At 29.2% G+C, this 133048-nt stretch overlaps 6 protein-coding genes across 9 annotated transcripts; all 6 read right to left on the bottom strand.

Moving 5' to 3' along the window:
• Positions 1 to 10990: 10990 nt before the first annotated feature.
• Positions 10991 to 12822, bottom strand: LOC8277646 (zinc finger protein CONSTANS-LIKE 5). Its single transcript, XM_002533641.4, has 2 exons — positions 11890 to 12822; positions 10991 to 11682 (listed from the first exon to the last, which is right to left on the bottom strand). The coding sequence occupies exons 1-2, from the start codon at positions 12670 to 12672 to the stop codon at positions 11299 to 11301; spliced, it is 1167 nt and encodes a 388-aa protein (XP_002533687.2). The 5' UTR covers positions 12673 to 12822; the 3' UTR covers positions 10991 to 11298.
• Positions 12823 to 59356: 46534 nt separating this feature from the next.
• Positions 59357 to 62717, bottom strand: LOC8277645 (probable 1-deoxy-D-xylulose-5-phosphate synthase 2, chloroplastic). The gene is made up of 8 exons (XM_002533642.4): positions 62440 to 62717; positions 62141 to 62317; positions 61856 to 62020; positions 61336 to 61758; positions 60662 to 61243; positions 60278 to 60559; positions 59882 to 60166; positions 59357 to 59783 (listed from the first exon to the last, which is right to left on the bottom strand). The coding sequence occupies exons 1-8, from the start codon at positions 62557 to 62559 to the stop codon at positions 59631 to 59633; spliced, it is 2187 nt and encodes a 728-aa protein (XP_002533688.1). The 5' UTR covers positions 62560 to 62717; the 3' UTR covers positions 59357 to 59630.
• A 21627-nt stretch (positions 62718 to 84344) lies between these two features.
• On the bottom strand, positions 84345 to 84838 carry LOC107262301. Its single transcript, XM_015727373.2, has one exon. It carries the CDS (start codon positions 84836 to 84838, stop codon positions 84398 to 84400), a length of 441 nt encoding a protein of 146 aa, XP_015582859.2. The 3' UTR covers positions 84345 to 84397.
• An 8228-nt stretch (positions 84839 to 93066) lies between these two features.
• Positions 93067 to 103866, bottom strand: LOC8277523 (ADP-ribosylation factor 1). 3 transcript variants are annotated; one of them, XM_002532360.4, is made up of 9 exons: positions 103652 to 103866; positions 103341 to 103528; positions 103203 to 103241; positions 102892 to 102954; positions 101715 to 101733; positions 100752 to 100863; positions 99687 to 99734; positions 99324 to 99454; positions 93067 to 93429 (listed from the first exon to the last, which is right to left on the bottom strand). In XM_002532360.4, exons 2-9 carry the CDS (start codon positions 103441 to 103443, stop codon positions 93396 to 93398), a joined length of 549 nt encoding a protein of 182 aa, XP_002532406.2. In that variant the 5' UTR covers positions 103444 to 103528; positions 103652 to 103866; the 3' UTR covers positions 93067 to 93395. The 3 variants fall into 3 exon arrangements, with proteins under 3 accessions (XP_002532406.2, XP_015582865.1, XP_048228028.1); XM_015727379.3 differs by having other exon boundaries at positions 103671 to 103866; XM_048372071.1 differs by lacking the exon at positions 103652 to 103866 and having other exon boundaries at positions 103199 to 103241.
• A 16323-nt stretch (positions 103867 to 120189) lies between these two features.
• LOC8277516 (uncharacterized protein At4g14100) lies at positions 120190 to 122294 on the bottom strand. Its single transcript, XM_002532362.4, has 2 exons — positions 121388 to 122294; positions 120190 to 120470 (listed from the first exon to the last, which is right to left on the bottom strand). Exons 1-2 carry the CDS (start codon positions 121866 to 121868, stop codon positions 120364 to 120366), a joined length of 588 nt encoding a protein of 195 aa, XP_002532408.1. The 5' UTR covers positions 121869 to 122294; the 3' UTR covers positions 120190 to 120363.
• Positions 122295 to 122585: 291 nt separating this feature from the next.
• LOC8277517 (xylose isomerase) lies at positions 122586 to 127693 on the bottom strand. 2 transcript variants are annotated; one of them, XM_002532363.4, is made up of 21 exons: positions 127535 to 127693; positions 126741 to 126825; positions 126518 to 126625; positions 126204 to 126278; positions 126004 to 126133; positions 125821 to 125912; positions 125593 to 125643; positions 125348 to 125424; positions 125194 to 125248; positions 125002 to 125103; positions 124808 to 124859; positions 124438 to 124483; positions 124301 to 124356; positions 124026 to 124077; positions 123847 to 123926; positions 123661 to 123731; positions 123521 to 123561; positions 123307 to 123406; positions 123132 to 123203; positions 122967 to 123044; positions 122586 to 122857 (listed from the first exon to the last, which is right to left on the bottom strand). In XM_002532363.4, the coding sequence occupies exons 2-21, from the start codon at positions 126798 to 126800 to the stop codon at positions 122822 to 122824; spliced, it is 1434 nt and encodes a 477-aa protein (XP_002532409.2). In that variant the 5' UTR covers positions 126801 to 126825; positions 127535 to 127693; the 3' UTR covers positions 122586 to 122821. The 2 variants fall into 2 exon arrangements, with proteins under 2 accessions (XP_002532409.2, XP_015582866.2); XM_015727380.3 differs by lacking the exon at positions 127535 to 127693 and adding an exon at positions 127175 to 127348.
• Between the last annotated feature and the right edge of the window lie 5355 nt (positions 127694 to 133048).

The raw sequence follows: 133048 nt of genomic DNA, 5'->3' as shown, positions 1-133048 counted from the left end.
AAACAACCCATGTCAAGCTTTGTTACTTTCTACATTTAAGAAATCTTTGGTAGCTCGTACCTTAGTAATTATTAGACCAATAAGTTTTTAGTCCAGTGATTAAGGCTGAAACCCTAACACAAATGCCTCAGGTTCAATTCTCACCGATTACAAAAGCTGAGTTTTTATAATTTCTTAATATTATTTATTGATAGTTCGAGTTGTTCATTTACTACTTGTTTATTTGTAAATATCTATTATATTATAATCATATAATAAGAGAAATGTATAATATCAATCTACTTTATCATGTACATTCAACTCTTTTTCTATTAAATGGAAATTATACACCGAGAAAAGGCCATGCAAAGCTGTTGATCAATCAATACAGCATTAGGAGGAATTTCCTCCTCCAAGAGAACATTATGAAATCAAAACCTAAAGATGCTACTCTTTTTCATGTCTCTAGAGTTTCATGTTAGGAAACCTGAAAAAGAATATATTCAATAGAAGTCTTTATATCCATAGCAAGTAAGAAGAAATATTAACTGGGCACTCAATTTGCAAAGAGTTGAAGCATGTTTGACATTCAGATTCTATGTCAATAACAAGAAGGATTAGGTCCTTTACAGGTTTGATACTAAAGGCGCGTGATTGCTTGAACTTATATCAGTTCCGGATCATAGGAACGTAAAATAAAAATACATATCGATTCTAATACCGTATCTCTTCTTTTTTTAAATAGTTACTAAATATTAATTTTAATAACATAAGTGAAATTTTTTTTATGTGCATTAGAGATAGTATTATTGCCGAATTCAGTATGAAGGATAGCATTTAAGACAATATATATCTAGCTAAAGAGTCCTAGCTAGCAATAAATCTTCATCAAACAACAAGCTCTGTATTGTTTAGTAAGAAGGGCTGGATTAAAAGTATGAATGTCTTGAAAACCATACCAGTATTCTTTTTATTCAGAACTATAGTTGGCCAAACCACCAAGTGAATACAGTGCTCCTCTTCCTGTCCTCCCCACCAAAGGGTGGATGTCAATGAATTAATCCTGTCACAAATTGAAATTAGAAGTTGAAAGCAGCCCATTACATAGATATAAATAAATTATTTTACTAATTTGAGGGATAAATGATATAAATAGTTAGTTTTATTTTGGTCCTAAAATTTTAATTTATTTTATTTTAATTTATTTCAATTTAATTACTTCACAAATAAAAATTTAACACGCAACATAAATAGTCAATAAAAAAAATTAAAAGAGAGATATATGACATATTAATTTTGTATTAATAAGGTGACTAAATTATAACTAAAAATTATAATTAAATAATTAAAATAAATTGAATTAAAAAGAATTTAATAAAAATTTAGTCACCATTTATATTATTATCTCACCAATTTAATTATCGTTTCCTTTCCTATTCTGGACAGATATTTCTCCTTTCAACTGCTAAGTTTTATAATACTTATGGAATTCGAACTCATGCCTATTTCTAATTTATTGTTACTATTATTTATTATGAAGCTGTGATCAAACTCAAACAATCCGATTCAGCCAGAAGTTGATAGAACCCTGCATCCCCAAGCTAAAAATAAATCATATAGAATGGCATAATAAGATTCAGCAATCTAAGTGTCTCAGACCTCATTAATACACTCTCCTGTGTTGAGCAATATTTGGCCACTCCCGTCCCGACAACCCCCAAACCATTGTTTCTATTAGTATTATGAAGCTTAAACATTTTCCAAATACATTAGAAACATAAAAGAATAGTATGTCACAAGGCTTCTATTTGCCAAGCCTATAAAGATAAGTCTCAAACTCTTCATTACACACTTGTCAATTGTCATATGTTGTGTTAATCAAAATGTTAATAACTAAATACAACGCAGTTTCAGATTTTCATTCATTTTAGTTTAATTAAAATTTTAAATTTGAATTCTGACGAGCTTTAAATATGCAGCTGCATTAAAACTTTTAAAATAATATTTTATTATTTATAATTTTTATCCAATACGCTCTAAATTAATTAAACTAGCCGTAAATATATAAAAATTATATATCTCAATAGCATTAAATTTAGAGGAGATCATCCATTAGAATAATCTCTTCTTTCAGGCTTGATATCCATTGAGCTGAAATTTAAGACAATTTTCTCTTTTTTTTTTTTTTTTAAAAATTTTTTTATCGATTTTTTTTAACCGGATAATAAGAGCTTTCTACTTGTTAATTTTGCATTAATATATTACATTTAAATCGCCATTTTTTTTTCCTTCTATTTTAATATGAGAGGACCACTATATTTAGTATTGGGAAATTAGAGAGAAAGGTCCCAAAAGAATGTTATCCACTAGTTTATAGAGAGCCCACAATCTATAGATCCAACATAATGGGTAGGGCGAGAAATAATTAAAAAAATAATCAATTAATCGAATCCGTTGATTTGGTTTTGTTTTTAAAAATAAAATTGTTTTGACCATTTATTACTTTTGATTTTTGTCATAAAAATTGCTGGTTCGGTTAACCGATTAAGATTCTATATATTTCAACACGTTTTTTGCTTTTATAATTATATATTATTTTCTAGATTTTTTAACGGGTCAACATGTTATGTTATCAATCAATTGTTAACCGGTTCGGACAACTACTTCACTGGTTTTCAAGTTAGTTAGGTAACTGATTTTATTTTGAATAATTATTATTTAGCTCCTATATTATACTGAATACTCTTTCATACTTAGATATTATATTTTTCATCATTTTATTTTATATTTTTATATTTAAGACTTTTTTTATCAGAAACTCTGTTAAATAATATTTAACTATAATTTTTAGTATAATGTACAAGTCGGCTCTTATAATTTATATATTAATACTAGAACTCTTTTATTTAATTTCTGTGTAAGAATTAATTTTAATATATATATAAAAAAATTAATTAGTGCTTTTTATTACTTAATAATTTCTAGTAAAATTATATACTAATAAAATTAAAATATTTTAAAAGTATTTATCAAAATATTAAAAATTCATATAATTTAATTCAGAATTATCAAAATAAATTTTTTGTTAAAGTAGAATTATAGCTTTAATAAAAAGCTTGAGTATCAAATTAGATTTTTTTATCAATTTAGTTTTTTTAATTGAATTGACTTTTAATACCTAAAGAGATTTTAGTATGATAAATAAATATAAAAAATAATTTATATATTATACTAAAAATTAGAAGACAAAGAGTATAAAATAAAATTTAATTAATGATTGTTTAATAAAAAATTTATTAAAAAAGGATTTTAATAACTTCTAAATATTAAAGGATAAATAATGTAATATAAAAAAACAAAAAAAATATATATGATAATTTTTTATTTGATTATTTTAATTTTTTATTAATTAAAAAACTGATAATTAACTGATCAATTTCAATTAATTGAAACTATAATTCTTTTATGACTCATTGCTCTTTTTTCAAAGAAAAAGAAAAGAGAAAAAAGATGACAAACCATTTTACTCAGTTTGTATATAGAAGCATAATTAACTAGTCATCCCTGGACATCTGAAGAGACACAATTACAAAAGCTTTTTTTTTTTTTTTCTTAATAGAAACAACATAAAATGTAATTTATGGGTATAGAATGTTCCTAGGTTAGTACATGCAGGACTTAATTGTAACAAATTTAATGGCTATGCATTGGATCCCATTGTTGTATTAAAAGGATAATAATAATAATATCATCAGCTTTATGAGATTTTAATTATTGAGAAACTATCTCCTAAATGCTCAACATGGAAAAATTCCTTAAGAATAGAATGAATAGCAAATTTATGTATTCATGGATTCATGCCAATTTAAAAACCCTCCACTACCCATATTTTTAAGTATCTAATTCTATTTTATTTTTACAAAATTTATGGTTGAATTTAGATAAATTTGAATTTAGTTTTTGATAATTTTTGAATAATTTAAATAGAATCTTTATATTCACGGATAACAAATATTTATTTGATATTAATATTTTTATTTATATACTAAACTCTTATCTTATTAGTTTAGAATTTAGAATTATTTTTTATCTAATTAGTATTTTTATTTTATTATAATAGGTTATCTTGTTAATCTAAATTAATTTCTATGATTTCATTAGTATATATTTACCAAGTTTATTAAGTTGGTATTTATTTCATTAACCAAAATTTATTTATATAAATAGATTTTAACAAGTACAGTATCTATTACTTAGTTAATATCCACTACGGATTTGGTAGATTTACATAATATACGAGTAGTATTAATAGAATTTGAAATGAGTATAAGTAATGTGATAAAATATTTTTGTTTGCAATAAATTTAAATAATTATAAATAGGCTCAAATTCAGATTCTTATTGGACGGATATCTTACTTTTTTTCTTATAATCCTTTTTCTTTTAAGACCCATTCTAGTTGATTGTATCACTAGTTTAAATCTTTTATTTTTATTTTTTTATGTTTTCAATTGTTAAATATTTTAAGATATATATTAATTTTTTAAGGTTTTCATTCTTTTATTGAAATTAGTTTGATTTTCTTTAAAGTGAAAACTAACCAAGCTAATATTAAAACTATATATTTTATTTCAGTAATTTTTATTTATCCCATTTTATCTTCTTTTTTTTATGTCTTTTTTATAAATAAAATAAATTTTTTATGAATTTAAATCAAATATGGCATTATGTTAATTCTAACTTACTATATGTAAATTACATACTTTTATTTATTTAGAGTTAGCCTTTAGAAATGAGTACCGTCCAGCTGCATTTATAATCCAACTGTTGGCCAAGCTGAGAGTCTTGATTTTGGTATTAACAGCTTGTAAAACTCAAAAACATTCAAATCAAATTATACGATCAAGGCACAAGGACTTGGCAAGAAATTTCCTTCCCACTGCCAAAATTTGTATACACGTACACACAGTTCAATGATAAACAATTCTGCCATTTAAATGACTGAAAAGCTTAGCTTCTCATGGGTATTTTCCTGCCACCGGCCAAAAACAGAGCTCATTCAAATTGTATAATTTTCAGTTCAAAGAACATTACATCTTTTTAATTCTGAAGTTTGAAAAAGAATTTTGTTTAGTTGTAATTATTTTGACTTATATATTATCCAAGAGATCTCAAATCGTTAAGAAATAAGAAATATTAATATTTTATAAAAATAAAAGTTCAACCGACCAAATAGCTAGTTTTAATTATTTTAGTATTGGTTGAATTTAAACTCAAATGTATTAATTAAATTCTAAATTTGTTAAAAAATAAGAAATACTAACAACTTATAAAGATGAAAAGTTAACCAATTAAATGACTAAGACTAGTTCTAGTTATTTTAGTATTAGTCGGATGTAAATTGAAATTCATTAATTGGACACCAGTTCTAGTAATTTATGGTATTCCATGTACACCAATAATAATTATGGCCCATTTTTGTAGAATAAAATATGCTACAATGCATATGTAATTAGTTTTATGGTCGGTGCTAAATTATTAAAACTTAAAAAACCTTTTTAACGAAAAAGATATGTATTTGACTATTTGCATTGTGTGGGGTGGGCCAGTTTAGTATTGCTTTTTTCTTTTATCTATTATTAATTTTCTTATAGCTTAATATTAAAATCCGATTTTTAAAAGAAATAGAATAAACAAATAATGCTTATTACATGCAAATAATTGTATATTGTAAATGAAATTAATTTTATAAATTATTCAAAAAAATTAAATAAATTGGTTATAGAGCATATCAAACAAATTTACTTTAAATAGTAAAATGAATTATTTACTAATTAAATAATTATTTCTCATGCTAACATATATTAATTTTAATATTAATATATGCGTATTTAATAAATGACTAAATAACCCCACGTTAAAGAACATATTTTAATAATTTAACACCACTTTTAGTAAATTTATTTATTTTTCCCTCAATGAAAAAGATAGGTTAATAGAAAAGACTTTCTAACGTTACATATATTTTCTTATTTTCAAATTTTATAATTGCAGTTTGAATAAAATAATTCTTATTTATATATATAAACAAAGCTAATTTGTTAATATATCAATATATGACCAAAGAGTTCATGGCCTTTTCTTTTTGTTTCTTTGAATTATGGAGAGATTCCACTGAAATTCTAATTCAAAACGTAATAATGGAGACTAATCCTCTCCAATGATGGAGTCAAATCTGTTGCTAATTGTTCATAGATACTTTAATAACTTTTAATCCACTGAGATTGGCAGAAACGGCCTTTGATCTTAATGAAAAGGTAATCTACATATAAAACATAATTGTTCCTTAGCATAAGTGGAATCAGAATTCTTTTACAAGGGCCACTATTCATTGATATTAAATTTTAATTACAGGAAAACGTCCACAAAATTTTATAAATATGTTTAGTATTTTTTTCTGATGAAATTATGAAAAAATAAAAAAAAATCTAAAATAAATACTGAATTCATAATAATACAAATTAAAAATAATATCATTTCAACATCTTATAATTATACTTTTAGTATTTCTTTTTTTTGATAAAATTTTGAAAAAACTATAGAATAAAAACCAAAGTCACAATAATATGAATTTTGAAAAAATATTTTTCGAGTATTTTATAAATATGCTTTTGAAATCTTATTCTGACAGAATTTCAGAAAAAAAAATCTTGTAGAAAAGATTTTGAAGAAGTTATTGTAAGAAAGAATTTTAAAATAAAAAATTCTTGTTGAAATCACGGTGATTTCACCTAAATTTTATGTGATTTCATACTCTAAATATGACTTCATTAAATATGAATTAATGAAGTAAAATCTATTTAAATTCAATTTTTTCATTTTTTTATCACTTGGTGATTTAAACTGTATCATAAATTATACAATATAAAATAATAATATATATCACTCAGTAAAGGTGATAAACCTTTTTTTAGCATTAATATATGGTGGATACAGAGAATTAAACTCGTAAATTCTCTAAATTTTTATTACTTTAATCATTTTCTAGAAAATGATTATCTAATTTAATTATCTTGAAATAATCGTCCATTCAAGAGAATTAAATTATTTATTAAATTTGGATTTTAAACATAAAATTTTATTAAAATTCTTAAGATAATGTTTTACTATCAGAAAGTGACTAAGAGAATGGAAGAGTCTAGAAACCAAAATAGTAAGGGAGTATCAATTAAAAGATAAGGTTTCATTCATGGAATCATGTCAAAAGTAGTGAACTCAACTCATTGCCTAAATTTTCTTTTATTTTTTAGTTTGAAAGGAGTGGCAGTTTCCTTTTTTAGAAACATTGAAAGCAAAGAAAAGATGGGCATTGGCATCCCATGTGGAGAAAGGCAAGTGTTAAAAATGTTAGAGTTTGCCTTTTTTAGGAAAGCCTGTCTTAGCTGTCTTAAACGTGATAACTCTAAGATTGACAGTTCCACAACAACTGGAATCCTTGTGTTCTTTCTTCTTCTTTCTTTTGGGAAAGTCACAATCTTCTGGCCTTACTGTTTCATTCATTGTATATATATAAATAATCATCTAAAGGAAAGAAAAAAAAAAAAGCTGCCTCATTTTTATATACCAAACGTCTGCAAGAAAATTAGGTAAGGACCCAGTTCTTGTAATAATAATAATAATAGAAAGAATAAAAAGAAACAAAGTATGACAAATTTTCATGCTTGAGAAAAAGAAAAAGATATTGAAGTCTTTTTTGACATTTTAGGAACAAAATCTTAGCCAATTTCACTGTTCAGCCCTCTAATGTACAACTTCGGACGCGTTTGGTTGAGTCGATTAGTCGGTGGCCGGTAGTGCCGATTCATATAAGTGCATAGTAAATATTTAAAAGACCAATATGGATATAAATTTTATTTAAGACTATTCCATATTTTATAAATAAAAATATAAAAATTAAATTAAATTCAATAATATTATTAATAAAATAGAAATATTTATCAACAAATAATTTATTATTCGGCTCGAACTTAGTAATGCTTAGCTCGTTTAAGTTCGCAACCTGACTCGTTTCTAAGTTCCACGAGTTGAATTTATTTTTTATATTTAGTAAATGAGCCGAGCTCGAGTTTAATAATGCTTAGTCTAATTATTAAATTTTAAAATTTAAATATGTATTTTACTATATATATATATATATTAAATTAAATAATTTATAATTATATATTTGATAAGTCAAATTTATTTAATAAGCTTTATTCCAAAGTTGAGTTCGAATTTAAATACGATTTTATAAATGAGCCGAGCTCGAGTTTAACTTATTTATATAGAGTATTGAGTTAATTCATAAATAAAACTTGAATTTAGCTCGTCTATATAACATATCAAGCTAATCACGAGTCAAGCTCAAGTTTATCAAATTTGAGCTCAATTAGTTTTATGCGAGCTCATCCTGATCATTGAAAAACTTGGCTAAGCTATATTCGTTTGCAGCTCTAGCAATTGATATTAAAATTTTACTAAATAAATTTTATTTAAATATTAAATGTAAATCAGCTACCACCTAGGCCCAACGGTTGAACCGAATACCTTCTTATTCAAATCTATCTCATCAAGATTTGAAATATATCCTCCTACTTGGGCTTTTGTTCATTTAAATTATAAATGTCATTTATTTGAAAAGATGAAACTACATTTCTGTATTTAGAATAGGTACATCTATATAATTGACTTAATAATAAATTAAAGACATAAAATAAAATATACTAAATGGCATAACTAACGATGTTTGGATTAAATCCAATATTTTAGTGTGAATTTTTAATACATTATTATTTAATAAATTAATTATATATAAATGTAATTGTTGAAATTAAATTTTTAATTAAAATTATAAAAATTAGAAAATCTTAATTCCTTTTAGTCATTAGGCCTTTGAATAATATATTCGTTATTTACCTTTTGGCATAGGAGACAAAAAAAAAAAAATTGTAGAAAAAACAATAACCTTTTTTAATCAACTGAGAAACTGAAATTTCATTCATACATGAGAATGTGAAGAATAACCAAAAGAAGTCCATGGAGAAAACATCAACAACAATACTGGAAAAAGCTTTAAAAGCGAAAGCTACACATAAACATGTAAACTTTTTGATTAAAATATAACTAAACTTCTAAACTTTAAAATGGTTTAGTTATATTTTAAAATTTAAAAAGTAAAATAATTCTACCCTTAAGGCTAATTTCTTTCTTAATTAGCAAAAATGCTATTAATTTTCTTTTTATTAAAGGGAAAGAAAGATTATCATTTTGTAATTTATATTCACTTAAAATTAGAACTGATATTTTTTTACGAGTAAAAATATATAAATAAGAAAATATTAATTTTTTTATTAATATCTAAAACTAACTGAAAATCTTCTATTATTATACAGTAAAGTAGATAAAATTAACTTTATTTTATTTTTAAATTTTAAAAATATAATTAAATTACTTTAAAATTTAACAGTTATTATCTATAACGAGTCTTAAAATTACCAATACCATGGGAATAAACATGAAACCTTAATTAAGGGAGCAGGTGAAGTCTCCAAATCCCGCTGTAAGAATACCCAACTGAATCCCGTTAGTTGTACTCTTTATTTAGTAAACATTTAATACTCTTCGTGTTTCAGGATTTCTTCTTCTTAAATTTCATTTTCTTTTATTACATGTCTTCTTCTCCTTCTTCTTCTAATCCTATTAAATTAACAACTGACATTTCTTAATTCCTTATCAAGTTTTAACCTTTTTAAGGTGAGAGCAAACCTTTTTCCCAAGTTTTAACCTAAAGAATTGGGTTTATTTTTTTTTTTCTTTTAATTTTGAAAATAAAATATAAACGTCTCTGAGTTTGAGGTTTGGTGACCCCATCTTATCAAGTTCCATCAACACTAGATTATTAGGCAAAAAGATTTGTTAGTCAATGGCTTTTCATTATGTTTTGGGTAACACGCTTTATTCTATTCCAAAAATATTTTCATTCCTAATTTCTAACTCCGTTCAACACTAACAAAAATCTTAATTTTAAAAAAATAGCATCATAATTTTTAAAATTATATTATCTAATAATTAATTTTTCAGTTATAGAATGATTTTTAATTCTAAAAACTAACACATTAACTATGTTGTCGATAACAATTATATATGATTAATAAATTAAAATGTAAATTTTTTTAAACATATATATTTATTTTTAGCATGTAAATATGATATTAATATTTAATTTTTATGTTTATATATAATATAATAGCTAATAAATTATCTTTTAACTAAAAATGGTTCAAATCCTAAAAAATGATATTCTAATTATATTTTTATCATATCGACTAATAATTTTAAAAAATAGTATATCAAATATTATTTATAGTATTAATTTTATATGTAGTTAGATATTACTTAATAAATAAATAAAAATATTTTTTTTATTTATTAATTAATAAAGTCTTAAAAAACTAAATTTTTTATAAAAGGAGACGCTTGCAAATATTCTAGATTGTTATTATCTTTAAAATATATCAAGTAACTATAAAACTATTAGAAATTCTACTACTACTACTAATAATAATAATAATAATAATTATAGTAGTAATATATTACGCATAGATAAACGATCAATATACATACGAGAGATACTATATTTTGCATAAATTTAAATTTTTCCTATTTATGTATTTTTTTTTTTGAAAAATTCTTTTTTATTACTAGTTTCATATTTTATCATTTTCTTTAAAAGTTTAATAGACTTAAAGTTATTTTCGTGGCTAATATTTGAGAGAATTTCTTATACATGAATATAACTTTTAGTAATTTTAAGATGTCTTAGTTATTGTAAGCAAACCACTTTAAGAATAAAAACTAGAATTCAAACATCATCAAGGTGAAAAGGAATATATATTATTAACAATCTCCATTTCTTTAACTGTAAATTAATTCATAATAAGAGGTTTAAGCATAAGCAAAAATGAATTTGTGATTAATTTTTTTAAATGCAGGAAACAAAACCATTTACTAGAAAAGAAAAATCTGAGTACATAAGATGATAAGCCCTAAGATTGAAAAAAAAAGTTACTGGGCTTTCTTAACAGCTGTTACTGCAAATAGACCAAAGGATTAAAAAAGACTAATTTACACAGAAAATCTTAATCACCAACAACCACTAATTAACACCATCTTAGTGGAGGATTATTCTATTTTTCTGCTTCCAATAATAACAATTAATTATGCTTAGCAAAAGTAACTTCTTCACCACTTGTCGAAATTACCCCTCTTTCTCTCTGTCTATCAAAACGTTGGAACGACGCCGTATTGGGCATCTCCAAGGTAAGACACTGAGGAAGGAGAGTTGTATAGGCGGTCCATATCCGTATCAATTTCGGTTCGTTTCGCGAACCGGCCTTTGATTCTCGGCCTTGTTTCGGCGTAAGCTTTGCGGGAAGCATAGCGTATAGTCTTTTCGAATTTCCTATTCTTTCTCTTCTCTCTGTATCTGAGTACTCTAGCTTCACGATTAATCCCGCACATCTGAGCAGCTTGATTTGTGCTATTACCCGATATTGGGCCACTTGGATCGGTACATGTATTCATGTTTCGGCCGAAAGGGTATGATATATCCGATGTAGAACTCCCATCTGGAACAACCCCAACATCAAGCGATGAAGAAGAAACCTGAAAGAAAGCACATCAAAATTGAAAAAAAAGAAAGAAATATCAGTACGATACCCAGATTTGATATTAATTAATGAGACTCTTAACTAAAGTCTGAATTTGGTTTCCTGACATGCAAGTCTTGAATTCAGATGAGGTATCGAATTCGAGAACTCAGCCATGCAGTACAGGAAGGTGAGTTATCCAGGGGAAAGATGAGATACATACGCTTTGGCTGAGAGACTGAGTTGGGTAGTTAAAAGATGAAAGCTTTGTTCTACAGAAATCAATATCATAACAAATATCATTGTTCATGACTGGAATTGATGATGCAGCTGCTGGCTTAGTAATCTGTACTGGCACAACGCTATCATTAGCAGCACTACTGTGATTGTTATTCTGATGGAACTCCAAATCGAGAAACGGATCCATTTCAGTGAAAAACAAATCACCGCTGCCACCACCACCACCATGACCTGATTTCATTTCATGATTCTCTATACCACCAAGTTTCGAATTAATCATAGTTGATGATGGATTGGGTAAAAGCCAAGAAACACCCTCTACGTCATCATCCTCATGCTGTTGATGATTAAACGCAGCAGAGCCAGCGCCATTATGATCAGTCGGGACTAAGAAATTAAACGGGGAGGACTTAACAATAGACCCGGCAGAGTCGAAGAAAGGCTCGACAGGAACACGTTCGTGTCGGCGAGCGAGAGGATTAGCAGAGTGAATATCAGCATCACAGGTGACACAAAGAGCAGCAGCATCAGCTTTACAAGTGACAGCAGCAGGTGCTTGTTCGCATACTTCACACATCCACACGCGTTCGTGCCTGGAAACAAGCTTATTAGCGGCATGAATTTTGGCGTCGCAGTTTAAACAAAGAAAAGCCAAGTCAGCTCTGCAGAACACGGCTGCTGCTGCCGTTTTGCACGAATCACACCGTCTCGCTGCCACTGTCCAGCCGCCGGTTAAGCTCTTTAACGATTCCATTTCAATACCCATAATTTCTTCTCTTTTAACTTTCGATTTCCTTTTTCCTTTTTTTTTTTTTGTTGGAGTGCTGAGTTTGCTTTGAAATAGAAGGATTGGGTGGGGGCAACAGGGAAGCAGTGAGAGCTGGATCCTTTGATTGCAAAGGAATTGATTTTGGTTCTATCTATCTAGTCAGAATTGGAGGAAATCTGGTTGATGACGAGTGAGAGAAGGACACGTGGGTGCTATATTAACCACATAAATTTCCTAGCTCTAATTATGGGAGTATTGTTTATTATTTATTTGGGTTTTGGTATTTTAATAATGTTTGTGAGAGGTAATTGTCATGGTGTCTGTGCCGACGTGGGACCCATGTGATGGTTAAGTGACAATGATTTCCATATTCACTATTTCTTTTTTTTTCTTCCATTTACTAGTATTATCGTGGGTCAACAAAATTACTACTATAGCCCTTGTTTCGTTGACAATGATATCTGTGTAGTAGGGCTGAGCGCGTGACTCTGAAAATTCTAGACCGAATCTAAAATCCAATATGTAGAACTGAAAATATATATTGATTATTTGATTTTTATCTAAATCGAATAATATTAAATAATTTTTAGTGTAATTTTGGATTTTATTAATTCTCTATATTGAGAATCGTCCAAACCATTCCTATGGTTCTAAACCGAAAAGCCAAGGCTAAAACTAATTTATAACACTTTTTATTTATTATATTTATAATTATTTCTTATAATAAATAAATTTAAATTTAAAATTAAATATAAAAAGTCTTATCATATATAAATCTAACAATTCTATTATAGCAAAATATAAATCTGTTGGCCTAAACTTAAAATAGAAATACTAAGTTTATAATTAATTATAATATTGATTATCCTTTAACTTTATTTCCGATTTTTTAATAAAATTTCAAATTCCCGCCATTATGATTTATTTAATTGAAAAATACGAAATCTAATTATTCTCTTAACTTTAATTGTGAAAAGAATTATTTTAATATCAAACATATTAATATTATCGACTTATTATGATAATATTGATAATATAATATTAATTATGTTTATATAATAATTTTTACTAGTAATGTGTTTTTTAACTTATTAATAGAATATAGTTTTTATTAACCTCTTTTATTTAAACAACATATGTTATCAATCATCATAAATGAAGAATATTAGTTCGTTCAATATTAAACTGCTAATGCTTTATTTACATAATACTAAAATCTAAACAATATTAAAAAATCTTTTGTTATTTAGACAAATAACATCAATAAAGTACAAATTAGTACTCATGCTTTGTTATTTCTTTATAAAAATATGCTAACTTCTTCAAACATGGATATACTATGAGGTTTGATTTTCACTTATAATATCATAACTCAAAATTTATATATACATAAAATTTTAACTTTAAAATATATAAGAAATGTAAGAAATAAAAAAATTTTGAATCTCTATTTTATCTTGTTTTTATAGTGAGCCATCTCATTAGACCTAAATCTCTGCATTGAAATATCTTGAGAATTGGTATGATTCTAGACAAACAAATTTATATTATACTATAGTTTTAGAGATTCAATTTTAAAATCCCTAAATTTAGTACGATTCTAGAAATTTTTCAATTTCTAAATTCCCATAGCCATGCTCATTCCTAATTTTTTTTGTATGAATAGTAATATAGCAAGTGAATAAAAATACCATTATAGTCCTTTTAATTTCTTTTTAGTTCCTGTATTTCATTTGTTTACTGTCTTAGTCTAAAATCAAAAGATAATTTTTCAGTTTGATTCATAATTTCTTAATAGCCATATTTTTATGCATGAAAACTAATGGATCATATTTCTAAAGGTGCATACCTCTTATCTCTCGAAGAGTATATGACAATGCCAAATGCTATTCAAATCAAGAAAATTAATAATCATTATAGAGATGCTTTGGTCAATATTCAACTTGGATGTGTCAAATTGGAAACTCCTACAAAATAGATAAGAACTGTTTGGCTAGAGTTATTGTTAACTAAAGAGTTTATTGGAAGGAGTATATATAAGCCAAGTTATTCTCATACCTAAGGATATCCTCTAAGAAAAGAAACTTACTAATTTAAGCAATTTTAGTCTAATAAAATCATAAGTTTAATGACCTAAATATAGCAAATCTAAAATTACAAATCGTATGTGTAGATCTTAGTTTTTATAATATTCATCTATATTATAGATGAATATGTAATATATCATTTTACTATGTAGGTATTGAAGACAAATATGTAAGCTTTCATAAAGAGAATGAAGGCTCTTATTGGCCTCGTGACCTTATATTAGTTGAATGCCTTAGTCATGATTGAGTGTTTCCTTGTATTGGGTCGCACTTTTATTTCTTACCTAAGTTTTATCCTACTCGGTTTTTCTTGGTAAGGATTTCTAATGAGGCAACTAGACTTTGTTTCTTGCTCCTAGTAATTGATGCATACACGCCAAAATGGATTACCCCATACAAGTCTTAGCTTACCACATCTTAAGTTGATCTCCTATAATTTTTAAAACATAGAGATCAGAGCTGCAACACTTAATCGATCTCTAATAGGAGAGACATGTTCACTCACCACCTCTATCAATTCCTAAAAGATAGACAACCTCCACCTCACTATCTTATCTTATCATGAAGCCTGTTTTTAAGTACTTATTCTTTAAGGCTACCATTATAAATAGTGATGGGGAACATGTAACACCAAATAATGTCTTTTTACATGTTTAAACACTTATATCTTTAACCTTCACCAAAAAAGCGTGGGAGTAGTCCTTCAGGCACAATGCCTAGGCACCATAACTTGTTGTCTTTTGTAGGTTCCATCAATAAAAGTTCACCCATACACACATAAAAAAAGTTCACTCTATATCATTTGGTACAGTGAGCGTCGAAAACAACATTGAGAAAAGTTTAATTACTTATAGATTACCAAATTCAAATGGTAGGATGAACCTAGATTGCCCAACGGATGATAGGATAAGTCTGCCAATAGTAGATGTTGATATGCGATGAGCCCACCAGAGGTAGATTTGAGGATCTCCATCAATAGAGATTTCCAAAGAAATCTGCAATAAAATCCTCGAAGAAGATCTCCATTAAATGAGATCTCTAAGAAAATCCTAAAAAAAGAATCTCTAAGAAAATTCTCATTGAGGATCTCCAAAAAACCCTTAAACTCCATTGCAATAGATCTTTAAAAAAATTCTCAAAGAGAATCTTTAAAGAAAAAACCCTAAAAGGATCTCCATCAAAATAGATCTCCAAAGTAATTTACAAGAAAATCCACAAAGAAGATATCCATCAAAAGAGATATCCAAGAAATTCCCCAGAGACAATTTTCAAAAAAAAAAAAAAAATTCCTAAAAGAGGATTGCTAATGAAATCCTTAAATAGGATCTTCATCGAAAAAAAAATCTCCAAGAAAAGCCTAAAAATGGATCTATATCAAAAGAAATCTCCAAGAAAATCCTTAAAAAGGATCTATATTAAAAGAGATCTCTAAGAAAAATTCTCTAAAAGGATCTCCAACAAAAGATCTCTACATGCTACCCAGAGTAAAAACTAAGAAATGAAATGTATTGAACATTATCTTGTTCCATAAGATATCAACATCTATGTAAAGCCAAAAATCACATCAAAAAAATATTGAGTATTATTCGAGTTTTTAACTCGAAATTTATGGTGGGACAAATTATAATATTTCCATGCATATATAATTATATAAGTTCTTATTTTGAAAAGAACATGTAACAAGTAATTTTACTAATTTTTATTTTTATGTGTATTAAATATAAGTTTTTTGATAGATTTTCAAGTTAATTTAAAATAGTTTAAGTTGAAAAGATATAATTTTTTATCAAACAAAATCTGAAAAATCTTTGAATCTCCATTGTTGTGTTTTGTGTTGTTACTATTTGAATCGAACCGTCCCGAATAATCAAAATGTTAGCGATTTTTATATTACCTATTTGATGTGTCTAAGTTAGTACTCGCAAGAGCACGAACTGTTCTTATAGTAAAGCGGTAAATTTACCACGAGTTCGATCTCTCAAGAAACTATGAGGCCACTTATTATATAGATTAATTATCACCATAAAATTCTAAAAGTAAATCTAAACACTTTAAATCAGTATTTTTGAGAACATAAAACAATATTTATAAAATAAATTAACTAAACAATAAATAAATATGCAATGTAAATGCTTATGATTTAAAACTATATGATAAATATAGTATTTAGCCTAGCCATTTACTTAGTAATCCCTCTGTTTTACTTTAAGCCAAGATCTAATGAATGAGATGGTGATATGCATTTTTCTTTAATTACTCAAGCTAATAATGCAACTAAAGTTTCTTCTACCAACATAGATTGAAGCAAAGATAGTCTCTAATACATTCAACTTAAATATATTCATAACAATTACTATGACTAAATTAATATGATAGTCAACTAATAATAATAATTGAAACTAATAAAGATATGAAGGTAAATAAATCACTTATTGAATAAATAAATAAAAAGGTTCGTACAAAGTAAAAAGGCTAAACTAAACACTTATGAAACTAACTTAATATGTTTAACCCAATGATCATGGTATTAAATAGAAAGATATAAAATAATAAAATAAAAACTTCCACCAGATTTAGAATTTCTTCAAGTAGGAAGATAATTAGTCCACACTTTCCACTTCTTGAAATCTCCTTAATTCTTAAAAGAACAATAAAAACTAAAACTAAATATTTATGGAAGATGAATTGTAGAGAATTGCAGAGAAAAGAATAATGGATAGATACAGGTGGGAGATATAGTAGAGAGCATATATGAGAAAACTCTCATCCTCCTCATGGAACTAGGTTTATAGACATATATATATAGAAGAGTCCTCATCTAAGTACAAGATTTCTAAAAATTATCTTCTACAACTCTTAACTATTTTAACTTAAGTAAATAACTAATAATAGTCCATAATTACATAAAAGATTTAATTAATTCTCCCATTAGGTCTTGATATATTTGGCTAGGCCCGTGCTTAGCCAGTTCACGCGTCTTAATCTTGAGTCTTAACATAAACAAGTCTAATTAAGCTTTTTTTTTTTTAGTATTTTGCTCTATATTTTTCTCTCTTGGCTAGTAAAATGAGGTAATAAACACTCATTTTCACTATAAAAAAATATATCATTAAAGCTCTAACATACCCTAAATAACTATATATAATTTAGAATTATCACTATGGTTCTAGATATCCAATTTTAAAAACTTTTGAAATTCGATCTGATTCCAAAGAATTTCCAACTTTTGGATTTTTCTAAACCATGATCATATTGAGTTATTACTTGATTTTTTTTAATTATAAAAATTAAAAATCAAAATTAATAAGAAAAAATAGAGCATATGAATAGAAAAAATTGTTTAATTTAGAGAGTGAAATAAAATAGGTATATACGAGAGAAAATATGGACCCATTTATTTTTGACACCACCATATGAAAACGGTTCTCTATTTTATTTAATCTCTAATAATAAGAGGGGCATGATAAGAGATTATTGCCACTTTTGTCCTTAATTAAGCTTTAAAATAGTTTAGGTGTTAATGTACATTTTTCACCAAATATAAGAGATAAAAATACATCTTAAAAGAATAATAAAAATTAAAATAATAATAAAAATATTTTAGATGATAACTGAGTACCATAAGCTAACCTGTTCCACTTGAGAAAGGTAGGGTTGACCAAGTTTGTATCCCACTATAATATGAACTCTAATAGATCGTGTCGTGGATGGACTCTAGTTAGAGAGTCCGACCTGACTTAGAATCCTTCAGACAACCAAGAGAACAAGTTCTATTATAACTAAGCTGACCTACATCGATGGAGTTCTATTTCTAGTAGGACAAGATTACTATTCAATGTTTATATAAGAAATGGGGACATCACGTTTCAGATACATGTTATCTTACATCCTTATGCACTTTAGCCACCCTCTTACAAATTACTGACTTTATAATTAGAGTGAGTGGTGGGACAACCTTGTCAAATGCTTTCTAACCATCCTTGTAGGTATTCCAAAGATTAAGGTCAACCTTCAAAGATCTTTGTTGATAGCTCGCCCTTGTTGATCGAGTTATCAGTTGGCGCCGTCTGTGGGAAACTTTGTGCAAAAAGCTTTGTTTTTCCACCTCATCAAGCTAAATTTCATCGGATCAAATTCAGATTAGAGATGTTCAGCCACCAAAAACTACAAAGGGAACCAACGACCCTCAGTTGGACCCCAAAGTCCTCTGTAGGATAATAAATCATCTTTAGATCCGCCTGGACCCGTCATTCCATCTCCTAGCCTTGGAGGAGAAATTTTTTCAATAACTTCATGCTCGAGAAAATTTTCAGTGGAAACTACACTTGAAGAGGTCCGCCTCCAGTCGAAAATCTTTTGGCTCTTTAGTAGAGGGAGATGGGACAAAGACCTCCAACACCTTTGTCTCAGGCTCCTATCTTTACTTCGCTTGTCATGCCTCACAGCCGACCTCCAGCCCTAGGTCTTCCTTAGATTCCTTGGCAGCCATCACCAAAGGACGTCGTCACCATGTATAATCGGCAAGTGGAAGAGATGAAAAAGTATTATGTGAGTGTTCTACCTCAAACTCTCATAAGGCAGCCTGTGGCAGTAAGCACCAGCAGAACTCCTGCAACAACCGAGCATACCGTCAACATTGGTCCACCGCTGACCATACACATCTCGAGAACGATAAATACTCGGACGGAGGATAATAGATCTCGAAATACGAACAATTGAGCTAGGGATACAAAAGAGGAGAGTTCTAGTTCTCAACCCACGATTCTGCATGGATTAAGGATACTATCAATAAGAGAATCAATGATGCTCTGAGAAAAATATTATGCATGAAGGATAATGAGAGAAAAGGTCATCTCCAAAGGTAACCCCCTATGTCCGAGCATCCTGGCAGAGCACTTTTCTATGAAGTTGAGACTGAAAAGAAGATTATATGAAAGAAAAGGCAAATGGGTCGATGAGCTTTACAGTGTTCTTTGGTCATATAGAATAACATTTAGAACGACAACTAAAGAGACACCTTTTAAATTAGCTATGGGGCAAAGCCCGTGATACTAGTAGAGATGGAAATGCCAACCTTAACGGTGTAATATTATGAGAAAATGAAGAATGAAGAACATATAAGGTTGTGCCTAGATTTTGCTAAAGAGTGAAAAGCAGAAGCCAACATACAAAATGAAGCCTATAAGCACAGAATGGCTAAATACCATGATCAGAAAGTCCGACTTAGGTCATTCTACCTAGGTGAACTAGTAATGAGGAAAGCCGACATTAGTAAAAGAGGAACTGGTGTTGGCAAAGTACAGCCCAACTGGAATGGCCCCTATAAGGTCATAAAGGTACTCAAAGGAGGTGCATACAGAATAGTCGACATGGTAGGCAGAGAACTTCCTTGGTCATAAAATGTCCAAGTACCCAAGAAGTATTATCAATAAACTTCAATGATTGCACTGTGCAATGCATATTTTGAGTTTAAATATTTTGGCATTTCATTTCCTATTTTGATTTCTTATATTTTTTACTCATTAATAAATACACCATTCTGAGCACATCATCAGTGCATTATAAAGACGCTACTTAGATGCACTTAGCACATTTTTAGTATATTATGTTAAAGACGCCATTTTAGGCATGCCAAGCTCATCTCAAAGCACTTAGCACATTCTCAATGCATTATGTACAAGACGCCATTTTAGGCACGCCGAGCTCATCTTAGAGCACTTAGCACATTCTCAGTGCATTATGATAAAGAGGCCACTTTAGGTGCATTGAGTTAATCTCATAACCATTACTGACCATAATAAAATGATCGAGCTATCATGCTTAGCAAAACATCCGGATTTAGAATGAGAGCGAATCAGAAAATCAAGTCAATAAATATCAAAATAATTATAAAGTTGTGAAGCTCAGAACTCATTTACAATGTCCTGAGCTTCATTGAGGTCACCCTCCACAACAAGATTATCTGTTGAGGGAGGAACTACATTAGTAACCTCAGCTCCCACTTGCTCTCCATCTTTAATTCCTTCAGCAGCTCTCTCCCGTGCTTTGTTGCCGATCTCCTCGATGTCTAGTTCCTTTAAGAAGGTTAGGTTAGTATTTGGAAACTTAACCTTCATAGCCACTTTAACAACCTCCTCATTATTTGGATAGATGAAATGACATCTTCGAGTAGAAGTCGTCCTTTTCAGCCTCCAGATTCTCACTAATTGATGTATGATCAATAAGCTTAGTGGTAAAAGAAGCACCTTCTAATTCTAACTCAACAGTGCATAGATTGGCAGTTCTTTTCTCGCCTGCAATTGAGCTAAGCTAGGTAGTAGCATTCTCAACCTGGGCCATTAGCAGCTTGAAGCTCGCTCTCCCGTTTTCGCTCTCGAGCAGTAAAAATCTTTAGACTATTTTTGAAGGATATGCTCGAAGTTCTCTACTTTAATTCGATCATGAGAAGCTTGCTCACTTAGTTAGTTCTCATAATTTTTTCAAGCATTACCCAATATCACAACCTATGAGAAAAAGTGTGTATTAAAACAAGAAGAGGAATAAAAGCAAAGTTGATAAGGTTAGCCTTGAAGTTAATCAGGCCAGCAAGCTCTTCAGCCAAAGGAGGCGTCTGAGCTATCGGTCCCACCCTATATTTTCTCTCTAAGAAAGTCCGAGAATCAGGACATCGATTAGTAGTAGGAACGCTGACCTCCATGCAGTCGTCCTTATTTATCAGCCGAGGACACTTTCTGCGATTTCCAAAGGAAGAAGGAGGACATAACACCAAAGCTTGTTCTTCAACCAGCAACTTTGAGCTCAGGTCTGAAAAAGCTGTGCTATCCTCAAGAGTGTCGTTTTAAACTGGGGCACGTGGAAGAGTAGGCAGAGCCAAGGACAAGATGGCAAACCTCTTGCCCTTGTTAAGCTTGATCTTCTTTAGCTGCTTCAAATCAATCACTGGAAAAGAAAAAGGAAATAAAAAGATCAAATTAGAGAAGCATAATTGGTACAAAAATGGGCTGAGTAGGTATACCTGGAGAGCTGTCATCTTGATCAGCTATGTATTATTCCAAAGTTTCAAGTTTGGCCAAAAAATGAGAAATAGAGGGGAGAAATAGTAAGAGGAGTCCCTCATTTTCTAACATTTAATAGGACTTTACAGTTGTTTAGGTCTTCCTTAAGATTTACTTTTGGTTGTTTTCAAGTAGGCGTCATATGCCATGTCCTCGAAAGATTGGTGAAGTCTGATGGATGAGAGACAAGAAAATATCGATCTCGCCAATTATGAATTGAAGATACAAGAACATCTAAGATTTTATGACCAGCTTGGGCCCAAAGAGAAATAAAATTGACTGCTCGAGCAACTAAATAAAAGGTGGAGAAGAAATATAGAGTAGGAATAAAGTTAAAATACACAATTGCTTAAAAGCAACTAGAAGGAGGATAAAGTTGGGATGAAGCTAAGCTATAGAGATATTATTATCTAAGATCACAACTTTGATAAAAGGATCTAGGGTAACCTAAGACCGGCTTTTAAGTGCTCTTCATACAATACTATATGGTTTACCTAAGGAGTGTTGTTACTGAGAAAATGCTTGGGACACTCCTTAAGGATGAATTCAGAAGGGATGTTATATCGAGCTTTAAGGTCTTGATGCGTGAAAGGTCCTTGATAGAAGGATAGAGGTGGTAATCGTTCTCACCATCCTTAGGGGAAATTTCCAAGTTGTCACCCTCTCCCTAATTAGAGGAAGGCGCCTCTTTATCGGCGGAATCGCTAGTAAGATTTTGAGAGAGAGTTTGTTCATAATCCTCTCTGGCATTCCTAGTGCTAGCATTTTCTGGAGATTCCATCTAGCAAAGCAAAATGGCAATCAGAGAAAGAAAATAAAAGAAGAAGAGGAAGAAAGGCACAAATAAACGAAGAAAAATGATAAAATATAATGGACTTATTGGTGAGTATCTGCAGAGATCCTCAAGGATAAAGCAAGAAAATAAGAAAAGTTGCAAAAGGATTTTAGCAAGTCGATGGCAGAAGAAGAAATGAAGGAAAAGGTGATAAGAAAAAAAATTAGAGGAACCTATAAGAAATGCCAAAAAACCAAAATATCTCTCAGAATTATGAAAGAACATTCTAAAACTGGGGTTGTAATCGTCCTTCAGCAAGGCATAAATGATAAACAATTGTCATTATGAAAGGCGCGACACATAAAATGTTAGTGGGCATGTCAAACATCACGAACGTTTAAAATTCAAACAATAGAGCCGAGCCTACTTCCTACCTTCTACCTCCTGCCTGATTAAGCATAATGTGTCAGTTGAATGCTATAAAAACACCAAGCTCGTTATATGGCAAGAATTATCGAGTACTAGTAAAATAAGAAATACCGAGCATAAATACTCTTAGACAAAGGGGGGAGGGCTACTGATAACTAAGTACCATAAGCCAACCTGTCCCACTCGAGAAAGATGGGATTAACCAAGTTTGCATCCCACTATGATATGAACTCTAAGAGATCATGTTGTGGATGGACTCTAGTTAGAGAGTCCGACCCGACCTAGAATCCTTCGGACAACTAAGAAAATAAGTCCTATTATAACTAAGCCGACCTACATCTATGAAGTTCTACTTCTAATAGGACAGGAAGACTATTCAATGTCTATATAAGGAATGAGGACATCATGTTTTAGGTACATGATATCTTACACTCTTATACACTTTAGCTATCTTCTTACAAATTATTGACTTTATTATCAGAGTAAGTGACCTGACAACCTTGCTCGGGGCTTTCTAACCATCCTTACCAATATTCTGAAAATTAAGATCAGCTTTCAAAAATCTTTTTTGATAGCTCGCCCTTATTGATTGAGTTATCAGGCGTTAATGTATGTCTTACACTAAATATAAAAAATAAAAATAAATCTTTTTTAATAATAAAACAATAAATATTGAATTTGTGTTTTACTCAAGATTTCATAATGTATCACATTCATGATGCTTTTTTTTTTGGTAAAAGAAATGTGTCAATTAAGTTTATGCTGATCTTGGTTGATTAATTTAGTTTTTATCATAAATAACGGAAAAATGACTCAAATCTAAGTTGTACTAAAATTAAGATTAACACACCTATTTATTTATTTTTTTCAAAAGAGATTGAGAGAGTTAAAGTGTAGAGAAAAGGTAATTTTCCCTTTGAACTTGTATTAAGAGCCAAATAACTCCGATTACTACTTTTCTAATAAATAAACTTACAACTTATATTTTAGAGGAAATTTATGACGCATTTTAAAAAATAATAATAATTTTAAGATTTTTTTAAATCTTTATGTTTATGATTTTTTATTTTTTATTTACAAGATTTTCTACTTTTTAATTTCATAAAAAAATACTAAAATTATATTTTAAAAAATTTAAAATAATATCATTTAACTTTCGTCATTGTCAAATTAGCCAAATGAGTTATCATCAATTTTATCTTGTATCTTTATGTTTGATATCTATGAATTGAAGGATATTACAATAATTTTTATAGCAGTTAATGTGTTTTAATGACAATCAAGAAGTGCGTTGCAAAAAATATACACAATATATCAAAAAATACTAAAATGCTGTTAAAATATATGAAAATAAAATTAAAATAAAATCAACAAAATTATTTAGAAGTGCCAAGAAGGACAGTAATTTTTTCTTTAAAGCATCTATTTGAATTTTTATGAAAATAAAAATATGTATAAGAATAAAGGATAAAAATTATGTTATCATAACTTTATTAAAAAAAATGATATTAAAAAAGTACCAAAAGAATACTTATAAAATACCATAATGCAGTCCTAAGAAAATCATATAAATAAAAATTTCTAGATTTTAAGTTATTAAAGAAAAAAGAATTTTGGATTGTAAAAATAAAATTTTGCAGCCGAATTCCCTTATATATGTATCCAAATTTTAGGTGAAGGAGGCGTGTCTAACTCACTTAACATAATATAGTATAATACTAAAAATAAGCTAAAAATGTACTGATAGCTCCTTAAATTTTTAGTCAAATCTTAATTGAATTCTGAAACTTTAAGTTGAAATAATTAAGCTTTTAAACTAAATAATACATAACAATTAAGCCCTTTTATGCAACTCCATTGCTGCTATTGTTAACTATACGGATAACCCTAGATTTTGACCAAATCTCATTAAGCCCTTAAAATTTAAGTTAAAATAATTAAATCCTTATACTAAATAATACCGAACAATTAAGTCCCTCTATGCAACTCTATTATTACTATTATTAACTATTTTTATTGATAATGACCCATATAAAATGATAACTAATAACATAAACATACCTAAATTATAAGTTCTATTTTCTTATATTTCTAAAAAATAATACAAAATTTAAAACAATCATTTCAATAAAAAAAAGATAAAACCTATATTTTCATACCTAGATTTTATTTTAATCCTTTCATTTTTCACATCTAGGTTTTATCTTTTTTTTTTTTCAAATAATTATTTTAATTTTTGTATTTTACATTATTATTTAGAAATATAAGAAATAAAATTTATAATATAGGTGTCTTTGAGCTATTGGTTATCATTTTATGTGGGCCATTATCCATAAAAGTAATTAACGGTAGTAGTATTGAAATTGCACATAGGGGTTTAATTGTCTCATATTATTTAGTTTAAGGACTTAATTGTTCTAACTTAAAGTTTAAGGGCTTTATTGAGATTTTTTCAAAATTTAAGGAGTTATCCATATCTTTTGCCAGAATAGTTAACGGTAATATTAACAGCGTTACGCAAAAAGGCTTAATTATTTCATATTATTTAATTTAAAAGCTTAATTGAAATTCAGTAAAAAGTTTTAGGGATTATCCATATTTTTATCTAAAAATAATAGATATTGTCTATATAGAATAAGAGTTTCCATTATAGACAAATGCAACAAAATTACTCTGTATCTTCTTGTGAATTTAAAAAAAAAAAAAATCCTATCTTCTACTCAAATATGATTTTATCAGTTAATATTCACTCTCCTGGTTTCCAATTCTTTTTTACTCGGACTATTTTTTTTAAAAAATAAATTCTTAGAGTATCTTTAATATACTCTTTATATATGTTAAATTCATTTTTTTTATAAGTTACGTCATAAATTATAATTTGAATTAATTTAATTAAATGAGAGTAAAATGAATGAAAGAATGTTAAAGCCCAATAAATTGATTTTAGTCTGAGGTTCAACCAATACTAAAATGACTAGAACTAGCCACTTGATTGGTTAGACTTTTCATCCTTATAACTTGTTTGTATCTCTTATTTCTTAAGGAAGTGTGATCTCTAATACACCCCTCAAGTGCAATTGGTATCTGACTTTGACGCCCAGTTGTCACTTGAGATTGAAATCCTCCTCCTAAAATTTAAGATTTTATTGAAAGATAACATCAACACCAGATCCATATTCAGAGATTCGGTCACTGGGATTGGACATCCAGACGAAAAGTCAGAAAATTAAGAAATTGGGCAAAATCTGCTCTAATACCATATTTATGACTTAAATTAATTTGATTAAATGAAAGATAAATGAGTGAGAGAATGTTAGAGCCTAACAATTAGCTTTTGTGCTTGGATCCAACCGGTACTAGAATAACTAGAACTAGCCACTTGGTTAATCAAACTTTCGTCTTTATAAATTGTTTGTATCTCTTATTTCTTAACAATATGGGATCTCTAATAGAGAATCAAATTTTACTCCCTACTTTATATTTTTTATAAATGTACTACAAAGTACTATACACTTGATAAATTAATATTTGTAATTTCTATTTTTTACTGGTAAATTAAAAAGAAAAAATTAAGACCATTAATATTTATCAAAAGTAAAATAAAGAATAAAATATAAAAAATCATTAAATTTAAATAAAATACTTTACTCTTTATATTTAAATATTTTAAAATACTTTTTATTATAAAAATTATACTTTGAAAATAAAAATCACCAAAATACTCTTAAACCATTTCATCGACCACCCACCATTACCACCGCATCAAATATCCACTTCCTTCACTTTTGGACCAATTGTATAAGACTAATTTTCTTATAGAGTTATATAAACTTAAATTTTAAATATGTGTAACTACTATAAGCTAATAATTCAATGATGAAACTGTATAGGAAATTAAATATCTAAATTTTAATAGTCACTTTTCCTTCAAAAATATTTCTCATATATATGGAAAAGAAATGTAAATAAAATTATGATTTCATGCCACTAGTAATACGATGAATGAAGAAGGAAAAAGAAGCTTCTATTAGCACAAAAGGATCAATTTATATAAGCAAGTGGAAAGCAATGTAGACTTTATATCTGGAGCAGGATCACGCACTACGCATCTTTTGTTTGGTGCTTATTTGAAAGTCAACTCAAAAAGGACTTGGATACCCTAGTGAAATGCTAATCGAAATTCTCATTTCCATTGCATATCTCAGTTAGGTGAGCGTAGGGCAAATCAAATTGCATAAAAGACTAGAAAAGGACTTTGGTCAATTGGGGCATCTCTTCCAAATAGGAGTAAGAAACATGTTGGCTGAATCGAACTAAATTAATGCATAATAGGCTGAGTTTATTTAAAATTAAAGCATATGGTTCAATTCGATTTAAATACTATTAGTAGATGCGATATTTAAGATTTTGTTTAGAAAAGTATTCAGTTAAATTAAATTCTTGGAAAATCATGTCAGTTTGTATTATATATTTAGTTATTTGGTCTAAGTATTTTCTTTAAACAGATCTAAGGCCAAACTGAAATGCAGCAACAATAAACATTTTGAAGATGAGAATTAACTAACTAGAGCTTCTTTTTTTCAATGGCAGATCAGTCAACCTTTGCACTAATGAATAGGTCCCTGGTGTGATTGATGTTGGGTTATTCTCAAGAGGGCAAACACAATTTTACTATTGTGAATGAACCGATTGATTATGAAGACAATATGTGAAATAGAAGAAAAGAATAGAACTAATATTCCAAGATATTAAAATCTGAAAGCACTTATAAGGAGATAAAATATGATATTAAAATTAACATTGAGAAACTTAGATGACTAACTTTTGAGTGTTAGAGCCCATATATGATGCATATCACGGAAAGTGATATTATGTAGTGCTAATTCTATGGATTAGTGAAATGACTTTTAACCATTGAAGTTGCTCATTGATCTTTTTTTATATTGACATCTATCTTTCTTTAAACTGCAAGACAAACTTGACAAGATACCTAGTTTTGTGATCATCAAAATCAATCCAAGAGACTATTAATTTAACAAAGAAAGACTAAAGATAAACACAGATGCTACTTTCAATTCCAAATAATGCAAAGTATGTACTAGGGGGCAACTTACTCTTTAATGAGATGACAAGTATATGTTTTAGATCCCTTTGGTAGCTAAAGCCATTATTGTATTAACGGTCAATGAGATTTTGTAGTTAAATAAAAAAAAAATAAATAAATAAAATTATATGTGACATTATTATTTAAATTTCTTATATAATAGTTTTATTCGCAAGTCATATTATTACAAGTCATATATGCAGTACAAATAGTAAAAATATTTGATAGTAAATATAAATAAATAAATAAATACTCTATATTATATAATAGTATATTTGTGCCTCTCATAAATATTAAAAAGAAAAATCACATGCAGTGCACCTTGTCACGGGCTTGGTGTTTTCTACCAACGAACCGTGCGGCACTAGCTACTTTCTCGCGGAAATAAGTAAGCTAGTCAGCCTTACTCTTCAAATGCTAGGCAAAAATGCTAGCTAAGATGACAAGAAGAACAAAGGCTTAAAGCTTAGAGAGAATTTCTAGAGAGAGAAACTACTTGCTCTTCTATTAAGCTTGAATAGCTTGATTACAACTTGATGCTTACAAATGAAATTCTCTAGCCTATTTATAGGCCTCCACCTCCTCAATGGACGGTGAGGATACATTTCATCTAATGGCTAAGATTAAGCCTCTAGAATGATCTACCACCACTCATAATTATCTACACAATATACATGTTTCTAGATGGTCTAGAATCTTCCATCTAGTATGAATGGACGTCCTTGCCCTTGTGAACCTTCATGTGGCCAATGGGCTGGCATATCCCTACGGGCTGTGATTCTAGGCCTGCGGGCTATGGTGTTGGAGAAGCTTGTGGGCTGTGACATTCTCCCCCACTCATTCGGGCGACGCCCTCGTCGCATCTTCCTCATATGCTTTGATTAAGTCTCGAAGTTCCATAAAGTGAGCTCGTGCTCCCAGCTTCACTCTGCAATCCTTCCACTTTACAAAATACCGGCATAACTTGGATGGGAACCCCTTCTCGGTATGACCCGATGTGCCATTACTTCTTCGGCTTCCTTTTCGGATACCGTCGTGATTGCTGTTGGAGCTCTCTTTGACTCGCCCCTACTTGGATCTTCCTTATCCTCATGGTAAGGTTTCAATAAGCTCACGTGGAATACAGGGTGCATTTCTAGGTGCGATGGAAGCTTGATAAGCTAGCTTCCTAACCTGCTCTACTAGAAAAGGGCCTTCAGCCTTACTAGTCCTTTATGCACTTCGCAACCGGCTTTGATGGGAAGGAGCTTTACCATCACCGAATCTCCTTCCTCGAATTCCGTGTGCCTCCTCTTCCATCCGCCCACTTCTTCATTCTTTTGGCGGCCTTGGTCGGATGAGCTCGTGCCATGTCGGCTTTCTCGTGCCATCCTTTGGCGAATTTGAATCTGGGGCTAGGGCCCTTATACCCCATGGCTAGTGTGGAGCCAATGGTTGTTGCCTGGCAATCTCGAATGGACTCGCCTGACTCACTCTTAAGTTGTATGAAAATTGGGCTATGTCGAGTAGCTTTGCCCAATCACTTTGGTTGGCACTCATAATGCCTCAAAATAACTCCAAGGCATTCACCTCCGTTTGTCCATCGGTTTGGGATGAAAGCTTGTAGAGAAGTTAAGCTCGGACCCCATCATCTTGAATAATTCTATCCAGAACCTTCCAGTGAAGCGAGTATCTCGATCACTGACAATGGTTTTCGGTATGCCCCAGGACTTCACCACATGTTTGAGAAATAGGCGTCGCATCCTCGTACCGTGAACTTTGTAGGCACGGAATGAACACCGTATTTGCTAAAGCGATCCACAACTACCATGATGTTGCTACATCCTTCGGACTTCGGTAGGCATGTGATGAAATCCATGGAGATACTTTCCCAGGGCCTCTCTGGAATCGGTAGTGGTTCTAATAAACCAGCGGGCTTGTTCTGCTCCACCTTATCTTGTTGACACAAACATGTCTTGACATAAAGCTCAATGTCATCCGCATCCGGGGCCAATAATATCCACGCTCCACAAGTGCCAGCGTCGATGCGTCTGGATGGCCCGCCCATTTTGAGTCATGGCATTCTTTGATGATGGCCTTCCTCAAGCCTTCCCATTTCGACATAGACTGTTTCCCACGGTGATAAGCGCCCATCCTTTATCCGAATTGAGTCTTCCCTTCCTTGCCAATTCCACTAGGTTCTTGGCTTGCAGTCATGCTCGAGTCCCTCCTTGATGCTCCACCAAAGGAAAGTTGGTGCCGTGATAAGCCAACTCTGCCTTTCTACTTAGTGCATCAGCCACTAAGTTTGCCCTTCCTGGCTTGTATTCCATCACAAAGTCAAATTCTGCAAGGAATTCTTGCCATCTCACTTGCTTCGGAGTGAGTTTCTTTTGCTTGAGGAAGTAACTGGTCGCCACATTATCAGTTTTCACAACGAACTTGGTCCCGAGCAAATAATGTCTCACTGCAAACAATGGACTACCGTCATCTCCTTCTCTTGGGTGTATAGCGGCTACCGGATGACCCTCCTGCATTAAGACACCACCAAGTGCAAAATCTGAAGCATCTGTGTGTATTTCATATGCCTTGGTGTGATCCGGTAAGACCAATACAGGTTCTCCCATTACTGCTTGCTTGAGTCCCTCGAATGCCTTTTGACACTTTGCGTCCCAATCCCATACTTTGTTCTTTTTCAACAAGTCGGTTAGTGGGATGCAATCGATAGCCCATTATGAACCTTCGGTAGTAATTGGCGAGGCCAAGGAAAGAACGTAGCTCGGTCACTTTCCTCGGTGGCTCCCAATCTCGATGGCTTGCACTTTGCCTTGTCCATTCTAGCTTGCCACCAAACTCACACTTTTCCTTCTTGACATACAACTCGTTTTCCTTAAGTATATGGAAAACTTGTCGTAAGTGTTGGATGTGCTCCTTCAGGGTTTTGCTGTACACTACTATATCGTCGAGGTACACTACGACGAACTTGTCCAAGAAGGGTTGGAATACTCGGTTCATCAAAGTACAAAATGTGGCGGGGAGCATTCGTTAGTCCAAAAGGCATAGCGAAAATTCAAAAGAGCCATACCTCGTAACACAAGCGGTTTTGGCTCATCTCCCGCTATCCTCACTGATAGTACCCGATCGTAGGTCAAGCTTGGTAAACCATTTGCATCACCAAGCCGATCAAATAAGTCTGCAATAAGAGGATGGGATACTTGTTCTTTACCGTGATCTTATTGAGTGCCTGAGTCAATGCACATTCGAGCGACCCATCATGCTTCTTTTGAAGAGTCGTGCCCATGGGTGCCTTGGATGGCTTGATGTAGCCACAGCTCAATCTTATGATCCACCTCTCTGGTGGGAGCTTCTTTGGCAATTCCGGCATTCGTCCTTGAACTCTTCTAGGACTCCCATGATTTCTCTAGCACTTCGCCTTGACCGGGTTTCCACTTCCTCCTTTAGGGTTGCTGGGAATGTGGGTTGTGCCTTCTTTACCCCTTCGATAATTGCATGGCCGAGATTTGCATGGTTTTAGTATGGCTTCGCATCAGTACCATGCAAGTGTTGCCTTGCTCTAAGATGCATGGTGTTGGCAAATGGAAGTGGAATGCATTTACCTTATCCAGAACTCTATGCCAAGCACCATCTTATAATCGTCCATGGTAACAACAGAAAAGTTCAAGGGGCCAGACCACTCACCTAGGCTTATGTTGACATTTCGTGCAACTCCGTATGTCGCACTTGGTGCCGAATTAACAGCTTTAAGCCACCCTTGCTCCTTGGTACTTGATGCCAAGTCTTTACGCTTCTTTACTTGAGAAAATGTTGTTGGCCGGTATCCAACAATGCTTTTACCGCGTGGCTTCCAACCTTCGTCTCGACGAACAATCGGCCCTTGTTTTCGGACTTGGGCATCTCGAGTTTAGTTTTGATGGCGCTAAGGAGCTGCAGCGATCCTACCTTCGACCCTTCTGGCTATCGATGGTGTTCCTCTCTTTCTTCGACCAACGCGGAGAGCTTGTTCTTCGTAGGGCACTCTCTCGCCTTATGCGGTCCGTCGCAAAAACACTGACACGGTCTGCTCCACCCTTGTCATTTTGTTACCATGGTTGCCTCCTCTCGGGCTTGCCAAACCTCTGGAAGCTTTCCTTCTGTGGCGGTCTCCCACTCTTTCGCCACTTCTATCTTGGATGGTCTTGGGCTTGTCTTGCCTCCTCATCTCTATCAAAGATTCGGTGACGGCAATTGCGGAGTTGAGATCTTGGACCCTCGGCGCTCCAACTCCAGCCTTGCCCAAGTCTGCACCCATCCGTGAATGCAAACAAGGCTTTTTATCGGTATAGTTGGAATTTCAAAGTGTGTCGGTGAATTCTTTAACATACTCCTTGATACTTCCGATGCAGTCATGAACTTGGCCCTTGCATCTCGAATAGCATTCTCGGGTAGAATTGCTTCTTCAAATCTTCCTTGAATTCTCCCCACGAGCTAATGGTGCATGTACCTTTCCATGTCGCCACTCCTCCTTCTCCACCACAACATTGCGGTATCTTCTAAGAAGAGTGCGGCGTCAACTTTCTTGGCTTCTTCTACTAAGCCAAGTGCCTTGAAGTATTGCCCAAGCTCCATAGGAAGTTATCAATTTCCTTCGCATTCCTCGAGCCTTTATAAGCTTTAGGCTTGAACATCTAACCGATGAAGTGGAGACTATCATGACACTTCCACCTCCGGATAGCCTTCTTACAAAGGATAAGTTCTTCTTGGTTGCCACCAACCTAGCAACCATTCCATCAAGCATCTCCTCAACGTCACAACCTCGGCAAGGAGAGTTTTCCATGGTCTTGGCTTGTTCTCGACACTTGGACTTCCCTCGTTCAAGGCTTGCATCCCTCTTGAAGCTCCTCTCTTCCATTCTCGAGCTCCCGATGCGTTGCTCTAAATCCTTAGCGTATCTTGTCCCCGCCACGCTTAGCTCTACCTTGGCTAGCCCGGCTTCCATGTCGACACAACATCCCTCGACCTTCCTCTCCTTCCTTGGTGGCTTGGACGCTCCTACCGGTCCTTCACAACTTCACTATGGAGTTGCCTTACCTCTTCCTAACTCTAGCGCCTCACTTGCTCCCGATGTCTTTGCCATTTCAACGATTGTCTAACCTTGCTCGATACCAACCATCACGGGCTTGGTGTTTTCTACCAACGAACTGCGGCACTAGCTACTTTCTCGCGGAAATAAGTAAGCTAGTCACCTTACTCTTCAAATGCTAGGCAAAATGCTAGCTAAGATGACAAGAAGAACAAAGAGAGCTTAAGAAAGCTTAGAGAGAATTTCAGAGAGAAACTACTTGCTCTATTAAGCTTGAATAGCTTGATTACAACTGATGCTTCGTGAGGATACATTTCATCTAATAAGATTAAGCCTAGAATGATCTACCACCTACCCATAATTATCTACACAATATACATGTTTCAGATGGTCTAGAATCTTCCATCTAGTATGAATGGACGTCCTTGCCCTTGTGAACCTTCATGGCCAATGCATATCCCTACGGGCTGTGATTCTAGGCCTGCGGGCTATGGTGTTGGAGAAGCTTGTGGGCTGTGACAACCTGCATGTGAAAACCAATTCATATTGTATATACACTTATAAGAAAAATAGAAACATTATAGTAGAAATTATTATATTTTTCTATTTTTTATACGGTGGGTTAATATGTATATCAATTTACATTATAAAAATATATAATATTTATATAATATTTTTCTTTTTATATGTACTCAAAACTTTATAAGATCTCTCAATAAAGAACAAAAAATTAAAGTTAAGGGAAAATTAATTAGTTGACGCTTTTACATATATAAGGAACAACATTAAGTATTAAGGAACTATGTTATTACTAATTTTAGATAATTAATTTAATTTTTTTTTAAAGGAATAAATTAATTTAATTTATAAATTTGTAAATCCAGGAAATGATTTAGCAGTGAGATAGGGTTTTACTTTAGGACAAGACCACCTGAACTGAAGTAACATTTAGGTAAAAGAAAAAGGTATTTGCCATGACAGACGTCATGTGGTGCGTGAGCCTTTACTTTACTTTTCTTTTCTTTTCCCCCCAAAAAGAGAGAGAAATTAATAAAATAGTTAGACAAAGTTGCCCCTGGAATGGAACCAGCAATTATTAAAGAAAAATTGGTGCAGAAATCAATAGAGTCAGTGTCATGGTGCCAGGTGTGGCAGACAAATGGGTCGGCAAACCCTGTTGCGTTTCTTGATTTTCGTCTCGCTTCTTTTGTTTCTTTATTGAAGGGTGGTTTAGGTATTTCATCTTTAGAAATGGGTAGGTAAAATGGATAATTACTTGATTATTTGAGAAATATTATTAAATATGGACTAACATTTCTCTTAGAATAAGGAATATCCTGTTCTCCTCTCAACTTTACCATTTGTGGGAGGTACAAGAAAAGCCAAGCGTCATTTCTTATGTTTTATTTTTTTATTATTATTATCCGGTGCAAACATGAAGAATTTGCATAATATAGACAATTAGGACCAACTAACAACTTGGCATAAAACATATAGTTAAATATATTTGATAGAAAATAAATATATTTATAATAAAAAAGTACGATTAAATAAGTTTATCTGTTTAATTTTTGAATTATCTGAATAAATATATTTATAATTTAATATAGAATAAATAATAATGTATATACATGTTTAAATATATTTATTATCTTATTTTTATATATTTATATAAGTAATTTTATTTTTTATAAAATTTAATTATATTTTAAAATAACAATTAAAATTTGAGTCATTTTATATTTACATAAATATTTTTTTAAAATTTAAAAATAATTACTAAACGAGTTATATGAATGAACCTGTATAATCTAGTTAATAAATATATTTATATTTATATTTAATATTTTTGACACAATTAGAAAAATAAATTATATTCGATTTAAATATTTAAATTCTATATTATATATATTTCGATACAACCTAACTAAACTTGACTGATACAAATTGCTTATTCTATAAAAGAGGAATCAATTTTCTCCATAAGTTCTTATTAACTATCTCATTTTGTATATTAACTAAACCAATTCCTATAATGATAAATAAAATTATTTAACAATTATTATAATTGTATTAGTTGATTTTAGATCATAAACTGTTAATCATAATAAATAATTTAACTAATTATATTTTTATTTTTAGTTCAATTTGCTTATAATAATATGATAGTCTATTTAACAATTTTTAATATTCATTCTAGCCGACCAATGAGTAATCTCATAAAATTTTTATATATACAACAGAATTCAAACATTTATGAGCTTTTGAGGCGAATGCCTGAAACCTTGTATAATAGTAGGAAGGATCTCACAAGGGTACTGATATTATTGTGAAGAGCATTAATTGGCTGCCTAAAAGTCTAATTTTGGAAGCAAGCAGGATTGCTTCTCCTACTGCTAAAGAAGAGCAGCAAGGGTGAGAAGTGAAAGATCTGGAATTCTACCCAACTAGTCTTTACAAATAACTGCCAAGTTTTATTTTTGGCCATTAGAAGTGGCATCAGAGTTGGGTCTCAAAACAACCAAAAAAAGAGAGGTTGCCAAGTTCTCTATCTCCTTGAACTTCTGGGGCAGAAGTAATGGGACTTAGTTCTTAATCGTGCCTTGTTTAGCATTCCTACAAACTCGGACACTTTGATTGACCCACTTACTTTTATTTTGTCAGCATTAATTACTACAGTTGGCATTATAGTTCTTTTCTATGGTAACAATTATGTTTCATCATCAAGGCTATTTGAGAATTGATTTTGCTTATACGAGTTTTCTCCATACTTCAATGTGGGATTTAGTTACTAGTTCTAATTTGATATAAATTTATATTTTTTTAGGGAATTAGTTAAAATGTGCCCTTATCTGTTAATAGAATTTTGATTCACACTGCTTATTATATTAAATATTTGTCAAAAAGCTTTTGAAACTAATTGCGGAGGGATTTTTTATTTATTATGAAGAATTTTAGGACTTTATTAGATAACGGGAAATTTCAGATTTTGACATTTGTTTAAAGTACTGAATAACTTGATTAATCAGGTTAATTCTTATTATGTTTCTTTGTATACCTTTCTAATATTTTTTAACGTAATTGCTAAATCGCTGCAATTTTCTCTATGTATAATTACCGAATGCTACTAAGAGTGAGTAGAATTTTGAAAATACCAAAGATTCAGTTTTTAAAATAAATTTAGTGTACATCTGATTTAATTTTTAAAATTAAAATTAATTCTGCTAAGTTTGGCTTTAAATAACCAATTTTTGTTATTAATAAAATAATTTTAGTATATTAATGGTAAAGTAGATTTTATGTTCGGTTTGATTCTATTTAATCTCTTATTAAGTTCGGTCTAATTCATATTTATAAATAAAATAATTTATATTATTCTCTTATTTAATTTGACTCAATAAATTTATAAATAATTTAATTTATTCATGAGCGGTTTAATATGGTTTTGAAACAAACTGTCTGAATGCTCAACTCTAGCTAGCAATAAAACAAACACTAAAATTAGTAGTAACAATTTTACTACTAAATGTACAAAAATCATTGCTATAATTATAAGGGAACAAAAACAAAATTGTGAATACTGAATGTTGCATACTTCAGTCTAAAAGACATAATCATAAGTAATTTTTAATAAAATCTCATTTGCTGCACAAAAAATATTTAAATAATAAAATCTATTATTAACAATAAAATATTATAAGACCAGAAGATTATTCATCCTATGTAAATCCATTAAAGAATTCGATAAGTGTAAAAGAGACTGATTATATTTATCATATTAATTTATATAAATATAATTAATGAATTAGTTAATAAGTTATCTTTTAATCTAATAAGAATAATTTTGATCCTAAAATTAAAATTATATATTCTTACTTTATAAATTAATATATTAATTAGTAATATTAATATAAAGAAACAAATTTTATGGAATAAATTTAATCATAATTAATAAAATTTACCTCAAAATTAAATGAATAAAAATCCATAAAAGCAAGACATATTTTCTTAAAAGTATCAACAACAAAAAATTAAAAAAAGAAAAACATATATAATTGCAAAATATATTTTTGTTAAATGTTTATTATATATATCTAATTTATTATACTCCAATTATATATATATTATAATTTTTAAATAAAAATAAAGCAGTTGAACTTTAAAGATTTTATGAGGATGAGGCTCCATTATTATGTATCCTTGGACGGTTCAAGTCAAGTCTCAAAGAAGAGAAATTGACCTTTTGAAAAATGAATATCCATATTCAACAAAAAAAAAAAAAAAAGACAATGAAAATCTTGAGAAAAACAGAAAGGGCTTTCAAATATAAATTAATAAATTAAGAAAATTACTGTATTAAGAAAAAAATAAGAACAAAAGTTGATGCTTATTTCATAGAAATAAAATTAAGACAATGTTTGATTTGCATACTATAAATATTGTTATTATGTGGGGGCCCTGTCACGCATGCCCCGTTTCGCACGAGATGTCACGTGAGGAAAAGTCGAAAAGGACTGCCCAGTGGCATTGGCCTCACGGCAACAGGAAAGGGTAATTTCGTCTTCTTGTTTGCATCTAACTATCCATCATATGCATTTAAGATTATGTGCAGAGTTTTAAATAATTTGACATCTTTTTGTGAACCACAAATAACTTAATATCTTATTACATATCTTCAGTCGAAAATAATAGTTTTCATATTTACGCCTAAATTTAGAATTGTAAAACCCATTAAATTTAGTCTGGTCCATAGAATTTAAGCCAAACCCATTAGATTTAGACAAGTCCATTCAAAAAATCCATTTGATATTGATTCGAATCTTGAAATCTATGGATTTTGATCTATGTCTGAAATCTTCATCTATGTGTAAATTCTCAGTTCACTGACCAGGAGTTGGTTTAATAAACTCTAACAATTATTGACATGTGATAAATGAGAAAGCATAGAGGTGAAAAATAGTTATAGAATCTTTTAGAAGGTTGAAGCACGTTCTTCATAAATGGGAATAAAGGAATACAAGTGTATGATGCCTTGACACATGAAGCTTACACCGCCATGCGGCTTGTCCAAAAGGGATCAAATTTAGAAGACTCCACACGAGGAGCTTACACACTCGAGTGACCTTCCTATGTGACCCAAGAAAGTCTATAGACATTACACCGCCATGTAAGTGCACGTGTGATCTTCATGTCAATTGTGTTATTTCACTATTTAAAAAATTTTAGATCATTTTAAGAAAAATTTCATTTTTTTTACTTCATTTTCAGAGAGAAACTTTTTAAAAGTCAATTTTCTTTTAGTTCTTAAAGTCTATTGGATATTATTCAACAAAGAATGTCAATTCACCTTGGTTTTCTAATATTTGAAGATTTAAATTAGAAGATTTTCATTATTTGTCATTCATGAGTAGTTTGAGACATTTTTTCCCTGTTCTTTCTTTCTTTATTAAAATGTGTAAGAACTAGTTTTCTTTGCTATTTGGATTCTAATAAACCCTAATTTGTTTTGTATAGATTAATTCAAGTTCCATATAATTGGATCTTTCATATAAGTTTTTTTTATTCTTTTAATTGCTTAATTATCTATTTCAATTGATAAGTGGATGTATTAATTATGATTTATTTTCATATATTAATTAAAAATAATTATTTATGAATTTATCACATCTTAAGGATTAAGAGTTGATTGAGATACTTTAATGAGCTTATACAAAATTTAAGGTTTTCTTCTTCCATGAACAAGAGATGCCCTAAAGTTACTAATCCTTTCTGATAGTTCTTGTACATGACCTAAATTTCCTAATCCTTTCCGTCGATGCCTTTGTTGTCAACATGAAAGAAACAATGAAAATTTCTTTGCTATTGGTTGTCTATGAGTGGATGAACATGCCCAACAGATTAATAGTGACATTCGAGCATAGATTAGCGCCGATGACATTTTAGCCAGCAACAGTGGTGACGACAACATACAATAGAGGAAACTGACGATGGAAGAATCAAGATTTCTTTCATTTTAGTTATTGTATAATTTGATTATTACTAAAGTTTTTATTTTTTTTGTTTTGATTATTCTTATCATTTACAATTCTATAATTTTGTTTGAAATTTAGGTTGATTGGGTAACTTTAATGAGCTCATATATCAATTTTAATGAGTTAGAATACTTTCTTTTTAAATAGGTGAAATGTTGTGCCAGTTTTCTATTCATTAGTCTAGTAGAATTGGATGGCAGGGGGTTTAATGTTGTATGTAATTTTACACATATCTTGACTTGAATTGTAATAACTTTTGAATAAATAGTTATATTAATTAGAAAAAGCTTAAATTTAATTAGGAGTTTATTTAAGTTATACTTTTATTTTAGTATTTTATTTATTTTTAGTTTATTTAGGAATTTATATTTAATTTTTAATAAATTTTTCCTTTTTTATAGAATAGTCTATAAAGGAGCCCTAGATAATCAAGGAAGAGATGTCATGTCCATATATGGGTGTGCTTGTGCCCGTTTTACACGTTGGATAAAGAATTAAGAAGAATGGTTTGACACATGCCCATGATTCAAAGCTGTGTCTGCCATTAAATTCTAAAGAAAATAACGTATAGGGAGCCTATGGGCATGCTGCAAACCGTGCTAGCTTCTGTCCAAATTTAAGATATATTGAAAGCTCAACATAGAATCACACATGGGCGTATACCAAGCCATGCCAAAAACAGAAGGATGCCACATTGTCGTGCTTGAAGCTGTGTTGTACTAAATGAGAGTTTCTTTTATTAGAAACTCGAAAATTAAGGGCGAAATTAGAGTTTCCTTTGAGCCTTGTTTTAAAAAGAGAGAAAACTAGCTATTATGAAATACACAACGATTAGAGAATCAACGATCAAAGAATCAACTTTTAAAGACATACTCAACGAGATTAAAAAGATTTGCACGAAGATTCAAGAGTTTGAATTAATTTTTTTTCTTTGATTTCTTTAATTATATTTTTATATATTGTCACAATCATGTGTGGCTAAACTCTTCTTAGAGTTTGGACTTATGTAGCTATTCTATTACTTATTTGGATCTTAATTTTCTTTCAATGAATTAATTTTCAGTCAATTTTGTTAGTTGTTTTTACTTGTTCTTGTATTTAATTTTAGGTCTAATTAAATATATGTTTTTGGATAAATTAGAGACAATGAAAGTTGCATGATTTATCAGCTCATAGACTTGTAAAATTTAAGAACCTCGATCACGAAAGTAAATGAATCCTTCAGAGGAATAATAAATTACTAAGGAACTTAATGAACCCTAGTTAATTGATGTGACCATGAAAATAGGTTGTAGTTAACTTTGGTATTCTTAGATGAGCTCGAAAGAGACTCTAAGTAATTTAAATGATTTACTCTTAACTAAATGATTTAAATTGTGAAAAGATCGTGTAATCCGAGTAACAGTTAGTGAAACAAATTCAGACTCTAGTTTTACTCATTAGATTCTCAAAAGATATTATCATTAGCTTTAAGTCCTCTTTTTTTATTAATTATTTATTCAATCACAATTATTTGATTTTGTTAAATTATAAAAATATAGTTAGGACTAGTACTTGATATCAATTTCCTCGTGGGAACGATGCTCATACTCATTCTATATTACTTGTTGCAATACATGCACTTGCAAAATTTACCCAACACTTAGTGATACTCCAATTGAAGTCAGGGGATTTAGTATTATAAATTGAAATTTGGAGATTTTGGTGATATTAGGAGTAAAGTTAAGGAACGGTCTATGCAATTTACACCCCCAAAAAATCTAATTTTATCTTTTCCCACAAGAACATAAATTTTGAAGGCCTTTTAATTTGTTTAGGCCCTGGGCCTAGGCCTAAGAGCACAAACAGGAGGTGCAAGGCTAGGCCGTCCATTGTTGCTGTAGACAAATAAACTTGCTTATTGTCATTGAAGAAAATAGTGAGATTAGACTCGAGGTATTATATAATATCCTTGGGTAAATGATCAATTTGGCCGCTAGTTTGGAGTCAATTATTCACTCAGATTTTAATTTTTGACCAATTTTCCCACCAGCTTGCCAAAAATGGCAATTTTACTCCAATATATCCTGCATTATTCATTTGTACACTTGTCTTGTTGTCATGGCACAATTGCTTGTTACAACAATTACATGGTTATTCTTCCATACTAAAGTCTCTACCATTAATTATCGATACACTAGAGATCAGTATCCTCATATGCTTCTTTCCACCATTAACAAACGATTTGTAGCGGTTAGGCTTTCAAAGATGCATTGGGTTTTCTCCACAGTTTCCGTCTACTTCCGGTGGTTATGCTTGTTCATTTTAATCCTTATGCTTTCATTGCAGTGGCTTATGGATTGGAGATACTCCGAAAAATTAAAGCTAGAGATAGATCTGGCTTTTAGTCTATGGTTTCAGGTGTCGACATAGCTCAAGGGGAGTAGGAAGGATTGTTTTGATGATGATCAGCTAAGCCAGGGATTAGTTTGCAATTTGTCATCTATTGTATGCCTTGGAGCCGTTTTAGTGAGCTTTAAGCTGTTTTGGATTTTTTTGGACCTTTGGCCCATGTTATCAAACCCTTTACTGTATTATTACTTGGGCATTAGGCCCCTTCGTCTTAAATTTGGTGGATACCATTCTCTGTATTCACTTCTCTTTTGTACTTCCAGGCCTTTGAGTTCTTACTCCCAACAGTCTCATTTCTATTCTTCAGAAAGAAAAAAAAAAGATTTCCATATCTAAGCCAGCATTTACCAGTAGGTCCAGCTCCAAATGCCACCATATTCACTCCCATCCCTTTCTGAAATCAAGCTAACCCAAATGTTTCCTGTTAAAATCCTAAAGTGGGTATGCTTGCAGTTGTCCATAAATTCTAGCCAGTAATCAGGACTAGTTAAATCTTATAATTTTTATCTTTAATTAATAGGGCACCATTTTCAGAAAAAAAAAAAAAATTAATTACAACTTTTTCAGGGGTGCTAAATACATGATAAAGTGTCACTATTAGCTGTGCCACACCTAACCTTGAACTTAAGGTGCCCTCCTGTATTTCACACTCTACAGAATTCTTTCTTCTCTTAATTCATCACTTAATGTCTCAAGCATACAATTGAAATACACAAGTTCTTTCAGAATCTTATCCAATTTACATTTTCATGTGAATTGGATAGTTGAGTGATCTTTTGTGCTTTGTTTGTTGCTGATTATCATCACTTGCATAGCTGCCAATTGCAGCTACAAATAAAGAGATAACATTACATATCATTATTATAATCACTGGCTTAACTTTCACATAATGTGCTAATTAATAAATCCATTTTTGTGTACTCTCCACTCATAACATAATAAAAATGATTAATTTTGCCTTATTTGCACCCACATAATAGTCTGGCAGTAAGATTATGTCTCAACTTGAATAAGAATTTAAATTAGAATTGTCATTCCCTCTTATTTGTACTTAAAGAAGTATATATTCTTTATAATCTTATATAACCTTATTTGTTCTCTCCTTTTTGTTTTTACTCTTACCTAACAAAACACCATTACTGGTTCGATAAATTAGGGATTTGAGCTTCATCATGATCTATGTGAGACATATTTTAAACCAATTATTAAAGAATCTTTCTTGGGGCATTTTGTAAGATTTTAACTAACCATGATTTAGACATGCTTGTGCTTAATTTCTTTTTCTTATCTCATATTAATATGTCTAAATAGATTTAATCATGTCCTGGAATTGTTTTTAAGACTGAATGAGAAGTACCTTGAGATTAATGTCTTGCAACTTCTTGATTTTGTTTACCATATAGATAGAATAATATATACTGTTTAATTTCTTTTTAATCAATTCCTCCACGATACAAATTTAAAATAATATGTATAGATCAATACAGTTTTCTTAACAAGAGATAAATAAATAAATAAATAGTTGGCATTAGATATAATGTCATAATGTCATATATGATATATGCAACAGTGACATGAGACAAGGAAAATAATTGGAATAAAGCGAAATTTTGGCATTAATCTTGTTATACGCTTCGATTTAGTCATTTTTTAAATTTATAGACGTTTTAGGCCCAAATTATCCTTTATGTATTTGGATCAAATTAATCATATTTTAGAAAAAAAATAAAGAGTGAGTCATTTTCTCTTGAAAATAAAAATAATGAAAAAATTAATATATTATTTAAAAATTATTTTATAATTTTAGTACAATTAATGTAATTAAGCAATAAGTAGCTATTACGACCATTATTATCGTTAAAACTACTCTCACTTCTATTGCCCTCGACACCACTATTACTGTAACTATTTTTTTACTGTCATTATTAAGAAAAACAGTAAAAACACTGTAGCAATATTAATTTTATTATGTTTTATTTAAATATTAATATATATTTTAATTTAAAATAACTTTTTTAAATATTTATTTCTCATTCTATCCATTCTTTTTTCTAGGAGTGTGTAACTCACTCTCTCATTTTTATAAAAATAAGACTAATTTGAACTAAATATGTAAAAGTTGGAACTAAAATACTCAAAAATTTAAAAAAGGTTAAATTGAATCAGAATAATAAATTAGACTTTATTCCAAATGAATTTGGTCTCAAAATTTTTTATTTTATTTAAAAGTGAAGGAAGGGGATTCAAAATTAACGCTGAAATTTACATCTTCAACCATACTAAACCTGAGAATGTTGATGCTAAGATTCCGATTCTAGTGATTAAATTAGAAAAAGGATAATCTACTTAATATAAAATGATGGCTAATACTTATAATTTAGTAACTTCTATCTTAATTATACGGTGGTTTTACTTGATTTACAACTTTAAGTATATATATTTTTTAAATGAAAAGAAATTTATGATTACAGGTTGTAATTAAAAAAGTTATTTTACTGTTAAAAAGTTTTGATTTGTAAGAATTTAGTAATTTCATTCTGATCGATCATCGTTATTATATTGCATGATTTGATAGCATGATATTAGAGCTTAACAACTTATAATTTTATTATTTGATCGTTCAGTCAATTTCATCATATCAATGGTTTTTTAAATTGTAATTTGATAATCAAATAATAAAATTAGAAATTGTTAAGCTCCAAATTCATATCATTAAACACGAATAATATAATAATGATACTGATCGAAATAAAAATGACTAAATTATAATAAAATATAACTTTTTAATAATAAAATATTTTATTTAGTAATAATTTATAACTACGTACCTCTTTTTATATATACATATATAATTATAAACCAGCCAAACCATCTTTATTTTTTTCAATACCGAGGAGGTGAATCTTTTTCTGTGACTCTTAGAGCATGACAACCACCTTCGGGCATCATCTTGCAATTATTTTTTAACATAGTTGGATAAGGATTTGGATCCCATTTATATTAATTGAGTAAATAAAGGAAAATATATTAATACAATTGTACTTCGACATAAAGTTTAAGTGGGTTTGGATTTATGTTGATGGAAAATAATTGAGCATTCAAAGTTGGGCTCATTTTCAATGAAATTCATGTGTTAAATTGTGTGTTGCAATCACTGAATGATACCATCTACTACTATTCTACTTTATTGGTACCGGCCGAGGGAAAGTAAATGTGGCCACATATTTGCTACAAGGATCAATTGATAAACCAAATTATTATTTGGATAATAATTTCTTTTTTTTTCTTTTGAAATTTATTGAGTTTCAATATTTGGACTGCAACTTCTGTTTTTCTGTCTGTCTCTTGATTCAGGGGAAGAATTATAGCTGTTTTCTATGAGTTGCGAGGAGATATATTGCTGATGAGATATGCAAATTACAGCAAGAGAATTTTCTTGCATACACCCTGTTTTATCCAAATTTATATAAAGTAGTCACTTTTATTATTATTATTATTATTATTATTATTATAAATAATAATATAAAATAACTTGAGAAATAAAGTTTAATATACCATTATTATTTATTACATTTTAAATGATATTACTAACTAGTTTAATACATGTGCTTTGTGGAAATCTAATTAAATATTTAATTAATAAATTATGTATGTTATATTTATGAATTAGTTATATATTCATATCTTATTGCTAAACTTATTATACCTTATAATATAATAATAGTAGTAATTTTTATTCAAATTATTATAGTTTCTAACATAAACTAAATAGTTACTATATATGTTAAATATTTTCTATTGATTTTAATTTGTATATCAAATATACATATATTAACTATCTTAGCATTTATAAAGTAGATGTTATGGTAGTAAAGCTGACCGATTCCAGTTTACGGTTTTGGTTCTAACCAATTTCAATCAATTTTTGAATAATAAAATATTAATTAAAATAAATTACTCTTTAGAAGTTGGAATTGGATTCAATAGTTCTGGTTTCAGTTGAGGAGAAACCAGTCTCCTAGTTCTAAGTTGAATCCCGTTTATTTTTACCAGCCTCATTTTATTTATCTAATTTAAAAATTTTGATCTGAATGTTGAAAATTATTACAGATAATGTTAGAATCTACAAAATGTAAGAAAAAATAAAAATTTCAAACTCAAATTTTAACTCATTACTAATTAAAAAATAAAAATAAAATCGAAGTATATAGGCACAAAGAGAGAGAAAAATTGATGCAATTTAAGAAAAACTTAAATAGTATCAATGTCTTCTTATTAAAATAAGATTTTTTATTTTATTTTTTAAAGCTGTTTGTAGGTTGAAATCATAAAATATTATAAAATTATATAATATTGGAATTTTTTTGATGATTAATAAATAAAAATCAAATTATTAGAAGAGAAAAAGAATAAAAGTATAAAAAGCTTAAATTGAGTAAAAGCATAAATGAACAAAAAGATTAAACTATAGGAAAAAAAAGAACAAAAAAATACATTAATGTAACTTAAATTAATAAATAAAAACATTAAAATTAAAAAATATATCAAATCCAATATGTATATATATAGAGATATAGATAGAGAGAGAGCCAGAAATACCATATATATGAAAATAAAATAAAAATTAATTAATTAAAATAATAACAAAAATACATGTAAAAATTAAAATTTAAAAGTTGTTATTATTAAGATTATAGATTAAGAAAAAATGAATGAATTTTTATAAGTTAGTATTTCTAAAAAAAGTGAAAGATGTCATTTTTTAGTTATTTTACGTGGCAAGTTGATGTCTTAAACTTAATACTTACAAGTATACGAACTGAACGATGCTACGGGTAAATTCACCACTAGGTTATTCTCATAAAGAACTGTAGAACATGTATTAGAAATACTCTAAACCAATGTTTTGAGAATAGATTGATGTTTATAAAAGAAATTAAATAAAATATAAAGTAAATATGCAAATGAAATGATTAATGAAAATTATATAGTAAAATAGTATTTAGTCTAGCCAATATTTAGTAATTCTCTTATTTTTTCTTCAGTCCAAATTTCATGAATGAGATGGTAATGCACTTTTTTTCTAAGTCACTCAAACTAATGATGCAACCTAAATTTTTTATACTAATATAGATTAAAATAAAGATAGTATTTCTAATACATTTAACCTAAAGATTTTTATAACAAATATTATTATTAAATTGATGTGATGTTCAACTAACAATTATAGATGAAATTAATAAAGTTATGAAGGTAAAGAAATCATTCACTAAACTTATAAAATTTATACATAAGTAAAAGCTAAACTAAACGCTCATGGAAATTATCATGAAATATTTAATTTAATGGTCATTGTAATTAAATAGAAAGATATAAAAATAAAGTAAAAAATTAAAACTTCCTCAAAATCTACAAATTCCTCAAAGTATGAAGATGATTGATCCTTATTCTCTACTTTTTAAAAAACTTCTTAGATCTTTAAAAAATAATGTAAAAACTAAAGCTTAAGAGTTTGTAGAAGAAGGATTGTATAAAAATTATAGAGAGAAGAATAATATACAGATGCAGACTGAGCTCTTCTTGTTTAACTGATCTCCAGTACTTGTGGAGATTTCTTTTGCAGAGTCTTTCTCTAAGCACAACACCTCTATAGTTATTCTCTTAACTATCTTAAATAAAATAAATAACTTACAAGTAATTATTTATAATTACATAATAACTAATTAATTTCTACTTGTGGGTCTTGTATTTTCGGCTAGGCCTGTGGAGTTAGTAGGCCACGCGTCTTTATTTTGAATCTTTTTAAGCCCATTTATGAATACTTAGCTCATATTTTCTTTTTTTATTTATTATTAATATGTAAAATTAGACAATAAAACTAAAATGAGATAATAAGCACATATTTTCACATATTATACATACAACATATCAGTATATTACTAAAATATTTTAAATATATATACATAATATGTACATATACAAGTTTTGGTGAAATCATTATTTTTGTCTCAACTTTAATAATATTTTGGCCAGGTGGGATGTGATAGTAGTATAGCTGAGTCTAGCTGAGTCTTATCTCCTCTAGCAATTCTTTCCTAAAAATCTTTTATTAGAAACTTACTCTTAATAAAAGAAAAAATTATGAATTTAAACTAAATATTAAAAAAATGTTATTTAATTAAAAAATTTAAAAACATTATTGATTCTTAAAAATAAATTATTTAAAAAGAGCTTATAAATTAATTTTTATTTATTTTACAGATTATTATTTTTCTGTTATTCAATTTTATTTTATATTTTTCTATTTTTATTTCAAGTATTATTGCATATAATGTTATCTATTTTCATTCAAGGGTCAAATCCTTATCTATTTAAATCTCTACCACACAAAATAAATATTATCTTTTTTAAAAGTAATAATTATTCTCAAAATAAAATGATCATAATCAAAATCACTAAATTCATTGTCACACACATCATATTTTATCCATTATCTGTCTGATAAAATACTTAAACTAACAATCATAATTATTTGTTACCAATAGAAATAATTATCTAGACGGTCTTTAGGAATCTCATCACACTTTATTAACTATTAAAAATCACACTTAGATGATTATAGATTCATAAGAAAAAGAAATAAGAAATGAAACTCGATCCTATCATTATATAGAGGAGGATTTCCCAGGCATGCACAACGTGTAAGATTATCCAGGAACAGTTGTTTGCTTTATACCTATACATTATTGTCTTAATGATAGAAAGAGATATTAATTGATCTTTCATTTTCATTACAACTTGCAAGGTTTCTCTACCAATGTGTATCACACATGGGACTTCTGCATTAGTTTCTTTGATCGGATTAGTGGGAGGTGTGTGTGGTTAAGGCCACTCAAAGAAAATCTTGAGTTTCATATTACAAGTGTAATATTTAAGCTTTTAAAATACTCTTTTTTATTTTATTTTTTAGTTTTTGATTTGTTATTATTTCTTATGATATACTATGTATTATTGTTCTAAATTAATGAAGAAAAAAGACTATATGATTGCTTCTTCTTTTTCTCAATTATGAAAAGATTAGATAAAATACCTTATATCATCTTTTACTTAATTTATTAAAAAAAGAAATAACCATATATTATAATTTTACTAAAAATAAGAATTTAACTATTTTTTTATCAAAAGTATTAAGTTTAGATAAAATATCAAATATATTTACATTCATTTAAACTCAATAGAATACAAATATCCGGTATTTTATTCAAATATATTACTTTTATATAACATTAAGTGTTTAATAAATTAAGTAGAAGAATAAAAAGTAGTTGTCCAAGACCTTTTTCTAATAATTAAAAAATAATCATTTTATTTTTCTTAATGAATTCTTCTTTAAAATATTTGACAATTTATTAAAAAATAATAAATTAAAGATTCTAACGGCAAACATAATATTCTAAAAGTTAAGGTGCTAAATTAGTAATTTAAAATTATGGTCTAGTGGGAGAATACTAACCCCTTTAATTTTATTTAGTTATCTCTGCCTTTCATTAAGTCAAGAATATAACAACTTTAATGTATATGATAAAAGAAAAATAAGGCATCCTTTTGTATAAAGTCTATTCTTTTGGGAAGCACAGTTTTCTAAAAACGTTGAATTTTTAAGAAAGTTATTTTACAGAAATTAAAAATTAAAAATATTTAGTGTGTAGATCTGACTTTTTAGACAAAAAAAATTAATTATTTTATTATATATTTAAAAAAATAATAATATCAGTAGTTTCATTATACAATATAAACAAAATTAAGATAGCTACTTCTCATGATATGCTATTTCATCTCTTTACTTATTTTGTACTAAACTACTACTAAAATTTAAGAAGGTATGTAATTTAGAAATTTTGTGTAGTTAACAACAATATTAAAATATTTATTAAAAACTAAAGAATCAGCACCTGGTAACTGATTTAGTTCCAATCAGCTGCTGATTATATCAGTTCAATTTTAAAAAAAAAAAATTCTTATAATTTGATAATTACTTTTATTTTATTTTATTTATTTATTTAGAAAATATTTTCTTTATTAAAATTTATTGATAATAACTTATTGATATTATATAACTAATTTTTATAATTTGTAATAAATAATAATTATTTTAAAATTATATTTAATAGTTAAATAATTATAATATTTAAAATTAAAAAAATTCTTCCAGTGGAATTTAAGTTTAAATTTCTATTTTAAAAATAACTTATATATATATATATATATATATATATATATATATATATATATATATATGTAGGTATTTATTAAACACAATTAAACTAAATAAAATTAACTATAGTATTTTTAATTATTATAAATTATTTTTGTCAATTTATATCTTTAAAAATAATAAAATAAAATAAAATATATTTAAGAATATAGATTATACCATTGATGATCATTTAACATACTAACAACAACTATTAATAAAATTTATTAAACGGTTTAATTTATCAGCTTTCAGCTACCGACCACTATTTGTATTGATCAGTCCGACTAAACAGACCTTAAATAATTTATAACATACCTAATAGAGGGAAGCAAAACTCTATCATTTTGACAATTCTATGTCTTGTCGAATCCAAGTCTGAAACCAAACATTATCAAGAAAAACCATGAAATTTTATATGTATCTTTCAACGACATATCTTTCAACCAAATATTATTAAGAAAAATTTGCTTGTCCTGTTTGTTTGTTTTTTTTTTTTTCAATTTCTTAGGGAATAGAATAAAAGGCTTGTAAGGCTCAGCTACCTTATGGAACTAAGGTCCTGAAAATTCCTCATTCACTTTCTTCTTTTGTCCAAAATTGGGCTCTACTCTTTCTTCTTTTTGTACACATCCTTCAGTTATTTCTACATCAACTAATCCATATTTTTTAGTGTACCTGCATAATAAGAATATTTTTCAATTAAAGTTTCAATATTATTATCAAATAACTCAACATCCTTTAGACTGGTGATGGTTTTAGCTTGCTCAATTTGACTTGGCAATTTTTCTTTCTTGTTTGCTTATACAGCTTCAGCAATTTTTCCAATTTGAGTTTTCAATCTCTTCATTGAAGCTTCAATCGAGTAAGTTTTCTTTTCATTCCTCTCCATCCTATCATGGGTAGCTATCATAAAAGATTAGAGTGTTTTTTTCAAGCTTGGCTTTTTTTGAGGGGCTTGTTCTTGATTTTGGAATGGAGGATTTTGATTTCTTGAGTATTGAGGCTCTAGATTTTGATATTAGGACTAATTTTAATTCCTCAATAATAATGGTGAACTTTGGTTATTATTTTTCAAGAAAAAATTTGGATGGTTTTTCTAGCCTGGATTGTATATGTTGGAATATGGGTTATTCCTAGATTACCTAGGCTGATAAGATTCCATCAAATTAACCTCTTTATAATCATTTCATGCATAATTCTCACTAGATGAGTAAATATTAGCACCATGACCATAAACACTACATATACCACAAACATCATTGCTTGGTACATTCTTAGTTGAAGCAAGTAATTTAACTTGTTTAGTTCATTCAGTTATTTGCATAGCTATCTCATTATTAAACACAACTTTATTTACTCCTTTTGTTCTCACATTCTTTTGCTGTGAATTGGCTCCTAACATCTTAAAGATATCATAAACCTCATTATTAGTTTTTCTAACATAGCACCTCCAACCTTTTTACTATGTATAAACCTTGTAATTTATTTATTTGATGAATGATTTCTTTACCTTCATATCTCTATTAGCCTAGCATATTTAATCCAATTGTCATTGTAATTAAATAGAAAGACATGAAAAATAAGACACAGTAAAAGCTCCCTTGAATCAAGAATCCTTCAAGTAGGAAGATGATTGGTTCTCCCTTTCCACTTCTTGAAAAGCTCCTTAGATCTTAAGAAAATAATGAAGAAAACTAAACTAAAATATTTATGGAAAATAAACTATAGAGAATTGTAGAGAGAGAATAATGGACAGACGCAGACTCAATGTGTGTATCCTGATTGTGTAATTGATCTCCATTACTTATAGAGATTTCAGTTTTCAAAGTCCTCCAAGTACAAAACTTCTAAGAGTCATCTCTTACGACTCTTAACTATCTTAACTTAAATAAATAACTAATAATGGTCCATAATTACATAAAAAATTTAATTAATTCCCTTTTGGGCCTTGATATATTCGGTCAGGCCTGTAAAATTGGTATACCACACGTCTTTAATTCTAGGTCTCAGCAGCAACAATTCAATTTAAGCCCTTTGTGAGTATTTTAGCTCATATATTTTTTTCTATTGGACTATTAACACTTAAAATTAGATAATAAAGTTAAAGTGAAATAATAAGTACATATTACTACATATTATATATATAAAACATACAATTAAAACACTAATATATATATATATATATATGAACGTATCAATGAATCTTATTATATTTGGATGCATTGCCAACTCTTGAATTGGTGTGAATACTTTGTTCAGGAAAATTTAAGTCTATTTGAATTTAGAGACTCAATTAATAAGAATTCTGAATAACAATTAAACAAATGTTACATTTATTTATGTATTAATAATATATAAGTGTCTGAGAGTTATAGCTTTGCATTACCATTTGTTCATAACAATCAATAAATGCTTGATTAATTTTATAGCAGAAAGTTTAAAACACATATAAGTGATTTAGTCTATTTCAAATTTATGTAATAAATATACACAATTATATCTATTACTAGAAAATAATATCTTATTATATATAATACTGTGAATTTCTGCTGATTTTGACATAAAATTTATATAATAGGATAATTTAATTAAAGTAAAATATTGTTTTTTTTACAAATAAATAAAAAACACATACATTGATTTATCATGATTAAAAATGCATAATTAAAATTGAAAATACATAAAATTAGAGATATAATTTTAATTTTTTTTAAAATACAGTACACGTACCATATCAAACAAGTAAAGCCACGTCCACAGAACCTCGCAGCGTTATACCGAGATACAATTCTTTATTAATAAATATAAACAAATACATTGATTTGTCATAAAAAGAAAAGAAGAAGAAGAAAAATTACATACTTAAAATTTAAAATACATAAAACCGCATACATGTTTTTCATAAAAAGAAAAGAAGAAGAAGAAAAATTACATACTTAAAAGTTAAAATACATAAAACCGTATACATGTTTTTCTTCAATATTTTTCCAATTTTATACGCAGTTCGTTGGCAGTCAAAATCAAGTCCGTGACAATGTTCTGCTGGTTGCTTCCTGGAGTGAATTTGCTCAGATTAATAAGAGGCTCTAATGTAGTCTGATTATATAAAAACAATAATAAGTGATTTAGGCAGATAAATTCTCCAGCTGGTACCAAACCTTTGGACTGTGTATCAAATTGATACCAAGACTTTAATTTGAATCAAAATAGTACCAAAATTACAGGAAAGTATATAAATTTAGCCAAATGTCCAATTTCCGGCAAAGGATGCTGACATGGCAAGCTGAGGAGGTATATTTCGTTTGATTCGCCCTTCAGTGTGTGCCACATCAATTAAACAGCTTACTCAGCAAGGGTCTCATTCCTCCCCCAAATTAAATCCTAATTTCCCCTAATTGAACCCCTTTCCTATTGAACCTAAAGCACCGTCGCTACTGTAGAGAGAAGAGAAGCATCATCTTTAAATCTAATGCTTTGAAATAGTATTGGAGTGTAAAACATGACCATATTAATTCTAGTAAGTTGCTGAAGTGCTGGGATTAGTACAACCATTACAAGATGTGGCCTGTATTTTCGTGTCCTCAGAAGCTTTTTCCATCGATCCTCCACCTGCTTAGCTTTGTCAAAAGCCTTAACCAAGTGTGGCAGTTTAGCTTCGGTTAAAGTATTGGTAACTTTCATTTTGTTCTTTTGTTCTGTATGTTACATGTTGATGGTTTTGTTTGATTTTTGTTAACTTGCAAAGGATGTTCTTCTATTTTTTTTATATTTTCTTCTCTTTTGTGTTTTCTTATGTTCTGTATGTTTGATGAATCTTTAGTATTGTGGTTGTAGAGTTCAAGCTGAGATTTTTTCATATAGCATGATGAGTGGGAGAATGAAAGGACTGTGATGTTGTTGACTGAGTTGAGGTGACTGAATTCAAGCTTAGAGAAACTTGCATTGTTTATTCTGGAGTTGAAGTTGGTAGGGTTCAGTCAAAGTAGCTGAAGAAGGAAAGTATTTACTGAAAGCCAAGTTGGAGATAATGACACAAGAGTTAGCAAAAGTTAAAGACATGGGGGATTTTTACAAGATTGGATTGTTTGTTGTAGTTGGTATATTTTTGTAAGCTGTTTGTGTATATGATTTGAATTGTTAGTGTTGGTGATGGTATTTTATTTTATAGGACCTTTTGTTACTTGGGTAGTGATAAGTGCTCTTTCATAGTTCTAGTGTAGTAAAACTACAATGATGTATTTCTTATTAAATCAATAAAAAAAAACTGCTATTTCAATTTATATATGTCAATTATTTCTTCAAATACAAATACTTAAGTAGTGGTGTTGCAAAAGTGTTAACCATTAGACTTTAAGTAATTATAAAATAGTAATTTGTATTAAGCGTGGAACGTAAGAACATGATAGTATAAATAAATGATTTTATGGTCCTATTCAAAATACAGTGTTCACACTGAGCACAATAAACAACCATATGAAAATCTATCCTATAGGACCACAAAAGCATCTTTGGTCCTAAAAGTAACAAAACAAGTTCCTACACATAAACAATAATAAGGCCAAGCTAAGGTTTGCTTTTGTCTCTAAGACCTGCAGGCATCCAAGGCTTCTTATTGTTTGAGGTTGCAGTCTCAACCTTCCCTTTCCCCTTAGCCTTCTAAGTTGTTGCTTGCACCTTATCTTTCTCCTTTCCTAAACTTTCATTTGGAGTAGGATTAGATCCAGAAGCTTTCTTTGGTGCTGTGGAAAGAGTTGTAAATCTAGGAGGCATAAATGGCTTATTGCCCTTGTTCTTACCTGTCTTGCCCTTGCCCTTCTTCTTAACTGTCTTCATATTACTCTGTTGCGAGCCTCCATTCAGGCCACTTGATTAAGTTGGAATATCACTTAGCAACTCATTGATGCTTCTAGTATTTTCATGAGGTCCTTGTGTTCCTACAAAACTTTAGGACAGATTTGCCCAATGAAGATTGAAGTCATCTAGATCTACTAGATGACCAGGTATGTCAAACTCAATTTGGCTTAATTGGTTAGGAGTTACATTTTGCACCTGCATAAGCTAAAGTAAATGTACATTACAAATATACATTTACTTATTAAAAATATACATATAACATGAACTTATTACCTGTAAAGTCTCAATTGGATCATTTTTTAAGGATTAGACATTAGGGAGTTGACCATTCTCATCATGAGGCACTTCTTGGTTACTGCTACTGTCTATCTGGTTTGCTCTTCTTTTTACCTAGTAAAACACACACATAATATTATTGAAGATGTTTTAAAGAAACTTAATGTACATAAGCTTTCATTAAAATTGCTCTTACTTGTAATTTTTTCCTCCTAGGCTGTTTTGATCTAGATTTGCTATTGCCATGGTATCTCTTGTTGTGGACTTTAGCTCCACAAATGGTGCAAGTCATCATTGACCCTTTTTTGCTTACTTCGTCTTTTTTTTAGTAGAGATGTCATCTCATCCTCTTTTAATCTCCTCTTTATAACAGATCTGCTTTTCTGTTTTGGTTGAACTGGAGCAGGAGGTAACACAGGTGGTGTTATGGCTCGGCCAAAATTCATAGCTAGTAGTAGGATTTAGCAAGTGGCTATCTGTATTCTGCATTGGGAAACATCTCTTCAATTGTAGGAATTAAACCCTAATTAAGCATAAAAAAAGAATAAACCACAATTAACAATTCAAACATTGAATAGTTCACATAAATGCTAAACTAAATTAAAAGAAAAGGATTAGAAGCTTGTACCTTCTGGTTACTCACAAAGGTCCAGTGGTGACTATTGTTAAGTTCTAAGTCAGCTGCAAGTAAGTCTAGGAACCATTTCCAATTATCCTTGTTCTCATTTTGAATAACTGCCCATGCAACTGGATATATACAGTTGTTGGCATCAATTGCTACAGCTATTAGTAGCTGCCCACCACAAATCCCCTTCAACCAATAACCATCAATTGAGATTAAAGGTCTGTAATACTTGAATCCATCATTTAGGGCAGCAAAGCATATATATAAACCCTTGAACACTTGTTCCTTTAAATGGAGCACAATTATGGACCTAGGATTACTCCTTAGCAACTCAAGTTTGTAATCATGCAGTCTACCCAATTGCTCTCTTTTATCACCATCAATGAACTTCAGAGCAATATTCCTAGCTCTCTAAGCCTTTAGCCTAGACACATCAATTACCATATCCTCCTTAACAGTTTGAATAATACCTTGAGTTGCCTAACTTGGATCAGCCTTAAACCTCTCCATATACTTCATGGCAATGTAGTTAGCATTAACATGTCTGTTATAGTGCTCTTTAGTGCAACTGTGATCAAACTTTATAGACTTTATTTGCACAGTATTTTTATCATCTGTCTTTAAGTAAGTCCAAATAAAAAACCCACAACGCTTTTTGCACTTTGCTTTACATTTTATTTTTGTATTTGGATAAAAAATAACTTGGTTTCTGCTCCTTATTGAGTAGTTCTTCACTACATCTTTAAACTGCCTAAAAGTACTAAACAACATGCCTACCTTTAAATTAGGATTGACCATATCTATCTCCTCATTGAAAATTGGTCATTTTCTCTTCCTTGATTCAATATCACTATCATCAAATAAGGAGCATGACCTAAGCTCATCACTTGGTGCATAAACATTCTCGTCTAAACCCTCACCACCAACAAGTTCTTCATTAACCCTTGTTCTATCCCTTTCTAACTCCATATCAATAAATTTTTTAAATAATTCATCATCATCTTTATCGTGCAAGTCATAATCAGAATCAACAAATTCATTGTCTTCCTCATCAACCTCACTTTCATACTCCTCACTATATCATCACCATGACCATCCTGTTCAATTTGTGCCTCTTCTAAGCTAGTGTCACCACTACTTAGCATTCTCACTTCCTCATATGATTCAATAACATTATCAATATTATCATCATGCACAACATTCTCAGTATTTAAATGAACTTGTTGCATATTTACCTTATCCCTAGCATAAATATGAATCACTATTGACTCATCAACACTTAAAGACATCTCAATACTATCACTGTTCTTATCTAAATTTCGCAATCCATTTGTGTCACTTTTCTTTAGATGCTTCCAAAACATACAAAATGATACAGGTACCAGACCCAATTCTCTAGCCATTGCATCTATCTCTAATCTTGACATCATATTAATAGATAAAAAATCTATCCTCCCAACATTCCTAATTTCTGGCCTACCCCTAGCATCTATCCCAAAACAATGTCATTCTATACTGAAGTACTCTATATGAGGCACACTGCATATGTTAAAATGGATAAAACAAATCAATTTTTTATATATTGCAGAATCTGTAAAATATATTTACCAATCACTTAATGCAAATAGTAAGTTATATCATACATAGAAAATCATTAAGAAAAAGATTTTCAAAACACCAAACACCAGAAGAAAATACAAAACAAAAAATCATTCTTTGCAAGTTACCAAAAATCAAATACAACCATCAACATGCAATATACAGAACAAAAGAAGAAAATGCAAGTTACCATTACTTTAACCGAAGCTAAACTACTATATAAAATGTAAGTTATATGACTTACAGTACACGGGTTGTCTTTCGCTTTCTTCCCTTCACCTCCATTCAAGAGACATGGTGCGATACCTTGTCAACAATGTGCAACTCAAATTACAGATAACGATCAATAAGAACTAAGTTCAAGGATAGATTTTCACTTACTCGAAGAAAAGACGAGGTGAGAAGGAGAGATTGAGATCACAGTGAGGGTAACAGTTATAGCTACGGTTCTTTAGGTTCAATAAGGGGTTCAATTGGGGGGAATTAGGGGAAATTAGGATTTAATTTGGGGGAGAAATGTGACCCTTGCTGAGTAAGCTGTTTTAATTGACGTGGTACATGCTGAGGGGCGAATCAAATAGAATACACCTCCTCAGATTGCCACGTTAGCATTCTTTACTGAAAGTTGGACATTTGAACTAAATTGATATATTTTCTTGTAATTTTGGTACTATTTTTATTCAAATTAAAATTTTAGTACCAATTTAATATACAGTTCAAAAATTTAATACCAAGTGGGCAATTTACCCGATTTGGGCAGAATATTTGTGCAGAAGCACCTATGAGGAAGCTTATTTACTGTTACAATGTAGACTATGGTGTATGATATGTCTATTTACTCTGTTGCTTTCTGATTTCAACTCAGTGTCAAATTTAAATACTGATATTTTTATATATTTCAGTCTAAATTCACCTATCTATAGGTAATAATAAGCTATTATATCACCTTCTAATATGTATAAAATTGTGAATAAAATGAGACAGATAAATTGTCTTCCTTTGGATTTATTGATTTATGAAAGATTTGACAAATTTACAAAAAATACTAAATTTTCATAATCTTGAAAGTTATTGCTAAATTAAAAAAATTATAATATTTTTCATACTTTTCACAAATTATACTAATTTTTTGTAAGTCTTATTATTTATGAAAAATGAATGATATTACAAAAAAAATGATTATTTTTATAAAATTTAATGATTTACGAAAAAATTAGCAAATTTACGAAAAATACTAAATTTTGTATAACCGTGAAATTTATTGTTAAATTGTGAAAAAGGACAATCTTTTTATATTTTTTTATAAATTATACTAATATTTCATAAATTTTATTAGTTACAAAAAGATGAATGATATTATGAGAAATAACTACTTTTGTTAAATATAATGATTTATAAAAAATTGAAAAATTTATAAAATTTATTAATTTTTTTCGTAATCACAAAATTTATTGTTAAATTATAGAAAATGACAATCTTCTTTATATTTTTTCACAAATTATACTAACTTCTCATGAGTGTTACTATTTGCAAAAAGAGTGAACAATATTACAAACTAATAATTACTTTTGTGAAATTTAATGATTTATAAAAAAATACTATATTTTTTTATAATTGTAAAATTTATTGTTAATTTATGTAAAAAAGACAATTTTTTTCATACCTTTTCGCAAATTATATAAATTTTTTATAAGATTTTAAAAGTAAATATTTAAAGTTATCTTATATTACTTTAGCAAACTTTATTGTAATTGGTAACCTATAGTTATAAGTAACTAAATTAAGTTTTCTAATTATATAAAATAAATTACATATCATAATTTTATTGGTTGTTTAAAATTAAGTAGGGTTACTTTGTTTTAAAACAAAATAATCATAGAATATTAATACTCCGTTAACAGGATCACTGCAAAAATGACTTCTAGTTGCCCATGTTTTCATATATATATATATATATATATATATATATATACTTTTTCTTTCTCCCTTTAATTATTCAAACACTTGAATGGAAATGCAAAGATGAGATCCTGAAAAGAAACCCATATAAATATAGGAGACAGAAAAAGACATGGTCAACATAAGTGCATTTGAACTATTCCAAAAGAACAAGAATAGAAAAAAAATAATTCTTGGACTTGTTTGAAATTGGATTAAATAATAGAATCCAGTTAATATATAATGCTATTAAATTGCAGTACAATCTTGATTTATTTGGCAAAGAGGAGGATCCTTTCCTCCTTGCTACATTAAAAAAATTATACAGAGTAAATTAAAGAAAGAGGACACATTGCTAATCAGCTTCATCCTCATTCTGTAGAAGCTTTACACTTTGATAGTGTTTTCTTGACAGTTCATTTATATTATATGATCTGTTCTTGTCCAAAGAAATTAAAATAAATCAACTTCCACTTATAAATTAAGAAGATGAAGGCTGTCTTTTTGTCCACCTATCAATGACACAACTGTGGCTGCAATGTGTTTTGAACTGAGTCCTGCCTCTTCAATCTGGTCTGTTTGAGATCCATGGTCAATGTATCTATCAGGAAGCATCATGGGTCTCCACTGTAACACAACATGTTGAATTTAAATCATTAGTAAAACTGATATAATTTTGTTTGGATGACATCTATGAATGTTAAAAGGTATAATGAGAAAATTACCTTTAGGTTTCCATCTAGTAATCCATTTAAGCACAAGAAATTAGCTACATGAGAACCAAATCCTCCAATTGATCCTTCTTCAACAGTGATGAGTATCTCATGCTCTTGAGCTAGCTGCCTGACCAATTGCCCATCAAGAGGCTTGCAGAATCTTGCATCAGCAACTGTTGCTGTGATGTTAAATTTCTTAAGAAGATCAGCTGCTGCTAAGCAACTTTGTACCATTGTTCCATAACCAAGGAGTGCAACTCTGCTTCCTTCTCTTAGTATTCTTCCCTTACCAATCTGTGACATCCAAATGTATCAATTAGCAAATTATGCAGGCAAAAAAGGATTAAAGAGGAACAAGGTTTTTTTTTTTTCTGTTTCTTTTCTTCTCATTTTTTTATCAAGTACCTCTAAAGGTGTGCCTTTGTTATTTGGTGGAAGAATGGTGCCAATGCCATTTCCTCTTGGGTACCTAAAGCAACTGGGCCTATCATCAATGGCTGCAGCTGTGGCCACCATGTGCATAAGTTCAGTCTCATCTGAAGGAGCCATGACTACCATGTTAGGTAAACAAGCCATGTAAGTAACATCAAAAGCTCCACAATGAGTGGGACCATCTGCACCAACAAGACCAGCCCTGTCTATTGCAAATCTGACAGGAAGCTTTTGTAGGTCTACATCATGAACCACCTGTATTGATCACCATCATTAACACCATTAGAAATTTTATTAAATGAGATTAGAAATATGAGTTAAGAGTTAAATTAAAAGGGGGGTAGTTCTTATTTTTACCTGATCATAACCCCTTTGTAGGAAAGAAGAGTAGATAGCACAAAAAGGCTTGAGGCCTTCAGTAGCTAGACCAGCAGCAAAAGTAACAGCATGCTGTTCTGCAATCCCAACATCAAAACATTTTTCTGGGAATTGCTTTTGGAACAGGTTAAGTCCTGTACCTCCTCCCATTGCTGCATGGATTGCTACAATCTTATCATCTTGTTCTGCTTCAGCAATCAAAGACTCGGCAAAATATTGAGTGTAGGATTTTGTATTTGATTTTGACTTCAACTGCTTCCCAGAAGTGGGGTCGAATTTCACAACTCCATGCATCTTATCAGCTGCAACTTCAGCTGGAGAATAACCTTTCCCTTTCTCAGTGATAACATGGATAAGAACAGGTCCTGGTGCTGGCAATGACTTCACCTTCTTTAATATTGTTACAAGGTCCTCCACACTGTGACCATCTACTGGACCAATATAGTAGAGTCCTAGTTCTTCAAATAAAGAAGCACCAGACCCAGCTGCCATTCCTCTTACATAGGTATCAACTTTAGCAGCAATTTCATGTGTTTGTCCTCCAATTTGCTTTGTAATACCCTGATGTATCAAATTCAAAAGCATTAGCTTGTCAATAAAGATGGCTTTTACCTAATTTATTTCGCTAGAATATGAAGGAATTTAAGACTGACCTTTGCAGCTTCACGGAGCTGGCGAATCTTTCTGCTCGATTGTAACTTTGTTAATGCCTTGCTTAGAGCACCCACAGGAGGTGCAGGACCATCCACAGTAGCAGTAGGCAAAGAAACCTGCTTATTATCATTTAAGATAATAATGAGATTTGAATCAAGATATCCTGCATTGTTCATTGCTTCATATGCTTGTCCTGCTGTCATGGCACCATCTCCTATAACAGCAATTACATGATTGTTCTTCCCAACCAAATCTCTGCCAACTGCCATACCAAGTCCAGCTGAAATGCTAGTAGAACTATGTCCAGCCCCAAATGCATCATGCTCACTTTCATCCCTCTTGGGGAACCCTGCTAGCCCAAATGTTTGTCTAATTGAACTCATTTTTGATCTCCTTCCTGTCAAAATCTTGTGTGGGTATGCCTGCACATATCCACATAGTAATCAAGATTAGCTAATTCTTAAATTTCAACTCTGATATGGCACCATATTTGGGAGAAATATATAATTTTTATCTCACCTGATGCCCAACATCCCAAATGATTCTATCATCAGGAGTGTTGAATACATGGTGAAGTGCCACAGTTAGCTCTGCAACTCCTAAGCTTGAACTCAAGTGTCCTCCAGTCTTTGAAACTACATATACTATCTCTTCTCGTAGTTCATCAGCCAATACCTCAAGATCCTAATGTTTTTTTTTTTAATAATTTTTTAGGACAAAGAAACATTAGCTTGAATACAGATTGATGAGAATGAACATTCAAAACTCAAACTGATAATTTGTCTGAGTTTCCTAGTAAATTACCTGCACGGAGAGATTGTTCATGTGAATTGGGTAGTTAACGGTATCAAGAACTGGTGTAGCTGGCTTAGTTCCTGAAAAGTTAAGTGTCCTTTTCTCTTTCATTTGCTGGTCTCTCATTACCATAGCATTCTTATCATCACTTGCATTATTCTCCAATGCAGCTACAACTCCATTGAACTATAAACAGAACCACCAAAGAAACCAAAAATATAAATAAATAAATAAACCCACCTTTAGTACTTACATTCCATAATTCAAAACCTGGTATTTTCATAGATTATCAAGAAAATTATATTCACCTTTCGCTTTCCGGCAGCCACATGGGTGGTGGGTCTGCGCATTAAAGAATGGTTATCTTGAGAGCTGATCGTAGTAGTAGAGAGGAAAGTTGATCTGAGAACTGAAGAAGAAGCAGCCATTTTCCTTTCTAGTTCAAGATTAAAGTGTATATATATATGAATAAAATTTATGTTAAAGAATATAGAAGAAGAGAAAGATCAGCTGCTGCTTCAACAGGTGATGATCAAGAAAAGAGAAGAAAAGAGAAGATTAAGAAGGCAATTGGCAGCTTGAGAGCAAAGGAGAGAGCAGTGAAGGTGTTTATATAGGAGAATTTGGAGGTTGGTTTTGAAAAGTCAGTCAATAAGAAACAACTCGAGAAAAAAAAAAAAGAAACTGTTTTTTTTTTCTTGAAATATGACGCTAGTTATAATTTAGACTCTTTCCTCTTAACTTCTTCTTTTATTTTTATTTTTTCTTTCATTTTAATCATATTTTTCTATTTCTTTGATACTGCACGTCATTAAATATGTAATTTATATTTTAAATATTATATATTTAAATAATAGATAAATAACGTATATTTTAAATTTTATAATTATTTTATTATATAATACTATTTATTAATAATGATAATAATACATTGATACTAGCTAAAAAGATTTCCATCATAATCAAATGATGAGCATATTAGACCAGAAGATGACTAAAAAGACTAATATTTGGGTAGAAAACTCCTTTTTGTTCATTACTTGTAGTATTTTCCTTTGTTTTTCTTACTTATTTATCTTTTACTCCGGTCAAGGAGAAACTGAGAAATGAATAATAATTATATTAGTAATAATAATAATAATAAATTTGATTCCAGTAATGCTGTTTTCAAATACTTGGAACAAAATGAAATGGGAGAATTGTAGACCAAAGACCTTATAATAATATTTTTTTCTCAAAGAAATTTATGGCTGCCGCCATAATTCACTAACATGAATCTGAATCTGACGGCTTCCCCATCATTTTTAATTTATTGGTTCCACAGGAATTAAAAATATATAAATTTATGATAATGATGATGATATTTATATTTATGACTAGTAATTATTTAGCCCTTTTTCCACAAGGAGGATAAGAAGGAAGGAAATAAATAATATTTTATTTTTCTAAAAGTTACTTCTCTTTTCAGAAGAGTCTTATATTTTGTAAGGGTTAGCAGGATTAATGCAATTGCTTACTGTGACAAACACTTATCTAATGTATAAATAAGTACATAAAAATATTAACAAAGACTAAGAGAATTGATAAAATTTATAAATTAACTTATGAAAATTCAGGAGTTCTTAAAAAATAATTTCAAGAATGATTGAAATTATTATAGAGATTGAAATTAAATTTATAAAATAATATAAGAGTTCTGAATTATTATTTTTAATAGTCACGAATAGAATTAATAGAGAAAAATAAAATAAAAATCTAAAAATTTTACACTTTAAAAGATAATTCCAAGAGTTAATGCGGCAATTCCTCCCACTAGTCTACGAATAGAATCGTCACAGTAGATGGGTATTAGTAGAATTTTCTGAAAATTAAGGTGTTGTCAACTACTTTAATTAGTAAGAAATTGAGCTTTATCTTAAACAATATACCTTATTAATTTGAGGATCATTTTTCAAGTATATTCCAAGTTAAAAGTGAAAGTGGAAGTAAAAATTATCTATAAATATAATATCATTTTATATTATACTTAAATCTAAGTCAAATAATAAGAACGATTGTTTTTAAAAAATTAAAGTATTAGGTTTAAATTTTCACATTCTCATTAATTGAAATTTTACTGTTTTTTACTAATATAAAAATATAACTATTTATAATATAGAATTTATGGTTTATGAAATTTTTTATGAATAAAGAAAACACTTTGACTATTTTATGTTTTCTTCTAACCCTATTTTATGGCGTGGAGAAAGTAAGGTTTTATATTTCTTCTAACTCTATTTTATGTCGTGGAGAAAGTAAGATCTCATGTGTAGGCTCTTCTTTACATGCATGGCGGCTCCTCTTAATACTGGCAGATATTCAGGCATTCCTTCTCTCATTGGTAGGAGGACGTGACCGATTTTTAATCACATTAAAGAAGGGCTTTAGAAACGCAGTCAAGGATAGAAAAAAAAAAAAAGTCATTAATGTGTACAACGGAGTGGACGGTGTTGATTAAGAATGTTGCTTAATTCATTCCCTATTAGTGTACGAGTACTTTTCTTGTTTTCAGAAGAGTGTGATATGTTGCAAGGGTTAGCAGGTTTTACAAAGTAAAATGGAGAACTTTTATTTGCCCATTTGGGGCACAGTCCAGTTTTATAATAATAATAATAATAATAATAATAATAATAATAATGTAGAAATTGTTTTAAATCATTAATAATTTTTTATAATATACAGAATAATACTATAAATATAAATTTACAATTAATATTACTATTTTTATGATTAGAATTTGTTGTATAATTAAAAAATTAGTTTATTAGTTAATAAGATATTTAAGATATTATTTTATAAAATCAAAATTATTATTTGATTAAAAATTAATTTAGTAGTTAATATGATATTTAAATATAATTAAAATGCTAGAGTTATTGTCTAATTAAGAATATAACATATTAATTAATAATTAATAAAATAAAAAATAAATATATAAATTTAAATTTTTTATATCAAAAACTATTACAAGAGTTAAAATAAAAAAATTTATGTATTCAAAAATAATTATAAATATCAATAACATTCTATCTCAAAATGTAATATGTAAATATAAATTAATAAAATTACTTCCATTATATATATATATATACACATTTTAGTTTTTCTTTTGTATAATATGTGATCTTAAAATAATGTTACTTGTCGTTACCAATATACTTTCCCTTTTCAATGTTTTGGTACATTATTTAATTTCAAATTGGATAATATAAACTAAAAGCCCACTTAGCCAATTGTGCTCAACTTTTTATAAATGTATACATGTATAATAGGGAATTCTTTATATTCCCTCTTAGCCTGTAGGGCGCAATATTTTTATCCAAAATTGTGTTTGGAAAATACTTATTTATATATTAAATTTATATGATAATAAAAATATTACGAAATATATAATTATGAAATAATTAGAATATACGGAACTCATTCTTTACTAATATATACATATATAAATTTCTGACATATATGACTATATTTTAATATATAAAATTTTATTTTAATTTATATATTTATTTATAATTAAAAAATTAATTTTATAATTAATTTTATTAATTTATTATTAATATATTAATTAATAGATTATATTTTTAATTAAATAATAACTCTAATTCTAGAAAAAGAATATCTTAATTATATTTTAAAATTATATTAATTAAAAAATTAATTTTTTTATTTGATATAGTTTTAATTTTAAAAATAATATCTTAAATTATATTTTTAATATTCTATTAACTAATAAATTATTTTTCTAATTATACAATAATTTATAATATTTGGATATAGTAATATTAAATTTATTTATAGTAGTAATCTATATAATATTAAAAATTAATTAATAAATATACTAAAATAATAACTATATTATTACATTAATAAATATTTTAGAATCAATAAAATTTTAAAATATAAAAAAATTTTATAATATTTAATTTATTATTATTTTGAAAATATTATAAATAATTGTAAAGTATTAAAATTTAGTTATAAATTTAATCTATAACTAAAATAAAGCGGACATGAAAGGGAACCAACTATTAATATATAACTTGTATTCCTTGTAATCATTCAGATCCAGCCAGTATGCATGTGTATAATTTTCAGTGCTCCTCCCATTATAAGTAAATAAAAAGTGAGGAACACGTTTTTTTCTCTTTTCCTTTTCTTTTTCTTTTTTTTTTTCTCTTTTTGTGTTTTGCGTTTTTTTTTTTTTAATTATATTTCTTGAATAAAAGGAAATTACTGATATAAGCACAGGAAGTTTGTTCCCCAACTTTCATCCTTAACGCACCAAAAAAGGTATTTCAGAGAGAGATTGACGGTTATCTATCATCCTATTTGTTATCAAAACTTTGCGACATGATTTTTATTTAGTTTCAATTCTTTGACTTTTTTTATACCAAATCATTTATTTTAGTTTCACATTAAATTATCTAAAGATATTAAGGCTAATTCTGAATAATGTGTTCATCAAAATAGCACTTCATATCAGATGCAATATTATTAAAAAATTTAATTAATTATAACTCGAAGTTGATTTAAATAATTAATTAAATTATCTAATAATCTAAAATTTTATTTAAATTAAAAATACATTTTTATTTATATTGTCCAAAATTTCTTAAAATTTTTTTTGTTACTTTCTAGTTTTATAATTTCTCTTTATATTATTAGAATGTTTTCATATTTTTTTTTGAAGGATACAAAATTTAATATTTAAATGTTATGCGTTTACAATAGTTTGCCAAAATAGCTATTTACTGCTTCTCATTTAGGTATATTTTTGCCAGTTTAATTTAATAGATATTTAAATTCTATTTTATAACTTTTTAATTATCTTTATATTTTAGTTTAATTCAAAAAATGAATTACATTTAAATACCTACATATGATACGTATTTTAATATTTTTTATATGAATTTATTTTTAATATACATTTTGTTTTATATGTACCGACATTAGTATGGTGCACCATAAATACACGTGGTGAACTATAAAATGAGCTAAAAACAATAAAAAGATTAAATCATTAAACAAAAATCTAGTAAGGGAAGCTCTATAGAACTCCATTGAAAAATCTCAAGATATTTAATGAAAAATAAAAAGGTAATATTTTTAACTCGTGTAATAAAAGGGGCGTTTTGAACACGTCCATTCCTTGTGATTAAAATAATATGTATTTAATGAAAGATAAGAAGATGATGTTTTTTTAACTCATGTAATAAAACAGCGTTTTGAACACGTCCATATGTAAATTAATTTAACTAAGCATAAACTAGATATGTCCGTGTATATCTTTGTACGGTCTTTCTTCTTTTTATCTCATTTTATTTTATTTTATTTTATTCTCTCCTCGTGTATCACGTGCACAATATGATGGCAGCAACGTTGGTAAAAATAAAAATAAAAACCTAATCCCATTAAACACATACTGCTAAGGAATTGAAGTGGACATTGACTTTGTCCACATAAAACAACTAGACAAGATTAGGGTTGGAAATGCAGTTTTCACCACAAAAACAACTCACTGAGTACTGGGCGATTCAATTTCAAAAGGATGACTAAAATATTTCACGATTTTATTCTAAAATAAAATTATATTCAAATAGTGTTTCTTTAAAAAAAAATTCAATAATTAAGGCTTTAATAAAAATATATTTAAACTCCTTTAAAACACAAATAAAATCTAAGTTAGATAATATTTAGCTTGAGACACGCTAATATATCTGTGAGTTAACCTATAAAATTAATGGTAATGATTTAATATTTAATTTATTATTCTTGATGTATATCAATATGTACTTGCGAGTGTAAAATCATTTATATAGTAAATCGTAAGTTCACTACGAGAAAAATCTCACAAGAAACTACAGAACCGTTATTATAAAGACTGAACCGTTATTATAAAAACTAACTATCATATAAAAATACTAAACATAAATCTAAATACTCTAACTAAGTATTTTAAAAAACTAAAATTCATAAAATAAATATATAATAATTATGATCATAAAAACTATATGATAAAAATAGTATTTAATATAGCAAATTATATAGATTTAATGAATGAAATGATAATGCGCATTTTTTCTTTAGCCACTCAAACTAGTAATGCAACTAAAATTTATTATTGGAGTGAAAATAATGTCTCTAATATATTTAATCTAAATATTTTCATAAGAATTACGATAATAAAATTGATATGATGGTCAATCAACAATAATAATTGAAACTAATAAAATTATAAAGGTAAAAAAATATTCATCAAGTAAATAAATAACATGGTTACAACATAAGTAAAAAGGCTAAACTAAATACTTATGAAACTTGTCTGACATATTTAATACAATGATGATTGTAATCAAATAGAAAAACATGAAAAAAATAGAAAATAAAAGCTTTCTCAAAATCCAGAATTCTTTAAGTAGGAAAAAGATTGATCTTCACTATGCACTTCTTGAAAGAAAAATTTAGATTTTAAAAGAAAAATAATAAACTAAAATATTTTTAAAGAACTAATGGTAGACAGATGTAAATGGTAGATGTAGAAAAGAGCACATATGAGAGACTTTTCTTCTTCTTTTTTAGAACTAAATTTGCAGAGATATAAATAGAAAATGGTCCTCTATGAAAATAAATCTCCATAAAAATAAATATATCAAAATAAATTTATTAAATAGATATATCATTATCTCGACTAAATATTATCTCATAATAACTCTTAATATAAATTCTAATAATTATATAAAATAACTAAAATGTCCTTAAGTAAATAATAGAATTGAAGCTAGCACAACAAATAGCCGTCCATGTATCTTAATCGTAGATCTTCAACACAAATATATTCAATTGAGCTCATTTTAAAATATTTTTTTCTATATTTTTCTTTTTTTGCTAATATAATCTGAAAAGAAAATTACTTATATGAGTCCAATGGATCATATAATTATTATTTTTTCTATATTAGATTGTATATTGATGTTCTAATGAATTTTGTATAGTTGAAAGATAATGTGCGATTTTTTATTTATAGATTATTTGTAATATAAAGGGAATTTTAGTTTCAAAATCTTATTTTACACACTATGAAGTAGGCACTTTGATAGTTTAATATTATAAAAATAAGATAAGTTATAATAAAGCTGTAAAAATTGAAACATGACTTTTCAAGGTTTGAAACGATTTAAAGTGTAATGCTTAGAAATTAATACCTCTTTAGATTAATTTGACTCATTGCATAATAATCTATTAACTCATAGAGATATTTAAATCTTATGCGTTGACAATAGTTTGCCAAAATAGCTACTTACTACATCTCATTTAGGTATATGTTTGCCAGTTTAATTTAATAGATATTTAAATTCAATTTTATAACTTCTTAATTATCTTTTTATTTTGATTTAATTCAAAAAATGCTTAGAAATTTTTCGATTATATTTAAATACCTACTTATAATACATATTTTAATCTTTTTTATATTAATTTATTTTTAATAATATATTTTGTTTTATATGTACCGATATTAGTATGGTACACCATAAATACACCAGAAAATGCAGTTTTCACCACAAAAACAACTCACTGAGTACTGGGCGATTCAATTTCAAAAGGATGACTAAAATATTTCACGATTTTATTCTAAAATAGAATTATATTCAAATAGTGTTTCTTTAAAAAAAAAAAAGTCAATAATTAAGGCTTTAAAAAAATTTACTCAAATTGTGCTCCTTTAAAAAACAAATAAAATCTAAGTTAGATAAAATTTAGCTAAAATGTTTGTAAGTTAAACTATAAAATTAATGTTAATGACTTAATATTTGATTTATTATTCTTGATGTCTATTAACATGTACTTGTAAATATAAAAACCATTCATATGGTAAGCGTAAATTCACCACGAGGTAAATCTCACAAGAAATTGCAAAATTATTATTATAAAGACTAACTATCATATAAAAATACTAAATATAAATATAAATATTCTAAGTAAGTATTTTGAGAAAGTAAAATTCATAAAATAAATGTAGAATAATTATGATTATAAAAACTATACGATAAAAATAGTATTTAATATAGCAAATTACATGGATTTAATGAATGAAATGATGATGCGTCTTTTTCCTTTAGTCACTCAAATTAATAATGCAACTAAAGTTTATTCTACCAACATATATTGAAGTAAAAATAATATCTCTAATACATTTAATCTAAATATTTTTATAATAATTACGATAATAAAATTAATATGATGGTCAACCAACAATAATAATTGAAACTAATAAAAATATGAAGGTAAGAAAATATTCATCAAATAAATAAATAAAATGATTGCAACATAAGTAAAAATGTTAAACTAAATACTTATGAAACTTATCTGACATATTTAATTTAATGATCATTGTAATCAAATAGAAAAACATGAAAAAAATAAAAAATAAAAGCTTCCTCAAAATCCAGAATCCTTTAAGTAGGAAAAAGATTGATCCTCGTTCTGCATTTCTTGAAAAAAAAATTTTAGATCTTAAAAGAAAAATGAAAAACTAAACTAAAGTGTTTTTGAAAAGCTAATGGTAGACAGATGCAGATGGTAAATATAGCAGAAAGCAAATATGAGAGACTTTTCTTCTTTTTTAAAACTAAATTTGTAGAGATATAGATTGAAAATGGTCTTCTACGAAAATAAATTCTATAAAAATAAATATACCAAGATAAGTTTATCTAATAAATATATCATTATCTTCACTAAATATTATCTCATAATAGCTCTTGATATAAATCATAATAATTATACAAAACAACTAAAATGTCCTTTAGGTAAATAATAGAATTGAAGCTAGCACAATAAATAGTTGTTCATTTATTTTAATGGTAGATCTTCGACACAAATACATATCTAATTGAGCTCATTTTTGAATCTTTTCTCCACATTTTTCTTTTTTTACTAATATTATCTGAAAAAAATATTTATCTAAGTCTAATGGATCATAATTCTTTTTTTTTTCTCTATATTAGATTGTATATTGATGTTCTAAATGAATTTTTTATAGTTCAAGGATAATGTGCGATTTTTTATTTATAGATTATTTTTAATATAAAGGGAATTTTAGTTTTAAATCTTATTTTATACACTATGAAATAGGCACTTTGATAGTTTAATATTATAAAAATAAGATGATTGAAACATGACTTTTCAAGGTTTGAACGATTTAAAGAGTAATACCTCTTTAGATTAATTTTACTCATTGCATAATAATCTATTAACTAATACAGATAATTATTTAGAGGTACACATCTTTAATAAAAGATATTGTATATTTTAATATTTTTTATTAACTATTAGATAATAAAAATATTAGGAATAAAGTTCAGTTTAACTACTTACTTTATCGTTTGGTTCAATTTAGTTCTTTTTTTTATTTTATGGGCATTTTAGCTTAAAATTTTACTTATTTAGTTCAAATTAGTTCTATTTTGAATAAAAATAAAAAAAGTGAGTTACACACTCTCTAAGAAAATAGTGGAAACAATAAAAAAAATTAATTTTTAAATTAAATTATTTAAATTAAAAAAATAATCTTTGATATTTTAAACAAAAAATAATCAAAATAATAAATATTACTATTTTCGTTGTTCTTACTATTTTTTTAATGATAACAATAGTGAAGAGAATGATTAAATGATGGTTGTAAGAACTAATTATTATTTTAATTATGCTAATTAATTAAAATTATAAGATTATCTCTAAAAATTATTACAGTTTTTTAAAATTATTTTTTATTTGTGAAGAAAAGAGTGAATCACCTTTACTTATTTGTCCAAAATAAGACCAATTTAAACTAAATATATAAAAAATTGAATTAAAAAATCTATAAATTTAAAAAATAGCTAAATTAAACCCAATCGATAAATTCGGCAGTCAAATTAAGTTTTATTCTAAAATATTAAATTATATTCATAGATAGCAGTTAGTTTCAAGAAATTTTATTGAATATTAAAATATCAATTTAAAGAGATCTTATTGTATATATAGAAAAATTTCCTGAAAATATGTCACATTGATTTTTCCATAATATTTTGCGAATGACAAAAATGGCCAGTTTATCATTGAGGCAGAACATGTTTATTAGTTTGTTTTTCCATAAGTAATATATATTATCACGTAATTTTTTTGACACGATAGAAAATGTTATTATGATATTTATAACTAAAACAAATTCAATTCAAACTCTCCAAAATTCTTGCATTAATAGTCATATCTTGACTTAAAGCTAATTTATTAATTACTAAAACAACATTAGGTCTCAAGTCAATTTTGTCACAAAATAGGATAAAATGAAAAAGAAAATAAAAGAGTGAAAGAAATTATGATAACCCTTTTTTCAAATTTCAACAACCACTTAATGAAATTCTTATCTATGAATGTCTAATAACTACTAACTAAGGACGGTGGCAGAGTCATAATTTCCAAAAAGTTAAATGTTATAAATGTTTCTCTATACTTTTTTCGTTTTCTCAATTTCACCCCTACATTAATTCAATATGTTATACTATGAGAATAAATGAATATTAAAATATTAAGTTATATTTAATTAGTTAAAATACTTAATTAATTAGTTTCATATTAATTTAAAAAATAGTGAATTTATTCCTATAACCTAAAGTGCCAAGGCCATAACCTTTTCTTTAACTAAGAAATTATTTACATAAAGAAAAAATTACAATCCTAAAAATTTATAATGTGAAAATAGCAATTATTTTTAAAATAATAAAAAATAAAAAACATAATATTGCTATATATATAGAAATCTAAATGTCTTCTTCTAATTATTAATCTAGTCCTTTTAATGATTTTTATATTAATTAAAATAAATTTAATAAGTTAATAAAAATTACATTAATTGAAGTTTTGAGTTACACAACACTTAATTGGTTAAGAACGCATTAATTAATTTATCATTCTACTAATTTACATAGAGTAAATGATGAAGAAAGAATACAAAATTAGAGAATTAAATGAATCAATATTAACATAATCTGAAATTTAATTCTTGATTGGATGATTTTTATATTTAAATCGTAATAAATAATCTAAAATAAAATTTAAAGTTAAATAGAACTTATAAATTGCATATTTTTCTTTTTTTTGATAATCAAGCTTCCAAGATATAAGTTATAAGCAACCGATTCAGTATGAAAAATTAACTTTTACATTTATTTTTTAAAAAGTTCTAGTGAATCTAATTGATGAGAATAATATCGAGAACTATATAATCTTAAATAGCGATTTCATAATCTCTAAGAAGAGTCATTAGACTTTCAATTAATCTGTTCAACTAAATTTTTTAAAAATAATTAATAATGATCAGTAAACAATCGAAACTTAAAATTTATATACATATCAAGTAAGCAAGCATAAATGAAAAGAATTGTATATAAAGTAATAAAACTAAAAGTAATAATAAAAGAAAGGCACACATTTATAATATTTCAATTGATTAAATACAAAAAATATAATAAAAATATTACCTCATCCAATATCTTTTTTGACTTAATATAAAACACACAATAAAAATATTATTTCACTCTAAATGCCATGCTTTGCACAAGGTGAAAAATAATTTTATTTTTATATACTAAATTGCAATTAAATTATTTAAAACTTTAATTATCAATAGACAGTCTATATATATTGAAAGAGAGATATATAAAAGTAAGATCTTCAACTTACTTATAGATTTTTTTTTGAATAAAACTTATAGAATTTTTTACAAAAATTAGATTAAATTTATGTTCTAATAAATGGATTAAAAATCTTACAATAATTCTTATGATGATAGAATGAAGAATATGATTTAAAGTAATTAAATGGTTGAGTGTAAAAATTATAAATCTTTTAATACTAATTAGGTAAAATATATGGATAACATCTTAAATTTTTCACCGAATCTCAATTAAGCCCTTAAACTTTAAGTTGAAATAATTTAGCCCTTAAACTAAATAATGCGGAACAATTAAATCTCTCTATGGAACTCCATTACTATTACCATTAACTAATTGGATAAAAAATATGAATAGCCCTCTAAATTTTAGCTAAATACCAATTAAGCCCTTAAACTTTAAGTTGAAACAATTAAACTCTTAAACTAAATAATACTGAACAATTAAGCCCTCTACGTGACTCCATTACTACTACCGTTAACTATTTTTATTGATAAGGATCCACATAAAATGACAACCAATAGCATAAAGATACCTATATTATACAATCTATTTTCTTATATTTCTCAAAAATAATACAAAAATAAAAAAAATAATACAAAATTCAAAATAATTATTTTAATAAAAAAAGATAAAACCGACATTTTCACACCTTGATTTTATCTTAACCCTTTCATCTTTCACATCTAGATTTTATCCTTTTTTTTCAAATAATTATTTTAATTTTTGCCTTATTTTTCTATTTTGCGTTATTTTTTAGAAATATAAAAAATAAAACTTATAATCTAGGTGTCTTTATGCTATTGGTTGTCATTTTATGCGGGTCATTATCGATAAAAATTATTGAACGATAGTAATAACGAAGTTGCATAGAGGGATTTAATTATTTTGTATTATTTATTTTAAGGGCTTAATTGTTCTAACTTAAATTTAAATGGCTTAATTGAGATTTGGCTAAAATTTAGGAGCTATCTATACCTTTTACCAAAATAGTTAACTGTAGTAATATCGGAGTTGCACAAAAAGACTTAATTGTTCCATATTATTTAGTTTAAGAGCTTAATTATTTCAACTTAAAATTTAAGAGCTTAATTGAGATTCAACCAAAAGTCTAAGGGGTTATTCGTACCTTTTACCTACTAATTAATAAATATCTTTCTAGATAGTTGATGCACCTCTTTAATAATCATAAGATTAATATTTTTTTAGTAGTTTTTTTTTTTCTCATATAAATTCTTAAGCTCAATATAGTTTAAAGAAATAACTTGAAAAAATCATAAAACATTTCTTGTGAAGAGGGAGAAAGCAAGTTGATTATAGGTAGTTTATTTTAAAAATTATAAATTTACTATGATTAAAATTGAATAATTTCATATTCTATATAAGATTTGTGAAAACAAATTTATACATATTATAGGTGACTTAATAATATAAAAGTCACATCCTACATTCAATGATAAAAGTACTATTATAGCACAATTTCAAAACGTCAAATGAAAATAATACGCTACATATATAGATATTTAACTTTTCTAACTATTAATTTATTATAATTAATATATAATTATTAACTAAAATAATTTTATGTAGTTAAACATTATTTGAAAACTTTGATGAATAAATAGTTTGAAATTCATAAACATATCGAGTAATAAAATATAAATAAAAAGAAACGCATGTAAAAAAAATATAATGTTTCATTTAATTTGATTAAAAATACAATAAATATACTGTTTCACTTAGAATAAATTTAGGATATATATATTCTGTCAGCTAAGGCATGTTCTCGTCAATCCGCTTCTCTTTGGTTGAAGGTAGCCAATGGGAATAGTAAGAAAATAACAATGGAATCAATAAGAACACGAAGCAACAACAAATTACTGAAAGAATTATGTTAAAGAGCACAACAAGAATCTTCCTGTCTATTACGCTCAGTCACGGGTTTGTCTATCTTGGTTGAGCTTATGGCCGAGCCAGGACTTGCCCTGAAGACGACCTGTTCGAACCTGATATATAGCTAGAAAATTCGAACGGTAAATGTTATTCAGCTAGGTGAAGTAAAGCCAATAATAATGTAAGTTTTTCTTCCATAATTAGTAGAGCATTTAATTATAAATGAATTGAAATATACTATTAAATGATGGTTAATGAAGAGTTATGTGATGATTAATGAAGAGTTATCTAATTTATTTATTTAAATCTTTTTAATAATAGATTAAATTTATCAAGATGTAAGAAAGTTTACAGAAAAATTGATAAGAAGAGAGAGAAAACAAGTTGAAAACCTTGCTTTCATATATAGATAGATAGATAGATATAGATATATGTTCTCTCTTATAATTTGATGCTTGGTTTGCCTTTGATTAATGTTGTGTTTGGTTGAAATTTACAAGATTTATAGAGTTCATTTATAAATCTAAAACTTATGTGCTTTGAATGAAATGAAAGTTAATTTAGAATTCTATATAATCAAATTTATTTGGAATTGGTTATAATTAATCTAAATTCTAACAAAATAATTAAAATTTCAAATGAATTATATATTAGTAAGTCAATATATTTTATAACACTAAAATATCTCTTTCTAATGTTATCAAATTCATTTTATATTTTTTTATATATATATATTTTTAAAAAAAAGGTGAATTCTCTTATAGATTTCAATAACATCACAAAAGAGTCAAGGAACGTGTGTGCTTTTTTCTCTATACCTTTACTTTTACATTGTTTTTGGTTGAAATTTATAAAATTTATAAAATTCATTTACAAATACAAAGTTTATATACTTTGAATAAAATAAAAAATTAATCTAAAATTTTACATAATCAAATATTACATAGAATTGATTATATAACTAAATTAAATATTAACAAAAATTAATAAAATTTCTAAATGAATTTCATATTAATTTATTAATATATCTCATAACATTAAAATATTTTTTTAATATTATTATTTCTATTTTACTTTATTTTTCATGTCGTTTTCTCAATAAAATGAATTCATTAATGGAATTTAACCAAATATAATATTATTGTCTCTTTAATATAATTAACATTGTAATATCTCGATATAAAAGTTACTGTCTAATCATAGTTATCGCGTACGTGAATTCTTTTACTGTCTGATTATAGTTATTGCATTTGTGAGGTTTCCCTTTTGTATTATAAAAGAGAATAACTTTTATCTTAGACAAAAAAAATAAAAAAATGGAGAGTTTTGAGTGTGTAGTTGTCGGGAAGAAAATGGGATGGCAGAGAACGAAAATTTAAGAGCCAAATCGTACTTTTGGCCAATCATATGCTTAACATTAAAATTTGGAATTAATTGCACTAATTCAATTTTAAAAATCATAGCCCCCCACTTTTACTTTTATTTGTGAAATTTGTTTTAGTTTGAAAATGGACAAATAGTTGAGAAACTAATGAGTTCTTTTATTAGTTTCTTAGGCTCGTAATTCATGTCGCGTTATATTTAATTATATTGTATTAAAATATATGAATAAAAAAGTAGTTAATTTAAATATAATTTATCTAATTAATTAAGTCAAACCATCAAATATAACTTTATAATTTATTTAATTTATTTAATAAATATATTTTTTTTAAAAATACTGATTTAGAGTGTTTAAATTTATTTTTATTATTTTATTTGATAATTAGTCTTTATAATAAATGACTTCATAGTTGCTTCAGATATTGACCTCGTGGTGAACTTATTCTTGCTATAAGAACGATTTCTGCACCCGTGAGTACTAATTTAGACACATCAAATATATTATATATTAATCTATTAACCCGCTTAAATATTATTTAGAGATTAGACAAATCAACTCATTTAAATATAATTATTTTATTCTTTTATTATAAATTAATTAATTAATTTATAATTTAAATTTATCCAATTTAAATTTAAACTCATTTAATTACGTATCATACGGCATCGCGTGTGTGTCTTGTTGTTAAATTGAATAGTGTTCAGAATTAGCAGCCCTAACAATAATTATAAACTTCAGGGTTCCCAAGAGATCCAAAATCAATAATCACACGCACATATATCTGAAAAGTCAAATAAGAACAGCTCCTTGTTCCTCTCTGTTGAAACTGGTATGTTTATTTTCAAAAAAGATAAATCATTTAAATAATGAATATTGATCTAAAAGCAACAGCAGTCACATGGCATAAGCAATAAATAAATATTTACCAATTACTACCATTTTAACTATACAAGGAACTTAAATATTAGTAATTGCAGCTGATGATCATTGATTGTTTCCTTTTTTTTCTTTTAATAAAACCCACAAGAATGAGAGTGTAATTGATTAGAACAATAAAAGATGGAGCAGAGAAGAAGTCCATGGCATAATTATTTGTTGAAAATTACAAAGATGGCGTTTTCAATGTTACAGAATATAATACAGCTGACATTCAAGACTTACGACCACCTTTCTTAGTTCAATAATTCATGGCAATCATTATTTGCTTCAAAAGATTATTTATTAATCTCTATACTTCTTAGAAATAAATATTTTTCCGCCAGTTAATTACTGACATATACAATAAACTTTTTTATAATCATATATTTGAAATCAAATAAAATTTATGACTATGAATACGTTATAATTTACTGAGGTTTGAGTATTATAATTTTATTTTTTAACTTAATATTTAATTTTAGTAGTAAAACATAGAAACCAAAAATAAAATACATAAATATGTTATCATATTATACAAATAAGATTGATGAGATAAAACAAAACTATAAAAAATAAAATTTAGCATAAAGTATATTTCTTAAAATCATATATACAAATATTAATATATAGAATAATAGTTTTTTAAAGTAAAATTTAAAAATTTATAACTTATTACAATAGAGAGTTAATTTCTATTTACAACTAACCCGAGTTAGGACTATAATTTTTTTATCACTATATAGAAGTTATTTTTATATAAAATACTATTATAGTGAGGTTTTTATTATATATGAAAAAAATAAAATTCAATCACTAATTTAATCATTAGTAAAAAATATATAGTTTATTATTTTAACCAATATTAACAATACTTTGCCTCCTTAGTTCTTCTAAACATAAATATACAAGTTACTATTTTCATTTCATATTTACTGTTTTTTCTCCAAATAAAAAAAAAATTCTAATTATTTATTACTTTTATATATCTAAAGCAACATTAAATTTTTTCTTTCCTATTTTATTTTTATATTAAAATAGAATAGTTTATCTGATTTAACTATTTTTGTCTATAACCAAATATATATTTTTATTTTAAATCAACTACTAAAAACTGATAATTAGTATAACGAGCGTGAGTATTAACGAACTCACTGCTTCTCATGTGAGGAGGCCAACCAAATTATAGTTCGTCTTTTTCTTTTTCAGAGAAAGCGAAAATACTTATATCGTCTGGAGATTGTTGCTATATCTTTTGAATATGTTCATGTATATATTTTGGATATGTTCATATTTAAAAATAAAAGGTGATATATAAAATTGAATATGTAAGAACATGATCGTACAAAGGAGTAATGGGTTCAGTGATATTGTGCTGGCTCGAAGCTAATCATCAAGTATTTGTCTACCTTAGAATAAGTATAAGATAATAGAGATTAGATTTCTGGGATGATGGATGATCCGAGATTAAGTTAAAAGAAAAGTCAAATTGGGTGCACAAACTAATATGAAAGTAAATAAACTCTGGCTATCATGTTATTAATAAACATAATAGTATGTGTCAATTATAATTAATGTATAGTTCTTATCAATCACTTATAATTAAATAATTTATATATAATAAAGTCTTTTTGAAATCAAATAAGATTTATAAATATGGAAAAGTTATAATTTAATAGGAGTTTGTTTATTAAATTTTTTTAAATTTAATATTTAAATTTATTGGTAAAATAATAGTAATTGAAGATAAATTATGTCAATATCTTGCTATATTATATAATAAAAAAATAAAATAAAAATAGAGTGAAATAAAATATAATATAATTTATAATTTTAAAAATATTATTATATAGAGAAATATTTTTTTAAGATATAATTTATTATAATATAAAATTCATTTGTATTTATAAGTGACTTATATTAAAACTAAAATCTTTTATAACTATTAATCCTATCTACGAATAATCTTTTAAGAAAGAGTATCTAAAAATTTATTTATTTTGTATGTAATAAAGTCCAACATTATGGGGAGAGAAAAGGAAACATTCATGCACGTAGCCACCCAATCTTTTTTTCTTTTAATTAATATTTTACGAGAGATGGACTTTTAAATCGAAAAAGAAAATTAGCAGAGGTGCAGGGTGTCATTTCTTGACTACTCAACTAACCCAACTGTTCTCTTTTTTCTTTCTTCCCACTTCACTATTATGAATCGAAATTCAATGGCGTACAGTTTTAGAAGAGAGAAGAAAGAAGAATCTTTATTCGTAGAAGTTGGAGAAGATACAGTCGACAAGAACTGCAGTTTCTTCAAAAGTTATGCATATCAAAAAGCAATCATATATATATATATATATATATATATATAGCAGCCATGCATGTTGGCATTTGAAGAAGGATTTCTACAGTGTTCCCAATTCTATAAGCATTATTAAAATAATTGTAGTAAAGTATATGCATATGCCATTGCCAATATCACTTGTATTTCTACTTAAAAACATATTTGGGTAGCTATGTATATCCCATTCCTATTTGGCAATGCCTACTTGAAAATAATAATATAGATATATTTAGTTTTGCTTTAGTCATAAAATTTTAAATTTATTTTATTTTAATTATTCAATTTTATTTTTAACTATAATTTACTCTGCTTGCCAATAAAAAATTAATGTGATATATATATATATATATATTAATTGTCAAAATTAACCAATGAATTGCCGAGCACAAAAAAAATATATTTTACATTCATAGTTTGATGTAGCAATATATACCACATCTAATTACACACAAACTGCCTCCTAATTACTCGGTCCACTATGCTTAACTACGGCTGCAAATGGGCTAACAGCTTTGACAAACTTAGCCTAAATGACAGCAAATTAAAAGACAGAAAATACAGGACTGACTCGATCAACATGTCATATACATGACTTAGGAAATTATAAATAAATATAAACCTAACAAATTCTCCCCTAAACTCAACATATTTAAGTTGAGTTTAAACACCAGCAACTCCCACAGCTTTCTCATTCTTCATGACTCCAAGCTAAGTTCTGAGCTATTCAAAAACTTCAAGCCCCAACGCCTTGGTCATAATATCAGCTATTTGCACCTTGGTACCACAGTAGGCTAGCTCCACAACTCCATCTTTGACCAAATCCCTGAGAAAATGGAACCGAATGTCGATGTGCTTACTCCGTCCATGCAGTACAGGGTTTTTGGACAATTTAATGGTGGAATTATTGTCACAGAACACAGTAGTTGCCCCTGCAACACTCTCGCCCCATCCCATTTGCTCAAGGACTCGCTTTAGCCATATACACTGTGCAGCACATGAAGCAGCGGCAACAAACTCGGCTTCGGTTGTTGACAAAGTTACAACCGGCTATTTCTTGGACGCCCATGAAATTGCTCCTCCCGCCAAGAAAAACACATAACCCCCGGTGCTCTTCCTATCATCTTTGTCCCCGGCAAAGTCACTATCAGTATATCCAATTAGGCGCCCCTGCCCCTTTCTGTGATACTGTATGCCAAACTCCGCGGTCCCCTTTATGTACCTTAGCACACGTTTTGCAGACATCATGTGTAGCCTTGTAGGTTTTGCCATATACCTACTCAAGAGACACACCACAAACATGATGTTCGGTCTGGTCGCCGTGAGAAATAGCAGGCTGCCTATCAACTGTTTGTATTGAGTTTCATCCACAGGCACTCCATCTCCCTCAATACTCAGCTTTGTCCCTGGCACAATAGGATTTCTCACCGGGTTACTGTCTAGCATTCCAAATTTATCAAGGAGCTCATTCGTGTACTTCCTCTAACATATGAAAACTCCTTGATCACCTTGACTGACTTCTACACCCAAAAAATACTTCATTTGGCCTAAGTCAGACATTTCAAACTTGGATTGCATAGATGCCTTAAATTCCCTCACAAGCCTTTCACTACTACTTGTAAACATGATGTCATCCACGTACAGACTCATAAGAAGTACATCTGATTCGTGGGCATAAATGAACAAAGTGTGTTCATATGGACATCTGGTGAAGCCTTCACTCAAGAAGTAATTTTCTATCTTACTAAACCAGGCTCTCGTCGCTTGTTTCAAGCCATAAAGCGCCTTCTTGAGCTTATATACTTTATGCTCTTCTCCTTGAACCATGAAGCTTGGGGGTTGTACAATAAAGACTTCCTCTGAGAGCTCCCCATGGAGGAAAGCACTTTTCACATCAAGCTGATGAATTTTCCATCCATGGTGCCCAGCTAGAGCCAATAAAGATCTGATCGTATCCCACTTGGCTACCAGGGCGAAGACTTCATTATAGTCTATGCCATGTTTTTTAGCATAACCCTTCACTACAAGTCTAGCCTTATACTTGTCTACTTTCCCGTGCTCATTGAGTTTAGTTTTATAAACCCACTTCACTCTAATTGGGCTGACTCGAGATGGCAAGCACACTAACTCCCATGTGTCATTTCTGTTGATTGCTTCCATCTCAACCTTCATGGCTTTCCTCCACTTTTCCTCTTGTTTGGCCTCCTCATAACTACTTGGATCGGCTCCATCTACAGATAATGCAAGCTGTTCACAAAAGTTGCCCATCACATATTCATCATGCCATGCCGGTCTATTTCTGATCCTTGGCCCCAGCTCAGCTTGTGGAGTATTTTCAGCCTCAGCTTCCTCTTCCTCTTCTGTTTCTGCTTGTGTACTCTCAGACAAAATAAATTCATTGCCATCATCAACTGCAATTACAGTATTCTGGTCATCTGTTGCAATTATTGTACTTTTAGATTCTGCTTCATCCTCCGATTCCCAAATTTCCTCTTCACTACCATTCCATCTGAGTTGTGTAGACTCACCCACACTTTCATTGCAGTCTTGCCACCCCTTAGATTCATCGAATACAACATCCCTACTCACCATAATCTTTTTTGTTTGAAGATTATATAATCTGTATGCCTTGGATTTTGGTGACACTCCCAAGAAAATGCACTTAGTACTTTTGTCATCCAACTTCTTGCGTTGTTGGTTAGCTACATGAGCATAACATAGGCTTCCAAGAACTTTGAGATGATCCACAGATGGCGGTGAACCACTCCAAAGTTCTTGAGGGGTTTTATCTGCATTGATCGAGGTTGGACATCTATTCAAGATGTGAGTAGCCCAAGCCACTGCTTTTGGCCACATTTTGCTTGGTACTTGACTTTCCTTCAACATACACCTAACCATATTCATAATGGTTCGGTTTCTTCGTTCAGCTACTCCATTCTGCTGTGGAGTGAAAGCCGCCGTCAATTGCCTTTTGATGCCGGCTTTGTCACAAAACTCCTTGAATTCGGTAGATAAGAACTTGCCTCCCCTATCCGTCCTTAAACAAGCTATCTCCTTCCCTGATTCCTTTTCAATGAACACCTTGAATTTTTGAAATACCGCAAAAGCCTCAGATTTCGGCACAAGGAAGTAAGTCCATAACTTCATGCTGTAGTCATCTGTCAATGTAAACAAGTATCTCTTACCCCTATTAGAATCTGGTGTTATAGGCCCACACAAATCTGCATGGATCAATTGCAATTTCTCTGTTGCTCACCATGAGTTTTTTTGTGCAAATGGTCTCCTATGTTGCTTTCCAAGAAGATAGATAGAGCACACATCAGAGTTACTGCTTCCCTTTAACTGTGGCAGCCCTTGAACCATGGATTTCTGGTGGAGCTTGATTAAACCTTGGTAGTTCAAGTGCCCAAAGCGTCTGTGCCAGAGCTCGAGGTTCTCCTTTTCAACCTTTGAGACCATCAAACACTGCCCTTGCTCAGTCACCTTACTGCCTAATGACAAAGCTTGAAGAACAAACATCCTCTTTGCTTTCATAGATGTTTCAAACAGCAAGCCTTTTCTTTCATGGAACACTTTGCAAGTTCCCTGCTTGATCAGAAAAATTAGAGATTTCTCTTGCATTTGTCCCATGCTCAATAGGTTATTCTGTAATCCAGGGACATAATAGACATCTTGTATCATAGCAACAGTACCATCAATCTTCACCTTTATGATTCCTTTACCAAGAACCTCTAATTTCGTGCCATTTCCTAACTTGACATTGCAAGCAAAGGCATTATCAAACTGTGTAAACCAGCGTTTGTTGCCCGTCATATGGCTGCTACAGCCCGAGTCTAAGAACCACAAGCCCTCATACTGCTCATCTGAGTTCTCCAAAGCCATTAACAATAGATCTTCATTGAATTCACTTGTATAATGCGCCTGTTGAGTCCACTCAGGGCATTCGTTCCTGTAATGACTTAATTTATGGCAATGGAAACACTCAATTATTTCCCTGCTTCTTGAACTACTGCATCCTCTACCTCTTCCTGATAATTACCACGGCCTCTGCTTCTTCCTCTACCATACCCAACTCGAACCCTTAGAGCTTGATCATCTGTAACTGTTTTCCTGACCAACTTCTGTTCGTGCACCAGTAAAGAGCTTTGTAGCTCATCAACAGTCAATTCATCCAGATTCTTAGACTCTTCTATCGAACACACCACATAATTAAACTTGTCCATTAGAGTCCTAAGTATTTTCTCAACAATCTTCACCTCTTCAACCAGTTCTCCACAATTTCTCATGGAATTAGAAACGATCATGACTCTGCCAAAGTAGTCGTTAATCGTCTCTCCTTCCTTCATCTTCAACACCTCAAACTCTCTCCTTAAAGCCTGAAGTTGAGCTCTCTTAACCCCGGCGCTGCCTTGGAATTTGGTTTTCATGGATTTCCAAAGTTCCTTGGCAGTTCCCTTCTTTGTAATTGTCTTAAGGATAGTTTTATCTATGCTACTAAATAGATAATTCTTAGCCTTAAAATCCTTTAACCTTATTTCCTCCAAAGCTTTAGTTTGTTCTGCGGTTGGTGTTGATCCTGCGGCTGGTTCTGTGAAGCCCTCATCTACTACCTTCCAATACTCCTTGGAATGCAGCAAGTTCTCCATCAAGAGACTTCAATGGTCATAGTCTCCATCATAGGTCGGAATGCAAGCCTTCCCAAAACTTACATCACCCATTCTCAGTTCTTCTAGAACACACTCACTCTCTGTAATCGTCTCTCGGTTCTCTCTGTGTTTACCCTACCCAGAGATCCTCCCTTGATTACTCTCTTTGTGTTTCCCGTCCCAATCACCAGATTGCTGTCAGTGTTTGTATAATGGCTCTGATACCATTTGTCAAAAGTAACAAATGAATTGCCGAGCACAAAAAAAAACATATTTTACATTCATAGTTTGATGCAGCAATATATACCACATCTAATTACACACAAACTGCTTCCTAATTACTCGGTCCACTATGCTTAACTACGGCTGCAAATGGGCTAACAGCTTTGACAAACTTAGCCTAAATGACAACAAATTAAAAGACAGGAAATACAGGATTGACTCGATCAATATGTCAGATACATGACTTAGGGAATTATAAATAAATATAAACCTAACATTAATTACTTTCTTTATCGACTATTTTTGTAAAGTATTAATCTTTTGTTTGCGAAGGTAATTAAATTAAATTTTAATTAAAATTGAATGATTAAAATGAAATAAATCAACTTTTTATATGCCTGAAATATAACTAAATTATTATATGACTAAATTAATATTAAGTGTAAAATTCAGTAACTATTTATATCATTACTTGTAAAATTCAGTAACTATTTATATTATTACTCTATAAATTAAAATTTATTGAAAGAAAACCGACACGTTTTTCTTATTAGACAAATAAAAAATAAAATTAAACTTAAGAGTTTGCTCAAATTATTATATACGGCTAGGACCAAGCTAAATCTATGATTAGCAAATTGATATACTTAAGAATAGTTATACATAAATTAATAAAAGTTTTGGATAACTAAAACCAATAAACTTGCATCTTTGAACTTATAGTTGGATGGTGATTTCCTCAATTTCTCCAAATAGAAAAACATAAAATAAAGATTTGAATTGGAATGACATTTTTATTTAATATTAATCTCTTGGACTCATTTGTAATAGTAAATGGAATGTCATGGACTCATATTTCAAATTTGAGTGGCTGCACGAACATTTCTTTTTATATTTCCATAATTGACACGTATAAGTTATATACTTCAGTCAATTGCTGTCGAAGTTGAATATGCATATATAAATTATCCACAGTCAAATTTATTAAAAAAAAAAAAAGAAAAAAAAAAGAGAGTCAATATTCTACTACGTAAAATTAAAGGCCAAGAAAGGGAAAAAAAAAATGAAAACTTCTACCCTTTTTGTTTTTAGACTAGAAAAGCTTCGTACTAACTATGGCGTTTTAATTTAAAATATTTTCAAATTGTGTTTATATAAATGAAATTCATTGATTTTTTTATAAAATTTATTGTGTTTCTCATTAAATCTATAAAATTAATTACAATTAAATTGGATTTTATCAAATTTTTTTCTTCTCCTTTTCTCTCCCATTTTAACTATTTTTCATTAAAAGAATATTTAAATTGCGATATGAAGAATTTCTTAAACTAAATACACTTTTTTTTTTCTGAAATGAATTCCACATTTATAAAAAATTCTATTAAATAATTATTTCGTAAATATAAAACTTAACCTAAACATGTTCTTAAACACATTCTCCATCTGTAAAACCATTACTAACAGAATGAAATTTCCATTAGAATGGTCAAGTGAAGAATTGTTTTCTGAGTTGAAACGCCATGTCCAAGTCCTTCAGTTTTGGTACTCTTAAAATTATTCTCCGTCCATAAAATAAAACCATCATTAGGAAGGTCAAGAGAAGAATAGTTCTTCAGTTACAAATGCCAAAGTCCAAGTCCATTTTCAGGGTTCTTTCTAAGACGATACTATTGTGCATGATAGTGTCTGAGTTGACGTCAACCCAAAGACCATTGGTGGAAATGAGTGGTGAAGAATGAATTTAGAATCTAGTCCAATGTCTTGATTTTCATTTCTGAGTCTCGTAGACAGTTTTAATGGTGACTGGTTTGAACTACGAATGGAGAGAGATCTTGCTTATGTTATAACACTCTTATTTGAATTACTGTATTAGTCTAATCATAAAATGAACGCATGATGATTTTGTTTAGGCTTAATCAATTCGAATTTTTATAAAATTTTTATTATTTTGATCAATTTTTTTAAAAATTATTAATTTTACCACGATTTAGCCAATTATTTATAATTTTAATTTAATTAAGTTGTTTGTGAATATTTAAAAAAAAAAAAAGAGTTTTCTCAAAATTTGGCATATTCAAACGTTTATAAAAGAGCATAACTAATCTAAATATAACTCTTTATATACTGTTGATATATTCAAATCAAATAGTATTAGCATTAATTGGTTAAGTAAATATTATTTATTCACACTCTAGAGTTTTTTATTCAATTTCGTCTCTAACAATAGCATACAAATAGAATTGAGTCCCTCTGCTTCAGTCCACTCCCATCTCCACTTCTATAACATTAATATTTATATGCATATATAATATTACTTTTTATATAATGTTTCTTTAAAAGCCTTTTTACTTGTAATCAATTTGAATTTTTTAAAATAATATTTGATTATATACAACTTAATATTTATAAATTCAGATGAGAGTTTTCATCCCAAAGCACGTGGAGGACTTTTTCATTATTAGATATCATTCCTCTAAGTTCCCCTTTCTCACCGGAGTTTGAGTTCGAACATAATTTCTTTTACTTTTTCTATCCCACTTGAACATAATATTAAAAAATAGATTTCTCTTTCTATTTCTTTTCTTCTTTCTTTCTAAAATAAAAAATTCACTATAAAATTTATTCACACCCTAGAGTTCTCGACCGGAAACAATAACCGGTCAAATCATATAAAATAGTTTAAAAAATATAAAATTATATTTATACAAAATAAAAATTTAATAGTATTTGATATTTATGAAGAGTTCATGTAAATATCTGAGTTTGTATATTTTTTTCCCTATTTATTACCCAAATCAGTTAATGGTACAAATCATCCATATTTATTGCACGTTTTATTTGATACCTAAACTTTTTTTGTTTTATTTGATAGGTTTTTGTAACATTTTTTTTTCTTAGTTTAATTTTTCTATTTTATTTCCATTATTATAAGTATTAAACAATTAGATTTCTCTCTTAAATATTACCAAATTGATAAGCCGTTAACAATCATTATCCGAATTTATTCTTATACCCAATTAAATAGTCATAAATGAATAATAAAATCATATCTCAAACAAAATTAATACAATTTTAAATATTTAATTATATTTTAAACATCCGAGTCCTTATCAGTTTTAAAAGGCTTCAAGAGAGCTGCTAATTATTATACATAAACAAAAAAATAGAAAATTCAAAATAAAATAAAATAAATTAGAAAGTGGTAGAAGATTTCGAATTGAACTCTTGTGAAGGTAATGATCCCTTATTTATTTATATTCCCATTTCACATCTTAGTTACGTATTCTATTTCTATTATCTAATTTCCACATTTTTCTCATATTCAGTTTATTTTGTTTTATTTACTAACTTTTTCCATTTATAGATAATGATTTTGCTTTCCAAATTTAATTTCCCGGCCTCAATTTCTTCAAATAGACTTTTCAAAATTAAACATTTCGGTCCTCATAACACCATAAATTTAAAATTTTTTAAAAAGATTGGGAGATATAAAGTTCTATAAGATAACAATTCAAAGGACTAAAGTGCAAGCAAATTCTAAAATCTCAAGGACTTGAAATATGGTCCAATTCAAGTTGTTATACACAAAGTGTCCATTTAATACTTTACACGTCTAATTTATATTATTAAAAATATTAAGTCGTTAATCAATTCAGGAATTAAAATATTAATTTAAAATGATAAAATCAAAATTTAAATTTAACTTTTATTTTCTTTTTTTGGTAATTAACATGGGTTGTATCCAAATTATAATTATGGTGCTTTAATATCAGTTTTTAAAAATATATAAATAAAAAAATATATTATTAAAAATGAGTGGGACCATTTTAATTTCTTTCACACAGAACCAAGTCAGCTGCAGAGAGTCACACCACAGCAAGTGAATGGGCCGCACATGGAAGTCGGAGTTCACACCAATTTGTGGACTTGGTCAGAAACTGAAACCTGATCCCTATAATACAATACAGTGGACTGAAGGCTGCGGAATGCATTTTTGGATCCTTGAGCTTTGCTGGTATATCCTTGTAATACTTTAATTTTTATTTTTATTTAATAACCATCTAAATTTTATTTTTATGATTTCTTAAATATTTTTAAATTTTAAGTCAATTTATAAGGTATTTTAAATTTTATTTTTTATAAATTTTAAATATTTATATACAATACACACGTGGACTTATTGCTACATGTCAAAACATATTTAATTATCATTAAAAAGTTAAATTAATTATGTGAAAGATTAAAGTTTAAAGCTACTAAATGATTGAAGTTCATATATCTAAACATGTATTTGACCAAAAATTTAAAAGCTTAAAAAAGGCTTAATATATCACTATTACTCTCAAAAAAGTTTTCTTTCAAAAATATCAGAAGTTGGAAGTTTTATTTTTAAAATATGTGAACACTCTCTCAAGATGACATCTGTTCAAAAATTCTCCCCATTTCTCATTTTCTACATTAGCCAATCACTACAATCTCGTCTTTTTTTTTTTTTATTCAGTTATTCATATTACTTTTTTCTAATAATTTCGATACTAAAATCAATTATTAAGTGAGAAAAATCAGATTTAAGAGTTTTATTTTTATTTGTTAAAAATAGATCAAGTATTAATAATTTAGTTTTCTCTATAGATATTTGATTGTTTTTGCATTGAATTTTGAAGATTAGAACTAAAAATTATAGGTAAATACAAAATCCAAAAAAATGATTTGTATTTTCTGCAAAGATGCAGGAAACAATATTTTTTTTATATAAATGGTATATGTTAAAAAAATAGATTTTTTTTTTAAATTATTATGAATCATTAATATTAAATTACAAATTGAATTTATATCGTATTGCTGAATTTATTAATAATATAATTTATTTTATATAGAATAAATTTTCATAAAAAAATAAAAAAATTATCATAAAAAGATTTTTTTTTTATAAATGTACATTAAAAAATATATGTTAGGTATATGTTGAGCATATATTAATAAAAATTTTAATTTATTTATAGACATATTTTAATTTTAAAAATACTTTTTTAAGTATCAAGGGATATAATACCAGTTTTCATTGATTGATTTAGTTAAGATTTATATATAATAACATTCACTATTTTTAGAAACTAAGAAAATATTATAATAATTATTTTTATTATTCTATATTTCTATGAAGTCATTAAATATTTTGTACACTTATAATAAAATATAATTAAAAAAAGTAGAAACAAATGAAGTTCATTCAACAAAATATGAAATATATTAAATATATATTGATACCTGAAATAAATAAATAAATATTATATATTTCAAAAATAGAAAATAAAAAAGGTAAACTTTCAAAGGATGGTATATATTATACTTGTTTTAGTATTTGTTGCAATATATTTATAATATATTTAAAATATTTAAAATAAATTTAAATAATTAGCCAACAAGTTGTGAATTAATGCTCCATGTCATCTAATTTCTTTGTCAGTTGTATGTATAATAATCCACTTACTCTTGCTTTGATCGTCCTATAAATTCATCATTCTCCTTTTTTTTTTCATTATATATTTCTGAACATAGAAATAAAAAAGAAAAAATAATATATACACCACTACATATAAGAGTTTATAGCATATCAAATAACAAAGTTATATACAAAATTTTTTCTAATTTTAAATTTATAGAAAAGATAGTATCTATATACATATTTTGATATCTTTTGCATACATATAAAGTATATGTATACTATTTTGACTACAGTACCAAACCCATCAACACCACAATAAAAGAAATTCATCAAACATCTTAGATGTGTGTTTAAATATCAATTGCAATCTATGGAGATTTGTCTAGCTTATCATTAGATCAAACATGTAAACTATATATTCTTAAAAAAAACTAACATATACTTTTATATACGGATGGTATATGTTAAAAAAAATTATGAACCATTAATGTTAAGTTACAAAATGAATTTATATCATATGCTGAATTTATTAGAAATATAATTTATTTTATATAAGACAAATTTACTTAAAGAAATTTGAAAAATCGTCATAAAAAGAACCTTTTTTTTTATAAATATACAGTAAAAAATATATGCTAGGTATATGTTGGATATATACTAATCAAAATTATAATTTTTTTAATTAACATATTTTAATTTTAAGAAGTATGAAGAGATATAATATCGGTTTTTATTGATTGATTTGATTAAGATTTGTATATAATAACACACTATTTTTATAAACTAAGAAAATATTATTATAATAATTATTTTAATATTCTATATTTCTATGAAGTTATTAAATATTTTATACACTTACAACAAAATATAATTTAAAAAAAAGAAGCAAATGTAATTCATTCAACAAAATATGAAATACATTAAGTATATATTTGATATCCGAAATATTTATATATATATATATATATATATATATATATATATATATTTCAAATGTAGAAAATTAAAAAAGTAAAACTCCCAAAAATTAGTATACATTATACTTGTTTTAGTATCTGTTGCATATATTTAAAATATTTGCATCTTTTAAAAGAAAAAGACAAAAAATAGGAACAAAAAGTATATATTTAATAAAATATGGTATATGTTAAATATATATTTAGTATCTGCAACTATTTTAATTCATAAAGATTAAAAAGATAAAATTTTAGGAAATAATATAGATTACATTTATTTTAGTATATGTTGGATATAAAATATATATATCATTTATATGTTAGGTAACTTTAATCAAATATTTTAATTTATTTAACATATTTTTATTCAAACTTTCTTTTACCAGTAGCAAAAAAATACAATATCAAAGTTCATTCAATATAGTTGAATACATTTAAATTATTTTAATATATGTTCTTTATATATAATATACTATATTTATATCTTTAGAAGAGCATAAAAAAAGTTACAGTAAATTTTATAGATTTTGGTATATTTATTATATATGAGGTATACATATAATATATAAAAGGTATCTAAAACTATTATTTAGTTTATGATATTACTTTTGGTATCTACGTGTAAAGCTTAGACACTTTCTAAAAGTTTAGTCAATTTCTTATAACAAATATTATCAAACATCATCAATGCAAAATATAATTTTATTTAATTAAATTTATTAGTTAATTTAAATGGTCATTTTATTGTTTATCTATATAAGACCATTACAAGAAAAATAATCAAATCGAATTGAATAATTAGCCAGCAAGTCGTGAATTAATATATATATATATATATATATATTAATTGCAATCATCTATGGAAATTTAATAGCTTATCATTAGATCAAACATATAGACTGTATACTTAAAAAGAATTAACAATTCTACAATTTTAAGATCTTTGAATTGATTAAAAAGAGAGAAAATTCATAAAAATAAGAGGAAAAGAGAAAATGGACGACGGATGAAGAAAAAATTAAAAAATGAAAAAGGAAAAGGGAGTTCATATGTTATCCCGTAAAAGAAATAAATATTAAAAAAACCTATAGTATAAATGATATTTGCTTAAAAAAAACAGTATTTTATGTAATTTTCTAAAAACACAGAGAACAAAAATCTATTAAAACTTTAATCAAATTTTCTGTTTGTAGTTATATATGGACACGCATAAAATTAAATCATATAGTTTAACCTTTTAATACAAAAGATTTTGTAATAATTTTAGTAATATCTTTAGCATTACAATAGTACCCCTAAAGGTTATATTATATATTTTAGTCAAATTCACTAATATAGTTAATTTATTCAATTTCCATAGCTTACAAAAGAAGGCTAGAACTTGCTGCAAGTATGAAACAATGAAATGAATAAAATGAGACCACCACTGTCTGTTTCACATAAGTATGCAGAGAAAAGAAAACAAGACTGAAAGAGCTAATAAGATATAACAAGAGAAAAGAGACCTTACAAAACAAAAAAAAAACAAAAAAAACTAACTCATCATGTCTTGGATGAAAATTTTACAGATATATTAGTGAGAAAAATCAGTGAAGATCAAATATCAATAATGGTAAAAGAGTAATATTTCTATCACCGCCCAAGCCAATTTGTCACCCTTCTCAGTTCTGGCTCAGGCACACAGCAGTTACCTTTCCATTCTTCTCCAAAAGAGTTAGGCACCTCCAGACTTGAGTGTATTGCTCAACCTACATCGACACAGAATTGCTTCATAAATTAGTCTGTTAAAAGAAGGTAGAATGTGAAATTTATAAAAATTATGCTCTTCCCTTTTTGCAGATGGTGGAGCTTTTGGGCTTCAACTATGACATATACCCAACAAATATACAAATGAAATGATGAATTCGGTTGAAGAATTGCAGGGTAATTTGCTTGCAGATTAGGCTCACAAATTTGTTCTACTAAGTTCTGGGTTTGCAAAATATAAACAGACAGAGGAACATAGAGTATATGCATTACCTACAGTAGTTTTATCAGCTTCCAGTTAGTAAAATTAGAGATCAAAACCAGAATACAGATGCTTTACAAACTTGTCAGCAAAATGCTTCAACTATTATGCTGCTCCAAATATGTATTTCCATCCAATAAAAAGAGAAGCTCAGAATGCTCAATCAAATACTATAACGACGTTCTGTAGCTTCTCAGGCATTAATAATCATATCTATTCTATCAAAAATAATGCGTATGTAATAGGGTTATGCATAAGTCCCAACTTCAAGACATATGTCCCTTCAAACCACCAATGTCCATAGTTCTCGCCATATATAACTGACCGTAATTCTCAACTCAGTTTATCTATTCCTAAAAGCCAAAATAGTAAGGGATAGCCTGGACATCTATATAGATAACTTTTTCCCTATGTTATTCAGTTTTAAGGCTATGTTTATAGAATGGCTAAAAATCCTAAACTTTCCTTCTTCCCCTTCTTAAATCTACCTCCTAGGCCACTCTCCTATATCATGGATATACTCAATCTCCCAACCAATACAACCACAAGTCAACACCGAACATGGCCAAACTCTCTCAAACACCTTGCTATAAACTTATCTTCAAATAAAAAGAGAAACTCAAAATGCTCAATCAAATACGATAACGACGTTCTGTAGCTCTAAGGCATTAATAATCATATGTATTCCATCAAAAATAATGCGTGTGTAATAGGGTTATGCATAAGTCCCAACTTCAAGACGTATGTCCCTTCAAACCACCAATGTCCAAAGTTCTCGCAATATATAACTGACCGTAATTCTCAATTCAGTTTATCTATTCCTAAAAGCCAAAATAGCAAGGGATAGCATGGACATCTATATAGATAACTTTTTCCCTATGTTATTCAGTTTTAAGGCTATGTTTATAGAATGGCTAAAAATCCTAAACTTTCCTTCTTGCCCTTCTTAAATCTACCTCCTAGGACACTCTCCTATATCATGGATATGCTCAATCTCCCAACCCATACAACCACAAGTCAACATTGAACATGGCCAAACTCTCTCAAACACCTTGCTACAAACTTATCTTCAAATAAAAAGAGAAGTTCAGAATGCTAAATCAAATACTATAACGACGTTCTGTAGCTTCTCAGGCATTACTAATCATATGTATTCTATAAAAAATAATGCGTGTGTAGGCCAAAATAGCAAGGGATAGCATGGACATCTATATAGATAACTTTTTCCCTATGTTATTCAGTTTTAAGGCTATGTTTATAGAATGGCTAAAAAATCCTAAACTTTTCTTCTTGCCCTTCTTAAATCTACCTCCTAGGCCACTCTCCTATATCATGGATATGCTCAATCTCCCAACCAATACAACCACAAGTCAACACTGAACGTGGCCAAACTTTCTCAAACACCTAGCTACAAACTTATCTTCAAATAAAAAGAGAAGTTCAGAATGCTAAATCAAATACTATAACGACGTTCTGTAGCTTCTCAGGCATTACTAATCATATGTATTCTATAAAAAATAATGCGTGTGTAGGCCAAAATAGCAAGGGATAGCATGGACATCTATATAGATAACTTTTTCCCTATGTTATTCAGTTTTAAGGCTATGTTTATAGAATGGCTAAAAAATCCTAAACTTTTCTTCTTGCCCTTCTTAAATCTACCTCCTAGGCCACTCTCCTATATCATGGATATGCTCAATCTCCCAACCAATACAACCACAAGTCAACACTGAACGTGGCCAAACTTTCTCAAACACCTTGCTACAAACTTATCTTCAAATAAAAAGAGAAGCTCAGAATGCTCAATCAAATACTATAACGACGTTCTGTAGCTTCTCAGGCATTAATAATCATATGTATTCTATCAAAATTAATGCGTGTGTAATAGGGTTATGCAGTCCCAACTTCAAGACGTATGTCCCTTCAAACCACCAATGTCCATAGTTCTCTCCATATATAACTGGCCGTAATTCTCAACTCAGTTTATCTATTCCTAAAAGCCAAAATAGCAAGGGATAGCATGGATATCTATATAGATAACTTTTTCCCTATGTTATTCAGTTTTAAGGCTATGTTTATAGAATGGCTAAAAATCCTAAACTTTCCTTCTTGCCCTTCTTAAATCTACCCCCTAGGCCACTCTCCTATATCATGGATATGCTCAATATCCCAACCAATACAACCACAAGTCAACATTGAACATGGCCAAACTCTCTCAAACACCTTGCTACAAACTTATCTTCAAATAAAAACAGAAGCTCAGAATGCTAAATCAATTACTATAACGACGTTTTGTAGCTTCTCAGGCATTAAAAATCATATGTATTCTATCAAAAATAATGCGTGTAATAAGGTTATGCATAAGTCCCAACTTCAAGACGTATGTCCCTTCAAACCACCAATGTCCATAGTTCTCACCATATATAACTGACCGTAATTCTAAACTCAGTTTATCTATTCCTAAAAGCCAAAATAGTAAGGGATAGCATGGACATCTATATAGATAACTTTTTCCCTATGTTATTAAGTTTTAAGGCTATGTTTATAGAATGGCTAAAAATCCTAAACTTTCCTTCTTCCCCTTCTTAAATCTACCTCCCAGGCCATTCTCCTATATCATGGATATGCTCAATCTCCCAACCAATACAACCACAAGTCAATATTGAACATGGCCAAACTCTCTTAAACACCTTGCTACAAACTTATCTTCAAATATAAACAGAGGCTCAGAATGCTCAATCAAATACTATAACGACGTTCTGTAGCTTCTCAAGCATTAATAATCATATTTATTCTATCAAAAATAATGCGTGTGTAATAGGGTTATGCATAAGTCCCAACTTCAAGACGTATGTCCCTTCAAACCACCAATGTCCATAGTTCTTGCCATATATAACTGACCGTAATTCTCAATTCAGTTTATCTATTCCTAAAAGCCAAAATAGCAAGGGATAGCATGGACATCTATATAGATAACTTTTTCCCTATGTTATTCAGTTTTAAGGCTATGTTTATAGAATGGCTAAAAATCCTAAACTTTCCTTCTTCCCTTAAATCTACCTCCTAGGCCACTCTCCTATATCATGGATATGCTCAATCTCCCAATCAATACAACCACAAGTCAACATTGAACATGGCCAAACTCTCTCAAACACCATGCTATAAACTTATCTTCAAATAAAAAGAGAAGCTCAAAATGCTCAATCAAATACTATAACGACGTTCTGTAGCTTCTCTGGCATTAATAATCATATGTATTCTATCAAAAATAATGCGTGTGTAATAGGGTTATGCATAAGTCCCAACTTCAAGACGTATGTCCCTTCAAACCACCAATGTCCATAGTTCTCCCCATATATAACTGACCGTAATTCTCAACTCAGTTTATCTATTCCTAAAAGCCAAAATAGCAAGGGATAGCATGGACATCTATATAGATAACTTTTTCCCTATGTTATTTAGTTTTAAGGCTATGTTTATAGAATGGCTAAAAATCCTAAACTTTCCTTCTTCCCCTTCTTAAATCTACCTCCTAAGCCACTCTCCTATATCATGGATATGCTCAATCTCCTAACCAATACAACCACAAGTCAACATTGAACATGGCGAAACTCTCTCAAACACCTTGCTACAAACTTATCTTCAAATAAAAAGAGAAGCTCAGAATGCTCAATCAAATACTATAATGACATTCTGTAGTTTCTCAAGCATTAATAATCATATGTATTCTATAAAAAATAATGCGTGTGTAATAGGGTTATGCATAAGTCCCAACTTCAAGACGTATGTCCCTTCAAACCACCAATGTCCATAGTTCTCGCCATATATAACTGACCGTAATTCTCAACTCAGTTTATCTATTCCTAAAAGCCAAAATAGTAAAGGATAGCATGGACATCTATATAGATAACTTTTTCCCTATGTTATTCAATTTTAAGGCTATGTTTATAGAATGGCTAAAAATCCTAAACTTTCCTTGTTTCCCTTCTTAAATCTACCTCCTAGGCCACTCTCCTATATCATGGATATGCTCAATCTCCCAACCAATACAACCACAAGTCAACATTGAACATGGCCAAACTCTCTCAAACACCTTGCTACAAACTTATCTTCAAATAAAAAGAGAAGCTCAGAATGCTCAATCAAATACTATAACCACGTTCTGTAGCTTTTCAGGCATTAATAATCATATGTATTCTATCAAAAATAATGCGTGTAATAGGGTTATGCATAATTCCTAACTTCAAGACGTATGTCCCTTCAAACCACCAATGTCCATAGTTCTCGCCATATATAACTAATAACTTAAGTTATATATGATTTATGAATACTAATAATTTTATAAATAAATTCCTAATCCTGTGAATTGAACAAAACCAATAATCAAAGAAAAATCTTGAGAGAAATGCAATCAGCCCTTAAAAGGACCTAGAAACAGTTAATTAATCATAACATTTATGAGAAAAAATAAACTTATATGCATCCAAAATTACGAAAGAACATAACAAACAAATACAAAATAAAAATTAGATGACAACAGCAGCACACAAAGATGAGAGAGTGGATAAAAGAGCCCCAAGTGATAGTTTTCAAATGATTATGTTTGAACCCAGATTATCAAAGTAATGGTTTTGTCACTTCTCATAACAATAAAACCCATCCGGGCATCTTAAAACAGAGCTTGACTTCTACTCAAACTCCTTATCTTCATGTATTTGCTTGACAGGTTATTGCTCTTTCTCTCTCTCTCTCTCTCTCTCTCTAGAAAGCTAGAATAAAAATTCTTACTCTGAATATCACCCCATTAATCTCCTGATATTCCCCTCAAATCCATCCAACATGAATACCGCATATCTGCTTCTTTCCTAAATATATATCTTCTCACAACAGGACTCAACATCAAGTTACTGTCTTAAATAAACCCACCTCTCAAAGAATTAAATTAGCCACTAAACTCAACCTTTTGTCATAAATAAACAAATAAGAAATGAGCCTAAAGTATGTTAAGGATGATATGAAAGCCAATGAGGAATCAGTAGATAAGAGTGGGATTTTAGATGAAAGGATTAAAGAAAAAGCAGGTTGAAGTGAGAGAAAAAGAAAAGCTTAATATCTTTTACGATAAAAGAAGGTATAAAATAACCTTATCATGGTCACAATTGTATATTTTCTATAATAAAACTTATGAAGTTAACATTTGAATATGATCGTCAGATAATTGGCTAAATTCAACCAACACAGAAGTTGCATATAATGTGGCCCAAAAGTTAAATTGCGAAAAAAGCACATTAAGCCCCTGGTTGGTTAATAATAATGTGTATGAACAGGAACATAGTTTCATTCTCATTTCTAATTTCAAAGACTTCAGCCTTATATGATAAGCGATCTAAAGATTACAAAAAGCTTTTACATTCTTTATTTCTCACTCTTATGCTATACTTACAACCATTCAAAGAGGCAATCAATGCATGATTCCTAGTCTAATTGTTGATCTTGTTCTTAGTAATCAAACAAGGCTAGTACAATCCTACCATGATATTCATACTTTTGCACAGAAGAAGTATATGGTGAGCCTATATTTAGTATCTTTAAAATCAATGCTAATATCTACAATTTAATGTTTATTGAACTTACCAGTCCAAACCTTCAAAAAGACCTTCTCCTTTGATTGCAGAAGTTTTAAAAATTGCCCATTGGCGATTCTTAATCTTGTGCAACTCTAGAGCCTCGGTAATTGCAGCATCATCAAGTGCACCAGGAAGATCCTGTATAAATCAAAGAAAGTCTTCAGAAAAGAAAATAACTGGAAGAGAACAAAAGAAGAAACTTAAAGTTGATGAAAAAATTTGCATCCACAAAGTATGCGTCATAAAAGCAACAAAAGCTTGAGTAATCATAGCCCAGATCCTCAGTTAAACTTGCCAATAGCATTAGTCTTCATCTCTTCCTTTTTATACAAATTGTAAAAGAATTAAACAACTAGGCACAAAAGTAGACCTGCTTGTTTGCAAAGATAAGAACAACAGCACCTCTTAACTCTTCCTCCTGCCAAAACACTCAAACAGGTTAATTGGAATCTTAGAAGATCTAATAAAATGCATGGACATTGATATCAAATATGACTAAATTTTATCCAAAGGAAAACAACCCAATGATCAATGAGTCATCTTCAGCAATGTTGAAATGCAAAAACAGGATGCACAATATTCTAAACAGTTGGAGCAAAAAATTTAGCTCAGAAAGAATCATAAGCTAAGAATTCAATCCTCACTACAAAGTTTCATAAGCAAACCATAATTAACTTCTAATACACAAGACTTCAATAGATATGACAGCACCAAGGGGTGTGACAGAGAGGGGAACACCCTTCTATTTATTGGTGTACAGTTTAGCCTAACAGATTCACCCCTAAATTATCGCATGTGAGTTTCCCTGAGGGGTACATAGACACACACAAAGGACTTGAAAAAATTGTGCAGTCGTTTGCAAAAAGAAATTCCCCAATTCCTATAACTAGACGGACAAATTTTAGTGACAAATAAACCACTACATCTGATAATAAATTTTTTGTCCTTGAAAGCCCAAATGGAAACAAGGAGAAGTTATCTACAATTCTCATTCTTGATAAAATGAAATTATTGGATCAAAACCTTGTATTATGACATTTCTGCAGTAAAATTCACATTAATGTTTCCTAAACCAATATTAAGAGATCCTCGTTCTGCAAATTATGATTTTGAATCCAACGAGTTGTTTGAATCTTGAATGGTAAGACATGTAGGGATCTTAGCTTCATGATATAAATTTGGCAAACCAAAAACATTACATCTCTTGGACCACCACCTAAAACATGCAGCATAAGACGACTATAGGCTAGGATTAGTTATAGGAGTCTGAGATATTGTCAGCCAAACAATAAAGAAAGCCAGCACAAGTTTCATTTTTTCACTCAGTTGTCTATGGGCGACAAGACTTGATTAAATTTGTATATGTGCAGATGATAGTTATAAAAAATTTGTTCTAAGATACTCCTAATTGAATGTAAACCAGAAATAACTATACCTCAAGGATGGAATGGAACTCATCTTTAGCAATCACCAGTCTATCAGTGTCACTTGAATCAACAACATAGATTATGGCTTGCGTGTTGGGAAAATAACATCTCCAATATGGTCTGTGGGATAAAGCACAAGCAGACTGTGAGCTTGTGCTATTGATGAAAGATTAAACTACCAAAAAGTAATGTGGCCAAAGAGCAAAAATCCTATATCCAACAGAAAAAAAAAACCAAGAATAATACTATCATCCTCAATTTTTTAAGCAGGAGATGATAACACCTATTATTCATTGATTAGCAAGTTGCTAACGTAATTGGGTAAAAATGAAGAGATGCTCGGTTAGGATGCAAATGGGAAGCAATCATTTCGTAGATTTTAAAGTGAAGCATAGGCCAACAGCTTTAATTTACTTTTTCTACATGCAAACAGTAATAGTAAATAAAACTACTGAATCAATGGAAGCTATTTCAAGGTAGTTGTTTTATTGTTTTAGTCCATTGGGCATAGCCTATGAAACTGAGGTAGCTCCCTCCCTAGTCCCTTCTATAAGCCCCATCCTACTTAAATAAATTACAATAACAATCCTCCTTATCCATAAGGCGCATTGGCTTTAGAATTTCAGTCTAGGGTTATTCTATATTAAGTTCAGCCTTTCAGGCACCAAAAAGGAAAAAATAATTGTTTTATCAATTTATTGTATATATTGTTTTCAAGGAGGTAGAAGGGATGTATTCATGTCATGATCCTAACCCACGGCCAAAACTGGCACTAGGATACAGGCAGTGCATATCTATTTGTCAAGAAATTAATTAATATGAGGCATGTAGTTCCATAAATTGCACAAGCTTTCGAAACAACAACATTGCTTAGTCATTAAAATAAACCAATAGTGCATATCACAAGGGAGTAGGTCCCTTCCCAATAAAGCAAGTTTATTATAAGAATTTTCTAGATGATTTGAAGTTACCTGATACTTGTCTGTCCACCTATATCAAAAAAAAAAAAAAGGAATGAGAAATTAAAATGACTTTGATGATGCAAAACCTAAAAATGAGCTCTTCAACAAGCATACTTCTTGATTTATCTCACAAGAAAAAGTGGAAATTAAGGGGAAGAAGGTGTAAAATCAAGGAGCTTTTATCTCATATATCTAGAGCTCTTAGTAGTCCCATATACTGGCAGAAATTGGCATGCATATTATATTGTGTTTCATGCAAGAAGAAAACTCACAAACTAATCAACCTTTAACACAGTCGATAAACTTTCAATTATTAGAATCTACATTGAACAGTATTTTGTTTCTCTTATTTAAGATAAACTTAATTAGAAAGAATAGTTGCATGCTAATTAAAGTTAAATTAATTATTAGAATTAGCAACTATATGACTAGGAAAACATTGTTATTTCTGAAACAAATTGTCATGATTTTTCAAATCAATGAAAGAAGGATAACTGAAAGAAAGGATTCAAAATTATTTGCTATGTAATGTTAGTCTTAGTAACTTAGAGCACTTTACTATGGAGCCTGCATGCAACATTAATTGAAGGTCAAAAGCAAGAAATGACTTTGAAAATCAGCAGATAAGCAGAAAGAGGCTAAATCAATTTGTATTTGAGTCCATATCTCATGAGCAATGGCTATTAGAAACTCAGCCTGACAATCATAATCCGCTGTAATTCTTGAACCAAATTTTTTATGCAATTGTTTGACCAGATATATTTCTACGCACAAGTCCAGTGCAGAGATCCAACCACTTTAAACATTCTTACTTCTGTTCTTGAATGTCTAGAATAGTCTGCTATATGTTCATAAAGTAATTTGAATCAATCCCAGCTTGACAGTCTTGGATTGAAAGCACGGTTACTAAGCTTAGATTGGAATGACAGTAAAGTTGACATAGAATTCAATACATATATCACTTCTCACCCTCAGACCCATACTCATGTGCTAAATTTCTGTTTTTACATCCACCCAAATTCAAATTAATAAACAACAAAATCAAGCTTATGCTTTTTATAAAAGGAGATGCTTCACGAGTTCTTAAGCATTTATGTTAATAAGCAATTAATAGTTAGTCTCATATAAGAAATATTTTATCATATAACATTAGGAAACACAGATCAAGGAGAATTAATTGGCGTACCAAGATCCCATACTTGGAATTTGATATTATTATACTGCACTGTTTCAACGTTAAATCCAATTGCTGCATCCAAAAAAGAAAAAAAGAAATCATCAATTGACAATTCTGGACAGAATCAGAAGATAAGAACCTCCACTTCATTGCCAAAGAGAGTGCAATTTTATATCTAAAAATCAGTTTCTTAAACAGAAAAGCAAGATTAAAAGAGAAAAATCAGCTTCAATTTATGTCATATTCATAATCATGTGATTTCACCATCTAAACAAACATTATCATAACTCGATAAAATAAACTGCAGAAAGAGTACCAACTTGGAATGGTGGACACAACTTCACCCATCTGAAGCCGATCTGCATTAACATCAAAATTCAACAAATATCCATTACAAAAGATCACAAAAAACCAAAAGGGTATCCAGTAAAATCAACAAAAAGAAAAAGAAAACATACAGAGAATTGTAGTTTTGCCAGCATTATCAAGGCCCAGAACAAGGATCCTAGCCTCTTTGTTACCAAAAAGAGAAGAGAACATCTTAGTAAACAAAATACCCATCTTTGTTACTTCACTTTAACAATGGAAAACAGATCTCAGAAGAATAATGTGGATCTGATCTGGCAAAGCAGAGCCCTTTTCCTCTCTGCAAAAATATTATACACGCCGTAATAGCGTGAATATTACGAGTGAAAAATAAATACAAGAATACATACATAAAGAATACTATTGAAGCATCAGTGCAAGTGTGTGTGTTTATGAAAGGTACCAGAAGAGAGAGGGTCTGCCTGCAAAAGATGCTGGGATAATTGGGGTCGGAAATGGAATATTGAGTTCTCTAAGGGGGAGCGTTGGGAGTGGAAGATGGCAAGGAGAGTACAATTAGTTGGCGTTTTAGTCCTCTTCTTTTCCTTTTTCTTTTTTCTTATTGGGTTTGGAAACTGATGGAAACACGTAACACATAGAAACGAGCAGCTAATTAAATGAAACAGGAATTTTTGCTGTATGATTTATAGCCTATGTACATATAAAGAAAGTTCTTTTTTTTTTTTTTTCTCATTTGATAATATTTATAAAAAATGTTAAACATAAATAATACTTATATGGTATATAAAGTATTAATTATGATATTACACATTACTATAACTTTGATAGAAATAGATAACTTATTTAAAACGAGACTATTATTATTAAAAATTATTATAAGTTGTGGAGGTTTTTAGGCAAGTCACTAACTTTTTAACTTTCAAAATACAACATAAATTAATATATTCAATATTTAAATAATAAATATGCTAAAAAGAGAGTGAGACTTGTGAGAACTAAAAAAATCATTGTGCTACTTTAATATTAATTTTTAGCAAAAAAAATAAAAAGATTTTATGAAATTTTAAGAAAATATTATGAGATTTTTTTTGTGAGTTAATATCTATTTTAATAATATATTAATAATAATTAATAATAAATTTTTATTCAAATTAATATTATTTTATTTTTAATTAATTTAATTGGAATGATTTAAAATGAAATTTCAATACTAGATAAAAGTAAGAGAGTTATTTTTCTATACCTAATTAGTTTGATTTTTATAAAATTAATTAAGTAAATTTCTTGAGGAATAAATTATATTTTTGGTCACTTAATTTTCTCCCCGTATGAGTATATGAATTAAATTCTATATTTAAAAGTTATGAAATAATTAATAAATAATATTTTTATAAAAATTTTTATTGAGGAATAGCAAATTTCAATTAGCTAATGGTGTTGATTTTAATTGAAAAATAGTTAGTAAATTGATTAATTAAGTTAATTTATTGTTAGGATTAAATTGAAAATTAATTTTGAAATAAGGATTAAAAATATAATTACTTTAATTTGGGGTTTTAAATGAAAATTTGTATGGTTGGTAAATAAATTGATTAATTAAGTTTTCTTTTCTCATTTGACAATATTTATAAAAAATGTTACATATAAATAATAACTTATATGGTATATAAAGTATTAATTGTGATATTACACATTACTATGAATTTGATAGAAATAGATAACTTATTTAAAATAAAATTATTATTCTTAAAAATTATTATAAATTGTGGAGGTCTTTAGGCAAGTCACTAACTATTTTACTTTCAAAATACAACATAAATTAATATATTCAATATTTAAATAATAAATTTGCTAAAATGAGAGTGCCACTTATGAGAATAAAAAAAAAAATCATTGTGTTATTGTAGTATTAATTTTTAGCAAAAACAAAAACAAAAATATACTATGAAATTTTTAAGAAAATATTATGAGATTTTTTATGTGAGTTAATTAGCAACAAAGTAGACAATTATTTATTAGAAAATATAATAAAACTAATAGAGTTAATTACAGTATTAGTATCAGTAGTGCTAATTTATATTATATTATTATATTTTAATTTTACTTTAAATTTGTGAACTAATTTTAGCATATTTTTATTTTGTATGTATTTTTTAAATTATGTTTCTAAATTTTTAGATTTTTTTCTCCACTTTAATTTAATAAAAAAATTTAATTTATAAATTTATATATATATATATATATGAAAGCAAGATTTGTAGTACTTAATATTAGAATATATTATAATTTTGTACTAATTATATTAAAAATAGTTTAGATTGAATTTGAAAATAAAGAAATTAAATTAATAAAAACTTGAAATTAGGTTTCTCCCATACTTTTATAATTCGATTAACTATTCTTTGAATCTAGCTTAAATAATCTTGAATATAATTTACCCCAAGTTAGCAAATATATTCTTTCAAATCATATCCACCATATTCAGATTAATTACTTGCCTACTAAGTGATCAGTTATACTAATATGAACTCCTTAAGTCTTATGGTAAATTTAAGCAAATCTCAATAACCTAAGCTTTATGTCTAAGTCTTAATAGTATTATTTAATATTTCTTAAACTAATATCAAACTTCAATTTTCGTTACTTGCTTAATACCTAGATCTATTATAAATATTAGACATTTATATTCACAATCATATAAAGCACAGGGATAATAAATTAAAATAATTAAACCAATAATCAAAGAAATATTACTAATTCAAATTATAGAATAAGGTTAATGAGTTTTTCAACCAATTAAACTTAGCTACTCATAATAAAATTCAAACTAACAAAAATAAATGAATCCATTGAACTTAATCTAAAAATAATAAAATAAAACAAGAAGAAAAGAAGAACGTTTGAATCATGATCCTCAAATCTTTTTCAATCCTTGCCTCTAGCAACTTTTTCTAATTCTAAACACTTACTAATCCACTCTAAAAATTGAGCTCCCTCATGTTTATAAAGCCATAAACTCTTGAAAGACCAAAATACCTAATGAGATGGATTTGGGTAATAATAAACAAATTTGAGATTTGATTTTACTGTCCGTAACGAGTTTGAGTTAAGTTCGAATTTAAATCCGTGGGTACCGGTTACCCGAACCTGATTATGTTAAATATTATTACTTTTTATTTTATTTTTGTTACTTAGAATATTATTTTAAATATTTTTAAATTTATGCTTAGGCTGTATTAACATATCGAATATTAAATATTAAATATTTACATTTGATTAGTAGTTTTTCTATATTTTTTTATTTTTATTAATTTTTATTAATATATTTTAAAAGTTAATTATTATAAACGGATTCGGTAAATGAATATCCATTTAATTACCCAAATGTTTATATAAAACAGATAGGGTACATGTTATCTATTTAAATATTTATAAAAAATATATAATAGCTATTTAAAATTAACCGAATTTTAATTGGGTTCGAGTAGTATGCTGGTATTTCTATTCGGATTTAAATAGGATTTGGGACGAGTTTAGATATGTGTCTTTTAATCGGATTTGGGTTCGGATATCCTTAAATGGACAGATACCCTACTAATGTGAGCAATTTCCACACACATATTCACATTGATTTTACCCTTAAGAGCATACCATTTTAGTAATTCTTTTGATAAATAATCACTTTCGATGGTGTTTTGTGTTTATTGATAGGCGCCCTAAATGGAGGAGAAAAGAGCTAGAAAAGCTCAACAGCGCCAAGCAAAATAAAGAACAAAAGTTATTCAAAAGATTACAAATCGCCTAAAAATAGAGGCCATCGATTTCGCAAGGCATAAGAAATCGAGATCCTTAGTTTCTAAAGAAGAATCAACCAAAGCTATTATCCAAAATCGAGGCCTTTTATCTCATAGGCACTAAAAGATTGAGGCCCTCAATTTTATCAGAATTAGATAAAAATGAGCATGTGCTTTTCTTTAAAGAGACTATATCTTCCTTCTAGGATTTTATTCGAAAGAATAAGGAGGAGACATCCAACCACTATATCTTCAAGACAAGAACTTGAAGAGCCACCCACTTACCACTTTTAAAAACTTAGATTCTTGTTTAGTCTTTATGATTTTAATGTATTTTCAGTGAAGATTAAAGAAAAGAGAACCATTTAGAGTAATCAATGAGGAGATTAGAGGAAAAAGGAGATAATTAATGAAGACCCATTAATTTTCTTTTAACTCACTCTCTTACTTATTTCGCTATATTTTTGCTTTCAATTTATGTATGCTATATCTACAACTTATTTTTAAGTTATTTTAGTAATCATGTGTAGCTAAAATGCTTTCTCTCTAGCGAAGGGGTTGTACTCTCTCAATTTGCCATGATGTTTGAATGAATCTCATTTGAGTTGAAGATCTTGAATGATGATTTAACTACTTTTATGCTTAATACTTGTGAATGTGTTGGTGCTTATATTTACTTGATCTAGATACCCAAGTGAAGGACTGAAAGGTGAAACTTGATATTAGAATCATTAGTTCTTAAACTTAGGATTTTGACTTAGAAATAAGCTTGCTCCTTTAAGGATCAATCGAGTTTCCACTTGATTAATGGGTTTTATTAACTTTTTAACATGAAAATATGTATTGAATTCATTCTAACACGTCTTTTAATTCTTGAGAGACATTAATAGATATTTTAAGGATAATTCGCCTTCTCATTCATCATTCTGAACTCAAAAGAATAGTAATTTGAAGACTTGGCTTGTCATTGAGGAAAGCCCCTCCTAGAGCACTTTACCGTATTAATGTCTCTTAATTTAAATCTTTCATTTAGTTCTTTGTTAGTTTGAGTTAGTAACTTTCTTAAAATTAGCTCTTAATTCAATTTGCTTTTATTGAATTAATCTAGACACACAATATCTCTTAGACTCTTAGATAATTGAAGCCACCTATTAGCTAGTACTTAACACCACCTCGTGGGACAATATTTTTCTGTACTACTTGTTTAACCCGTGCATTTGCAGATAACCAACAACACTTACCAATTGCCATTCCTATATGCGACCACAAAGAGATCTCTCATCAGCTTCCCTGTGCTCGCAACAGCCTTGCGCTCGCGATAGTCAGTTTCTTATTCGTGCTTTGTGTGACCTAGCGGGAGGAGTCGCGATCTCTCATGGGCTCTATTTTTTTTGACACGTTTCCAACATACTCCTTTTTGCTTCTAGGCCTTCTAATTTTTCTGACTTGCTTAATTAAACCTAAAATTTCTTCTCCTTTGCTAAAAAGACATGAAATTACAAATAACTCAACCAAATAAATAAATTAATGGTAATCTCATCTAAATCACTGTAGAATTTAAAATTGACCATATAAAAGACTAATTTACTTTACACAATTTGAGTGTATCATCAACAAAATTTTACGACATATTTACTAAAGAGATAAACATAGTATTAATTTTTATCATGGTTGTTAAATCCTGGTCGGCCTGACTGATTGAATTAGGAATGACACTTTATCTAGGCCGAGAATCCCTAAAATCCATTTTTGGATAAACTTGCTAAGAACCTGTTGACCCAACTAGATAGACTGGCGATCAAGTCACATGGGTTTGACAAGTCTGATTTTTCTAAAAACAATTAATTAACACTTGATTATATCTTGTTTGGGTTTTCTTTTGGCTCAAATCCTAAATTTCTTATTTCAAAAAGATTTATTATCTTTTCTTTAATCAATTAATTTAATAAAAAAATATTTGCCAAATCTTTAAGTTGAAAAGAATTTTAAAGATTTAGTCAAATTTAGAAAATTGATATATAATTTATGCAAATATTAAAATTATAAGTAAAAGAAGGTTGTGATCACTTGAATACTTTCAAATAATTAAGTTTGTGGTTGAAATTTTTTATGGAATTAGTATATTAATATTTGTTGAATATCATATTTTATTGGATTTAATTATTAAATAATACTAAAAATTATATTGTATAAAATATCTTTAAGCTATTCATACTTTTATACAACATCATATATAAATATTTATGCATATATTTTTAGTTATCAATTCAATCCCGGTTGGACCTCTAACCTTAATCCTTTCTATTCTATGGGTCAATTCTAAAAACTATGATTTTAATTTATATAATAATATCTATATTATGTGATATATTACTTTAATATATTTAAAATAATTTTATATTTATATATGATAAAAATTAAATCTATAAACCTATAAAATGATTTTATAAATAGTCAAATATTTTATTATAAAATAATAATAATATTAAGTAGTGAGCTTTAAAATGCAAGAAAAATAAAACATAAGGCAGTCATTTGTCACAATAAATATCACAACCTTCTAAATAAATGAGTATGTGACCATAAGGTTTTTTTTTCCTTTATAATATATAATCTCTTCATTCTAAAAAGATAATCATTTTATCGAATTGTGATTAAAAAACTATTAATAAAATAATTATTAACACATAAAAATGTAGGCGAGTTAAAAATAAATTTCAAACTCACTTTAAATGCAAAAGAAAGACATACAAACCTAAACAAATAAAACTTAGAAGAATGAAAGTTTCTTCTTTTACATATTAATATTTTGTATTCTTTTTTCCACACATTTTACAAATTATAAGGTATAGTATTTATAATATTTTTCTTACTAAAAGTTTCAATGATTATAATTCATTATAAATATAAATCATTGCTTTTATAGTAAATGTATTTAAAGAAAAATAAAATATATTTCGATCATTATTAGTAATGATTTCAACATTCCCTCTTATTAATAATGTCCTTAATCCCTTTTCTTGGAGTCATTACCGAGTCTTTTATGAAAATCTTCTAATTTTTCACAATTAAGTCTTTTAGTGACAATATCTACCAGTTGTTTTTCTATCTTCACATGAATTACTTTGATCTCCCTTGTAAGGATTTTTTACGAATAAAATGATATTGCATCTCCACATATTTTGTTCTAGCATGAAACATTAGGTTCTCAACTAAACAAATAGCTAATTGATTATCACAGTATATTGATATCAGATAATCAACTGGTTGATGTGAATTCTCCAACAATTGTATTAACCATGTACTTTCTTGAGCTGCCATTATTGTTGCAAGATACTCAACCTCTAGTGTTGGAAGTGACATTATTGGTTGCCTTTTTCTACACCAAGTAACAACTTAAGAACCCAAACTAAATACATAACTAGTGGTCAATCTCTGTGTATCATAGTCACTAGCATAATCATCATCACAATATCCTTCCAAATTCGCAAGTTATGTTACTTTTATAAAATTACCCGAGATCAAGTGTTCCTTTGATATATCTTAAAATTCTCCTAATTACTTCCAAGTGAGGCTTTTTGGAGTTTGCATGAACTAGCTAACTCCAATTGCAAATGCAATATCTAGCCTTATCAATGTCAAATATATCATATTGCCTATATCTATCGATACATCACTAATCTTCCAAATCTTTACCTTATGTAATGCTTAATTTGAAGTTCACCTCTATTAGGAGAACAAGAAGCTTGTAGTCTAGCATTCCATACTTTTGGAGAAGAATTCTTGTATATTTCTCTTGACACAAAAATAATCCTTTCTTTATGCTCTTTCTAATCCAAAAAGTGATTTAGCTTCCTAAGTTTTTTCATGTAAAATCGGACTAATACATTTTTCTTAGTATGGTAAATCTCATTAACATCTTCACTAGTGATAATGAGATCATCAACATAAATAAGAATTATTGCTAGCCTCCTTTCTCGAGCTTTGACAAATAAACTCAAATCAACTTGTGCAACTCCATAGCCATTATGGATGAGAAGCTCAACAATCTTGTCATACCAAGCTTAGGGGCTTGCTTCAACCCATATAGTCCCTTATTCAATTAGAAAACATACTTGGGATTAATCTTGTTCTTAAATCCTTTAGGTTGCTCTATATATCAATCCAACTCTCCATTTAGAAAGGCATCTTTGACATCCATCTGCTATAAGTTTCAAGATTTACTTGCAATGCATGCTAGCAAAACACGAACAGTTGCATTCTTGGACAGTGGACTAAATATTTTATCATAGTTTAATCCATACTACTATGAGAATCCTCATGCCACCAAAAGAGCTTTGTATTTCTTAACTGAACTATCTGGACGAGTCTTGATCTTGTACACTCAGTTCCATGAAATGGGCTTCATGTCTCTAGATTTTGGCACCAAGTTCCAAGTTTGATTTTGAATAAGAGCTTTGATCTCTTCTTTCATGGATTTTATCCATTTATTTTTCTGTGATACCTCCTTAAAGGATGTTGTTTACTTTTCTTCTCCCATCAGTATAACATTGCATAATTGGAATTTTTTTTCTCACCTTGGTTGTTCTTAACTGTATTGGTGATACTGCTTGTTCTGCAGGTTGTTCTTTTGGCATCTCAACTGCTGATTAATCTTTATCATATATTCTATGATACGCACTAGTCTGCCATGGCCTTTCTTGAATTTGAGACTGCATGACAAACTTTAAAATTTATTGAATTTTTACTTACTACTCACACTTTTCATGCAATTGTTCTACTTCATTAGAGTGAGGAAGTGAAACATGTTTTCATGTCGACCATGATGAGTTACAATTATAGGATCGCAACATCTCCATCCTTCTCAATTGATGAGAACCCATATAGCACTAGAAATTCTACTCCAACAAGGAATCCTAATGATAGAAATTCTACTTGCTCAAATAATTCTACTTCAACAAGGAATCCTAATTTCACTAAGAATCCTAATCCAACAAGGAGTCCTGATGACATAAGGAGTTCAAGCGACGAAAGAAATCCTATTTTTACTAGAAATCCTAATCTAACTAGGAGTCCTAATCAGATTCAAAGTCCGAGTGAGATTGGACTTAATCAAAATAATGGGCCTCAAGATACTCATATCAACTTAATCTAACATATGGAGGTATGAATAAGTCAAGATAAGCCCAAGATAATCAAGTCAAGCTATTTAGAGTTTAGTACTCAAGAATGAGCTGCTTAGCATATGTAACTTAAACTCAAATGTCATGTTTATTATATGGGCTAGGTTTGAATGAATTTTAGGAGTATTTTTTCATTTAAAGAAGTCTTTTAATAATTATAAATCTTTTTTTAAGTTATCCTTTTAGTTTGAGTTCTACTCCTAGTCTTATTGTTATTTGCTGCCTTATCATTATAGAATTAGGTTCTTCTAAGGCCTATCTAAGCTAGTATGAATCTCTATGTAAAAGTTATTGAATATTGATTATTTTGGAGTTAATTCTCTTCTTTTATTCTTTATGACTTGGTGAATTTATCAAGTGAAGGCTGGGTATTTTACAAACTTAGTTTAATATAAACTCTTATTTATGTTAAACCGTATTTAATTCTTTATAACTAAGGTTCTTAAGTACAAGTTATTTAAGGATCTAGATTAGTCAAAAGGTATTAAGGAACTACAAAAACTGCTCTTCCCATTTTTGGGCTAAAAGAAATCCCAAAGAGAATCACTCGAGGATAAGGGGCAACTACTACTATTATAAGACAAACTTGGCTTCAGAGGGACCAAAGCCCTTTCCTTGATATGCAGTTTCCCAGAAAGAACGAATAATGAAACAATTCATATATTGACATTTCGTGCTCATTTCAAAATATCTGCTTTGTTATTCCCATCATCCGGTAACTACAGGATGGTCCACAAGAAAGGTGGCAGGATTCGGACCTAATAAAGGAACAACCGTCGAGTCCTTTCTTACTTTTAGTCTGAACACTTTTGAGTTCCTTGCTTTTAGTTTGAAGGTCGCTTGGCTCATGGCCCCTCCCCTGAAAAGACCATAGGGATCCCCACACAGAATGGAATCGAGTGTACCTATTGTAGGGGCATCCTCCTTCCATGTACCTTAAGGGCCCCCCAGCTTCAGAGGCAGGTGAGCTGAGTCAGGAAGGAGTTTGATTGCTAGGATAGGATCGGATCCTATCCATGGTGGACTAGGAAATGCCATGCAAGGTGTAGGAACTTCTATTTTGTCGAGCCCTGGTTTGGTCTCTGGTTTGGTCTCTGGTTTGATGGTTGCATGTGCTAAAAATCCGGTACATATTTCATTTTGAATTTTTTATTAATGGAGGAACAATATCACCATTTTTGTTTAATAAGATACCAAAGGTTCCATTTTCATATGCTTAATAAGACATGTGATTGGAAAAGTCAAGCACATGTTTTTTTGTCTTGTTATTCTGGAGGTGAGAACCCTATTTCCCAACCTAGTTCTATGTCTCATGTGTAAACTTCTTTTGTTGGTAAGATCTAATTGACTTGGCATAGAGAGGCTTTAGGATATTCTATTCCCTTCGCTCTATGAAATTTCGTATGTCGGTGTACCTAGGCAATTCTCTTAGGGTGCCTTCTTAGTCTGTCTACTAAAAAGGATAATGTCAAGCTTCAGAATCGGTTTCGAGAGTACTATTTATTTTATTAGTAGGTCTTATCATGATCATCCTTAATTGGAGGAATTCAATCAATAATTGGGGTATCTCAATCGGCTCCTCTTCGAGGGTCGAAACCGGGCGTGATATTGTTTATCAAACTTTTCATCGCCTAGCTCGAATTGAATGCGATGTAATCAAACTTATGGTTGGCAGGATAGATAATATAAAGCCCATATGCGAAATGGAAAAGTAGGAGTAGCAGGTACTATTTATGATGTCCTTAGGATTGTAGCCAAGGATCGTCAACAAACCTTAGCTATTCATTGGATCCTTGAAGCAGCTCTCAAACGACGTTTGTTGGCTTTACCTTTTTTTAAAAGTATGTATATACATAGTTCAAGTTTTCGCCCGATTCACCAAGGAATATTTTGGTTGCTTTGGTTGGATTGCTTACTACTAGGTTAGATTGGATGTCAACCTGTGGAGGCACCATTTATTACTATTAAACAAATTTCTCTTTTTGTTTTCTTCTTATTATTTGCCATAACGCCCATTCTAGGACGAGTTGGAAAAGGAATTCCTAATTTTTACATGGATGAGTATTACACTAAGAATTGACAAGCAGATGAGTTTTAGTGAAGGCTATTTACCAAGTGAGTTTGCGCGGCATGCTCCGAAATAGAAGAATCATTTGAACCCCATTTGCACCCGGATTCAGCTTCTTTCGAACTAGCAAATGCACTTTCTGAGCCAACAATGGATCGGCTTGGCCCATTCCTCAGATGAGGAGTTCCATAATATAGCTTGCTTGGGCCAGATTTAAAGTCTTTGGTCGGGCCGGCCGTAATGAATGATCGTTATTCGAGAACAAAATAATAAGACTTAAGGGTTTCACTTCCACTCTTCGCCTAAAGCTGTAACTTTGTTGTTAAACCTTCACTATCACAAGAATATAGCGATCGAAGATGCTCAGCTGCTTCGCGTATTATAAAAGTCGTATTGCCTGAAGGGCATGTAGTAAGAGCATAGGTGCTAGGTTCCTAAACTTGGAATGGATGGCGGAGCATAGGTGGCAAACAGTTATATGGATATTATGCTTTACCCGTAGACACTTCTCCAACTCTTGAAAGAATTGTATGGGAGTCGTCATCGGAGGAACTTCCCGAATGACCATACCGAGGAATTCTACCGTACTCTGTGCAACTATTATTATTGATCTTGCCAACTCTCAAAATTACTGACCAACATAAAGCATGGGAGAAAAAAAGATGCACAAACGAAACTGGAAACAACAAATTTCTCAAGAGCAATAGCAACTACCTAGACTGACCTGCTATAAGAATTCCATGACCATCTTTTTTTTTTATACATAATTCCTCGATCCAATCTCACATTTGGTCAAAAAAAGGTATCCTTTCAGTAAAGGGGGGCCTTGTAGACAGGCTTCGGCAAGAGCTAACCCTAGTATCGACCTTGAACTATGCCCAGGTAGTACAATTTTAGAAAACTGAGAAAAATGTCGCGAGTGCTAAGGGTGCAAGGGTGTACTTTTGAGGAAATGGAGTTGTTTAGTAAGGAGTTGTAAAATTCTTCAGGTAATCGCTTGTCTTAAAAGATGCACTGCACTCCAGACCAAACAATACCTGCTAAAGATTGAGCTCGACTCGAGAGATGGAGACATAAGGGTGTGAGAAAGTCCTCGATGGGTGAGTCTTTCGATATTAAGTGGACCCCATTCCGAGCAAGCAATAAAAGGAATTAATCCAATGTAGTTAATATCTGAAGTGGCTTCTACACCTAAACACATCCCTTCTCTTCGGGCTTAGCTAGGGGATGCCCAAAGCTAGCCTTACTCTCATATCTCTTTATCAAAGCTTAAGCTTTCCTATTTCGCCCAGTTCTTCGATAATCTAAAGAATCGTTTGACTTTGAATATTGAAACCCCTCACTTTGAGAGCAAGGAAGAAACAAGCTTTTCACTCGCGAAAGAAGTAACCATTCGTGCAAGAGCACAGCTGGCTCCCTGGTAAGATGAAGGGTCTTCCCTAGAAGAAGAGATTAGTACTGGAAGGTGAAGATGGAAGGGCTATAATAAAGTAAAAACCATGAATTAGGGTAAAGAAATACGAGTAATCCGCGGCAAATGTAGCTCCTATCTTTTAAAAAGAAGAGGATAGATAAGTTTACGAGTTAAGACAGAGAAGTTCAGTTCTAACTAATCAAGTAAGAGTTTACTCACAAGAGTAAGAGGCAGTACCAACACCGAAGAAAGTAGGCATAGGTGCAGTCGCATTCGATCAAGAGCTAGATACCCTTATATAAAGGTATCAAGTGGAAAGACAGAGTGCCCAGAACAAACTTACCAAGACAAGAGCCTTCTTCATTAATCAACCGAGCAAAAAGCCAGCCCTTTTATAGGTAAAAACTACGAATATCATAAAATTTCTATATTTCTTTCTTTTAAAGCTTCCTTGGAATAAGGAACTTCTTCCCGACCTACCGCTTTAGCATTTTTCATTTAATAAGCCATTTTGCCCTCATTTTGAACAGTGCTTAGCTTAGGTCGACTAACAGGACTCCGGTGAGATAACTTTCTTAAAGATTGGATGTCCTACTTACCATGCTTTCCATACCATGTGCTTCCTCTAATACTAGAATTAGGCTGCCTTAAATAGTCAAGCCCGTTCTTCAACAAGCTAACTAAGGGAATCAGCGGCAGTCTCTGTCTGTTAAAATAATTCAAGATCTCGGGGTCGGGTCGAGGAAGTAGCAATAGTCGAAGTCAAAGTGGAAGGAGAATTTCATCGCTTGAACTCCTAATGTCATCAGGACTCCTTGTTGGATTAGGATTCCAAGTAGGATTTCTATCATTAGGATTCCTTGTTAGAATAGGATTCTTTATGCTATATGGGTTCTCATCATCTATTCCTATTATAGCCCACAAAGATACATCCAATTGCCTTTCTATCAAACTTGCTATGTAGATGATAAAGTATAAATACATAGCAGATATAACCAATACTTTAAAGTGGCTCACCATAGATTTCATATTCCATAATTTCTTAAATAAAGACATAAAATTCCATCTTTAATTGAGGAAGTCTGTTGATTATATGAGCTGTTGTTCTCATGCATTCAACCCAAAATCTTCCAAGGTCATTCTTGGCATACAACATACTCTTGCAAGTTTTTGCTAGATGCTTGTTCTTCTCTCTATAATACTATTTTGTTGTGGTGTGTTTAGATAATAGTTGCTACCTAATCTTGCGTTGGACAAGATGAATTTATGACTCATTAGACATGTATTCTCCCCCATTATCAGTACGAAGGCACTAGATTTTTTTTCCTAACTTTACTTTCAACCATAAGCTTGAACTCTATAAATATTACTAGAGTTTCATATTTTTCTTTCATGAAATAGTCTCATATATACATAAAATAATTATCAACAAATGTCATCATGTAGTGCATACCATTGGCTGATGATTGCTTCACTTTACCAAACACATAAAGGTGGATGAACTCTAGCGACTATTTGGCTCTAAATGATGACTCCTCATATAGAAGTTGGTGCACCTTTCCATACTGACATCGAACACAAACTACATCAGTACAAACGTCAAGATTATGTAGCCCTCTTAATGATGACTTGCTCATCATCATCTTCGGCTTAAGATAGTTGACATGTCTTAGTTGTGCATGCCATAAGTCAGTTGTATCACTATCTTTTATCTTCTCTACATAACCATCTTTTGCTAACAAGATGTATATGGAATCCACTTTAGTATGTTAACTATTTTGATTTGTTGACAAATCTTGACATCTTTGGACCAAACATAACAAAGTTACCTAAATCAGTCAATTCTAAAACTGATAAAAGATTTTTTTCCATACTTAATCTCTGTACACATCTTCTAACTACACTTATTGGTGATTCGAATAAGAAGCAATCCATGTGTCACCAATGTGAGTAATTGGTGGTTGTAAGTTTTTTGCAGTTACCAATACTCTCTTGCCTCTGTACTCTGAAATATTATAAAGCTTACTTTTATCTCATGTTATATGACTACAACAACCAGAATCAAAGATCTAACACTTCCTATATAAAAATTTATGAGAACTTGAAGCACCAGATGCTTACTTCTCTTCTTCTTCTTCTTCTTCTTTTATTATGGTAGCTATAAAACTAGAACTTTTTACAATCTCTAAACTAGAATACTCTTATACTTTCATTACTTTCAGAAACAATGCTTCAGTAACCCATTCTGGTTTATCCGAGTGGCGATTGCTTATTATTTTTGTATTGCTCCAAACATCCTTTGTTTAGACTAACAATCTCCATATAATGTCCTTTCTTGCCATAGTTAAAACATTTGTTATTCTAACATCTAGAATTCTTAAATTGCTAATCATTATATTGTTGCTTTTGTTGAGCCCCCTCAAATTGGAATTGCCTCGTGTCTTCCTTTTATTCCTACTACATGGTTAGTTCTTCTTTTTATCGATAAAGAGTGCCACCTCTTCAGTATTCAAAAGAGACTCCAACCATTTATTTTCCTAGAGTTTCTTGACTTGCCAATAAATTCCCTAACTCTTCAATAGTAGGTTGTGTGGGCCAACCTTGAATTGTTGCCATGTAACTATTGTATTGAGATCGTAGTACATGAATAATGATTCTCCTCATCCTATTACAAGATATTCGGGATGCCTCATCTAACTCGATAATTTCTCGACATAAGGATTTCATCTTGGTAAATACTAACTAATTGTCATATCCTTTTATGAAATATACATTAGTTTATTTTTCAACAATTGAAGTCTAGTATCATTTTTCTTTAAGAACTGCAGAGTAAGAGAATCCCAAGCTTTCTTTAGTGTGGTAGCATATCTGATGTGCTTCATCATCTCATTTTCAATAGTTGTTTTGATGACAAACATGGCTTTTCCAACTTTAATTCTTCATTTTCTGAGATTGCTAGCATCATCATCTAGTGGTGGTGATGTAGTCTCAATCTCAACAACAACCTCTTAGAGGTCTTAACCTTGCAAGTATAATTCCATGCAAGTCTTTCATATGTTATAGTTATTATTATTTAATTTTTGTCAATAATATTGACATTACCTGATTTTGCCATAGTGATTTGAATTTAGTAGCCTCGCGTTTTACCGAGCAAGCGTGGTTTCAGACCAATGATCACAATTCCAAATTATGCACAGCAAAATCTCTTTCGTACAACTACTTTTGTACATAAAATGCCGATAGCCAAACTCTCGATATAGGAGGCTTTGATACCACTTGTCGACTTGGAGTAGATTAAGAAACTGAGTATAAAATGATTATTAATATGTGAAAATATAGGCGAGTTAGAATTTACAAATTTCAAACTCACTTTAAATGTAAAAGAGAAAAATATACAAATCTAAACAAATAATACTTAAAAGAATGAAAATATCTTCTTTTACATATTAATTCTTTTTATTCTTTTTTCAACACCTTTTACAAACTATAACGCATAATATTTATAATATTTTTTTTACTAAAAATTTCAATGGTTATAATTCATCATAAATAAATTATTGCTTTTATAGTAAACATTATTTTTAAAAAAATTAAAATATATTTTAATCATTATTAATAATGATTTCAACACTTTTTTGTTTATTTGGTTAGTTCTAAATTATAGTTCACTTTTCTTTTACTATGGTTAGTCTAGAAAGTAATTGTCTAATAAAATATTGTCACATGCAATTAGTTTTCATATTTTATACTTTAAATTTACAGTTTAATAATTATATTTTAGGAATAATGATAAAAATTATTGACATTAATTAAGAAAATGTATAGTCTCCTTCCACTACAATCCTTTGATTACCTTTTGAAATTGCACAACAACATAGCTTCTCTTAATGCTAAGCATTCTAATTGATGAGGATATGTCTTACCTTCGGAGCATTTGGCAGCACTTGCAATGGCTCTTCCTCTATGGTTCCTCAATGAAATGAACTTGCTTATTAACATATCATGCATTTGTTTTGTTTGAATTAGAAACAAGGAGCTTCATTAATATTGTCTTAAGAGAAGTTATTTGCATTAGTATATGTTAAACTTTTCAACGAGTGTTGGTGCAAATTAAATTGGAATTAGTTTAAATGGAATGAGAATTTTCAAATTAAAATTGAAATTATAAATAGATTCATCTCCGCCAAAATAGCCTAAGCTAATTTAGTTTAGTTTACTCTGTATTATTTGGATGTCTTTTAGTTTTGTTATCTCTTAGTAATATGTAACTTTTGGTTTCGTGCAACTGATTTAGCTCAATATTATGGCCAATTGTGACTTCAACATACAAATATTGGCAGCACTTTTGGTGGCTAGCTCAAATGGGATTTCCTTACAGTCCAAAGCCTTTTGGTTCCAACAATGTAAAGGAATTTGGTGAGTTCATTATTCAACTAAATTACAGCGAATATAATTTTGGCATCCCCTTGAGATTTTTGTTTCTTTAGAAATTACCAAATTTTTGACATTTTAAAGAAAATATTTGATGAAAGAAAGGGTGACTTTTATTTTTTTATTTTTTATTTTTTTTAACATTTTAAATACAAGTTAATATCTGTATACTTTGATACTTATTTGCAAGCCTGGCTCATGCCCAAGCTATAAAATCACATCTAAATAGTAACACAATAGTAAGTTCTAATTAAAAAATAAAATTTACAGGTGGGATGAGTTGGGTTGGGTAAAGCAATTTGCAGGTGCTTGAGTCAATGAGTCATCCAAAACTGCACCAACCTCAAATGTTATCACATGTGATGATATACCTGCCAATGTCATTTATATACAAAGTTTTTAGTATGAAGAATCATGCAAAGATTCAATATTCATCAAAGCAGAACACATTTCTTTGTTTTATGTAATAAATAAGTTAATAGCTTGGAAGTACATGCCATACTAATGTTACATTATAAGTAACACTTGGGATGCCAAATGACTTATGTTTGATAATTGAGGTTGGTAAACCTTAGTTTTTATTTTATTTTATTTTTAAGATCCAGAAATTACTTTTGAAAAAGAAAAAAACTGGTAAATTGATGTTTTCTCTAAAAATAGGTTTAAGAAGAACAGTTTATAAAAAAATTTAAAAATTTTATATATTAAATTAAAGAAATTCTGAATCTATTTTTTCAACAACTAACAACGATACCAAACACGCTGAAAATAGTATAAATATCACAAAAAAATAAATTGAGGTGTTTATTAGATAATATAGGAAATTAAAGTGTTAAAATAATTAAATGGATAAAATTTAAGTGTCTAAATATACATGTAGCCATAAATTATATGTTACATTATATATTAATTAGGAGATAATCAAAATGCAATATGAAAAGAACCACACATCCAAAATAATATTAACAAGAAAAACTATATGTCACAAAATGCAAAAGTGCTAACCATAAAGCACAGTTTTTTAAGATTTTCTTTGAAACATCATATCTGATGATCTTAAAGAAATTTGTTTGAAACTCTATAAAAACTTAGTTGAAATAAAATCAGAATTGATGACTGATAATCAAATATCAAATTACTGATCATGCTAAAATATTCAATGATGAGATGGAATGACCAAGATTGATGGTGAAAAGTAATGAAAGAGCTAGCATGATGAACAAACAGAAAAACTAGCAGCAGCAGATTAGAAAAAAAGATCAAAGTAGAGCAGCAAGTGGTGAGATACCATCGTAGAAATCCCATCTAACTGGCCTTTTAGTAGAAACATCTTCATAATACCAAATAAAATCAACCTTCTCCCACACATTACACAAGAACCCATCAGTGACAGTAGTCCCAAGATAATTAGCTCCGTCAAGAAAATCAGGCCTAGGAATTCCCACTCCAAATTCCATAACCTCACAACTGTAAGGCTCTTCAAGTGTATAATAGAAAGAAGTCCCATTATTCCACTCTATGTCATACAGAATTATGGAGAGTTGTTTCTGGAATATGTTCACATTCCGGCCATTAGGCCAATCATACCACAGATCACTCATTTGCAGATTGCCTTTGCTCAAGTTCATGTAAAGAAGTGCATGGAATTGCTCGGGCCAAGGAGTTGGGGTTGGAGTAGGAGTAAGCGTTGAGTCAGGCCTTAGCAAGGAAGGGTTTACTTGTTGTAAAGAGATTATAATTAGGCATAGTATGTGGAACTGAAGCTTCATGTTTTTTTTTTTTTTCTTTTCTTTGTGAGTGTTCTTGCTGTTGTGTGCTAGTCTCTGCCTCCTTGAAAAAGGCGAGAAGGGTTGGTGGGCTTTTTATCTCTAAATGACTGGTTGAGAATGAAATGTTTTGGGGGTGTTATTTTGGCTGTACTTTTCAAATCTTTCCACAGGATTCTTAGCAAATAAGTAGAAGCCCATCATTAATTACGAAATTTTTTTATTAAAATAATAAATATATTTTTATTAATTTTAAATAATTAAATATATGTCAGTTATACACTCTAAGTGTAAGCCCTAAGTATAATATATACTAAATGCCAATAGCTTAATGACAATTTGACCTCTATGCCTAACATTTATTTACACATTGAATCATGAATGTTAAACTTATTTTGCTGTTGCTATCATATGTCACTAATTTTATTTTAGATCTTGAAAATCATTCTCACATGAGATTTTTGGATTCATTCATAAAAATAGGTGTAGAACCAATAAAATTGAATAACTCATTCACGATTATAGAATAGATGAAATACAATAAATTAAAAGATGAGGTTTCGTTCAAGATAGAAATCTCATTAGAACGTCATTTCTTTTAACTCACACAGCCATTAATATGAAAATCAACAAAAGAATTAAAATGAGTCTTTGGAGTTTTGCGATTTTGTAGTGATGCACATTCATAATGGGAATTTCATATGAAAATAGCTCAAAGTATAGACAAAAAGAACAATCATTTTCATTCCTGAGAAATCTAAATATCAAATTGATAAATAATGGGAATTTCATATGAAAACAGCTCAAAGCATTAAATTAAATTAGTAAATAAAACTTTGTTCATAACTTATCCTGCATTTTGCTCGACTCGATAAGCACTAGTATGTGTATGTATTGTTTCTACCATAGATTATTGCAAAAAGCCCTACTACTAGTTCACTGCTATTTACTGTACTCTACAGTGCGGACTGGAAAATCATCTCTGCAAGTTCCTGCAATATCCCCAAAAGTATTGTACATTAGTTTCTATCAGCCTAGCAATCTGGAATCTTAAGTATCTCAAACTACCAGCATCAAGAAAACAAGTTGATAATGAGTTACCTGCTTGGCAGAAGGAACTTTAGGTTCTCCCCACTCGATGGCTTTCTTCTCAAGCATTTCAAAATCAGCCTTACCAGCCTGTTGGAAGATGCATAACTTTGCAATTAAATGCAAAGGAATACTAAAGTGAAGCTGAAAAGGAGTAGTAAATGGAGGCAAATTTACCTCTATTTGTGCTCCGATTTCTGTGTCAAAACTCTCATAGCGTTTGCGGACAAGCTCAGCCAAAGAACCATCCTTCATTTCACAGCAAGAAAAAGTCATGATCGTATCAAAATCAGGTCAGAAAAAGATCTTCAATAAGAATAGGTGCAAAAAAATTGAAAACTAAAAATCCCACCTCAATCAACTTAGCAGCATTTCGGAGTCCACGAGCCAAGGTATCCATTCCACCAATATGAGCAATGAAAATATCCTCAACATCTGTACTTTCTCTTCGCCTGAATTACATCAACTCAAATGGTAATTAATTTTCATCAAATGATACATAATATATAATAAAACATTCCATGCTTGTGCATGAGAACAAGCTAATAAATAAACAAGGAACTAACAATTTTGCATCAAAATTGAATCCTCCTGGTGCCAGTCCTCCCTGAGTTAATGAAAATTAAAGCAAACAGCATCATTTCATCTGAAACAGCAAGGTCTGCAATTTATCTCAAACAAAATGAGCTATACTACTCTTACTTACATTTCTAATCACACTCGTCATAACAAGAGTTGCCTCTGCAATATCTGTCATGAACTGATCTGTATCCCATCCTATTGAGATGACAATAACCCTAAGTTAAATCCCTAAATCTCAAATCATTTTAGTACATCTCAAGCATATAGTTGCAAACTTTGAAAAGAGCAAAGGTTTCAAAATATCTGTTACCAATCTGAGGATCGCCAGTGTTGGCATCAATATTTCCTAGCAAGCCATTGATTCTTGCAGTTTCTAGCTCATGATGACAGCTGTTGAATTTAAAAGTATTAGACGTCAGACATTCTTCATGTTCAGACGTATATGGCTTAGGAAACAGAAGAATGGAGCATACAATTTAAGATAAGTACCTGTGACCAGAAAGCGTGGCATGATTGCACTCAATGTTGAGCTTAAATTCATCTATAAAAAGAAATAGGGTACATAAGGTTAATTATAATATCAAACTGCTAAGCATAGAACACCATCAAGAGACAGATGATGACACAGCGTTTGCATATCCAGGTATATCTATGTGCACCAGTGTGTGTTTGAACGTGTCAAACACGGAATTGTATACACAAGAATTTCTTTACTCTGACATCAAAAGTGCAGGAGATACTAGGAATGAAGTTCTAATAATCACCTATAAGCCCATATTTTCGCAAGAAATTAGCTGCTGTGGCAGCATCCCAATCATACCTGAAAAAGTAACATCATATGTGAACAGAGGATACACTGAAGGAAAAAATAACACCACAGAATATAAGATGTGAATCATACTGGTGTTTAGTAGGCTCTTGTGGTTTGGGCTCAATTAGCAGAGTCCCTGAAATGGCAGAGAAAAACAAATGAGTTTCTCCCATATACTTGGAGAGAGAGGAAAATGTCTATTAATTCAACAAAGGGGACAAGTATTCGAAGGTTTCTTGATTTTCATTAGAGCCTCCAAACTTAACAGCTGACTACTTGGATTAAGCAACAAGTCTTATGGAAGAAAGAAGAGACCTAAAAAATGAGTCACTAATATTTTATATCTTATACCCACTGATAACGAGAAATTATATGTACCCTATTAAGGTTTGAGTTCCTAAAATGATAAATTGATCTGCTCAAGTATGAGGCACAGGTTATGAAAATGAAGATAATATACCATTGAATCCAATCTTCTTCTTGTAGGCAACAGCTGCTTCCATAAATCTTGCCTATCGGTAAAAATAGCATTAATTAGTTAAAAGAACAGACGCCTCGCAATGGAAACTCTATGGCTAGCAACTTCTACACGAAGATGAATCCCAAATATGAGATGGTATACACATAAGAATTTTAATAATAGGCGCACAATACCATATGATCAAGCTCCCTTTCCATATCTGTGTTTAAAAGAGACTGATACCCCTCACGACCGCCCCAAAAGACATAATTTTCTCCACCTAAGTAATGTGTGACCTGTTGAAAAATGTAGATTGTGAAATACTTGGCATTTAAGAGAAACAGTAACATTGTCATGCAGGTTACATATACAGATTATTCACACACCTCTATTGCTTTCTTAACTTGAGCTGCAGCATATGCATATACACCTACATCAGAGCTGCAAAGGAATATTGTGATATTGGGTCAAGAAGTACAAAATAAACTGTGTCAGTGAGTACAAAAATAAGTAGCATCACCAGGAATAAGTGTAGAATACCTGGTTGCAGCACCATGCATGTAACGAGGATGTAAAAACAATTGAGCTGTGCCCCATAAAGGAAGTATCTTGGTTCCCTGTACATTCACATGATTGAGGCATTCAGACAATTTTGCGTACAACACTCATGGGTAGCGAGTGACAAGAACAAAAAAGTATATCAATTGCAAGAAAAGAACGGTACTCTCTAAAACCAACACAAGCAATATATGGTAAATGAAATTAAATAGGTGAAGTTTCATTACTTGGAGTTCTTTTGCAAGGGCCACCACTTCATCCAAGTTTGCATTACTTTCCTGTAACACAATAAACCCAGATCAAGTAGTTCCAATGGGCAAAATTAAAAACAAAAGAATTGCCGATCATCAAGATTGTACAATACTTTCAAGGAAAGGAGCAATCTCACTACCAAAATACTGAAAAGCATAAGCAAGTCATACTTCTCTAGTTCTTATGCCATTTAATTGACTTACCTCAATAGTTTTTCCAGCTGGGGCTATATCCCTATCATGGAAACACCATCTGTCAACTCCCAGCTTGTCCAGTAACTCAAAATTAGCTCTCACTGCATTATGTTTCAAAACAATAACAAATCAATTCAAGAGGCAAGAGCCATTTATACACGACAATAATAAGAAAAGCCAGATCTATCTTACTTCTTCTTTTGGCCATAGCCAATGAATCAGTACCATCCTCCCAAGGCCAATATTTAGTTGGTGCACCAAACGGGTCAGCTCCTGTCCCGCGGAATGTATGCCAAAATGCAATGCTAAATCTCATCCAGTCCTGTGACCATGAATACTTTTCAGCAATTATTGAGTAGTGGATTTAATATCACATCAAGAATAAACATCACCTTCATTTTCTTCCCCAGAATCTCCTCTTCTGCATTATACCATTTATATGCAAGTGGATTCTTGCTAGAAGGACCCTGCAATTACAATTGCAAATATAATATTTAAGCTACCATAGATGGGAAGATGGAAAATGCATTTGTTGCAAAGAAACAAAGTTTTGAAGGTCAATCGTTACTAAATAAGATATCAATTGGCAGAACAAATTAACAGATATATTTAACAAAGGCTAAAGGACACTGAGATAACATAAACAAATAATGGAGTATAAGACGACGGCATGTATAGACGATCAAAAGGGCATAAAATTTTTTGCCTCGTATTTAATTTTGGGAATGCCAGGGAAGAATTCCCCTTTCCATTCATCTGAATCAGCACATTTGCCCCCAAGATCAGCAGGGCATGTTGGTGGCCCAGCAGCAATCTGAGTTCAAGAAGATGAAACCAAGATGAAATTAGACATTAATAAGAAAGAAAAACAAAACAAATTTACAGTACTGAATCTAATCCCTTCAGGACTGATCCTTTTCAAGCCTTACCACACCAGAAGTGACTGTATTCAAGCAAAGGAGAAGCAACAGTATCCACCCACCCTTCATTTTGCTCAGTTTACTCAGACCAACTCTGCAATATACACACCATACAATGAAACAAGCAGACAACCCTTGCAGAATGATAAAGATATACAGACATAGTTTACATTATTATACATGATATGAAGAGCAATGAGAAAAGGATGTATTTATAAATATGTACAATTGCTCTGCATTCACATACACCAGCATACTATAGAATATGCATATATCTACCACAATCCAGTTTTTAAAATATGATCACAAAATAACGAAAAAATTGGACCTGATTACATCAGGCAGACATACGTGTGAACATGATTACATTAGCAGATAAAAGTCATGGATTGACATAATCCATAAAAGAGCTCCCAACTTTAAGAATTAGAGATAATACTCACGAAGCTGCACTTGAAAAATCTTAAAGAAGAAATTGCAAGAATGAATAGCCATCTTAACACAAAAGACTAACAACTCAAAGACATAAATCTGATAAAGAATTAATCTTTGCCAAGCCACCAAAATTCATCACAGCAACAACCCTTTATCCGAAGTTAAGCCCAAAAAAAGAAAACAGAATATCAAGAAGACAATTGGGAAAACCGATCACTCAAAAGTTAAAGGAAAAAACATAGAATGTAACAACATGCCTAGACTGTCAAGATTATATCTTTAATAGTAAAATATCAAAACTGACACATTCAACTACCATAAGAAAAAGGGGAAAAAAAAAAAAAAGCTTTGATCATAGGGAGACTTACAGATAGTGTTAGATTGGAATGGAGAGACAGAGACTGTACTATGTTTCTTTGGATAGAGTTATTTTCTTAATTTTTTTTTTTTAAACTGTTCTTGGAACTAGGAACAGATAGAGCCAAGACTGTATAATTTTATATGTTTTATATATATAGAGAGGAGAGATGGAGAGAGAGAATTCGTTATGAATAAGGATAATGATGATTTGGTTTGATTTTATTTTATTTAAATTGGAAACAAACTTTTGACATTAAGATTTTGTTTTGAATAATAATTATAAGATTTGCGCAAGGATTTGAGAATTTGTCAATGCTAATTCAATTTTAATTCAAATTCTCCTTCTTAACCCTTTCGTGCTGTTTGGACATTGAAATGAGTGTCATTATTGGATAAGGGCAATCATGTCATTGTATTAATAGTTATCCGTTTTAATCAATCTTCTTTTTTGTAATAGGGATTACAAAAGTTATTGCTTTAATTATTTTAAGTGAATAATTAAGAATTAATTCAACCAAAAGAATACTATTTAATAGAAATAGTTAAGAATTAATTTTATAAGATCAAATGACATATTATATAACAATAACCATTTATTTTAGGAATTTTTTATTTAATAAGGAATTATTGAATTCAAATAAAATTATAATATAAATCAAATTAATATGCACATAATACTAGAAATTACAAAAATAAGACAGTAGTGATGAGGTGGCTAACCTCGTTTTTTGGATAGAGTTCAATGGCTCATGCACGGCATGAGTCAGCGGTGACACTGCCCCCAATTAATTTCCAACTCTAATGATAATTTCTTAAAATATTATATAAGATTTATTTAGAAAGAAAGAAAGAAATAATTTAAACCCAAATCCAAATTCAAAATAATTTCAAATCCATCAATAATATGATAATCAATACTATCTTTTCTGTTTTCTATTATTTTTTGTTTTGTTTTGAACAATACTTTTGCAAGTTAATGTTCGAGTAATATTTTCTTATTATATTTCTCTTTTGATCCTTCTTCTTTTTTTTCTTTTTGAATTTGGTTCAATTAGAATTTTTTGAATTTACTGCAGTGATTGAAGTTTCGAATCAAAGAATTCTGATGTAGAGAAGAATTGCAACAGTTAGAGTTTCTAAAAAGTTAGAAATCTTTGACCAGATTTACAAAATTTTTAGTGGCCTTCTTTAAATCTTTAGTCCACTATCATTTTCTTAATGAATAATAACCAGATTAAAAAATAGGTATAATTTTATAAATAAAATTTTATTTATAAATTAATCTTATATTTATATCTTGTGGTTAAATTTATTATATTTTATATGATAATTATATTAGTCAGTTTTTCTTTAAATTATTATAATTTTTAATGTAAATTAGATAATTAATAGAATGTATATATTAAATATTTCATATTGATATTAGTTTATATATCAAATATAAATATAATAACTATATCAGCATATATAAAAATAGACATTGTGTCAATGGAGCTGAATAGTTTCCGGTTCACAATTCTAATTCTAGCTGATTTTAACTAATTTTTAAAAAAAAATTTATTAAAAAAAATTATTTTATTTTATGAGTTAGAATCGGAACTGATAGAATCGGAACTAATAGCTGAGGAGAAACCGATTTTGAACCAGTTTTCTGATTCTAAGCTGATACCAGTCTGTTTTGACCAGTCCAATTCTATTTATCAAATTTATAAATTATTAACTTAAATGTTGAAATCTAATATAAATAATATGAAAATTTATAAGATGTAAAAAGAAAAAAAAAACTTACTTAAGTTCTAACTTTGTTGATAATATAAAATATACATGAACAAATACAATTAATGCAGTTTAAGAGAAGAAAAATAAAATAAAATATGAAAAGTAAAATAAAATAAAAATATAGAAATATAAATAGAAGAAAAAAAGCTAATGCCGTTTAAGAAATATTTCAATAGGTTCAATATATTTTGATTAAAATAATATTTTTCTTTTCTTGTATATTTTGATTAAATTTGATAAAGAATCAATCTGCAAAAGAGTAAATAGTGGAATCATCAAGGATGTATTTTTCATATCCACTATGATGCTAAAGTTAGAGAATTTTGAGAGCAAGTTGTAGATTTTATAATGCTAAAGTGAATATTACATACCTCAAACCCGAGGTCAATACCTCTTTATATGGAGTCGAGTTGGTCTTTATTTATATTTGAATGGAACTCTTCTTCTAGAAATAGGAGAATTAGTTACGTATTCTACCATGATGCTCGGATTTTGCTCATCCTGGAGTCATGATGAACATTATGCTCGAAATTCCTCTTTTAGTTAAGAATCCATGTCTACTAATGATTTGGATGCTGATTCGACATTCTTCCTTGTCGCTTGAATCTCGTCATCCTAGTTGGACTAGGTGACTTTTATGTGTAGCTATCTAGTCTGTTTGTGAATTTGCTTTTACAATTCCCTTTAGACAACTTACATGTACAAGCCCTAATTGCACCACAGATACATGTAGGAGTCACAATCATAAAAGATAAATCGTTTCATAACTTCTTTAATATAGTAAAATAGATGGAAATTTCATCACTTCCTTGAAAAACTAAAGTAATTTCTCATTGAACATGATATAAAGTTGGTCCATTGCTTTGACTAAATCTTTGCTTAAGGTCAATACCATAACTGTTTTGAAGATTCAACATAAAGAAACGCAACTACTAAATCTTTAGAAATAGAACGTAGAATCCAAGATATAATCATGCAATCATATTTAATCCATTGTTCATAGCTATTAGAATCTTTGTCTGGCATTTTACATTTTCCTGTCACAAATCCAAACTTCACTTTTGCTGCTAAAGCTATTCTCATGAATCTACTCCAGGCAAAGTAATTAGTATTTGTCAACAGAGTACTTACAAAATTTGAGTTTGGATTATATGAAGATTGAAGAAAAAGGATAATGAAATTCTTATATTGATTAATCAATCTCTAGGTTCTTCCAACTCCATGCTATGATACCATGTAATTTTCTAAAAAGAGAGAAAAAGATCTTGAGAATTTTCTATTATATCTTTCTTGACTCAATAATAATTTGTTACATTACAAGTAACTATACTAGCTGACTATATACAAGTAAAACACAAGGTAGTAAAATTGTTACTAACAAAGTACAATTAAACACAATAGTAACCAACTAAATACAACTGGATTAATGAAATAAATACAAGTGTCAACACCTTTTTTGCCAAAATTGATTCTTCTTTTTCTCTGGTGAACGGTTTCTTCAAGCTCAAGATGAATATACTTTTTAAAATTATCAAATATATCTAAAAATATTAAATAGTGATCTAAATAATATATTTATAATTTATAATTAAATGTATAACTATATAAAAATAAGAAAGTTTAAAATATTATTTTATTTTTGCAAAATAAATATGGCCTAAATTAATAAATGAATCCGATAAGAAATCTGTTAATAATAGTAATTTTTGAAAATAAATACTTTGTACTAAGAAGAAATATCAATAAGCAAATACCGCAGCAGCAAAAAGGATAGAGAGACAACTTCAACAAAATTACATTCAATTCACATCTCCTAAATATTTCCAGCAACTCAGTGGAATATATGAGATTGGGCTATGTATTAATATTAGACAACAATATGGAGGGCCTCTTTTAGAATTGCTCAATAAGATTGGCTCTCTTTTCTGGGCTGTTAACCATTGCATGAAGGCCTGCCTTTTTTCATTTGAATAATTAGACAAGACTGAGCTCGAGAAGAGAAAGTAAAGAATGAGTGGCTTATCTGCCAGAGAACCATCAATCTTGGATAGCTTTTGTCCTTTAATTTCTTCTTCATCAACCCCTTTTCCTGTAACATGTATTTGCGAGTAATTTTAAGCAAAGGGAGAGGCGATGCCCTTCTTTATCCAATAATTTATGCCATTGCGTTTATCTTATTTTATGTTTATTTATTCTAATTTAATAGAAAAATTAATTTTAATTAAATATGATATTTTATAAAAAATTTAAAAATCAAATTATAATTCTTTTTTTATCAATTTAGAAAAGATATAATACGGTTTATATCACCTAAAAATTTAGGAATAAGAAATTCATAAATAAATTAATATCTTATTTTATGAGAGTTTCGTCATTACAAAAATAAAAAAAAAAAGTCATCAAGCAGAGCACATCTAAAAACAAAATTTTAATCATAGTTTTTTATATTTTTTAATTATTTTTATAATGATGTAATTTGACATCAAAATGTAAAAGTTTATTCTTGCAAATGACTACTATGATGATTCTCTTAAAAAAAAAGTCAACTAAAAAACTACACAACTGGGGAATTGCTCTTGAATGTTGAATCTGCGCACTGCTTTGAATTTCTGATCTGTGAACATAACTAAAAAATTAGAGAGTACAAAGCCATTAATAGGGTTAGCCTTCTTTTAATTATTAAGTGTAGATGAAGAAATCTAAGAAAACAAAATTGTCAACTGATTAATATTTAAGAAGAAAAGTGGATAAGAATTAATTAGTTAAGCTGGTGGCGCAACAAATTTGTGGATATGCGGCTACCGGAAAGGGAGTTACAGGTGTAATGGACGGTTGAGAAGTCAAAGGACAGAAATGCACTCGCTGGAGAGGTTTATATTCTACTTGTTTATGGATGTGTTGGTATTGTGGTTAGACAATATTATTTTATTTCTTGAGTTTTGACATTGATTTTATAAAAAAAAAATTATATTTCTAAAATTAAATTTTAAAAAATAATTTATAATAAATTTAAAAATTAATATATTAAATAAATAAAATTTTATACTTATTTTTCAATGTAATCTCAAAAACAACAGTAATATTATTATTAGATTAGGACATCATAATTTTTTAAATATATAAACTAGAATACTCATTGATTAGTTTAATATATATATATATATATATATATATATATATATATATATATATATATATATTTAACTTTCTTATAATTTATATATTTTGTTAATTAAAAAGTTATCAAATATACATGAAAAATCTATAAGTCTTCTAAAATTAGTCTTTTACTCTTTACTTTGAATTTTTTGGTAATAACTAAATATAATAATAAAAGAAACAATTAAAAAGAAAGTAATCTTGACAAACAGATAAATCTTTCTTAACAAAATTGTTTAGTTTTCATTCACGTTTTTCCTTTTGGATGGGTGGTTTATAGGTACTTAATTTATTATTGTCTACCTAACATTTTTTATTTATTTCATTTTGAAAATAAATAAAGGAAACGAAATTTTAAGGAGAAGGAAAAAAGAAAAGGGTTAGTGGAAACCCTAAACTGATGACTTCCCAAATTCCAAACTGAATGAAACTCAGTGATGATAAGCATGTTTTTGAAAACTGAAACACAGTTCCATGAAGATTCTTAGCAATTTATGAATTTAGTTAACACAGTAATATTTCCATTCCAGTGAAGATAGTATTAAGATGTTGATTTAATGTAGTTAGTCATATGGGAGCTATCA

The sequence above is a fragment of the Ricinus communis genome, chromosome 3, assembly GCF_019578655.1.
Source record: "Ricinus communis isolate WT05 ecotype wild-type chromosome 3, ASM1957865v1, whole genome shotgun sequence".
Taxonomy (NCBI): Eukaryota; Viridiplantae; Streptophyta; class Magnoliopsida; order Malpighiales; family Euphorbiaceae; genus Ricinus; species Ricinus communis.
Note: the sequence above shows the minus strand (reverse complement) of the source record. Positions and strands in the feature narration are given on the sequence as shown.

Coding starts and splice junctions, on each gene's coding strand:
- LOC8277646 (XM_002533641.4), bottom strand. CDS start 12,672: ATGGGTATTGAAATGGAATCGTTAAAGAGCTTAACCGGCGGCTGGACA. Junction 11,683..11,889: donor CTCAGTCTCTCAGCCAAAGC/GTATGTATCTCA, acceptor GCTTTCTTTCAG/GTTTCTTCTTCATCGCTTGA.
- LOC8277645 (XM_002533642.4), bottom strand. CDS start 62,559: ATGGCTGCTTCTTCTTCAGTTCTCAGATCAACTTTCCTCTCTACTACT. Junction 61,759..61,855: donor TTTGGGATGTTGGGCATCAG/GTGAGATAAAAA, acceptor GGATATGTGCAG/GCATACCCACACAAGATTTT. Junction 60,560..60,661: donor TACAAAGGGGTTATGATCAG/GTAAAAATAAGA, acceptor TGATCAATACAG/GTGGTTCATGATGTAGACCT.
- LOC107262301 (XM_015727373.2), bottom strand. CDS start 84,838: ATGAAAACCAAATTCCAAGGCAGCGCCGGGGTTAAGAGAGCTCAACTT.
- LOC8277523 (XM_002532360.4), bottom strand. CDS start 103,443: ATGGGTATTTTGTTTACTAAGATGTTCTCTTCTCTTTTTGGTAACAAA. Junction 103,242..103,340: donor TGGCAAAACTACAATTCTCT/GTATGTTTTCTT, acceptor ATGTTAATGCAG/ATCGGCTTCAGATGGGTGAA. Junction 93,430..99,323: donor CTTTTTGAAGGTTTGGACTG/GTAAGTTCAATA, acceptor GTGTCGATGTAG/GTTGAGCAATACACTCAAGT.
- LOC8277516 (XM_002532362.4), bottom strand. CDS start 121,868: ATGAAGCTTCAGTTCCACATACTATGCCTAATTATAATCTCTTTACAA. Junction 120,471..121,387: donor TAGATGGGATTTCTACGATG/GTATCTCACCAC, acceptor TGACATTGGCAG/GTATATCATCACATGTGATA.
- LOC8277517 (XM_002532363.4), bottom strand. CDS start 126,800: ATGAAGGGTGGGTGGATACTGTTGCTTCTCCTTTGCTTGAATACAGTC. Junction 126,279..126,517: donor TTCCCAAAATTAAATACGAG/GCAAAAAATTTT, acceptor TTGTAATTGCAG/GGTCCTTCTAGCAAGAATCC. Junction 125,104..125,193: donor AAGTTAAGAAAGCAATAGAG/GTGTGTGAATAA, acceptor ATTTTTCAACAG/GTCACACATTACTTAGGTGG.